Source organism: Lemur catta, chromosome 10 (assembly GCF_020740605.2).
Source record: "Lemur catta isolate mLemCat1 chromosome 10, mLemCat1.pri, whole genome shotgun sequence".
Taxonomy (NCBI): domain Eukaryota; kingdom Metazoa; phylum Chordata; class Mammalia; order Primates; family Lemuridae; genus Lemur; species Lemur catta.
Genome location: NC_059137.1, coordinates 75,857,044 through 76,001,222, shown reverse-complemented (window position 1 = coordinate 76,001,222; position 144,179 = coordinate 75,857,044). Strand labels below are relative to the sequence as shown.

At 42.9% G+C, this 144,179-nt stretch overlaps 1 protein-coding gene and 1 non-coding gene across 6 annotated transcripts; one reads left to right on the top strand and one right to left on the bottom strand.

The window, feature by feature from the left end:
- The first annotated feature begins 39,069 nt into the window (after window positions 1-39,069).
- TLE1 (TLE family member 1, transcriptional corepressor) lies at window positions 39,070-129,032 on the top strand. Of its 5 annotated transcripts, none has more exons than XM_045563786.1 (20): window positions 39,070-40,385; window positions 41,142-41,242; window positions 42,674-42,737; window positions 42,847-42,891; window positions 66,385-66,447; window positions 67,982-68,056; window positions 81,359-81,563; window positions 82,297-82,313; window positions 95,392-95,508; window positions 99,105-99,158; window positions 99,654-99,806; window positions 101,220-101,364; window positions 102,396-102,586; window positions 104,354-104,430; window positions 119,244-119,493; window positions 121,410-121,657; window positions 125,011-125,158; window positions 127,078-127,228; window positions 128,192-128,268; window positions 128,411-129,032. In XM_045563786.1, exons 1-20 carry the CDS (start codon window positions 40,362-40,364, stop codon window positions 128,516-128,518), a joined length of 2,313 nt encoding a protein of 770 aa, XP_045419742.1. In that variant the 5' UTR covers window positions 39,070-40,361; the 3' UTR covers window positions 128,519-129,032. The 5 variants fall into 5 exon arrangements, with proteins under 5 accessions (XP_045419742.1, XP_045419740.1, XP_045419744.1 ...); XM_045563784.1 differs by having other exon boundaries at window positions 67,982-68,086; XM_045563788.1 differs by having other exon boundaries at window positions 39,117-40,385; window positions 102,399-102,586.
- LOC123646742 lies at window positions 46,926-47,032 on the bottom strand. Its single transcript, XR_006738001.1, has one exon. It is a non-coding gene; the product is annotated as a U6 spliceosomal RNA (small nuclear RNA).
- Window positions 129,033-144,179: the final 15,147 nt, after the last annotated feature.

Genomic DNA, 144,179 nt, shown 5'->3' with positions numbered 1-144,179 from the left:
CCGTATTCTACTCTCCTAGTCGCTTGACAGGTTGGCCGGACATGCAAATTAGTTTCAAATTCAATTTCCCCCAGAACAGAAAGGACTACTTTATTATCTTCTAGCAGGCAGAAATGTTAATGAGAATTTGGCTGCTCAATTTACATTCCTCTATAGGTGGCCTAATTTTCCTCTCTGGAAGGTTTTAGCAAATTTTGTTTATTCTCAGAGTTCTAAAATTTTACAAAGTTGTGTCCAAGTGATGAGGAAGACCCCCATCTATTACTTGGCACAGCAGCCACCTGAGACCCCAACCCCTCACGGAAGACCCGCATCAGCATAATGCTAACCTATCACCTGGCCCATCAACTAATCTATTACCTGGCGCATCAGCATAACACTAAACCTACTACCTGATGCATCAACTAACCTACTATTACCTGGTGCCTCAACAGAATACTAACCTATTACCTGACACATCAACTAACCTATTACCTGGTGGGCATTAGCCACCTGAGACCCAACCCCTCCAACCACCCCAACTTAATAAAAGTGGGAAAAATCAGGTAGATGGGGCTCAGAATTTGGTGGCGAGACCCCTCTGAGCCCGCTGGCGAATAAACCTTGATTCTCTGACTCCCCCGTGTGCCGCTCGGTTTGTCCTCGGGACCACCCGCTGTAACACTTGCTGTAACATTTTGGTTCCCTGACTGGGAAACCCACCAAGCTGGCCCCTTGAAGCCACCAGTTCAGGGACGGGCGCAGCGACCGGCGGGACCTCAGCGACAGAAGCGAACCGGCGCCAACTGCCTTTTTACGGAATATCTTCGCTCCTCGGGAGCTCCCACCGGCCGCGGGGTCCTGAACTCACCCGGACACACCGGAGAGAAGGGCAAGTTAAATCAGGTCTGGAGGCATCGGACCAGGTAAGGTCCCGGGACCCCGCCGAGTCAGGCCCATCAGACAATGGAAGAGGAGCCTGATCACCTCCTGAGCGCAGGGAATTCCCAGGGCGGGAATGTGTCACCTCTGCCTGTCTGAGTGAGTGAGTGAAGAGTGACTGTGGTTCTTCGGCTACGGCTACAGAACCTGAGTGGGTCGTCACCTGTGATTCTGTGGCAGCATCGTACATAACGGTGATTCACTCCCCTAAAAGGAGTGACCAGGCCCGGGGTTTATACGGGCACACCTTAGCCAAGACGTGCCTAAGTTCCCGCGAGGGACGCAGCCAGGTGGACACCTGAGATAATCCCCCCTCCGCACTTTGTCTGTTAAGCTGCGACACCGTTCAAGGGTCTAGGATGGGTAGTGTAGAATCTAAGCCTACAGTCCTGAAATGCATGTTAAAGAACTTTAAGAAGGATTTCACGGGAGATTACGGCATCACACGGAGTCCCAGTAGACTTAGGGCCCTCTGGGAACATGAGTGGCCCACATTCAGGGTTGACTGGCCCCCAACAGGAACCTTAGACCTCCCCACTGTGCGAGCAGTTTGAAGAATTGTGACTGGGACTCCCAGCCACCCCAACCAATTCCCCCTTACATAGATTCATGGCTAGAGATTGCTCAGACCATGCCCCTGTGGGTCCAGTTCTGTGCCAATAAGGGACAGAGCAGGATTTTTGTGGCCCAAAGTACCAGAGACTCCAAACCCATCCATCAGGAAGCTCCTGAAGAGGATCCACCACCACTGCTCTACAACCCTACCATGACACCTCCTGAAGTACCCTTGAATCCACCAGACACCCCGCCACCATCAGTCTCCCTGCTGCCAGTTCTAGACCAACCAGGTGCCGACACTCTCATCACCCGCTGGCTACAATCAGCTCAGGCCCCAACATCAGCCCTCCAGATGCCCCTATGTGAGGTGTGAGGTCCAATGCAGGTTACGGATGATGGGTCCGTTCAGCCAGGTCAGCCAGTCCTGTACTACCAGCCCTTCTCCACCACTGACCTTCTGAACTGCAAGCACCACACCCCACCATACTCTGAAAAACATCAAGTCTCATTGACCTTCTGGAATCCATCTTACAGATCCACCATCCCACTTGGGAAGACTGCCACCAGCTCCTTCTGACCCTTTTTAACATGGAAGAACGATGCCGCATTGTAGCTGGGACCCGGAGGTGGCTTCAGCACCAGGCTCCAGCAGGGACCTTGGACACGGAGCAGTGGGCACAGAGAGCAGCACCAGAGACCAACCCGGATTGGGATTTCAACTCCCTGAGCTGAAGAGAGGCTCTCAGAAAGTACTGGGAAGCTCTCCTCCATGGGGTCTGGGAGGGAGGCAGAAAATCAACCAACATGAACAAAGTTGCTCTGATCACCCAGAAGCCAGAGGAATCACCGAGCAAATTCTGTAAGTGCCTTTGTGAGGCCTACCGAGTCCACACATCCTTCTACCCAGAGGCAGCTGAAAATCAGTGGATGGTGAATGCCACATTTGTTGGGCAGTCCTATACTGACATCTGACAGAAATTCCAGAAACTTGATGGGTCTGCAGGAATGAACATGATACAGCTGATGGAAGTGGCCCAGAAGGTCTATGTTAAATGAGACCAGACGGCCCACAGGGAGAATGACAAGAAAATGAAACAGAAAGCCACTCTCCTGGCCGCTGCCCTTGGAAGACCTGACCCAGCCAAGAGATCTGGCCCGTCACGGGAAGGAGGACCCAGGAGATGAGGGACCCTGAAGACTGACCAGTGCGCCTATTGTAAGGAGTTTGGTCACTGGAAGCATGAATGCCCCAACAAAAGAAACCACCCACCACCAAACAGGAACCTGGCCAGGGGCTTCCAGCAGGAGCCGGAGACCCAGGGCCTCATCGGTCTCACTGGCCGACCAATAACATTCATGGTGGACATTGGGGCAGAACACTCTGTGGTAACAAGCCCGGTGGCTCCACTTACAAAGCGGGAAACCACCATTGTGGGAGCCACTGGAACTCGAGTAGCTTGATCCTTCTGCCAATCTCGAATATGCCAGATGGGGGGCCACCAGATAAGACATAAATTCCTATACATACCAGACTGCCCCATTCCCCTCCTAGGTCGAGATCTCCTGAGCAAACTGGAAGCCCAGATCACTTTCCACCCGGAAGGGACCGTGAGCCTCATGCTCGGTGCCCCAGAGATTCTCATAATGGCGGTCACCCTGACCTGGGAATCAGAATAGAAGCTATACGACGAGGCCAAAGAGGAACAGAACCCGCCTGACTTCCGGCAGGATTTTCCATTGGTATGGGAGGAGGACAACCCCTCCCCCTTGGTCTTGCACACCAACAGGCACCCCTGGTGGTTGAGATGAAACCAAGCGCCCAACAGACCAGGAGACAACAGTATCCCATCCCCAAGGAGGCTCGAGAGGGAATTCAGGAACACAGTGATAGGCTTAAATGAGAGGAGATTTTGGTGGAGTGCCAGTCTCCTTGGAATACTCCCCTCCTGCCAGTCAAAAAGCCCAACGGAGGTGGATATTGGCCTGTCCAAGACCTGTGACTGATTAATGAGGCTGCAGTGACTCTCCATCCAGTAGTACCGAATCCATACACCCTCCTGGGCCTCATTCCTCCTGATGCTGCCTGGTTCTCCTGTCTGGACTTAAAGGACGCCTTCTCTGCAAGCGGTTCGCTCCGAAGAGCCAGCCCCTGTTCACCTTCGAATGGGAGGATACTTAGACTAGAAGGAAAACCCAGCTGACCTAGACATGACTACCACAGGGATTTAAAAATTCACCAACTCTATTCGGGGAGGCTTCAGCCACTGACCTCATCTCCTTTCCGCGAGAAGAAACCCGCTGCACACTTCTACAGTACATCGATAACCTCCTTCTAGCAAGCCCAACCAGAGAAGACTGCCACCAGGGAACCTGGTGCCTGCTCCAACTGCTCACTGACAAAGGATACAAAGTCTCCTGGGAAAAGGCACAGATCTGCAGGCAACAGGTAAAATATGTCAGTTTCCACATCACTCAGGGGTGCCGGACACTGGGACATGAGCATAAACACACCATCTGTACAATTCCCAGGCTGACCAGATGGAGACAACTCAGGGAATTCCTCAGCACGGCCGAATTCTGCCGCATCTGGATCCCAGGTTTCTCCCTAAAGGCCAAGCCTATGTATGAGGCCCTACTCGGGCCTGCAAACAAAGAATTGGAATGGGCTGAGAGTCAGGAAAGCGCTTTCCAGGAAATAAAAGACCTACTAAAAAGAGCCCCCGCACTAGGGCTACCTGACTTCACCAAAGACTTTAACCTGTTTGTACACGAGAAGAAACAAGTGGGTCTGGGGGTTTTGACTCAAACTGTGGGCCCCTGGCAGGAGACCAGTGGCTTACTTGTCAAAACAATTAGATCCGGTAGCGGCAGGATGGCCATGTTGCCTCTGCGCACTGGCGGCCACCATCCTGCTAGTCAAGGAAGCAGACAAACACACACGGGGACAAAACATCCGTGTGCGAGTCCCTCATACAGTAATATCTCTATTGAACACCTCAGGACACCGGTGGCTCTCAAGCAACCGGTTAGCACAGTACCAAGGACTGCTGTGCGAAAATCCTCGGGTCACCCTGGGGACTGTGCAGACCTTGAATCCCGCCACCCTCCTGCCCACTGAGGCAGGGCCCTCCAAACCATGACTGCACCAAGGTGGTAGAGGAGGTCTATGCAAGCCGGCCAGATCTGAAAGATAGTCCTCTGCTGGCACCGGACTTAGAACTCTACACGGATGGCGGTAGCTTTATCCAGAATGAGAAACAACTGCCGGGCTTTGCAGTCACCACAGTCGAAGAGGTCATCATGTCAGCTCCTTTGCCCCAAGGGTGGTCAGCACAAAAGGTAGAGCTATGGGCCCTGATCCAAGCCCTCATATACGCAAACTCTAAATATGCCTTTGCCACAGTACATATCCACAGGGCAATATACAGGAAGAGGGGACTGCTGACTGCAGGTGAAAAGATCAAAAATAGGGATGAAATCCTCCAACTGCTGGAGGCAGTTTGGGAGCCAAAAGAAATTGTGGTCTTCCACTGTCGAGGGCACCAAAAGGGCACAGATGCAATTGCCACCAGCAATTGCCTAGCAGACCTAAGCAGCCAAAAATGCAGCCACCTGAGAATGTTCAGAGGACGACACTCCAACCCAATGCCAAATCTTGTTGGCACCCAAGTGGCCCAAAGAACCAAAATATACTCCAGAAGAGAACCAGTGGGCAGAGCAGGAGAAGGCCAAGAAGGACAGCAGACGGGTGGTGGCACCTATGGAACCATAACATTTTTATCCCCAACAAATTAGCATACTCTATTGTAACCTGACTCACTTAGGGAAAACAGCCCTCAGGCACCCAGACCTGTGCTAAAAACAATGCAGCAGTGAGGCCGAGACCCACCCCAGGAATTCAGTACACCGGAACCTCTCCTTTTGAGAATGTGGAAGTTGATTTCACAGAAGTAAAACCATGTCGGGACTATAAATAGCTGCTGGTAGTGATATGCACCTTCTCAGGCTGGGTCGAGGCAGTCCCTACCAGGACTGAAAAAGCTAGGGAAGTGGCAAAATTTCTATTAAGAGAAATCTTCCTCAGGTATGGTCTACCACTCTCCTTTGACAGTGACAAGGGACCAAGCTTCACTGCGGAGGTCATGCAAACCCTCACCAAGGCACTGGGAATCAAATGGAAACTACATACAGCCTACAGGCCACAGGGCTCAGGGACAGTAGAGAGCATGAATTGGACCCTCAAGACCACTCTAGCAAAGCTATGTCAGGAAACACAATTACCCTGGGTAGACATGCTAAGCCTAGCCCTGTTCAGAGTCAAGTGCACAATGGGGCCCACAGGATACTCACCCTTTGAAATCCTGTTTGGTAGACCTCCCCCACTCATCAAGCAATTAAGGGGAAACATTAGACAACTAGGGGAATTGAATATAAACACACACCTCCAAGCCTTAGCCAAAACTATGCGTCATATCCACCACACCATCCTAAAAAAACCCCTATCGCCCTGGGTCACCCTGTCCACCCCACCAACCTGGGGATCTAGTCTGGGTAAAGGACTGGAAAAGAACACCCCTACAGCCCACCTGGAAGGGTCCGCATACTGTGGTACTAGTTACTCCCCCTGCTGTTAAAGTTGCAGGTATCACACCGTGGAGCCATCACTCCCGGGTGAAAAAGGCTGAACCAGGCAATGAAACTAATCTCTGGACTGCACAGCAGGACCAGCGGAATCCACTAAAGATCCAGCTTAACCGTCTCCCAGTGAGGACAGCCACACCCAGACTGAACAGGAGTAAATGGGACCACTGGCCCTGGCCCTCATTGGGGTTGTAGTGACTTTACTGGCAATTGGACTCTTCTCTGTAGCTCCGGGAGACTGGACTGGACTGCAGAGGGTGTCTCTAACTGTAGTGTTTTAGCTCATTATAGGATGCCTACTCCTGCCTCAGTCCCTAACCTCCTCCTGGTTGGGGCACTTGCCCTAACAACTGTGGCAGAGAAACCATGCCCTGAGGCTTGTTATGCTAGGACTTGGATTCCCTCACTGACAGGATTACTCGAGGCTTCTGGACCACGGGAGGTTTCACAATCCATACCTACATGCCAAAGACACGTTATAGTCAGGCTCAGGTGTGCCACAGTGGGGGAAAGAAATACTGGACTGGCACCATTACAGTCCCCTGTGTACTGAGCGTGGTCATAAAATTCGTAGAGACAACTGTAACCTGGAGAGCAACAGCTCACATAATGGCCTTAGGAGGCTATCACCCACTGGGAAATGATGCCCTATAATAGACATATAAGGGCATCAAAGGGGGGGGGTGATAAATCAAACCTCCATCTATTACTTGGCACAGCAGCCACCTGAGACCCCCACCCCTCACGGAAGACCCACATCAGCATAATGCTAACCTATCACCTGGCCCATCAACTAATCTATTACCTGGCGCATCAGCATAACACTAAGACGATTATCTGGTGCATCAACTACCCTATTACCTGGTGCATCAACATAATACTGACCTATTACCTGACACATCAATTAACCTATCACCTGGCAGGCATTACCCACCTGAGACCCAACCCTCGGACCACCTCAACTTAATAAAAGTGGAAAAATTGGGTAGATGGGGCTCAGAATTTGGTGGTGAGACCCCTGTAAGCCCACCAGCAAATAGACCTTGATTCTCCGACTCTCCGAGTGCCGCTCGGTTTGTCCTCGGGACCACCTGCTGTAACACAAGTGGGTTATTTTCCCCACTTATCACAGGGCCCCACTTCAGGGCCCTCTTAATGTAAAGATATGTGTCCTTTTCTGGGAAATTTTCCTCTGTGATATCTCTAGTTATTTCCCTTATACTATTTTGTCTGTTCTCCATTTCTGGATCTCATGTTACTTAGCTGGTAGCTGGTGAACCTCTTAGATTTTTTTTTTTTTTATTGTTGTTGTTTTTGAGACAGAGGCTAGAGTGCTGTGATGTCAGCCTAGCTCACAGCAACCTCAAACTCACGGGCTCAGACAATCCTCCTGCTTCAGCCTCCTGAGTAGCTGAGACTACAGGTGGGCACCACCATGCCCAGCTAATTTTTTCTATTTTTAGTTGTCCAGCTATTTTTTTTTCCTATTTTTTAGTAGAGACTGGGTGTCGCTTTTGCTCAGGCTGGTCTCTACCTTCTGAGCTCAAGCGATCCTCCCTCCTCAGCCTCCCAGAGTACTAAGACTATAGGTGTGAGCCCCCTCGCCTGGCCAGATTAGTTTTTATATCTCCTATTTTCTCTTATATTTCCCATCAGTGGTAAAGAATGCTAATTTCCACCTCAACATCTTCTTCACTACTGTCATCTTTGTCCATGTCAATTAAAATAATAACTATTATTAATAACTGTGTAAGCCTGAAGCAGAATCTTTGTTTTTACCACTTTAAGTGCCTCACCCAGAGTCATGCCCACCCAACTGTTGTTCTAAGTAGCATCTTCTCAGAGCGTTAATGCTCAAATGCCGGGGGATGGAATTTTTTAAAAAAAATTATAAAACAACAATAAAAATCCCTACTGAAGTCCAGTAGTAAGTATTGCTTTCCCCTCTTCTGCCAGGCTCATCACTCTATCATAGATAAAATTAAATTGGTCTGGCATAATTTGCACTTCACAAAATCATGTTGATTACTACCCAGTACTCTGTGCTCTTCTAGATGGTTGCAAATTGATTGTTTGATCATTTGGTCTTGTATCTTCCCAGGTATCCAAGATAAGCGGAATAGTCTATAATTACTACAGCTGTCCTTTTCCCTGTTTTAAAAAACGGGTACTCTATCTGCTGATTCTACCTGTCAGGACCTTCTCCCGTCCAACCTTCCTTTTCTAAAATAAAGGCTGGTGGTCCTGCAATTACATTTGACAATTCCTTAAGTGCTCCGGGCTGTGAGTAATCAGGCCCTGCTGATTTGAATGTACCAAGCTTTCTGAAGTGCTCTTCAATCACTTCTTTCCTCTTGTTTGCCTTTGCACCTCCAAGATGATAGCACTTAATCTGGTTTAGTTTCCTTATCATTGCTGATTAAAAAGAAAAAAAACAGGTTAAAACCATAGCGAAAGCCTCTGCCATTATAGTTCTTTGTTAATGGTTATTATTTGGCAGTATTTGTTAATAGTTTTGTTTTGTTAGTAGTTTTAGTGGTTGTATTTTACATCCTATAGAGTAAATCCCGTCTAGTGTTCTTCCTTCCATTTTCCTTCCTCCCTCCCTCCCTCCCTCCCTCTCTCCTCTCCTCCCTCCCTCTCTCTTTCTTTTAAATTTCTTATAGAGGGTGAGATAAGGAAAAAGGAGGGACAAAAGAGGCCAAGAACCCTACAGAACTTTATGGCAGAGACATTTACTAATCACCAAATATCCATGTGCTCACCCCAGTTTCTCAGCCTGCTTGTAGTTGAGGTGGGGGGCACGAGACTAATTCTGGCCAAGAGGTACTTAAGAGCTATGAGTCCCCCATGTTCTCTTTCCTCCACCCCAGTTAGCTGGAAGCCACAAGTTCTGGGTAGTGTACCAACAGAACGCAAGCAGCCTGGACCCCTGAGTCACCGCTGGAGGCAGCAGTTCTGGAAAGTCATCATCAGACCCCCAGGGGACTATGTGTTAAGCCACTGAGACGTGGGGGTTTGTCTTTTTTTTTTTTTTCCCCCAGCATAGCCTAGCTTATCTTCACTAATACAGTACCAATTTCTGGATTAGTCAGATTAGGCTAGGTTTTTGCCAAGGGAACAAATTAACCCTAAAATCTAAGTGGCTTAACATGACAAAAGTGTATTTCTTCTACAGTATGTGGTAGCTAGTCTCCAAAAAGGGCTCCCAATGACTCTTCCCTCCTGGCAATCACAGCCTTGGAGAGTCTGTGACTCTGTACTGACCCCAGGACACACTTGAACCAAGGAAGTGTGGGAGAAGCAACACTGTGACAGTCCCCAGCCTGAGCCTTAGGAAATCCTGGCAGGTTCTGATACACATTTGAAGCCACTCATGATATAAGAAGTGTGACCTTCCTACTGGAAAGATAGGCCATGTGGAGATGCCTGGAGAATAAAATTCCACTTGGAGGAGCACCAAAATGTCAGACATGAGTAACGAAGCCATCTCTAGTTCAACACCAGTCAAGCTCCCTAAGGATCCCAGCCCCAGCCACCATTTGACCGAAACCACATGAGAGACCCTAAGTGACAGCAGCAGCAGAACTCCCCCGCTGAGCCTAGCCAACTCATAGAATTGGAGAGATAACAATAAATTGTTGTTTTAAAACATTCTGCATGGGATGGCTTTTAAGGCAGCAGTAGCTAACTGAAGCATGGTACAGAGCCAGTGTGGGTGAATGGGTGTTGGGTACAGACATTCACGGAATTAGGTTGATAAAGGCTCCACCATCTTATATCTGCATTATTGGAAACATGTGACCTCCTTAACTGCAGTAGTAAGGGAAGAATGGGCTGGGGGTTGCAAATCAACTTTTTTTTTTTTTTTTGAGACAGAGTCTCACTCTGTCGCCCTGGGTACAGTGCAGTGGCATCATCATAGCTCACAGCAACCTCAAACTCCTGGGCTTACACGATCCTCTTGCCTCAGCCTCCCCAGTAGCTGGGACTACAGGTGCATACCAACACACTCAGCTAGTTTTTCTATTTTTAGTAGAGATGGGGTCTTGCTCTTGCTTAGGCTGGTCTTGAACTCCTGAGCTCAAGCAATCCTCCCACCTCAGCCTCCCAGAGTGCTAGGATTACAGATGTGAGCCACCTCAACTGGTCTACAAACCAACTTTTAAATGTTTCCATCTCAAGTTGGAGTGGTCCGAGGGGTGGGGTCTCAGGTGGCTAATGCCCGCCAGGTAATAGGTTAACTTATGTGTCAGGTAATGATCAGTATTATGTTGATGCACCAGAGTCCAGTGGCCAAAGAGAATTGTGGGGGAGTGGCCAGGTGTGGAGGCCAAGGAGGAAGGATTGCTTGAAGCTAGGAGCTTGGGACCAGCCTGGGCAACACAGCAAGACCCTGTCTCTCCAAAAAATAGAAAACTTAGCCAGGCTTGGTGGTGTGCACCTGTAGTCCCAGCTACTCAGGAGGCTGAGGCAGGAGGATCATCTGAGCCCAGGAGTTTGAGGTTGCAGTGAGCTAGGCTGACGCCACTGCACTCCAGCCTGGGTGATAGAGCAAGACTCTGTCTCAAAAAAGAAAAACAAAAGTAAGCATTAAATGTACTTATTTTCAGATAACATCAACAAGGATTTCATCCTTCCAGTAATTACTGAATTATTACATCTAGTAACACTGTCTTAGCTACTGATAAATTCTGCAAGATTCAGTATCTTTTAGACTTTAGAGTTTATAAGACTAAAATCTTTTATTTTAAGCCCTACCGAATGAGTTAACACAGCATCCTGTTCAAGTTCACCAACTCTTCCTCCCTGAGCCTTCACCTCCACACACACACTACCAAGACAAAGGCTGTCAATAAGGTTTAAGCTTCTATTATGGGATATGAAACAATAACATTTTTTTAATAAATAGCACCTTGGAGGCCTGAAGGAGTTAAGAGATCTTTCAGCAGTGCCTGTTTTACAGCTCATGAGTATTTTGGACCCTGAAAATCTGGATTACTTATTAAGAGAATGAGAAGGGTCCAGTTGGAGGAAAAACCTCATTTACCAAGCAAGAAAGGATCGATATGCTTACAAATGACATTTGAAACTAAGGTGACCAGAAGCCTTTCATTGCAAACAACAGGGGATATGAACTTGATCCATGCCAAATTATACAGTCAAATAAAACATAAGATGGTTCTAGAACCAAAGAGACCAGTCATCTTTAAAATGCTGCTTCCTGGGTAGAACCCAGTGAGACTACCTATGAATAACTTTGATGTTCACCAATTCAGAGCCTCTCTCACTCCCCAGCTCCCTGTGGGAATTCTTAGAAGGGGGCGCAGGGGCCTCCAAACACAGCAGCATATCGAATGCTTGAATGTCAGAAGGCATTTTGGATGTTTTTATCTGTATATAAAATGCTACCAGGCTGCCCTTTAAATTGCTTGTTGCTTTGTTCACAAACATGTGCAGAAGAGTGTACACCAGCCTGCTCCCCATGCCCGTCCTAGGCTCAGTCATTTGGCAGGTGCTTCTGCGTCTCTACAGCGAAGGCAGTGGATTGGAACGACATAACCTCAAGGAGACTGAACTCAATAAGTAATCTCTTTTATTATTATTTTTGAAGTTTATCTTCTAACATGAAGTTGGTTCCTTAACCTTTCTAACTTTTAGCCATTATGGCCTCTGAGTAACTGGGTCAACTAGAGACCACAGAGGCACTCAGGGAAACTGAGGCTTCTTCATGAACTTTGACAATTTTCTCATATTAAACATCTCCCTTTGCTAAGTTATCTACGGTGTCAGGTGTCAGCATAGAGGTTACCCCCCGGAGAGGGAGAGATCGGATGAGATGGGGTCGCTTGGGTGCTGGACATGTTTTGTTTCTGGTTCTGGGAGGTGGGTGCATGAGTCTATTCCAGTTTGTGAAAATTCATGAAGCTGTACACATGTGCTATGTATACTTTCCTGTATGTATATTATCCTTCGGTAAATGTTTAGAAATACTTCTCTAATTACAGAAGATGGCTCAAACTAGCCTCAGATCAGTCTGTAGAAATTGATATAGATATATACAGTCTATATATGATTTAATGATACACATACGATCCTCTGTAAATATACACATTTGTTAGGGTGCGAAGTCCATTATAACATTTCTTTAGGACACTATATAGATACACTACTCAGAGAAAATTAGGGTCCTAAAATATTCCATTTGAGACGCAGTGGAATGGTAAATGGCTCTAGAGTCAGACTGTGGGGGTTCCCATCCTACCACATGCTAGCATTACGACCTTGGGAAAGTGATTCAACCTCAGCTTCCCTATCAGTAAAATGGAAATATTAAAACTTCCTGCCCTCACAGGAATCTTATGCGCATTAAAGAAATAATGCATGTAAAGTGCTTTTTGGAAACAGGGTCTGCCCCATGGTAAACACTTCATAAATGTTAACAATGATTATTACTGTTGCCATAATTGTTGTGGTTGTTATACTATCTCAAAAGCAAAAGAGAAAGCATCCCTGTTTCTACTGTCCACCGTGCCATCCACTGTAACTCACTGGAGTTCTGCACATGTTGATTGAGCCCCTCTGTGGGCAGGCACTATGCTCAGGTCTGGGCAGAGCATGCACTTAAAGCACATTGCTGGCATTGCTGGTCGTACAGAGTCCCCCACTGCAGAGACCTAAGCCTCTGCGAGGATCTCTGGCAGCAGCATCCCTGAGAAATCCTGGGGCTCATTTCTTCCTGAGTTCACTTCTGGCACCATTAGAAGTTCTGCAGATTTCGATCTTGAGCCAGGGAGCGAACAGGAGCAGATCCTCTGGTGGGAACCTGGCAAAGTAAAAAGGGGAAGTAGGATAGATCTGCTGCTGTGTTTGTTTTTTGTTGTGGGTGTTGTGTTATGTTTCACCGTGGCACCAATCTACTTGACCTAAACAGGAACACCCTGTGCAGTCTTTTATAATACGGGTATTGTTTTAAGTCAACATAAGGAGGTGGTACAAAAGAAAATGGCTATTAATCAGAACTTCAGCCCCAAGGAGCACTCTCTGCACAATGAGCCGCCCATGGAACCATCCAAGCTGAACAGCTGTTTGGAGGTCATTTGTAACCAAGGCAATCTGCAGTGGACAGTATCAAAAATGATTAGTTACCTCCTTCAGAATTCACGGTCACCGTTGTCTCTAGTAACTCCTATTTCACAGCTCATGTCTGGCACTGCACCAACAGATGAGTCGAGAACCTCTTGAAACGGAATTTGTAAAAAAAGGTAAGGAAATATTACTTCTAATTAGGCAAGCCTAATGTTCTAACAACTGTCAAAAACGAAAGCGAAAACAAAACGCCAAAACCCTGAAGCAGTGCTTTTTCATTCATTTCCTCTCTCCATCCTCCCTTCCTGAATAAGCAGCTTCCTGAGAACAGTGTGGTACATATTCCTGTTCCCTTCTAGATATGGAATCAAGTGCTTTGCAGCTTGGCTTCTGTCCTGTCCAAACCAAGGCGGGGGCACAGCTCATACAGGGGGAGAAGAGCCAGGGTGGGGGAGGGCAGGACCTTGGCAGCGGGGAGGGAGGCACTCTCCTCAGTTTAGGCAGCCCCACGCAACGCACCCCAGCATGTGGGAGGTGAGGACTCCTCCCCACCTGATTGTTTCCAGGCAGGATCGAGGGCATGAGTTCACAGACAAAATTCTTCGGTTTGAATCCTGGCTCAGCCACTTACCGTAGATAAGTCATTTAACCCCTCTGTGCCTCAGCTTCCCCATCTGTAAAATGGGGATAACAATAGTACCTACCTCCTAGAGTTGTTGTGAGATTAAATGAGTTAATACCTGAAAACATTTAAAACAGGGCTTAACGACTGGGTGTGGTGTTTCATGCCTGTAATCTTAGCACTTTGGGAGGCCAAGGCAAGAGGATCACTTGAGGCCAGGAGTTAGAGACCAGCCTGGGCAACATTGCAAGAACCCATCTCTACAAAAAATAGAAAAATTAGCGGGACATGGCAGCACACACCTGTAGTCCCAGCTACTCAGGAGGCTGAGGCAGGAGGATCGTTTCAGCCCAGGAGTTTGAGATTGCAGTGAGCTATGATGACACCACTGTACTTTAACCCAGGCAACAGACAAAAAAACAAAACAAAACACAGCTTAGCACATATTAGCCACCCAATACATGTTAGCTATTATTATTATCATTATCATCACCTTGAAATATCTCAAAGTCATAATTACAATGCAACATCATTACATTATGTTTTCTTAATTTCAGCATATTATTGGGGTGTAAATGTTTAGGTTACATATATTGCCTTCATTATATTATATTGTCCTCTAGTTGCATGCCATGAAACCACACTAAAGGCAAAAATTACCAAACCCTTTTGCAATTTTATTTATTAAATAAATAAAATTTATTTGTTACCAGATCCAAGATGAAACACCTTGGGCTGACTTAATAGTGAAGACTGAAGTGAGCTTCCAGGTTTCTATGTTATCAGAAATCCTACTTCTAGGAATACCTTCTAAACAAATTTTTAGAAATGCAAAGACAAGGTACAAAGAAGCTCACTGCAGCATTATTTATACAGTGAAAAACTGGACACAGCCTAAATGTAGAACAATCTGAGAATGATTAAATAAGTTATGACACAGCAATATGCTTTTTAAGAATTTTTAATGACTGGGAAATGTTATGAAATAAATGTAAGTAGGAATACGGGCTTCAAACTGTGTTTACAACTGGATCACATTTGGTAACTATCTAAGCACATTTCAGAGGAAAAAAAACCTCCAGAGAAATGTATCAAGATGTTAACAGTGGGGTGTTTGAGTGTGGAAGGACTTATGCATGGTTTTTGTTTACATTTCTTTATATATTTCAGTGCCTTTCACATTTTATACATGAATGCAAACAATTTTTATATTTGGGGAAAACATTAAGTCATAAAATAAGTCTTTCTTTAAATAAAGAAAATCTTTCAGAAGACATACAGTGGCCTAACAGGAACTAGGGATCAAACCCATGTCTCCCAAGCTTCTTCTAGATTTTTTTTAGCCCAGAACAATGCCACATAACAGAGGCAGGTGTTGCGAGTCTTCAACTTATCTTTGCTCTGGAAAAAAAAGCTATGAGAACTCTCTTGGTTAAAAACATATAGATAGAGCCAGGTGTAGTGGCACATACCTGTAGTCCCAGGTACTCAGGAGGCTGAGGCAGGAGGATTGCCTGAGCCCAGGCGTTTGAGGCTGCAATGTGAAATGATGATCATGCCTGTGAATAGGCACTGCACTCCAGGCTGGGCGACAAAGCAAGACCTCGTCTTTAAAACTAAAAAACAAAAAAAATAGATGAATAGATACAGATGGGGGCAGCTGGAAAGGGTAGCAAGGGCCTCTTAAGGTAAAGGAAACAATCTGGTGTAGACTAATCACAACCATTCATTTTTATAACAACACTGGTGAGAAACATCCTTGGCTCACAGTAAAATGGAAGAGAGCCATCATCAGCTCTTTTGGGAAAAGTTTAAAAAAAATTCTGCGGTTTAGACAAAAAGAAAGAAAAAGATAACTAACACAAACAGGACATCAGACAAATCCAAATAGACGAGTAACAGGATTCCCAAATTCCCATGCCTGTGCTTGTAGAACCTTGCTAATAAACTTCCCTTCAGAGTGCTACACCTAAGAAAAGATTACTAAGAAGAACTCAGCTTTGAAAGGGCTTGGAAAACATTAGGGAACGCCAGGTGAAGACACAAGCCAACCGGTACACTCAGCCCCAGGCCCCGGCCCTGGGCTGGCCAGGGGCTCCCGCCCGCGCAGCTGTGCGGCTGGGCCTGCAGGTTCCGCAGGAGAGGGGGCCTTGCAGGACTCACACCTTGGCCTGGGAGGCCTGAGTAATGACATTAGGATTATTCATGATGCAGGAGTGATTTAATAACGTTTTTCAAGAACCTGAAGGATTTATGTAGGGGAACTGCTGTTTTAGTAACTAAACCCTTTTGGATGGACTCCAAGATAAACCAGGCTTGTCTGGCTTCCGCCCTGAGCGCCTCCACCTCTTCCAGTTGCTCTTGGCAAATAACCTCTTCTGCTTTCCTGGAGGGCGATGGTCAAGGAGATGACCTTCCTGGCTGCCTTATCTACCCTCATCCCCACCTCAAACTATCTCTCAGCATCTCTCTTTGTTCCTTCAAATCACAAAGGAAGAATCATGGGAGGAGGGAACTAACATTTACCGACTGCCTTGTGTGCCAGAAGCTTGCCGATGCATTACCTCATTTAATTCCCACAAACGCCCTGTGAGGTAGGCAACATTATCCCTACTTTGCTTGTTAGCGGATGGAGGGAATCATGTTCTTTTAGCAGCTAGTGTGAGCATTCTTCTTGGGGAGGGAGCCGTCTTTGGGGGAAAATGCCTTGATCAGCCTCTTTGGATGATGGGGGGTTGTGGGGAGGGATGGGGGAAATACATGTGGAATAGGGGGCAGACTGTGGGCTCCTCACTCTGAAAGAAGAACAGAGGTGAGAAGAGAATAGGAACTTTAGAGAAAGACTGTGTGGGGCACAATATGCCCCAACGCTCAAAAGCATAACTCTTAAAATCTCGAATAAATTTACTGAACTCATGAAATGCTTGCTAAAATAGAATTTTCTGAATGGGCCCACTGGCATTGGTTGAAACAGAAGCCACATGTGTTTCACCTGAGACGGTGACAGGTGGTACCATAAAGGAAATATGCTTCTTAAATTCAAGAACAGAAGTTTCCCCTTGACATCTGAGTTCTGTAAAGAGGGGAAAACTGAGGCTCAGAGAAGTTAATCAATTTTACTAAAGTCACACAGCACCACTAGCCCACTAGAATTGAACCCAGGTCTGTTTACCTCCAATACAGTATTTTTTACTCTATTCCACATTAAGTGGGATGGCTTTTTCCTCTCCAGGGCCAACTCTTCTGCTAGTGTACTCCATCCAATTGTAGTAATTAATAGCAGTGACTATTTATTGAGTGTCTACTGTATGCCAGGCATTGTTGCATGCATTAGCTCATTTGATCTTCACAATGACATTATATATATGACAGTATAATTATTCACATTTTATTAATATAATATGGAAATTGCTGCCTGGAAAGGTTATGATACTTGTTCAAGGTCCCACTTCTGTAAGAGGTAAAACCAACATTTGAATCAGAGCCCACAGTTTTCACTCTGTTGTGTTCTCTCATCTCATCCCTTCCCACCTCTTTGAGGAATGGCTCCTCTAATTAACCCATATAATTAACCTGTTCTGTCCTTGCCACATCCTGGGATGGGACCTGGTAGAGTTTGCTGAAGTCGTGCAACACTGAACAAAGAAGGTGTTCTAATGGGCTCAGGTCAAAGTTACTGTCACAGCTCAGGCTAACAGTGTAACTCTGGGGTTGGCAAACTTTTTCTGTAAAGGGCCAGACAGTAAATATTTTAGGCTTTATGAGCCATATGGTCTCTGTTGCCAACTACTCAACTCTGATGTTGTAACATGAAAGCAGCCATAGTCATAAATGAATGAACATGGCTGTGTTCCAATAAGACTTTATTTATGGACACTGAAATTTGAATTTCCTATAATTTTTACGTGTCACAAAATATTATTCTTCTTTTGATTTTTTTCCCCCAACTATTGAAAAAGGCAAAAAACACTCTTAGTGTGAGAATCACATAAAAACTGGAAGCAGGCTGGATTTGGCCCACAGGTAAGTTTGCTGACTACGGTTTTACCAAACCTTCCCATCTTTTGGGTTCTGCGTCCAGCTGGGTTGAGTTCCACTGAACAGCTTCTGGGCTGGGCTTTGATCCCTGCTCCCTTTGCTTCCCTCCTCTTGCCTACATCACCACCCAGATTCCGTCCTCAAACATCTACTCATTACTCTCCCATCAGGAGCTCCGTCTTCCAGCTTCTTCAGCTCAACCAGAAGAAAAGTCATTGTCTGCTGTCCCTGCAGGAGGTGGCGGTAAAATAAGACAGTCCATATCTTTAGATGCCCCTCGTGAAGCTAAACCCCAGGGACAGGTTCAAAGCGGCATCATCCTAAGACTATGATGATGCTTGTGAATAATATGCTTTAAATAGCCTGAACATCATAGAGAGAAATCTCTAGGAAGGATGGAGAAGACATTGCTAAGAATCTGAGTCCAAGGAAAGAGTCCTGGAGTCAGAAATGGAAATGCCTTTCTCATCCAGGAGGCCAAGGCCAGAGGACAAGACATGGAGGACAGGAATGTACCTCAGCCCGGGGCCAGGGGACAGCTAGGGTCCAGACCAGAGAGAGGATTAAAAAGCAAAGACTAAGGAAAAGACTGAGAATAACAACCGCTAACATTTACTAACCACCTACTATGTTCCAGGCATATGTTGCTGGGTGTTTAAAATAATACATTATTGGGGGGGAGGGGATGGAGGTATGACTACATGGTGAGTGCCAGACGCACTGTCTGGAGAATGGACAGGCTTGAGGCTCTGACTCAGGGGGATGGGTGGGACATGGACAATGTATATAACCTGAACTTATGTACCCCCATGATGAGCTGAAATAAAAAAAAAAGAAGAAAAAAAAATAATACATTATTTTATTTAATCCTTTCAACATCCTAGGTATTTTTAAAAAATTTTATTTGCTTTCCTTTTTAAAAAAATATTGTACATCTTCTATGTGGCAGATACTGTGCTAGATGCCAAAGATAAGCAAGTAGGCAAAAATAGACCTTGTGCTTGTTTTCATGGAGATTATAGAGGGATTGGCAAATATTTACTGTAAAGGACCAGACCATAAATATTTTAGCTTTTGTGGGTCATAGGTCTCACTGCAACTACTCAGCCACTGTAGTACAAAAGCAGCCACAGACAATATGTAAAAAAGGGGGTGTGGTTGTGTTCGAATAAAACTTTTATATGAAAACAAGCTTTAGGCCAAAGCTGGCTAAGATTTGCAGACCTCTGTTCTAGTAGAAGAGACAAACTTTAAGCAAATACCACAAAAAACAACCGTTAAATGCTGTCAAGTAAAAGTTCTTGATACTAAAAAAGCCTATAATGAAAGGAATTTCACCTATGCAGGGAGATCAGAGATTTCCCCGAGGGAGTAGACCTTAGATTTAAATGTAGTCATTGATTAGTGATGTGAGTGGCAAGACTACTCCAGACAGAGGAAACAGCATGTGCAAAGGCCCCGTGGCAAATGGGAGCATGACAACTACAGTTTGAAAGAAGGTTCATGTAGTTGGAATGGAAAGAGTAAGGGTCAGTGGATGTAAGCTCATACTGAAAGAGGCAGGTAAAAGTGGACCATGTAAGATCTTGTGGATCCCGGGGAATTAGATCTCTATTTAAATACAGAGACTATGGCACAGGAAGTTAAGTAACATGCTCAAGGCTGTATAGCTAGTAAAAGATGGGGCTAGAGGCCTAGTCGGTCTGCCTCCAGACCCAACTTCTGTACTCTTTGTTCATTTGGGTTTTATGTTTGCCTAGTGCCTTTACAAATTTTCCTTTGTGAACTTCTAAAATCATTCAATTAAATTAAAAGGAAAGAGAATTTTGTCTGCACTTAACTTGGAAGGTTGGCAGGGCCTTGATACTAGTGGGAAACCAGAATGAACCTAGAGAAGTCCTACAGGACTAGGGGAGAGATGTGTCCTCTCTTCTTTTTGCTTCTGATGTCTTCTTGTAGAGTCATATTAAACCTTTCTTCATATTCTATGTGAAATAGTAGTCTTCAGAATATCACTCAAACTCCTTCAACCAGCTTTGATGTTCCCCCTGGATCTAGTCCCTGCCCACCTCTCCAATTCTGCCTTCACTGTCTCACTTGCACTTTCCACTTTGGAAAAAGTAGACAACTTGATGAACACTCCATGTACCCTCTTTAGTTCCATGCTGTTGCTTCTGCAGGAAGCCCACATGCCTAGCCCTGCCCCTTGGTCTGGACACGTTCTCTTCTTTAAGAATCCACTCACAAGGGACTTCAGAGGCTTTTAGTTTTGTAGGAGGCTGCCCCTGGCCTTGTGCTCACCAATCCTGAACATATTCCTCTCCTCTTCTGTGCTCACCCAGTTCTCTGTATTACCGGCTAACGTCCTAAACTACTGCTTGTTGGCCTCCTGCACTGCACTCTGAGCTTGTGAGCTCTGTGATAGCAAAGAACTTACGTGACAAGCATTTGGCACTTTCCATATGGAAGTCAACTTGTTTAAGTTGCTGACTACTCTGCTTGTTTCCGCTTCCTAGGTATCCTCATATTTCTGTCCTTTTGAGTTTCTGGCACTGGGCTTTATGGTAGCAGTTCTCAAAGTGGGGTTCCTAGGCTAACAGCATCAACATCACCTTCGAACTTGATAGAAAGGTAAATTTTAAAGCCCTCTTTGGGCCAGGCCAGTGGTTCAGATTTAAATGTAGTAGTTTATTAGCTGTAATCCTAGCACTCTGGGAGGCCAAGGCAGAGGGATCACCTGAGGTCAGGAGTTCAAGACCCAATCTCTACTAAAAATAGAAAAATTAGCAGGGCATGGTGGTGAGGGTCTGTAGTCCCAGCTATTCAGGAGGATCACTTGAGCCCAGGAGTCTGAGGTTGCAGTGAGCTATGATGATACCACTGCACTCTAACCAGTGCAACAGAGCAAGAGTCTCTCTCAAAAAAAAAAAAAAAAGGCCTCCTTGAACCTCTGGAATCTGAAACTCTGGGGATACAGTCTAGCAATCTGTGTTTTAATAAGCCCTCCAGGTGATTCTGATGCATGCTAACATTTGAGAACCACTGCCTTATAGGAAGTTATTGCTTATTAAATTGTTGTTGATTCTCTGAGGATGGTAACTGGTTATTTTCAGTCTGGAAAGAAAAAGAGTAACTGAAGAAATGACAAGCAAAGCTTTTATTAGGCTGAATTTTTAGAAAAGGAATTTTCTGACATGATATTTCAAATATGTGACTGTTTCAAAGAATGCTCTGCTTTGTAAGGTTTAAAACAAGATTGATTCTCCTCTGTCTGGCTCCGTCCGGCTTGGGTGTGGCCTTGCTGAAAGCCAGGGATTTGGAGGAGATAACCTCGCCAGGTGCCTTCCAGTGCTCAGAGTCTCTGCTTCTAGGATATTCTATGTACAGTACTATGAAAGAAATATAAGTGAGGGAGCAGGGCATTATTGCTAGGGGACTTTGGGCTTTCTTCCCACAAGGAAGTATATACTTTTTTCCCTTCCTAAGGTGAGTCTTTGCCAGTCTATACTCATAAAAAGAGATGACCAGGACCTTTGAGAAAGGTAATTGTTTGTTTTTAGGTCATAAAAATGAATCCTTGCTTTGTTTTCAAAGGAACACGCTCTTCATGCAATCTATACAAACTGAATGACAAGTAGGTGAGGTCCAAGATTGGAAAGATAAAACTTCATTGTTGATTTTTGGCCTGGAGCTGAAACAATGGGACAAAGGAGTGGCTTGTTGGTATAAGCTCTATAAAACACAATAATATTAGTCATGTAAACAGGAGAAAATAGGAGAGGCTTAATGAGATAAATTACACAGAGTCACCACATTAGGGATTAAAATATTCTGATGAAGCAAACACTAAAATGTCCAAAAGAAAGGATAAAGGGAAGAGTGATAACTTCAGATTTAGAAAACAATGGGTCCTTCTATCTAGGGTACTGTCTGACAAGGGAGCTTTCAGAGGCTGCCTAAACCGACTGTGAGCAACCATTAAGATCCCACTTTTCATAAAAAAAAAAAAAAGAAAGAAAGAAAAAGAAAAAATCATCCCCTTCTCAAACCACTGGCACACAAAGCCAACACATTCTTTTCTTCCTTTCCACCCTACTCTTTTTTCCCCCTACACAATTGCAAAGTAACCCATTTTGCTATATAAGTCTGTGCAAGGAATAAAAAGAACTCCAGGTTTCTAACTCTATTTGCATTCTGAGATTTGCTGGCCTAACTTCCAAAGTGTGAACTGGCCGCTGTTTCAAGCTAAGAGGAAAACAGCCAACTTACCAATGTTTAGGATCACCCATGTACTTGTGTGAACAGCAACTTTTTCGTAACTGTTTTTATAAAGACATTTGAACAGCTGAAGTAGACATCTGTACTATTTCAGCTAAGAGTGCTGCTGGGTCTTGTGTCGATATTATACATTATTTATATAGTTGTCTGTATTAAAGCATACACCTATAACCATGAAGAAATAAAACCTCTTCAAAACTTAGAATAGGGAAATTCTCACTGGCTCACACTTCCATAAACTTCTTGGCAATGGTGATCAGCACAAGGTTGCCAAAGGTCAGTGAACATTTAAAAAAAATTGTTTTTAATAACTTAAAAAATAATAAAAAATAACCAAGCTCCCAGGTCCAGCTCCAGGTTAAGAGCTGACAACACTACTGCTAGCGAGGACCCCGTGCTTTTCAGGAACATCCTTCCTGGGTGTCAAAACTGAGACTAAGTACTTTCAAAATAAACTTTTGTTGGTTTGTTTCTTTCTAAAGTAATACACATGAATTTGCTATAGAAAATGAGCAAGATTCAGAGAATATTAGAGAAAACGATTAAAACAACCTGTGATCATAAGACCCATATAAAATCACACTTTGGGTTATTTCCTTCCAGGTACACACACTTATTATCAAATTCAATATCATACTGTATATACTATTGCAGCATAACCTACCTTTTTCACTTAGCAATTAGAAACATTTTCTTGGCAATAAAAATTTTAAAGCAAAGGTTGTAAATTGGTAGCAAGACGGGGGAGGAGGGGAGGGGCAAAACCCTACCTAATGGGTACAATGAACACTATTTGTGTGATGGGACCACCTATAGCTAGGACTCAAGCACCACAAAAGTGACCCATGTAACCTAAAATATTTGTACCCCCTTAATATTTTTAAATTAAAAAATAAATAAATAAAACAACAAATTGGTGGTGAATACATAGGTTTGATTGGCTCACACCGTGTTCAACTGTGTGAAGCTTGGGAGCAGGGGATCCTGTGCTCTCTGCTTCCCTGCAGTCCCCACCACTCCCTATTGTTTTCCATCTGAGACTGTCAGTTCTATTTGCAGTTTCACTTGCACTTTTTTTTTTAATGGTTGGGTTAAAAGGAAAGTGAAATAATTCTTCTTTCCATGTCTCCACTTTATATCCAGCCTACTTCACTTCCATTACTGTTTGGTACCAAGTTTAGGATCCTTTTACTAAAATAAGTTTTGGAAAAGGCTTTAGAAAATATGGATTTATGTGACTTTCATAATTTATTTATTTTAGAGACGGAGTCTTGCTCTGTGGCCCACCCAGGCTGGAGTGAAGTGGCATGATCACAGTTCACTGCAGCCTCAAACTCCTGGCCTCCAAGAGATCCTCCCACCGTGGCCGAGAAGGTTCGATTACAGGTGTGAGACACCGTGCCTGGTTTATGGCTCCCCTTTTTACATTTATGCCATTATCTCTCCTGTCCTCTCAGCAGCACTCCCTGGGGCCCCTTAGTGAGCACTGCTCTAGCCGGGAGGCACAAGTTTCCTGGCTGGGATGCCCCGGTTTCCTCTTACTGCTCTTGCTTCTCTTATTCTTCTCAATTTCCCACAGTGGCTCCTTGAATTTTTACGAGCCCTTAAGTAAATATTTCTTAAACTAATGTGTGCTTAAAAAAATCATTTGGAGAACATCTTTACAATGCTGTTGTCTTGCTCCTTAAGGTGCGACTCAGAAATCTGCATTTCCACCAAGCATCTGAGAGAATTCTTGGGCAAAGTGACACAAAAAACTCTTTGGCCCTATTATCCATATGCACTATATCTACACCTGTATCTGTGTCTATGCCATCCCATAGGTCTCCATCCCCATTCGCGTCTGTATGGTACCCACTGAGTATCTCTGGCAGGACGTCTCCCAAGTACCTCCTCCAGCTCAATCCAAAACAGAATTCACTAACTCTCTACCTGAAACTGTTCCTCCTCTAAGCACCATTTTTCTTTCTGACACACAACATGAGGTTTCCTCGCCTCAGATCTGAATCAGCCATTTCTCCAAGGAGCTCTGGTACCTTCTAGTCGATGATGGTATTTAGAAATGAAGATCTGGGCTCCAAGTATCCTTAGAATTCTCTTGTCTTACTTTGAATTGTTTCCTCCGGATGCAGCTCCAGCAGCGGGATTACTGGATTAGAAAAACTGACAAATTTTATGGCTCTTGACTCAATAGGGACAAAGGTACAGCCAGTCCAGCCTCGGGCTCTGTTGGGACTGTATCTCTTTCCTCTCCTCCCCCAGCTGGTCGGTTGCTAATGCGAAAGCAGCCACACTGTGTAACACTGCCCTCTAACACGACAGCTTTGGGGAGAGTTGTGACACAGCTCCCATCACTCCCCTCGCCTTTGCCCAGGGAGAGAACAGACACGTCCTGAACAAGAGCCAAATGGGGAAGAAAGAACTAGCTGGGCAAGGGCCGTAACCAGCTCCACTTCTACCTGCTCTCCAAATCAGAGCAGCTCTGGTTAATTTGTAGAGAAAGATGCGACTGAGGCCAGGACTCCCGAGCAGGGCTTTCCACCTGTTTCCCCGCTGAGTCTAAGCATCGTCAGAATGCACAAGGCAGTCTAGCCTGGCCCTGCGGGATGGCAGGAGGAGAGGAAGAGGGAGATGGAACATGGTTTCTGAGCGATAATGAACAGTAATGATACACACCGGTAAATATGGCCCTGATTAGCATATGGGGGAATGGAGAAAGGCGAGGAAGTGGCCAAGACAAGGGTGGAAAAGCAGCAGAGAGCAAAAAGGGCTCTACCAGAGTTGTCAGTTGTGACACGAGGACGTGGAAATTCCCTCTCCCAAATCTACTACCAGGCACACCCTCCCACCGTGTTGTCTACCTCTCCTTTCCCATGGCAGGGCCCACATTTGCGCAACCAAACTAACTCCAAAAGAGACTGAGAGGCCCCTGAAAGAATAAGTCTTGCTTCAAGCTGTTTCCATATCCTTAAGCACTAGAAGTGAACAAAAAGATGCCAGGTGAGAATCGTAGCAGATATTGTTCGACTTGACAAATCGTGTACTTCTCCAAAATGCGCTAATACCATGTTGCTTCTACTGTCTGTGAGTTCAGGAAAAAGCTCTGCCTTCTCAGGCTTTTCTGATGCTCCTGGGTGACAGAGCTCCCAACATCTCCAGATCGGATTTCTCTAAGTCTGGCTCCTTCAGTTAAATCCTGAGATTAGGCCTTAGCTCAGAGGGGTGGTCAGTGATCTGAGAGGTGGCACGCATCTCGGCTGAGAATGCTGACTCCCGAGTGGCTCTGCCCATCACCGGCTGCGAGGTCTGGGGCAAACTATCACCTCTCTGTGCCCCGGTTTTCTGCCTTATGAAATGGAGGCAGCAGTAGTACTGACTTCATAGAGTCATTGTGAGGAATAAACGAATCCATTCGTAAAACACAATAGTGAGCTCAGTAGCAATGGTTAGAAAATGAAAATGATGACGATGACTCCCCTCTTCCTCTCACCTGCCACAATACCTGAAATTCTCCCTCTGACCGCTCCTTTAGCCTGAAAATGGTCTCCAAACTATGTTACAGGGAAGCTAGTCCTTTAGGAGCTGGGCCAAAGTAATTTATTGCTAAAATTTAACACTGACAGCCTTCCCCACCCATGTTCCCTACCAATTGCAGAGCAAATTAAGTGAATGAAGTTTGAAGTTTTAATTTTCATCCCGTAAGTTTTTATGCCTTTGGTGCTAATGAGTGTTTGGAAGGAATGAACAAGTAGAAAGCAAGCATTATTGGAAAGGCTGAGAAACAGTTACTGAGGCCTAACTCAATAGCCAGATTATTTTTCATGAAGATGTACTCATGGCTTTTCTATTAGACTGCGTAGATAGGAGAGCCATTTTCCACCAGTAAAATCAGTCTTTATTGGTATGAGAGAATGAAATATGTCAGCATTTGGTTGTGCTCCACCAGGAGCAGTGCATCAAGGCTCAGTGCCACCCAAACAAATCTGAGTCCCTATGTGAGACACTAAAGGCCTTCAGGACACTACTTCCTTTCACACAGCCCCACTAGTTCTCACAGGGATCACTCACCCTCATTTTACCCTTAGCATATACTCTCTCACAGTCTTTTATTATTACTCATCATTTAAAGTATACATTTTGGTTTACCAGTTATACTGTTTTGTTTTTTGAGACAGGGTCTCACTCTGTCACCCTTGGTAGAGTGCAGTGGTGTCATCGTAGCTCACTGCAATCTCAAACTCCTGGGCTCAAGTGATCCTCCTACCTCAGCCTCCTGAGTAGCAGAGACTGCAGGTGTGCACCATCACACCTGGCTAATTTTTTCTATTTTTGGTAGAGACGGGGTCTTGCTCTTGCTCAGGCTGGTCTTGAATTCCTGAGCTCAAGCAATCCTCCTGTTACAGCACGTGTTACAGTGGGTGGTTCCGAGGACAAACCGAGCCACACACGGAGAGTTGGAGAATCAAAGTTTATTCACAGGCAGGCTCAGAAGGGTCTCACCACCAAATTCTGAGCCCCATCTACCCGATTTTTCCCACTTTTATTAAGCTGGGATGGTCTGAGGGGTGGGATCTCAGGTGGCTAATGCCCGCCAGGTAATGGATTAGTTGATGGGTCAGGTGATAGGTTAGTATTATGCTGATGCTTGTCTTCGTGAGGGGTGGGGGTCTCAGGTGGCTGCTGTGCCAAGTAATAGATTGGGGTTTTCCTTATCACTCCCACCTCAGCCTCCCAGAGTGCTAGAATTACAGGCATAAGCCACCTCACCTGGCTGGTTTACCGGTTATACTGCATATTCTCTGAGACAGGAATTAACATTCATTAATATATAAGAGTTCCTTATGTGCTCAATACCTAGGAGAGAACTGTATTTTTTAGGAGATCTAAATGAACATATTGGCTAATAACCTGTTACGTGGAATGGATTGTGCTTCAACATTTTAGCTTCCATTAATGCCCTCTCTCCCCCCAAAAAGGGATATGGGACAGTTAAATCTCTAGGAGTAAGGAATTAGAAAACGTCCACTTACAAAGGACCAACAGCCCCAGAGAACACATTCTAGAAGGACGGTGAGGGGTCCTTTATGAGTAGGGCTGTAGCCCCTGAAAGAGTTGTTGTTTATGGAAAGGAAAATGCTTCACTGAAGAAGTCACTTTAAAGGCTTGCAGGAGGCCATCATTAGCAAATTGCAAACTATTTGCACTTTTCTGGGTCCCACAGCCAACATGTAGAAGAAATGCTGCTTTTGTTTTCTATACTGATCACTGAGCTAAACTCAGAGAAATTAAATCCAGTTTGGGATTCTTACTGTTTATCTGTTGAGATTGTAGAACTAGGCAGTATATCCTATCAGAACGTTTTTCAAAAACTGTGAATGGCAGGGTTCACAAAAAGAACATGTAAGGCTCTTTTGTAATGGAAATAAAAATTCTCAACATTAACTTCTTCCATCCACCACCACCTTCCCACCTGTCCCCGGTGCTATCCCGGCTGCTGTCTTCAACCCAAAAGGACAATGGAAATGAGAATGCTTCTGCTCTATGAGAGAGTTTCCTAATTCTAGCCTGGCACCATTTGTGGACATTTCAGGCCACGCTGGTCCTAATGCCTCCTAATGTATTATTATGTGAGCATGCGTATTGAAAAAAGAGGGGTGTATTTCGAAGGATTTGTTTGAAGAAAATCAATTGGAAAATAGTTGACAGACTGCAAATCCTGGAGGTGGTTTCCCATTTGACACTGAAGGAATTCTTAATGAGTGAAGTTTAAGAAGAACTAAGTATTACCTTCTCCTCCTCATTCATTATTCCTTTTCCTTCTCCCTTCCTCCAACCCTGGGAGCTAGGCACTGCTCACAGCATAATAGGCTTTGTTCTGTCTTCCCAAATAGAACTTTTCTTAAATGGCTGCAGTGGAGGAGGGGAGTAATGGCAATGTAAAAGCTGGTAGAATTGGTCTATGTACACAGCAATGCCAACCATACTATGGTTGTTTTTTTTAAGCTTGATCTGAGTAGCCAAGATTGTTCACCTGATGGCCTAATATTTCCTTACTGGAAAAAGACAAATATAGAAAGAAAAATCCCTTCTCTTTTTCCTTCCCTTTCCTCATAAATGAAGGTTTTTTATTTCTTTTTTTCTTTTTTATCTTTCTAAAGTAGGCCTGATTTCAAAGGAAAGATTTCAAATTAAAAAAAAGACACATAGAAGAGGTTCTAGAGAGTCTCTTGGTAAACGGAGAATTGTTGAATTAAAAGATAATTGAGTTTGACTTCTACCACATGACAGCAACCCCCGGCCATTAGGATTCTTATTTAACCAGGGCTCATCAATTCTCACTAAACCTTATTCACAGGTTTGAGAGACCTCAGCCATCGCTAATAAAATTGATGATGTGAAAGGAAAGTCTCCAGGAGGAACAGTGGAAGTTCTCAGTTCAAAAATAATCCTAGACCAGATCATATCCTTAAAAAGAGTCAAGCTGATATCTAATTGACTTCCTAATTTCTATATTGTTTCTCAAGGTCTTTCTAACACACAACTTCATATTCATTGGGTGAGATGGCATGACATTCAGGGAGAGCGTATTTGAGACCTAATTCCATTAACCTCTCACTGGTTAGCCACATTTTTTTCCTATTATATTATCTAAACGGGCAACTCGGGGCATTTAGCCACCAAAAATAGCTGTTGTATATTGTTCATTACTTGTTTTCATAGCCCTCTCAACCCAAGTTTGGAAGCTTGGATTTCTAGTTCCAAAAAGATATGTGTACGAGTCTTGTTTTTTCCTAAGTATGAAACAGGCTATGAATAGGTAGGGTGTCAGAGGGCATTCAAGGTTCCCAGCTCCTGCCTTTCCCTGAGATCAATTTAACTTGCCCCTGAGAAACACCATGATGATGTCTTTCTTGGGCCCCACAGTTTTGGGCCATGTCTGGACTAGAGTTCGGCATAACACACTTTTGGAATCCATGCTGCCCTCTGATTTTCCAGGATGCATCTGTAGTAGGGGTAGTATTTCCCCCAGCTCCTACTGACCTCGGGTAGGGCCTTCAACAAGTCCCAGGCAAAAACGAGAAAGGAAACAATGTTCACAAGGTCAAGCACTATGTCAAGTACTCTACGAGCTATCTCAGTGAATCTCCTTCAGTCCAAGCAACCACCTTGAGAAATCTATGTTATTATCCTCATTTTATAAGTGAGGAAGCTGAGGCCCAGAGAGAAGTGGTTTGCCCAAAGTCATCTAGCAAGAGGTAAGGAGGGATTCCCTTTCAGGACCCTCTGTCTCTGAAGCTGGTGCTCTTTTTGTTATAACACTCTAGGCTTAGGTATGTGAATGGCCAGGGAAATGAATGAATAATGCCGTGGAATATGGCAGATGGGATGGGGATGAGACTAGGGCAGGGGTTGGGGGACTTGAGGCAGAAAAGGGCCAGCAGAGAAGGGAGCAACCAAAGAATTATTCAGGAAATTCTCTGAAGAGCTTTAAATTCTACTGATTTGGAATTTAAGATTAACTTCACCAAAAGCAGGGATTATGACTTCTTATTACAAAAGAAGCATAAAGGAAAGGAAAATCTGTCCTATCCTTATTGATCAGATTTGTGCTGCCATTTTTTATGAGAACATGGTTTTGGAGGCAATGACTTTCCATAAGCTGGAAGGTTAATCATTGAATTGAAAAATTCTATAGCATAATTTAAAGCAATGTTTTAAAATTGTGAGTTGCAACCTATGTATGTGACCTGTATGTGTGTGCATGAGAACTAGGTTGAGATACTTAAAATTTATTTCTTACCATGGTTCATGGTTAAAGATGTTTGAAAGCCATTGACTTTCGAGAGGGCTTTGGAGGTGAGAAACATATCCATTGACATTGAGCAGGTTAAATGTTTCCAAATGTCTTATTAGTACCCAGACTATATGTCTACTATTACCAAGATCATTCCAAGTCATGATTTATTATTTATTTTTTTATTTTTTAGAGACAGAGTCTCAGTCTTGCTTTGTTGCCCAGGCTAGAGGGTTGTGGCATGATCATAGCTCATAACAGCCTTGAACTCCTGGGCTCACTCAAGTGATCCTCTCACCTCAGCCTCCCAAGTAGCTGGGACTACAAGCACATGTCACAATGCCTGGCTAATTTTTTACTTAAAGGTGGGGTCTCGCTTTATTAACTGATCTCGAACTTATGGCTTCAGGTGGTGATCTTCCTGCCTCAGCTCTTCGCAAAGTGGTGGGATTACAGGTGTGAACCACCACGGTTGGTGCCCAAACCATTATTAATCACAGAACTATGTGTGTATGTATCTGTGTGCGTATACATATATATCTCCTGCTTTTTTTCCCTTTAATTATAGTATTTGCAAAGTTGTAACTCAGTGTGTTGCTTTGCTGTCTTAGTTGAAATTAAGACTTGTAGTCTTCCTCATTCATCTGTTTCAGCTGGCCACTAAACCCTTCCTTTATCTGCTGAACTGTGACTTGGGGTATGGATCGGGTGCCACCAGAAAGCACACAACTGAAAATGGCTGCATTTTTCCACTGGCAGACACAATTCCAGAGCCCTGAGGCATCTGTTAGTTCTATTTGCAGGAATATAAATTCTAAAAGTTATCAATTCAGCTCAAATGTACCAATAGCAATCCTACCAAACTTGTGGGCACAATACATATATATGTTTTCCTATCAGTAGATCCATGGAGGATGTGCGAACAGACTAAGAAATGGCACTGGAAGGATAACTAAGTACTCAGCTGTGGCTAGTGGCCACTTGTGAGTTCTCTACGGTGCCAAGATTGCAACCCCAGCTCTCCCACTTGTGACTCTGGGAAAGTACTGGGCCTCAGATTCTCTGTCAGTAAAATGGGGATGATAATAGTACTTATCTAACAGAAATGATGTGAGGATGACATGAAGTAATACTAACAAGCAAAGCACTTAGAACAGTGTCTGGCACATAGTAAGTATACAGTAAAAAATAATGGTATGCATAAGTTTAGGAAATGAATAGAATGAGAATCCAAAATAAAACTGATACATGAAAAAACAGAATCCTATTGACTTATTTTTGTTTCTTAAATTGTGGTAAAAATATAGATAACATAAAATTTACCATCTTAACCATTTTTTAAGTGGCATCGAATAAATTTACATTGTTGTGCAACCATCACTGCCATCCAACCACAGAACTGTTTCATCCTGCAAAACTGAAACTCCATACCCCTTAAACAGTAACTCCCCATGACTCCCTCCTCCCAGCCTCTGGCAACCACATTTCTACTGTTTGTCTCTTCAGAATTTGACTACTCTAGGTATCTCAAGTAAGTGGAATCATTTAGTATTTGTCTTTTTGTGACTGGCTCATTTCACTTAGCATAATGTCCTCAAGGTTCACCCATGTTGCAGCATGTGTTAGGATTTCCTTTCTTTTTAAAGCCTATTGACTTTTTATCTCACTAATTCTTTTTCCAAATTTTCTGGAATTTAAGATGTTAAGTATGACAAAACTCCCTCTCTCCAGCAAAGGCAAATAACTTCTCTGGAAACACTCACTGGAGTTCCTTGAACATAGAGATGCTAATTGAAAACCAGTTTTCTTAAGAAAGGTATTATTCCTTGAGGCAGGCTGTTTACATTAATCAACATTTCTCTAATACTTGTCAGTGTTTTGTAACACTTTTTCAAGTGTCAATTGTAGCTTGCCAGTTCTTCTGAAGTGTGGAGGCTGCAAACCAGGGGAACCAGAAAAGGAACTCTGTTCCCCTGGGGCTTTTTCTGTCATGGCGAAGCATAAATGCTTTCCATCGTTTCATTTTACATAATAATTAGTTATGTGGACGGATGGTGGCTAGAAGTATTGGATGGACTGATTATCACTGTGTGTCAAAAGTCCTGGTTTCTCTGAATTTTTGTATTCGCCCCCCTTTAAGGCACTCAAGTTTTACATCACAAATTGAGGATCTAATCTGTTCACACACAAAGTATAATCTGTTTACTAATGTCCCAGAGGTTTTCATTTCAATACACATAATAGTGATAGGAAAAACAAAAACATACTAAATAGTTATGATTAAAGGAAAAAAAATTGCTAGGTGGGGCATCCCAACTGTCAACTCTCAGATTATGCCTTGTCACTCTTCATGACTTTTCTGGAAAACATTTATTTATTAGCACATCATAAATATGTGCCTCTGCCATTCTGGATAAACATAACATCAGTGTCCAAGATTTGGTGCTATTTTCATTTCTTTTCAAGATTAATATTTAAAGCTTAGTATACAGAGAAATCTGTACCAGCATATTTCAAAATATTAAAGAAATTTCAAAATCAAACTATCAATCTAATTTATAAATTTCATTGCTAGGCTCAGGTGATGAAAAGGCTAGCAGAACAACTATTCATAACAGGAATAAAGAAATCAAAATTTATTTGCTACTGCCTTATTCTTAACATATAAGCAGCTTTCCTTTTTATTTTATAGTAGATTTTTTGGTGATTCTGAGATTTATGGCCCATAAAACAATGCTTTAGAGGATTATTAATGTAATGCCCTAATGTATTTAAAGATTTCCATTTTATATTGATTGATAACTAATGGACATTTGGGACTGCAGTAAAAAAATTGAACAAAAATAAAATAGCATAAATAACAAAATAAAAGTACTAAAAGATCCAAAGCAAAATAATACTTTGGTTATTAGTATGACAGCTTTTTAATGATCAGGGCAATAACCCATTTTTTCATACTTTTTTTCATACTTAAAGAAAAGATTATAAGTCAATCTTTTAACTATGAAGTGAATTCCATTTAACATATGAAGAAAAAGATAAAGACAATTAACCTAGAATTGGTTCCCCAGGCTTTTCATCATGAAAAATTTTCAAACATAGAAAAATTGAAAGAATAGTAAATGAGTAGCTGAGACTGTACCCCTAAATTTTACAACTGTTAACACGTTGCCAAATTTGTTTTCTCTTTCTCTCTACACACTTTTTATTTGCAGTTTCAGATGTCATTTGAAGTTGCATGCTTTACCATTCATCTCAGAATAACATCCTCCTACACAACCACGATATTCTAACATCAAAAAAGAACCATAATTCCATATTACCTAATATCCAGTCCACATTAAAATTGCTCAAGAACATCTTCCATGGTTGGTTTTTTTTTTAAAATCCAGGAGCCAATAAAGATTCACACGTTGAATTTTCATTATATATCTCTGTTTTTAAGGAATAATCCTTCCTCACTTTTTCCTTTCTTCTCTCACTGTCTCTCTCTGTATGATATTGACTTTTCAAACCCAAGCTAGTTTTTTTGTAAAATGTCCCAACATTCTGTATTTATGCCATTTAGCTTGTTCATCTAGACCTAAACTTTCCATTCTGGAAACATGAAGGTATCTGGAATAATTACTTGTGTTCCAGCCCTTTTCCCATCCCCAGAGCTCACTTGCTTTCAATTATGAACACCCAGAGATTATCAACTAAACTTGAACTCAAGCTTTAACCCTTCAAAGACATGGCTAGCTTTAGGAAGAAAAGTTATTTAAATGATACTGCCAAAGCAAAAGCCTTTGAAGGAAAACGAAAGATGTGTCAGTTTAATGTTGATTTTCTAGCAAGTTCCTGGCATGCAGCAAAGGTGGGTCACTGCAGAGACCATTAAGGGGCCAAAGTCTACTCTAGTTATGTGAATATGTACAAAGGAGCATCAAAGGTGCTTCTCTTACTTTTATCATTTGTCTACCTACTGTCCTTCCGTTTCATTTGGAGCTAAATGCTAAACTGAAGGAATAAAAAAAAGTGTTGTATTCTAATGTTTATCAGACTTGAGAATGGGTTAAAAAAGGGAGGATTCTAACTTCACTGAGACTTAATATTATGGTCTGAACATGCAGTATTTGATGATGCGCCTAAATACTATCCTTGCTTTTCCAGGGCATCTCGCTAGTGGGCCAGGAAAGCTTTGACAGAAAGGCCCTCTGCTTCAACTATTTCAAAGAAACTAATCATGAATCTATTTTACTTGTCTGAAAATCCCAAATTAATCAGACTACATTAACACATAGGAGTGTGCCCTACATGTGCATTAGATGTAAACAGGCTTAGAAGGGGCATTAATATGCAGAAGAACACGCTACAATGCTATTATATCTGCACTGCTATGATTGCTTATAAACACATGCTATTTTGGACCGATATCTCTCTAGAAATACAGTCTTAAATAAACAAAACTTTGGCCCTGGCTGAGGTGGGGTTCTTCTGCAGGCCTCAGACACAGTCAAGCGGTTTTAAAAAACGTGACTGGCCAGCTAAAAAGTTTATCCACCGGGTGCCTCAAATTCTCAAACAGTTTATTTGAATATGGAGTGAATGGCTAATCTTTTACAAGTTTGGGGGCTTTAACAAGGTAAACAAACGGGTGGGCTGTGAAAGTAAACACTGCATTTCCTCCCAGGCTCATCCTAGCTCCCAAAATTCCTCTCCCTCACTCCTTTCACTATCCCCAGCCTTCCAGTTCTCAAGCTTGGTCTCTTGTACCCTGTAAAAGTACTGAAATTGCAAAGGAGACATTTTTAATTATAAGTACTACAGTAATGAATTCAAGTACACTCGTTTATCATAAAGGGCTTTCCCATCTGTCTCTAAAGTATACTTAAAAATGCTGTGTATTTGATAACATTAGCACCAAGCATCTTCCACATGTTAATATTCAGCGTTTTAGATGTTCATTCCCCCCACCCCCAAAGACTGCACAGTGGTGGTTCCAGAAAGAGCACATTTATCTCTGTGTTTGGGAGTTCTTGTGTGGTCTCTTCCTAATTTATTTGCACTCCAATCCTTAGGGATTGCATTGCAATCCCCCTAGGCAAAGGGAGATTAGGGAACTGGGCTGTCTGCTTCTCCCCACCCTGACAGAGAAGGGAAAACAACTTCCCCAAGTCCCACAAGTTCTTCTGGCCACTGTACAAATTGTTCTTGAGCATGGAGAGTTTCCAAAAGCCCTAATTAGCAACTCACAGCAAACATTTCTTTGCATTAGCTAATGATCCGGCTACACTTGTAAGCAAACAGAACCAACATATCTAATCAATGCTGAAAAACCAACCAAATGCCTATTAAACATCTGGATGTAATTTTCTAGTTAGAACAAAATGAAAACATATGCAGGTTCCTTTGATCTGTGTCTTAACAAAGAAATTGTTGATAAAGAAGCATACTGGTCAGTCAATGTGTCATTTTCATAAAGTCTGCTCGTTTCTCTTCAAATGCTCCCAGTTTAATTTAGTTGGTTTCCTGCAATCTCTAATTTTACCATATTGTGTGAAACCGCAAGAGATTCTTTGGATGTGATTTTATTTGAGGTTTTACTGCTGCATGAATCTGCTACTGATTTTTTTCCCTTCTCTGCCTTTGCCCCTCCACCTCCACACCCATCCCGCCCTTTACTTTGGTAAAAGGGTGGGGGAGAAAAAGCTTATAAAGCAATGCTGGGAAAAATTCTTCTGGACTCTACATTCTTAGGTTTGAGAAAATTCTCAGTTAAAAAAAAAAAGTCAAATGAGGAAATGTATGAGCAATAACTCACAGCTAAAAGGAAGAGAAAATGACAAGAGTGGTCTTTTAAAAATTGCCACAATTATTTATTTCAAATAAAAAAGTAATAGATTTAAAAGATATATTTCTATGTTCAGTATCTATACTTCTTCCTATTTTGTCTAGTATCTATACTACATAACATTTAGTTTTTGTAATTACTTATGCTACTGGTGAGTTGAAATTTGATAATCAGCAACAAATGAATGGAAATATAGCCATATATGCATCAAGATAAAATAAACGATCTGACAATCTTTTTGTTTCTTTTGCAGAGGATGAAAAGAGTACTTTTTTTCGGAGACAATTTCCTATGGAAGCAGCATACTTAATATCATTTCATGTAAAATCATCGACATATGAATGTTAAAGGTAAAGCAGATTACAGTTAAGAGACTTTAAATAGAAGCTCAAAATTACAGATTTCATGAGTAGGACTATTTTCTTTTAAACAGGCTGTAGGCAATCTGCACATATATTATTTATTTAAAACATAAGATTAAAGCTACTCGATTGTTTAAACACCATGATTTGTAATGCAGTTTGATGAGAGTTTTGCAGTATAATTATTACAGCATGACAATCATGGAGAAAATATGACCTTGAAAAAGGGCAGAGCCTTCTCCCACTCTCATGGAGGAGGATCCTCTAAATGAGAAAGAAGCCTTCCAAAACCAAAAACTATCCATTTTTACGCACAACAATTAAAAACCTTTTAATTTAGAAATCATTATGCTTTTTCTTTTTCGCAGAACTGACTTTATAAGGAAATCAGAACACTACTGGTAAGCAAACACTAGTTAAAAGAGAATTTCCAGTTTTTACTCATGGCCAACCAGAAAATATGGTGAGCAGACACATTTCCTGTGAGTATGTTAAAGACAATGAGTTAGAACTGATTTTGAGGGGTGTGGAGTGGGGAAAGAAGAGACATAGCAACATTTTTGCTCCTGTCCCAAAGCATACGGTTCTAATGGCTCTGTTTAAACTTAATTACCAGAGTGTGCCAGTTAGTTAAGGTACAGGCACCAGGTAAAGCTTGGGTAATCCAGGGAGAAGTCTCAGTTGCCCCAGTTGTCACAGCATGTACACAAGCATACTGGTGGCATCTGAGCACTTTCTACCCGGTCCTGGAACTAACTGATCTTAGGATGAACTGACCACAGACTGGCATATGTGGCCCAATCACTACCTGATGATTTTAAGGAATACTGGTTGCCAAAAGACAAAGCTTAGATACTCACAGATCATACAATTTCAAGAGGTCCTGTATGTGGAGCAAGCCTGCTCTCAGCATCACCAAATGTAACCAAGGAAAGAGAGGCAGTGCTTCTCTCCTTTCCATTCTCCATGTTAGCACAATGAAGAATATAACCCCTTTCCCAACTCCACTTAAAGAGAACAGAGAACACCGTAAAGCTACAATGCCCAACCTGTTTAAGAATTTACTATGGCCTTGTACAGATTGGCTAAAATCGCTCGTTTATTTTTCATTTATAATTGATATTTGGGATTGATGCAATTACAGACAAATCAATATCATACATATTTAAAAACAACTCCAACAGTGAAATGTACCATCTAAAATGATTCTTTTAATATTTTAAGAAAAAGATCTCTATAAAAGCAAATCTTCAAATAAAAGTATGTCTGTTTAAATAAGCTCCTTCCCACAAGTCTCTTTGAAGGTAAAATAATGGGAACTTGAGGGTTATTAACACCCAAAACTGGTTAACCATTTTTCCAACATAAAATGAATACTTATCGAAGATGTGTTCTTATGAAGGAAGTCACCACCATTTGGCTAAAACAACATTATTCACTCTGTTCATATGGAAGTAGCCTTGGCGAACTGTTCTTTAAACAGAAGTATAAATGTGGCAATACTGAAGGTTTTTGCTGTGTGGTATACATAGAGAAATATACAAAAATGGAAATTCTCAATATTAATTACACTACATGTCTCGTTTATTTAAAATCTCAAAATCCCTTTTAACTCAAGTTCCACCTCACGAGAACCTTAGCCACATCATTTTCCCAACTCTTCCCACTTAGCTCCTTACATCGCTCAGCCCAGGGGTACCACAGGGGTGGGTCGGGTGGGACAGGTTTTTGAGGTCTCAATGCTGGTTTATTCCATTGTCTTTGTTTCCAGGAATTGGAAACATTCTGGCGGTCCTGTTGCGGAGATGCTCCTAAAAATCTCAGCCACCCCCGTCCTCCTCAACACAGCGAAGTCAGGACTTTAAGACAAGGACCCGAGATTTCGCGCCGCGGGCAAACCATCTCATTTGCTCCCGGGACGCGCGTGCCTTATTCTGGCGGCACCGTGGAGATCCTTCCCGCCAAACGAGGGTGACGACCTTTTTGCAAAGTGGTATGAAATCGTCCAATAAAACCCAAAATCTACCGCCTTGGGTGCAGAGGGGGAGGAATGGGCGGGTATCATAGTCAAGTCCTACGCGGCTTGTGTACGGACGCCAGCCAACGCGTTGCTCATTTATGCATTTTCTACCAAGTGCACAGTCCATTCCTCGTGCACCCGTCAAAAGGCAGCTCAAGGAAAAACAAACCTCAGACAAAATTTTAAATGTGGCTTCACTTTCAGAGTACCATCAAACAAGGGGCCAACACCGAAACACGCATTTCCTCGAATTACCAAACTACCTTCCCTCCGCCCCCAATAAGAAACTACGCGGTTACTCTCTGAGTTACTTTCACTGAGATACGAGAATTTTCATCAGAGAGACAAGTGGCAGGATTTTTGCAAACTCGAGCCCCCAGCTTCCGCGGCTGCACGCTCGCCAGTCCCTCCCGCTCGCGCGCACCCGCGCGCTCCCCAGCCGGCCCCACGTTACTTTGATTGACAGCCCGGCCCCGCCGCTCTCCTTCCCACCGACCTTCCCATCCTCGGTGCCAATCTCCGGGACGCGCCGCTTCCCATTGGCTGGTTCTGGCGTCCCGCGGCTCCTCCAGGAACAGTTCCTCACCAAGCCCGGGAGGACGCGGCAGGCGGAGGAGGGGCCGAGGGCCGGGAGGGGAGGCCGAGGAGACGGCGGAGATGGAAGCGAATGGGGTGGGAGAGAAGGGGGAGGGAGAACGGCCCGACCGGCGCTGCGTTGCCATTGGCTTCCGAGAGGTGTTGCGTCAGCGCCCCACGTTGGGCACGGCGCACGCGATTGGCTGACCGGGCCTCCCCCTCCCCCGCCCAGCCGCCCGGGCCCGAGTCCCCCGCCGGCTCCGCGCTCGCGGCCCCCGCCCGCGCGGGGCTGGGCGGGGCCGACGCTGGTTAGCTCCGGAGTGTGAAACCGCGTGTTAATGTAACCGGCGCGAGAGGCGCGGGCGGCGGCGGTGGGAGCGGCGGCTGCAGGAGCAGCGGCAGCAGCGGCGGGTACCCCGTGCCCCGCGTCCCCGAGGCAGCCAACAGCTCCACCCCCATCCTGGCGCGGCCGGGCGGGACCTGCGCTGCCGGCCCGGACCTCCGCTGTCCCGCGGCGACCAAGCCCCCTTCGGCCCTGCTGTGGTGACTACTCCTGACTCGCCCGCGGAGTTTGCCCGCCCGGGAGGGAGGCCGAGCGGCGGAACGCACTCCTCTCCACCATCTCGTGGATGTCGCCTGTCAGGTCGTGAGAGAACTTTGCAGGGGGCCGGAGCGCCCTTTGCGGGGAGGCAGACGTAGGGAAGGAAAGAAAGAAGCCCGAGGAGGAGGAGTGCGGAGCGGCCGGGCCGGCCGTGCGGGACCAGTGCGCGCGGGGCGCAGCGCCCTGATGCTCCCCGAGCTCGCGGAGCAGCGGGCGGCTGCGGGACTGCCCTCCGTGGAGTAGCCCCGTCGGGCCTGGAGGGTTTGTGCAACCCCGGAGAACACCGAGTGCTGGTCGCACGGGGCGTGCCGAGCCGCCTTCCCGGCGCGCCCTCCGCACTTTCCCCGCCTCGTCATCCCTCGCTTCCCGGCCTCGAGCCTCCGCTGCGACCTCGACCTTTCTCCCCGCCGCTTCCCGGGAGCCCGCGAGCTCCCTGCCGAAGGCGCAGACGGGACCGTGGGGGTCGGTCCCGAAAGCATTGGGTTTGTTTGTGTGGGGTTAGCTGGGGCCGCCGCGCCACCTGCACGTCGCCCGCCGCCGCCGCCGCGAGGAAAACCCGAGAGCAGGCGGACCAGGGGAAGAGGAAAGAAAAGCAGTCCGCTTGGATTTGTTTGCCCAGGACGGGCGCTGCGCACGCGGATCTCCGAGGGGAGTGCTGCCGGAGTCGCTTCGCCCCCCGCCCCGCCCCGCCCCGCAGGCTGAGGCCGGCGTGTAGGAGCGCAGCCCGTACGCGCAGTCCCCGGGCGTCCGTGTTGCCGCGCAGGGTCTTGGAGCGGCTGGGCCTGGGGCGCCCTGCGATGTGGCCCTGAGGGCGGGAGCCCGCACCGACGGAAGCACGAGCAGAAGCCGTGGGCGCGGAGTGGCCGGTGCGCCCGACTGAGCGCGCCTGCGTGCGTGGCCAGCGCACCCCCCGCATTCCCCGCTTCTGCCTGGCTTCCCGGCTTAATTTTCCTCGGCGGGGTTAAAGTTGGAAATTGAGCGGAGAATTGAGTTGCCCGGGAACAGAGCCGCGGCCGCCGCCAGAGCGATGTTCCCGCAGAGCCGGCACCCGGTGAGGCGCGGCCCAGTGAGGGGGGGGCGCTTTTCCTGTGCGTTAAGGAGACGAGTGGCTGCTGCAACCCCGTCACCCCCAGCGGTGTAAGGTTGGGGAGGGCGGGGGTCCTCTTCCCGGGGTGGGGAGTGGGCCGAAACACTGGATTTCCTCCTCTCCCTCTGGGCTCCCTCCTACTTGACGTCTAGACTGAGCGGACCGAGGCGCCGGGGGAGGATGGGGTTTCTCTCCCGCAGCCACATCCACATCCTTCCCCGAGGTGGGCTGGGCGCCCCCCCCTTTTGTTTCTCGTCTCGCCTATTTACATGTCAATGCGGCCCCCGTTCCGATGCGCCTGGAGGTGGCCCGGGCGACTCTGGGAATGGGGAGCCTGCAGGAGTTGTTTTTCTCCTCTTGTTCTCTGGGTCTTTATCGCCCCCATGGGGGAGGGGGCGGCGACGTAGACGACGACATTCTGTCTTGGTCGTCCGTGGCCGCCGGGGAGCCCCCTTCCCTCTGGCTAGGTAACCCGGGCGCACTTAGCGCGATCCGCCCTGGGGGCTGGAAGACATTCCGAGCCTCTTTAGAAACTAAGGGTCAGGGGAAAGTCCACTTTCCCCCTTTTCAAAATGAAGCGCAAACTCGAGTTTGGGGCTCCGTTTTTTGCCACTGCCAACTTTATTTTTGTTTATGTCCCAGCCGTTCTTTCTCTGACTTACTGCTTTATCTATCCGCCCGCGTTCCCGTCCCTCGGCCCCCCTTGCTGATCGCCCCCAGACGCCGCACCAGGCTGCAGGCCAGCCCTTCAAGTTCACTATCCCGGAGTCCCTGGACCGGATTAAAGAGGAATTCCAGTTCCTGCAGGCGCAGTATCACAGGTGCGTGTCCCGCTGCGCCGGGCGACTGGTCGTGCGGACGGCCCCGTGCCCGGGTCTCCCAGCCTGGTGGCGGCGGCGGCTGTACTTAGTTCTTGCGTCCAGGCGGTGGCGTGTGGAGTCGCAGTTAAGACCTGTCATTCACGTTACCCCCCTTTCCTGGCTCTTCCCGGGCCGCCTCTTGTCTCCTCCTCCTCCCATTGTTTCCCTTTTACCCGTTTGCTGCTCTTCCAGGGAGTCCTTTTTCGTGTCTTCAGGACTTGCATGAGAACCGTCAATATTTGCACTTCATTTATTTATTTTTCAACAGGCTGAGCGGAAACATTGGTTCAATCGATGCCTCAGCCCTGGAGTTGGGGGTTCAGGGAAGCAAAGCCGTGTTGAAATTGCTATTTGCCATAGTAGAGAATTGGGTTCTTGGAGGCAAAGTCCATTTACGGAAGGCTGGATGCTTTCACCAGTGGCCGTCATTGGTGATGATGAGGGAGGTGGATAGTATGGGGGGAGCTCACCTGCTTTGGCGTCATTCTGGGTTGGCTTGGGTAGGACAAGAGAGTGGAGTCACATTTCTAGTTATCTTAGCTTGGTGTAATGATACTTTCCTTCAAAGGATTTATAAATGAAAACTATTTGTAAAGCATCCTGTCCATAATGAACTTCCCAGAAAGGTTAATTTCTTTCCCTTGCTCCTATGAAGTTTTAGCTGATGTGAGCCAAGAAATAACTGAATGACAATTTTTACTTTTGTCGTGCTTGAGAAAAAGCACACGGATGAGGCTGAGTGCCTTGGATGTGAATTTTCTTATTTTGTCAGGGGCTTTCTGATTATTGACCTTTTGTCTACTTGTAGATAATATCTCTGGAGCTTGAGGCATACTTGCACACCATGTTTACCGAACAGGGTAAACTTCAACCCACTTTATTGCAGCAGCTATTTGACATATTTTGGCAGGGATTTAAAAACCAAAGGTTTTGAAACGGACGGGCAATTGTAGAAGTAACTTTAACAGATACGATTTTCAAACCTAAAGACTGAGTTGGCAAAAATGATACAGCCCGTGTCTAAGATGGAAGACTGTGCAAAGGCCAGAGTTTGGTGGAGTCTAGAGAAACACACATTTATACAGGGAGGTAGGGAACAGATGACCATGAGGAGAAATTAGTCAGAGATGGTGACAGGTTTTTCATTCTTAGCATCTGATCAGGTATGCACCAAGAAGAAAAAGAATGGGAGCTGTATGGACAACCCTGTACTGTTCACATTATTCCTTTCCCCTATTAAATGTAAGGACAAAGCTTTTGGGTGTTTACCTAGATAGTTTTTATGGCTTTTCCAAATTGGTCTGTGTTTTTACTTGAAGTGCAAATATGTGAGGCAGATGTTAAAACAAGTGACATAATGTTTACGTTAAGTTGCCTGTTTTGTTTTCATAGCCTTAAATTGGAATGTGAGAAACTGGCAAGTGAAAAGACAGAAATGCAGAGGCACTATGTGATGGTAGGTATCAAAGATTGGACTTTTTCCCTTTCCATATAATATTAGCAAACGTGTTAGCATTGTAAAAACACAAGTTAATGAAATGCTTGATTCTTTTTTTTCTTTACAGTATTATGAAATGTCATATGGATTAAACATTGAAATGCATAAACAGGTAAGCTTTAGTTAAAGCTCAAGCTGAAATGAGAAATCAGTTCGTATGATTTTATAATACTGGCTTTGTTCTCAATAGTGAGCTTTGGGGGATGGGGTTTGTATTCTGTTTTTCTGCCTTGGTTTCTCTCTTTGTGAATTGGTGGTAGTAGTCTGCAGCAAGTGTTGCTTCTTGACAGTTACGGAGTGTTTAAGTGACTAGGTGAGGGGCATTTTGGAAATGTAAACTAGCCTGTTTATAGGCAGATAGGAATTGAGACTTCTGAGTTTACTTTTCCACCTGGGTAGATTTATTCTCCTCTTGGAAGATCTGGGTATCCCATAGAGTTGCTGAAGTTCAGAATAGTTTATGTTTTCTGTGCTGTTTTGGAAGGAAGTGTGGACCTGAGGGAGGAAAGAAGAGTATTCAGGAGTTTCTTTAATCAGAGTAAACAAAGTGTATTACTGTCTGTGGAGTACTCTTTCGGCTTTGAGGCAGCATAAAGCAACGCTCAGGATTAGTGGCTTATTAGCAAGCAAATTTTTGAAAAATTCCTCAGTTGTTGTAGGTTTTGTGGTAAAAAAAAAAAAAAAGAAAGAAAGGCATCCTTTTATGGCCAGAGCATATGTTGGAAGTTGCTTTAGTCCTAGTGATTTTAAAAGCATGAAAAGATTAGTGACTGGAAAGCTCTAGCTATGACTATGAGTTTGCAAGTTCCCATAAAATTCACACTTATGGCTACTATAATGGTGTATAAAAAGAGTATTGAGCTGGAACAAGGCACTAAGGACCTCATAAGAGAAGAAAAGCTAAATGATTGCTCAGCCCAAAGGACCCTCGATTGAGTAGTCATTGTCTGCCAAAGAAAGCATTAATGGCAGGGTGTAAGTATTCTGGAGATATGCTGACATTCACTTTTTCATCAAGACGCTGGTACAATAAGTCTTTTAGAAATCGATTGCCTCTTAAAAAATTATCATCAGATGAAGTTGCACAGTTGGACACATTTCAAAGTGCAACAATACAATTCTTACTTGATGTATATGTGCTATTTCATCTCACACCCTTGTTTCATTAAATTAAAGAGCATGGCTGACCGGCTGGGGCACAGTGGAGAAATTGATTAGTTCAGCCTTCAGATCTTCCTTATATTCAAAGAGTTTCATTAAGCAAGTGTGTTTCAAAGTTGAATTCTGCTTTTGTAACTTTGCACTCTTTGATTTTTAATTCATCATAGGTTTCATAGTGTTAAGTTATCATCGTGTACATTAGATCTGTTCTCAGATGTGTGTTTGGAAAGAGATATAGTTACACATTCAGGGTCTTTCATTAATAATATAATTGGCCCTTTAAAGTGCTGATTTTATTCTGATTTGCAAAGTTGGTAGCCTAGTTTATGTTGGGTTTGTGCTTTTGTTTTTGTGTTTCAGTGGCTAGTGGCTTATTGAGGCAATTGTAACTTGTTGATAATAAATGGGCAAGAAGATCTATGACTAGCATCTATGGCCATTTAAATGAATTATGCAAATAAACTTGGCCTAAGACGTCTAACCTAGAACTTTTTTTTTTAAGTTATCCTGAAGGGCATGTGTTTGGTGACAAATACTCTGGAAGAGTAAGAGGAGAGCGCCAGCTTTTTCTTAAAACCATAAACTCTGAAGGATTTAATAACCTCATTGACTCTTACAAGGCAACACTACCTCTATATGATGTTGTGTGCTGGTGCTGGCTTTACTGGGAGAGGTAAAAGGTGTGTGATTTTTCTGGGTTCCTATAGGTTACATGGTGGGATAACCTCTTCTCTATGGTATAGGGAGAAGGAGCAAAGTGGATCAGAAGCCCCATGGTGTGAAAATAGTTTACTAATGAGTTTCTATACTGTGTCAGGCATTTGTGGGTATGTACTGTCTGTCCGTGAGACTGTATGCGTTAATAATACGCTGTGTATAATTGGCTCAGTAATTTGAAAAATGTAAAAAACTGAGAAACACCATGTTCTTCATAGTAACAGGGTATTAAGCCCCCTGAAATTTAGTTTATATTGTAAATGCTGACAGACCCTTAACTAGAGTGGTGTGCAGAGTAGTGCTATAATTCAGTTTAAAGTGGCCTTACGTTTGAAAAACATCCTTCTGAATGTCACACATTAATAATAAGTTCTGAGGAGGCATTTGGTGCAGCTAGTAATCATAATTCTTATTAAAACTGGTGACGTCTGGCCCCCAGGGTGTAGCCAGGCTCAAATTGATGCTTTTTGCCGCCTGATCACCAGCATGGCCTAAGTGCTCATTATATTGTAGAGAGGGCCTTTGGAGCTCTCATTAGATTTGACAGGAATTCTCTCTAGGGGGAAACTGGGCATTAGCGAGACTCCTGACAGGCTGAAATTATTCCTGCTTTATGGCTTATAACCAAATGCTAGCAAGGCATCATCAGGGAACACAAAAAATTGTCATTTCTGACAACATCTTTGTTACTGAAAAAAAAAATGCAGTGATGGGGAAACTTTTAAAGCAGAGAGGCTTAATGCTGTTAAGATTTGTCTCCAGTGTGACGACCGCTCTCCCTTCCCACCTTTCAACGGGTTTGTCGAAGGAGTGAGTTTTAGAGATTTCAGTATCAAATCTCACCACTGACTTTTCTGTCTGGAAGTTTTAAAGTGAAAGTGCATCCAAGTCAAGAATGGTATAATTGTGGTTTCCTTCTTTGGTGTGGTGCCCACAGTCTGTGTTTATGTTGTGTCAACACTTCCTGATAAGCCTTCCCCTTATATGTTCTGCTCCCATTTGTGGCTGGTTACCGAAAAGGCAGTGGAACAGGACTGGTAATAGATACTTAAATCTTTTATTGGAGCACTAAGAATTTTTTTTTCTTAGAGCCGTTTACAGATCCCTGTCTGCCCATCTCTCCTCTGTGTAGATGGTAAGCTCTAGCTATCTCTATAGAAGAAGGAGGTGGAAACCCCTCTTGAAAACTTGAGACAGTTCTGATACCATCAAAGTGTTATGGTGCATTAAAAAATAGTAAGTTGATGTGAGTCGTCATTTCCAGGGCCGTGCCTAGTGTGTGTGGCAGCATGATCTTTAAATTTATTTTTCTGTCATATGGCTTAGTATTACTTCATTTGATATTTTTAGGAACAAGATGTACTGTAAATGCATACATAAGCCTTATTTAGCCTACTCATGTATCTTTCCAGCACACTGATAAAGCTATGCTATAAATTGTCATTGGTGGCTTCAGTTTGCACAGTAATTAACAGTTGTCAGTAGTTATTTGTCTAATATGACATCCACAGGCATCCCGAGAAGTAGAGTAGGTAGGTGTTCTGCTCTTCCTGCAGCTGTGGGCACATGTTCAGAGTCTGGGACCTGCTCAAGGCTGAGCCTCTGTTGAAGCTTGAGCTTGGGTTTCCTGGTCCAGGGTGGCCAGTACTTCCTGCAGTCCCTACCAACCTGGACGATGAGGTGGACCCCCTAGCTGTGCATCTCTTCAGTTCTCACTGGTGGTGCTGATCAACTTCATGACTTATAAGACACACCAGGGATAGGCGTATGTTCTAAAAGTTAGGAAAATTAGCAGTGCTGATGACCGGTCTGTGGGGGTCATAAACCATGGGTAGAAAGTTGTATCCCACTGAGCCATACTGTCTTCAGTGTTCAGGTTAAAATATGTTTAAGAACAAAAGAAACATGTTAGGAATCCCAGTGGAGACCCAGCTCTAGAGTGAGTGTGATCAGTCACTTTGTCTTGCCTGTGTTCTGCTGAAGGGTGGGCAGAGGCAAGCACTTGAGCCTCTCCTGGGCAGTGAAGAATTCAAAAATAGATGAAAGGCCTGGCTCTGGAAGGAAAGATGATATATTCTACAATCCTGGTTTTGGGGTGGGGAAGGGGAAAGAGCTTAACGTTTCCAAGCTCCATGTGATATTTCAGCAAGCACAGTGTCTCCTTCTGATCATGTACATTTTCGAATGAAACTGCTTTAGCAATTTTGATGTGTGCTTTAAAATTTCTTTTAGAAAAATACATTGGTTTTTAGTGCAGTTTTTTCTTCTTTTTTAATGGGCCAATTCATGAATTTGCATGTCATCCTTGGGCAGGGGCCATACTAGTCATTTCTGTATCTTTCCAGTTTTAGTATATATGCTGCCAAAGTGAGCACAACTTTTTTTTTAAGTATTTAGATGGAACTGTTAGTTATTCTCCCCTGGGTTAATTCCTTAGATGTAACTCTCTTATTCTTCCTGTGCAAGTTTATCTTTCTTCCAATTTTTTTAACCATCTGTGTTTTTGTCTACAGTTTCTCATGTTGAGATTTTTTCCCCCCTAAGTCAGAGTCTCCACTGGGAAATGACTAGCTGGAGTATAGGCACTTAGAGTTAAGCTCTACCAGGTGTTAATAACCTTGTCATACCAAGAGGGTAGCTGTCATCAAGATTGGAGTGGTTCCCAACTTCATTAGCCAGGCCTGCCCTTTACAAGCATAAGTTACGAGAGATAAATCTCCCTGTGCATTTAGACCCTAGATTTCCAGGTGCAAGATTAGCCTTTGTTTTTTGTCGGCAAGCAGGGCTGATCTCTCACTACTCAGCAGTCACCTCCCCAGCCCTTTCGGCAGTGGGCTAGTGGCTGGTTTCTGTCCGTGGCCTGCGCTGGGGTAAGGTGAGAGAGGTCTTGGGTATGAAATTTAAGGGGGTATCAGAAAATGTAATAATCATGGTAAATAATATGTAAAAAACTAAAAACGAATACCCCTAAAATCCACATGGAACAAAGTACCCAAATTTTCTGTAAGGACAGGATCTGACAGGGTTGGTCAGGATTAGGGTGAGGCAAAGGAGGCAGAGTCCGGCCATTGCATGCGGGTGGGGGTTGTCAGTGCCTTAGTCCCCCTCTTTCTGCCTTCCCAGATGGAGAGAAGAGGTTGAATGTCTTGTAGAAAATGGCCATGATCTGTAGCATATGTCTTGGTTCTGTTTTAGCTCAAGGTCACTTAACTAGGGACTGAGTAAATCATGAACAAGTTCCCTGGGCCTCAGTTTCCTTCTGTGTATAATGAGGGAGTTGGGCTAGACTACTTACAGCCTGTTTGTTTCCCTCCCAGGGCAGAAGTCATCTCAGCGTATACCCCCACACACCTCGCGTGTGTACATTGAGGAGAGTCGATCTCCAGAGGGTTTAAGATGTTCTCCCAAATAGCATTTATTAAGAAACACAGGAAGAAAATCTGTTCTTTTAGTAAATATTTAAAGAAATTATTTTGAGTGGTAGTTGAACCAAGAATATATTCTATTACTGGCTCATGGAGCCATTTTAAGTTTTCGTAGATCTGTGTCTTTGCTTTTTTATTAAACCTTTTGTGGTCTCCAGAAGTGGATTAAAATAGGAGGAAACTGAGGAGCTTACGTGGCTCTGCTCAAAGCTCTAATTTGTCTCAGTTCCCCAAACCCTCCCATCACCATTGCTTATTGTTGCCTCTGATTTTTTTAAATTGAAATTCTCACAGCTAGTACCTTTATTGTGGGATGTTCGGTATAGTGGTTTTTAATTAAATTTTAGACAGCTGGTTTTGTTGGTTGGGTTATTTGACAAGATTAGGCATTTATACCTTCAAAATAGTCTTCACTGATGAGCTTGGTGAGTTCTGTAGTTATAAGTGTGCTGTAGGACTGTGCTGGGAATATGATTTGATGTTTTAAGTGGAGCTAGTGTGTGTATGGGTAAGTGTACGTAGGTGTGGGCAGGAGTAGAAGAGGTTTTCTAATTTTCTTCTGAGGCACGATTTGATTTGAAAAATGAAATAAATTGACATTGAAATTTTAACATGAATTAATATATGTATTATCGCTCACTTGATTTAACAAAATGGTTTCTAAAATGGGTTGCATAAGTATGATGTTTTCAGAATTGTTGTAGACCACCCAGTTGCCTTAATGATTTTTTATGAAAATCCAAGAAACGATACATGATTTTATCAGATAACCTGTGATTTAGCAGTTATCTCTTTCATTAACATTTAAATTTTAATTGTTAAGTTTCATTCTATTTACCTGCTTTGAAGCAATCTAAAATCATAACAGTGAGCACAATTGTTTACCCACTCTCCTTACAAGCTCTCATAGTAGGTATAAAACAATTTTTTTTTCTAGTTTTTTTGTAGTAGTATTTCCTACTCAGTCATCCTTTCATCATAAAATATGTTAGCAGAAAAAGGGTAGGGTACATTTTTGGTGGGAGGAAAAATCAAGTTCTGAAACATCTATCAGTTGAATTCTTTTTTCTGCCAAGCAGAGAAAAACTGTTAAGTGTGTTGGATATACAGCACTGTGTACGCTGGAAGAGATAGAGTTGTATATGCAACTAGCTGAGCGGCCCTGAAACCTATTCCCAGTGTACTAATAGATACTCTTGAGATATTCATTATCCATTAGGTGAGGTGGAGTCAGTCTTTGAGAATGTAGGTGCTTTTGAACATGCACAATCCAAATCATGCAGTCTGTTAAACCACTGAAATACATGGAATATGAGACTAGGTTTGATATTAGCACCATTACTGCTCTAACTAGGTTATTAGTCCACAGTATTAGTCTAGGACTGTGTGCGACCTGTTGATAAAAAGTTTGAGCACAAATCACACTAATAGTTTACTTGCAAATGTGTAAGTTTTATATATATTGCTGTACTAACGTATACATTTAAAATGGCATTTTAAATGGAGGGGTTTAAAAATGCTTCTGTTCTCACGGTACTCCATTAGTTTGTCCTATGTCCCCACTGTCCTTCAAAGGCCACTAGCCTACATTTCAAACCTGGCAGCACACTCAGAACTCTGGCCCTGGGACGACAGCGAATGCAAAACATCTTCAGGAACTTGGGGCTTTGGGCCTCTCTGCTCTGTGTGTTCTTTTTAATTTGGACTTCCCACTCTAATGGCCTCTTTGTCTGTCACTCACAGCCAGCTGTGTCTGTCCCTGACTACTTTCTCTTCCAGTCTTGGCCACTGCCTCTTTCTCTTCCCTGCAGTTCCCTCAATCCAGCCAAATGGGTCTCTCTTTCTTGCCGGAAAGTATGTTTTGAGTTTTCTTGTTTTCTTTATAAAAAGTCCAGGCCTTTTTGTCAGACTTGACGTGGGATTTCTTCGTCTCCTCAAGGCCCAGTTCCAACAACACCGCCTGTTTATTTCAGGCGCGCCTGTGACTGCTCCAGCAGTGGGCTGTCATGGCACGCACTTTGCTCAGTGTTCTGTAAGAATGGTTTTTCATGTGCCTCCATCACTCTGGCTGGGTTGCAGTCTGCTTGAAGCTTACTTTGAGACTTCTATCTACCCTTCCCAAGGAGTTACGCAGAGTAGGCGTTGGTTATATAGTGTTTCCTATATTCCTTCTGCAGAGTGGTAGGTGTAACTGTTTTGAATCCTGAACATTTGAAAATCAGCTGAAAGCTACTTTGCAAAAAAAAAAAAAAAATGGTTGTATACGTTTTTACACACAAATACGCAATATAGCTTTGCTTAACAATTTTCATGGTTTGTGTATATCTCAAGATCTTTCAGTTAGTCCATGGAACCCAGAATAAAAACTTGAATCAAGAGTAGCAGTATGGGTCCTTATGCTAAAATTAAATCTATTCAATTCAGTTCTAATAACCTTATCTATCCACTTCTCAGTTGCTTTTCTTTTGGGAAAGTGATTTATGATCAGAATATCCACTGAGACTTCTCAATGAGAAGTTTAACTATACTAATATATTTGGGTTTGTACTAAAAAAAAAAAGGAAACCTAGTACATTGCTGAGGCCTGGATCGTGGTGTGAATTAAGCGTGTGCATGTGTTACTATCCCGGGAACCACAGCTGCCAATGGAGTGTAGATAAATTTCATTACAAACTTCTCTCAAGGCATTAAACCTGATTTTGTCACCAGATTTCTTAGTAAAATAATGATTATACCCACTGATTATTTAGAGTAGTCATCACATGGTCCTCCCCACCCTCCCAAATATTTTATTATGAAAAATTTCAAGTATGTGGAAAAGGAGAGATACTCAGTGAACACCTGTATTTATACCTGGAGTCTATAAATTAACATTTTATAACAACTGCTTGTCACATGTCTTACGTAGCCCACCCCCACACCCCCAAATAGAGAAATAAATGAATAATCTGGGGAATGTGGAAGGACTTGTTTGAGGATTAGGCCTTCCTTTAGCTACCAACCTTGGTTTAGACTGATATGTGAAGCAGGGATTTCCATATACATTTTAAGAACTGTCTTAACAGATTTTTATAACATTTTCCTCCTAGACTTGCCCTCGGTGTTTTTGGCATGGTTGTATTAGGTAGTCCAGTATTATAGGGTGTTAAGGTGCTTTCTTTTTCAACTGTAACCTGAAAGCAGAGATTTGTACTTAAACAGAAAAGCCAAACAGAAAAGCCAGATTTCCCTTACTAAACCCCCTTCCTCTCTACCTTCCTTTCAGCTCTTTAATGAGACTTGACTTAAGAGTGCGCCTTTAAGATGTGACCAGTGTGTTTGCTGGGGGAAATAGCAAACAGCTTTAGTGTTGATAGGTAGGAAAGTTGGAAATAATTTTGCAAAAGGATTCTGATTTTGAACTGTGTGTTATGGACACTGTCTTAGTGGAGAATTTCAGTCGGCCTCTGGGGCCGTGGGTGGTAACAGGGGTGTGAAGTACCAGCGACAAAGGCTCTTTGAGGACTCCAGTGTGTGGAGCTGCTCTCCCAGGCTTTGGCCTCCAGGTCGCTCTTCAGGAGCACAGCCTTTGTTCCTTCTCTTCCTTCTCCGTGCCCTCTTGATGCCTTGAGCAAACAGCCGGTCAGAGCCTCTTACAAGTACGGTGGCCAGCCAGTGTATTGACAGGCACAGACACAATAGAAAACTGCATTAGGAGGCAAGCCATTGGGATTTGCAGTAAATATATTACAGAACACAAGTGACTTGCCGATACTGCTTGTTTAGCAGTTTGCAAGGGCAATGGCAGTATGGATTTTTGAATTAGAAGGGAAGGGCTGTTCTTTCTCTGTGCGGGAACATCTAGTTGATGGCTGGGGAGAAAATTGATTTAGAGAACAAAATGCAGCCGCCTTTATTTGTGCCATTTGAAAGGCTTCTATGGATTAGTGAGTGAAAGTAAAAAGGTCACTTTTGGTTTAGGAAAGGGGGTCTGGACATTGATCAGCATCTTGGTCTGGTGCGGAGAGAATAAAGGATGGGCCTCCGGGTGGGGAAAGGGCATGCAGTCCCCATGCAGCCTGCAGCTACAGGTGCCCGCTCCATTCTCACACAGTTGTCTTTTGCAGCTCTTTGGCTTTCAGAAGTCAGCTTCTTGGTTTTTTTATTGTAGAATAAGCTTTTTCGGGACATGAGCATTGATCATAGCCTCCATCTGTGGAGCTCCCATGTACCCTAGGAATTGTTCTGTAGGAGCTCCCTGTCAGCTCTCACAACCTCCCTCCCTCTGTGTTGGATGTTAATTATTCCCCCTTTAAAAAGAGAAAACAGGTAAGTAAAGTTAGGGGATGACAATAGCACCTACCCATAGGGTAGTTCTTAGGGTTAAATGAGTTGCCATATGCAGGAGCAGTTGCATTGGTTCCTGGCCTGGGGATACTCTTGAGGGATACCTGTTACCTGTATCTACTAGCAATCTCTTCAAAACTCTACCCCTGCTGTCGGACTTCTAGGCCTTGTTTCATTTATACTTCCATCTTGTTTTCCTCCCTACATCTTGAATTAATTCACTTTTCATTCCCTTCCCCTCAATTACAAAGTCTTCTTTCCGTCTGAGATCATATACATTTATCTTTAGGCTCAAAAGGAAAAATGTAAAAAAAATTGTTTTAATAAAATAAGGCCCCTGTTGGCAGTCTTTATTGTCTGAGGAATCTAAGCAAAATGCCTTACTTAGGCCAAGCAGCAAAATGTGTCCTTGGAAGGCAACAGCTTTCAGTAATTAACCTAACTACCAGTGAGAATAAAGTTGTGTGTAGTTTTTTCATTTAAGGAGATGGATGAACGACAGAGGACTTGGTGCATTCTATCGAAGTGCATTTTGGCAGAATAAAGGGGGGGAGGTGCATTTCAGATTTTTTTCTTTTTAATGTAACATGGAAAATCAACTCCGAATTCGAAGAGAATTTGTCATCTTAAATAAGGAGGGTACATGGAATTACAAGGTCAAGCTGTTGCTTGGTTAGGGAATGAAGTGAAGTCTCACCTTGATGAGGTAACATACACATGTCGTCAGGCGGTGTGTTTTCTTTTTGCCTTTTGTAAAGTTTATGCAAAAGTTTGAGTGGAATAGTTGCAGTGTTACATTTCTTCATCTACTCCATGGGCTTGAGATTTTTGTTGACTGTCACATTCACGGCTGCTGCTTATGTGCTAATATTTGGGGAAGTGGAAAACAAAATGAAAGCCCAGAGCTTACCAGGGAGAAGAAAACCAGAGCCACTGGGATTGGACATACAGGAAATGTAGGCTGTTGACTTTACTGCCAAGCACGATGCGGCAGAAACTTCTTGTGTGTCTTTGTATTTGGGATAAAGCAGGGCACAGTTCAGACAAGTCGTGCCAGTTCCTGCTCTCAGACTAGCTTAAAAGCTCAGCTGCCGTCTGATGTGGGTGTGCTGAGAAGCTCCACGTCTCTTTCTGCTTAGCTTGAGAAGTGGCCCTGACGTCCTGAGGATCCGTAGGGGAAGCAACTAGATTCTTGACAACCTCCTCGCTTGCCAGCTGGCCTGGCTTCCAGAGCCTTTTCCATTTGTAAGCGGCTGGCTCTTTTACAGTGCCTGGGCCATGAGCTCCCTTGGAGCCAGTGTCTTTGCACAGCTACTGAGAAGATTGGAATTGGACCACTGAAATGTGTCCAACTTCTGTACTTTTTAGCTGACCAAAGGCCAAAATCATACCACTAACTCAAGGGGAGAACTGCTGACATTTGAATCTTATAAAAAACTCTGTATTTCATAATTGACTACCATGGATGCTGTGTGATGTTTGGGAAGTAAATGAAGTACAAGGTGGTGTCAGATTTTGTTTATGTGGATTTCTGTAAGAGTACAGAGACTTTTGAACGAGGTGTTAAATCTGTACTCATTCTATTAAGTATGGCTTACCTACCTGAAGGGCCCCTGACCGCCAGTGTCAGTGCGTTACTGTAATCTTGTGCAGCCAGTGTTTGGTCATTATTTTATCACAACGTTAAATATCCCCCAAAAGCTATGATTTTTAAAACATTATTATTATTTATTTTTCTGATTAGCTTCTGGAATTATTCTTGTCCATTTCCCTCAAAGTGCTGAAACTGCTCAAAGTTTATGTGGAACAAATACTAATTGTTGCTTCTCACATTAAAGCAATAGAAAAGGGAAGGGGCTTTTGAGTAGACTTTGCACTGTCCGAATATTGGTATTGACACCATTTGTAATTTGGGGTGTAGTTTGAAGACCGGATTCTGCTGTTTGTCGCATACTGGTTAATATGGCTGTAAAGAGGAGATGAATGTGGCTACTTCTCCAAGTCTATTACTCAGGAGGACTGTAAATTTGATTGGCTGTTACAATTCTAGCAGAATCATTCGATTTGAGAGCAATAGAAAGATAAGATATCCAATTACACAAATGATTTGCAGGGTTAGCCAACGTTGTCATGGAGACACGAGTTGGAACAAATTAAATTTTAAGCAATAAAATAATCTTAAAGCCCGTCTGGGAACAGGAAAATTTGGCAGTGGCACTTACCTGAATTGAATCTTAGCTTGACACGATGTTGTTTGACATTGATATACTGTGGGGGCCTAAACTTATATATGATACAACAGTACCTTAAAAAAAGTAGCTCGGCCAAACCAGTAAAGGGGAGTGTTGGTATTAAGTCAAGGGATATTAACATTTATTCCATGGCTTAAATGATGATTAGGCTCCCGGTTCCCAAGAATATTTTGTATTTAAGGATTGAAATGCCTTAATAATGATTAAGCAGCTTTAATTGGACACGGAAAAAAAAGATTTATTTAGCAGCAACACATAGTTTTCGGAACTGCTGTTCTCCTTTGTGTGTGGATGTCTTCTGGTGGGGGGTGGAGGTGTAAGCATGCATACATTTGCATGTACAAGTAAGGAGATTTTGGCACATGCCCCTGCACTGCAGATGATTCTCTATTAGTTAAAATTTCTACTTTGCAGTCCTGCATGTAGACTGGAAAATTGCATTCCAAACTTCAGCTGATGACCTAAAACCTGAATAAGCTTTAGTCTGAGGCTTAAAAGGTTATTTCCCCTTGTTAATATATTGTTTAACTGGTTTCTGGCTTGTGCCACGGATTTGAAAATAGCCGAATGGCCCAGAAGAAGGGAGGGCTTTTTATGCACATGTCTATTAGACAAATGGAGATGAAAATTGGTCTGAGGTCAAGCCATTTGCAGTGTTCTCACAGCCTTCGATTTTCCTCTCATCCTCACCACAGATCATCTCAAATGATTCAGTAATGACCAAAAGTGCAACATTGACCTTTATTCCCTGGTGGATTACTGTGTTTCACAGTCCAAATGGCAGGAAGTCTATTCTGTTCTTCCAGAAGGAGCGCAGCGTTATTGAGCCAGCCCAGCCCTGTGGGAACCGCACAAGTGCAGACCAGTGTAACAGAATACGTGGGTTAAATTTGGTTTCTGGTGCTCTGGGAAACGAGAATTGACATGTCCTGGAACCCACATAATTAATGGAAGATATCTAGGATGTTTTCTAAAAACACAGACGAGCGCATAAATTGATTTGTCCACTTGTGAATTATAGGAGTGGTAACTTCTGGTGGCCCCTGGCTTATTATTCCTTTATTACCTTTATTTGTTGTCCCCTTCTTATTTTTATTTAACACTTCCTCAGTGTACATATACTTAGATGCCTTTATAATCTGTGTAATTTTAAAATTATAAACTGATGTGACTGAGCATGAGTGGACTCAGGGTTTTTTCTTTGGCATACTGGTTTTTTTTTTTTTTTTTTTTTTTTTTCTTAAAGAGAATTGGGTTTTGCTGTATGGCCCAGGCAGGCTTCCAACTCCTGGGCTCAAACGATCCTCCTGCCTCAGCCTCCCTGGTAGCCAGGATTACAGGCACGTGCCACTGCGCCCGGCTGGCATACTTTTAATTATGTATATTTTTCGTCAGTCTCTGTCACCCCAAATAGATTCTTTCTCCTACGACACACTTTTTTCTCCAGAAAGTAGGTTGATTGTTATCTTGGAGGAATGGTGATTATTTTTCTCTTGCTTAGATTTCTCTGTGCATTGTATTACGTACGATGCAGTGATTGGGGTTGGTTTTGGCAAGAGGTCATTTGTATTTATTCCAGTTTGCCTCCACATGCATAGCAGAGTCAATATTCGATGAGTCTGTACACCATGACGTCTGTCCTCTAGGATCCTTGTATTTACTGTCTTCCAGATACTTAAAATAAGCTTTCAAAAAGGTTATACTTTGAAAATTTTAGCCAGCATCCCAGATTTCATTTTAATCATGACTCAGATGCTTTTGAGAAAACAAATTTTTTCTTGACTGTTAAGTGTGACTGTTAACTGTTGACTGCCTCAGTGGCTCCCAACCGTGGACTTGGCCCCTCCCCCGGCTTCCAGGATACACAGTGCACTGTCCCTAAGGCAGATTCTGGTGCCTTTTTTGAAATAGAGGCCCTCCCCTCAATCCTCGTTCTGGCTACTTGAGAGTAAATTCTGGAGCTTTGCAGGTTTCTTGGCATATGATGTTGATTGAAAAGAGAATTCCAGGTTCCATCTGGGAAGGGCAGGAACCTTCTCTTCCTTCCCAGGGGACCACCTCTTGCCAGCAGCTCAGCCTGGGGAGAGCAGAGATACAACTCAGGGGCTGGGACTTTCCAACTGAGATTTCAGCACTGAGTTTGGGGGTCCAGTGATGGCTTTGCCCTGGGGCCTTACCAACACATACATCTGTCAAACTTGCAGCCATTATGTGACGTCGATGGCCTGCATCTCCTCATGGAGTAGCTGCTTTCCCTAAGAAGTTGCCCAGCTGTTATTGTTAATTCCTGTGTGCTGTGGGTCAATCAGCTGCTTTTAAAATTAGGGAATCACTGGCCCATGGTCACCTCAAGCAGGAAGTTCCTTTGCCTTCCATCTGGATTGACTGAAGATTTCAATGTGTTAAGGAAGACATTCAGAGGTAAATTGATTTTTGCAGATTTTCATGCAGTCTTTGTCTTTACATGAGCATATTTTAGTTTCACGATTGTAATTTTAACCTTCATCCAGTGATGATAATAATGTAGTCTGCTTTTCCTCCCACTAATCCTGCTATTGTGTGGTATTATCTAATTTCTCATGAGCTCCCTAATGACTAATATCTGTGAAGAGGGTTAAAGGTGTAGGATTGCTTGGGGCGTGTTCCAGGGAAGAGGTGTGCTTTTCTTTCCACCAGAGAACAATAGGTGATGACTTCATGGTGATGTTCTGTGATTCATGCTGCAGAGTCTGTCTTGAAAACCTTCTTTGGCTCATGGGGTGCATTTTCCTTTAAGGCCACCAAAAGCTGTCCTTTTTCCATCCCGGGACAAGTCAATACGATTTCCTGTGAACAGGCCCTTTCTGAACTCCATATAACAAGGGTTTCTGAATAATGGAAATGTGCTATTTAGGAACTGAAACAGCTGCGACGCTTTTGTCAAAGATGCATCTTTACCAAAATGACAAATTAAAGCCCAAATGCTCTGCTTGGCAACAGTTGGGTCAAAACATTTAAGTCATTAATTAGAAGGAACTGAAGGGGGAAAAATTTACACAAATACACAGCATTGTAGACTCAACTTCATCTTGGAAAATGCAACTGAATTCTTTTAAAAAAAAAAATGAGGGCAGCTCTCAAGTGGGGCCTGGCAAGCTTGTCATTTGCAAATAAATCAAAAGACCATCATTGCAGGAAGGAGAACCAATGAATAGAGTTGCTTTGTCATTCTTTGATGGGCCCCACACTCAAGCCTGCTATTAAAAATGAATGCATTCAAGAGGCTCTGCATTAAGAACATAAACAATTAAGGGCACTTGAGTTGCTCTGCTGAGAGCTGCCTCGAAGATAGGAGAGCTTTCTCCCGAGATGCAGGCCTCTGCAATCTGCCTCACGAGGAGCCAGAGAATGGGAGCAATTAGTGTTGCTATCTCTGCCTGCGCAGCCTTCGGTGTTTTTTTTTTCTTCTTCTTCCATTCTTTTAACCCCTCCTTGTTTTCAGAGAAGCTGTGAGTGTGAAAGATGAGCAGTGAAAAGATAGAATCTGGGCCCAGTTGGAAAGAGCTCAGATTTAGAATGCTGCATGCAGTAGCTGCCAAATGAGAGGGAGATGCAACATAAAAGTTATTATATTATCTGCCAATAATTGGAGACTTATGTTCTGATTAGTTGAGCCTCTAAAGGGTTTCTGTCATCTGGTACTCATTGTTTTGTTTTAATCACAGGTTTTAAGAAGGGGTGAGATGACATTGCCATGAGTGGAGTAATTTAGAAGAATATTGTTTGAGGTTTTCCACGGGAGGCAAATGTGTTCCTCCACCCCCGGTTTGTGTTCTTGCCTCAGTGTTTTGTAAAAAATGTGTGGAGAAGGTGACCCTTGTGTTGTTGCAAGGCTTTGGAGACAGACAGGCCTGACCTCTTCTCCACTAGCTTGTTCTGACCTTAGGCAAGTTATTTTAACCTTTCAGTTCATTCTCACAGGGGACCTGGTGTCCACATGAAGATTAGAGAGTACATGCCAGAGGGCCTGGTGGGTGCTGCGCAGTAGACGCTGTGATCGTAGGCAGCAGTGGTTCTCTAGGTGTGGAGCTTCGGGATCACCTGGGCACTTGTTAGAAATGCACGTTCTTAGGCGTAGGTCTCCGCTCTCAGAAGCTCTGGGGCTGAGGCCCCGCTGTCTGTGTTTTCACAGGCCCTTCAGGTGATCCCAGTGCACACTCAAGTTTGAGCACCACTGAAAACCTCATTAACCATTCCAACCTCAACTTAAAGATACCCCCCATTATCTTAATTTGGATTCCCCAAGATGTGATTAGTTGTTTTAGCAACGTAATCAGATTTTAAACCAAAGCTACTCTGATGCATTAGAATTGAAGAGAAATTTACCTTTTCATGAGCAAATTGGTGAGCAAGATGGCTATGATAAAAGGGAGTCTGTGAGTCAAAAATATTCTGAAGGAGGCCTCTGGAAAAGAATGTTTCTTCTCTTGTGAAGGGGAAGGGAGTATTGGAATATTATTTGTAGTGTTTTGTGTGTATCAGTATAGTTTTTATACATACATCTCTAATTTTCTTTAGGTTTATCAGATGTCATCTTCCGAAACTGGAGGCGGTTTTATGGATTTTGCTCTACTGGTGGGCTAGATGGTCTGATGTTAGGGTTGATGCTTAATTCTCTGCCTATAAAGGAGAACACTAAAGTGACTTGGGCTGCAACTTGTTTGTTTAAGGTTTGCAATTTATAATTGAAGTCCTTTATAAAATGCCTATTCTTTAGTGCAGAGTTGTGCCAGAGTAGCAAGGCTACAGTGACCCTGTCATTGACAAACTAGGGCCACTTCTGTACTGCATTGTTGGCTAAGGGATGGCATGGTGGCCTTGTGGCTGCTGCAGTCCTGTCTGGGCTGTATGGCCGTTCAACTGTATTGCTTTGCAGTCAAGGCTGAGTTTGTCAGCTCCATTTCTGGTCTTGGGTATGTTCCAATTTCCTACTCCTTCCCAGAGAAAGGACTAGGCAGGCACTGTGGCTTTTAATCTGACTTTATGATCTTGGGCAAATCATTTCCTTTAGGCAGCTGCTTCTCCATATGTGATTTAAAGGTTTTAAGAGGGCTGGGTACCCAAATGGATCCTGGGTTTGCAGGCATGGTGGGCCCGACCACTCTTCTCTCTTTTCCCAATTTAATAATAAATTTAAACAAGAAATCAAGGGCAGTGTTCACAGGGTTACGGGAAGGGAAAAAAGGTCACCAGTGACCCTACCATCTCAGCATAATCACTGTTTTTGTTTTGGGTATCAGCTTACAGTGCTTGGCCACACGCCTGATGTTTAAAAAAAAAACCAAAAACACAGGCATACTAACACCACACCTTTGTTCTTCCCCTCCTGCTTCATCTAGCAAATGTGTTGGACATTTTGGCATCATTATCATAAACATGACTTTAATGGTTGCTTACCATGCCTGTGGGCTGGTGTAGTGTATTTAAGTGTTCTCCTAGTACTAGACAACCGATTTATTGGGAGAGCAAACGATAAGTTTTTCAAAAACTGGGCAGATGGTTGTGATGTGTTGAATTGCTGTTACATCTTTATCACCTCGCTTTCTCTCTTTTGCTCTGAAACCAGTGCTGCAGTGAACAGCTTCATGCATGGAATGCTTTTCATTTGAACTATTTCCTTAGGATAAATTTTTAGCTGTGGGAAGCCTTACCAAAGGGTTTGAATAATTTCATGCTCTTGAAACACATTGCCCAGTTGCTTTCCAAGACAACTGTACCAATTTACTCTGTCATCAGTCATGTACGATTGTTCCTGTTTCCCCGAGGATTCATCATCGTTGGATGTTATTAATTTTTTTTTTTAAAACCACCTTAACCAGTTCCGAATGTCCCACCTTACTTACAACAAAATTTGCATTTTGTTTGGTTGCTGGTGAGGTTGGTACTCTTTTCTGTATTTAAGGCTGTCATTTCACAGACTCAGAAACTTCTGGTCAGAAGGGATTTAGAGGTGATCTATTTATTTCCTTTGTGTGCTTTGTTTTCATGTTCTTGCCCGTTTATCTGTTGCCAGACACTTCTTACCAACACTCCACTGTGTTTTCATCTTGGCTTCCCGCTTGGTTCAAAGAAAAAGAAACCAAAAGATCAGTTTGCCAGTGTTCAGCATAAGCACCATTTTTTATGATCCATCAATTTGCAATTTAATGCTGGTGGAGTTTCCCCTCCCTAAGCTGACTTTGGGCAAGGTGCCATTGGATTGCTTTGAGACTGATGGGCAATTACTCTTAAGCAGTCCTCGCCCTGTTTTGAGCTTCAAATACTCATTATGCATTACTTTGTGTGTAGTGGGGAAGTGTGCGGGTGGGCATTGAGGAGTGGGCCGTTGAATATTGTAATTAGACAAGGTGTGAGGAGTATGAAAAGGTGGCAAGACGAGGTTAGGGATCATAAAATCTGTAAACTCGAAGTTCAGATGCCCAGAAAAACATACCTTGAATTTAAAAGCCCTGCAAGGTACACCAGGGTTTGATTGATTGCTGGTCCCTGAGGTCTTTGGCCATATTTTAGCTCTGTTAAAATATACATGTACATGAGTCTTATGCCTGCTAACATACAATTTCGTTTTGTAAACAGGATCTTTCTCTAGCACTGTTTAGTAACAGTTTAGGGGTACATAGAGATTCAGTTTTAGTTCAGTGAAGCATGACTTTGAAAGTATTTTGAATATGTATCTTGGGATCAGTATTTAATAGGAGTCTTATTCTCCTAATGCTTCTCATCTTGTGTTGAGAAGACTGTGCAGACAGCTGTCAAGAAAGTGTATGGAAGCTTTATATGACATGTGATTTTTAAGCATATAGGTTTGGTTTACCAAATGACAGTAAGTGCATTGGAAGATCTTGAAGGGCCCAGAGAAGAGTGTGTTTATTGGTGTTCAACAGGGAAAGACAGCTTCTAAGTGGATTTCAGGTAGGCCTTGAAGGATTGGGAAGATCACTTGTATTTGTATAGCATTTTGGAATAGCATACCTTTCACTTACATATCAACTTACTTGATTTTGATGCAACTCTACATTGGTGGTGTTTCTGTTACTCAGATAAGAGACCTGGGACCCAGCAGTTGAAATGACCTGGCTTAGGACACCCAGTATTAGTTTACCCAAATTTTTGGATTATAAAGGCCAACTATTACCATATCCAAGTCAGTGAGGGGAGTTGGAATGGATCAGGAGAATAAAAGATTGTTCTAGATAGGTCATTTGGACTTCTGCTTCCTTCTGCCTCAGGGTGGTGACTGTCTGTGAAGTCAGGCTTGGTGCTGCTAGGCCCTTCATCCAGCTGCTTAAATTTCTGGGTAGAGGCTTCCATGCAGATTCGGTTTGGGGATAGCTCTTGAATGCTGATTTGTTGTTCTTGCTTTATACAGTGCCAAAAATCCAGGCACAGGGAAAGTTTATTTATAAATCTTGTGGTTTAGCAGGTACCAAATACACCTTCGTCTTTGGGCAGGAAAATGATTTCTAGGTGGAAGATACAGTGAGCTCGTGGTGTTTTCACTGCAGTTATCTGGCCGTCAGAAGAGGTGGAAGGCAGCAGCGTCAATATCCGGGCAAACCCGCCAGCAGTCTCTGATCAGAAAGAGAAGCATGGGTGAAGACACTATTTGTTAATTGGTGCTACATTAAGAATCTTATCAGAATACCCTTGTGTTGAAGCAAGAGATAGTACGAAGAGTTATTGCCAGTTTTTATGCTGCTGCCATTTATACCGTTTTAGGCGACAGGGAAAACGTTCATGAAGTCCTCCTGGGAAGGTGGTGGTGATGCCTTAGAATCCACAAAGCACTGCCGGATGAACTCTGCGTCCTCACACTGCCAGCTGATAGGTTGTTCTTGTGGACGTTGTGCAGCTCAGAGAGTTTCAGGGCCTTGTCCAGGTTAAACCAGCTTGTAAGTAGAAGAGGTGAGACTTGAATTTAGGTTTTCTGGTTCAAAAATCAAGCTCACTTGTCAGGATATTGTTCAAGGTTAGGGTTTAGAGACCTGGCAGAGGGAGGATTGCTCCTATTTCTGTTTCTTCTCCAGACCCTTTACTTAGAATTTCTAGAACATATGGTATGGCTTTTGATGCTGTTTCTTTATCAGTTTGAGCTTTGAGCTCTAACTTTTCTTCCTCCGTTTCAGTCTTAGTCTAACCCAACTTATATGGTATAATCGGCCCTCTGTATCCGGGGGTTCTGCCCCTGTGAAGTCAACCAACCACGATCAAAAATACTGAATATATACTTTTTTCTTGTCATTATTCCCTAAATAGTACCAATATGACAACTGTTTACATAGCATTTACATTGTATTATAAGGTATCATAAAATAATCTAGAGATATATGAGAAGATGTGTGTAAGGTATATGTAAATACTATGCCATTTTGTATAAGGAACTTGACTATCTGTAGTTTTTCTTTTTTTGAAACAGAGTCTCACTCTGTTGCCTGGGCTAGAGTGCTATGGTGTCAGCCTAGCTCACGGCAACCTCAAACTCCTGGGCTCAAGCGATCCTCCTGCCTCAGCCTCCCGAGTAGCTGGGACTACAGGCAGCTGCCACCATGCCTGGCTAATTTTTTCTATATATTTTTAGTTGTCCTGCTAATTTCTTTCTATTTTTAGTAGAGATGGGGTCTCGCTCTTGCTCAGGCTGGTCTCGAACTCCTGACCTTGAGCGATCCTCCTGCTTCAGCCTCCCAGAGTGCTAGGATTATAGGTGTGAGCCACCATGCCCGGCCGAATCTGTAAATTTTTATATCCTTGGGGGTTTCTGGAACCAATCTCCCATAGAAACCAAGGGATTACTGTATTGTCTTTGCTTTAATCTGTACTTTCTTTTAAATATAATTTAATGTTATCAAAGGTTTACAAGCTCTTTCTGTTGAGACTATGTCTTAACTGGTCTCTGACCATGTTCAGTTTTACCTTGATGCCATTCTATGTAATAACAGTTATTATTAAAGATGAGGACATCTTAAACTAAATAAATTCTAGCTAGATCAACTAATTAAATATTAAAAAGTATAGCCATAGCACCATTAGAAGAAAATTAAGCATGGCTTTTATAATCTTGGTGTGTTCTAATCCCTACCCAAAGGGCAGAATAGGAAGAAAATTCTTTTTGTTTGGCCACGTAAAAACTTAAAAAGTTTTTATACTGCAAGAAATCCATATTAAGCAAGGTTGAAAGACAAGTGGCAAGCTGGACAAACTCTGATAAAGGGTTAATAATTGTCTTAGGTAAAGAACTACTACCAAAAGACAACAATGATGAAACATCAACGGAAAAGTAGAGAAAGGAAAAATATGGTGAACTAATAAATACATGAAAAAATATTTAACTTCAGGAAGAATGCAAGTAATGCAAATAAAAATGAGTTCATTTTTTTAATCTATTAGATGGATGAAGATTTAAAAAAAAGGTCAACAAAACCCAATATTGACACTGGCTGGGAGAGCAAGCTCCCTCCTAGACTGGCAACAGTGTGAATTGGTGCAGCTTTCCTGCTGGGCACTTTGGCATCCTGCATTACAATTTAAAATACACACACACTTTGACCCAGCAGTTTCACTTTTAGGGATTCATTTTAGAGATCTGTGTGGAGGGTTATTTGACACAGAATTTGTAATTGAGGAAAATTAGATGAAATGTAAATATCTACTGATGCCAGGGTGCTTCAACATCTATATGTCTATGTGGTGGAATAGGTTGATGTACTTACTAATGTATGTATTTATTGACTGGGAGGGTGTCCATGACACATTTTTTGAGTGGAAAACAAATTATGGAAAGGCAGTGTATATAATGGGACCCTTGGGTGTTAAAGCGTGTCTGTCTCTTGCTGGCCTTCTGCATGGATAGTGAGAGCCTGGAACGATGGTGTCCCAGAATCACCAGTGTGTTACCCAGGCTTATCCTTGGGTGATGGACTTGGGGTTAACATTCTTTTATATTTGTCTGTCTATATATGTGTGTGTGTGTGTGTGTGTGTGTGTCTGTGCACTCAGTGTGAGCATATATCATTTTTAAAATTGGAAAACGTCAAGTGTGAATTTTGGAGAAGAGGAAAGTATAGAATGCTGTTGGAATGTATGGTAGGCAGGGTCTAGGGAGCAAGGACCTGCGTAGGAGTCCACGAAAGGCATCCCTGCTTTACGGTACACCCTGATACACAGTGCAGAACCCTGTTGCAAAGGAAAGGAGACGCTTGTGCTTTCGAGGAGAGGCATGACCTTGAGTTAGCTTGAGTGGGTGGCTGTGAACAAATGAACTGGGTAGGGCTGACCCAGCTCTGTTTTTATACCTGGTACAGCTGCACCCATTTTGCGTGTATCTGTTTGCCTCATTGGCTAAAGCAAGGTCATGCATGGGTTTGCTCTCCATATCAGTCATCTCCCCTTCTTGTAGTGCGTGTTTTCCATGGCATGGCATGTAACTCTGTCTCATTGCTGGTCAGGGAGAATTGGGTTAGGCTGGCCTACAACCAGCCCATAAAACCAAGACTTTCCTGCTTAGTTAACTGGAGTCATCTTAGAGGACAAAAGGAGGCTCCTTTTTATATCCTTGATTGTAAAGTTCCTGGGGTTTCTACTTTATCATGCTTATTCCATTCTCTATTTCTCAAGGGCATGGACTGCGTGCTTTTTAATTTTCTTCTCCTCGTGATCATTTTCATTGCCCAATTCAGTAATAGAGGTGGCATTTAGTAAGCATTGACAGAACATGATGAAATAAATAAGGTCAGTGTTAGGTCTCTTTACAGATGACTTTTTTTTTTCCTTTTTAAAAAAAGCAGAACTGGTTCTTCAGAGTTAGAGGAAAGCAGAGCTGCTTTGCAGGATGTTGGAGGTGGCGCAGGTGGATCCTCTCCTAGGCTGGGAGCAGAGGACCCTCCGTTCCCTCTCTTGCTATTTTGTCCCTTATAGCAGAGGGACTGCTGTGCATGTGGAGCTGAGCAAGAATTGTTTTCCCCGCTTTCTTTAAAACAGCTTGTGACACTGTGAAGATGCCTTTTGTTATGTTCAGCTGACCCATGGGCCCTGTCAGTGAGGTCTTTGCATTTGGTGCTGAATTGTGGTAAAATTTCCAGATACTGGGATTTGACCATCACTCTAGACTCAAGTATTTTTAGTGATGTTTTGTTGGTTTATTTGAAATTTTGAGACTTAATGAAGGCTGCTAACATTAAAATCCTGTTTCAATTGTGCGAGAGTGGGAAGGTGGTCAGTGGGTCCTTTTCTTCTGCTCTGTCGCCTTATAAGGCCTCGTCTGTGGAAGCCGGACTGCTTTGACACTGCTGGGTGGCTCCAGTGGCTTCTGATTCCAGTTTGAATGAGCTTGCTTTAACTACACAGATGTGCCATGGTGTGCCATCATTGAAAAACATCTCTTAAAGGGCTGAACAATCACCAGATTAAATGATAGTATAGCTTTATACCACACAGATTTTCCAACTCCATTAAACTACTCATTATCTGTTATTAAGTGAGCAATAAAGCATGCAGTTGTGCCTTACTTTGCAAGTGGGATTGATATCTACTGTTTATCTCAAGATAAATATTAGTAGCATAACCTGGGGAAGCAATTGTATGCCTTCCAGAGTGAGGTAGAGGAGGACTACAGTGTTGGAGGCATGAAGTTTTACCTTTCTGAACTGATTGTGAAGTATTCTAAACATTTGTATGGCTTTGTCTTTATAGACTGAAATCGCCAAGAGATTGAATACGATTTGTGCACAAGTCATCCCATTTCTGTCTCAGGAAGTAAGTAAAACTGTTCAGCTGTTAAAGTGCAATTATGTTGCTTCTCTGTTTGCAAATTAGCTAGTTTTAAGATGTTAATTTTATCACAAGGAACAAGTGTGAAGAACATCTGTTACAGCTGAAGTGTGTACACCCCCTGCTAGTCTATCTAACACATCTGAGGGCGCACTGTAGAAGTGGCGACAATAGCTCAACTCCCAAATTAATTTTTTTCCTGTGGAAAACTGCAAAATGACTATCGAACATAAAGCTTTTGCTTGCTTTGAGTAGTATAAGCTTGATAGCCACTGATGATTCAGGTGTCCTTTATATCTTTGAAGTAGAGAGCTATTCTTGTACAGACTTTTAAAAATGGTTCTGTCGGGGTTGACTTTACCATGGAAGCAGTTATTTCTTTTGTCCTTGTATATCAATTCGGTTGACTTAATGCTGTCCATGGAGGGGGTAGATGATAATAGTCCAAAATAAGAATTCATATTACGTTAACTGAGTCAGGTGCATATATAAGCCATTATATTTAGTTGCAAAGTCATAGAGGTTTAACCTTAATTCTTTGTGGGGGAAAAGCTCTTTATATGAAATTGACTCAAGACTGTTATATTTTAGTCTTGCCTTGAAAGGTTTTACCTTCCTTTTGGATACAAGCTCATAAATGCTACAATGTATTGTGAGTGTGCACCGTGCTCATGTGTCTTGAGGCAGGGTGAAAGCTTATTGAACAAGGAGTCAGAACGCTGGGTGTCTGTTCTCGTCGGCCTCTGTTGCTCCATGCTGGATGGTCACCAACTCTGCTATTGTAGCAGCCTCTTCCAGCATGACTTTTGTCTGATGTTACAATATAGATTTGTTGGCCTTTTGAATCTAATTGTTTGTTAGACTTTAGTGATCCAGGTCTCCATGCTCCATTCTCATGCCTCCCAAAGTAAACCTGTGGCTTTGTTTCTGTTTGTGGGTGTAGTTGGGAGGTGTACAGGGTGAGTTTCCATCTTTTGAACTGAGGGTGGGGTCCTTTCTTTCCCCTCTGGAGGGTGAAAAGAATCAAAAGGCTAAAAGAACAAGAGGAATTCTCGAGAGTTTCAGGAAACTACTTGTGGGTCAAGATTTGTTGATTAGAGAAGTGATTGCAGATGTAATGTCTAAATTTTAAGTATTGAAATGGGTGCTTTAAAATTGCCATGAACTTCTGCCCAAACTTACCATTGCAAACCCCTTCTGTGAACCAGAGTGATCTTCCAAGTCCCTTTCTGTTTATTTTGTAAAGTCCCAAGTTATTATTCTTGATGTCCCTTTTGGCTTTCTGTTGTTCTGAGCTATTATTGTTAGAAGTTAGGTAGGGACTGGTGGTGTTCAGGAATACAGGGTAGCACCACTCTGTTTTCCTTCTGGTGTTCTGTGAAATAATGTGAGGCTGAGAAACTACGTACTTAAACCTTTGTACTTCAACCTGCTTTGCATTTGTCTTTGTGATGTTGTTAGAATGTACAATGAAGGTCTGGGCTGTTGCTAACAACTTTTCTTCTCCTTGTTTTCAAAGCATCAACAACAAGTGGCCCAGGCTGTCGAACGTGCCAAGCAGGTGACCATGGCAGAGCTGAATGCCATCATCGGGGTACGTGGCCTACCAGGTCTACCTCCTACAGTGTGTATAACCAGCTTTCATTTCTTATTAATTCGATGGCTTTATATATATATACATATATATACACACACAGATATAATTTTGTGTAGCTTAATGTTGACCTATTTGTTAAGGGCGGAGGGGTCGGGATGTGCTGAGTTGTGTAGAGGAAGAGGGCTTAGCATAAGAAAGTTGAAAGAAGAAACATTTTAGGAGGGGAAGAAAGATAAATATACGTTGAATTAGTTGATTAAAACAATTTTTTTTAAAGGGATGTGGTCTCACCATGTTGCCCCGACTGGCCTTGAACTCCTGGGCTCAGGCGATCGTCCTGCCCCAGCCCTCCCAAGTGGCTGGGACTACAGGTGCACGCCAGTGTGCCAGGCCCTAAATCTGCTTTTAAATGGGGGGAAAATAAATGCAGTTTTTCCTTGTGTCACCTAAACCACCCTTGCTCCATTAGTCAAGTAAAAGCTTTAGGTTAGAGTTTTAAATACCTTCCTTACCTCTGTCTTATAACGTTAGATCACAGTGAGGTCAAGACAGGCCTCTGAATTATCATTTCATTTAGTGATCTTTGCTTTTGCCTTTTGCTTTCTAGTGTATTCGAACCTATATAACTGTTTGCTCTTTCTCTTTCTTGTGCCTCTTTCATGAATTTTTCAGTGGCACACCAATGAAAAGAGCGCTCTCTTGCTGAGGAAGAAGTGTTAATTGTCTGCCCTGGTGCTCTCTAGCCTTTCACCGGGGCTCTTGCTCTCCTCTGTCGAGTTCAGTCAGTGCTCTGTGCTGGTGACTGGTTATCAATCACAAGTCATTTGCTCTGCATTAGGGGACCCAGTGAACCGTGCATTCCACCCCCTGCGTGAGTTCATCCCCCATCCCCACCCCTGCAGGACCCGGGATGGTTCTCATGTGTCCTGCCCCTTCCAGACCAAGTGAAAAAAGCAGCTGAAACAAGGGACCGTCCTTTCTGATTTTATTCATATGTGAGTGCCTTGAGCAGATTCAAATCACTCATTTATCAATTTATGTTAATTGCTTGTGAGAAGATGCCCTGCTGGTCTTTATAGTTCCCTCAGACACTTTGTAATGATAATTAGACATGCTGCTGTACGGATTAAGAGTGCCATAGTCCAATGACGGCCACAGACAATGGAACCAGTTAATCCATCAGGGCTTAAAATTACATCCCAACTGGAGATGGAGAAAAAACATAAGAGCCAAGGAGGATTAAAGAATGAGCCTCAGCTTGAAAACTCTCCTTTCATCAGTTTCTCAATTGCAGATCTGCAGTTGGGTTGTCTGTGGTAAGCTATTGGCAGTCAATTAGGTGAAATAAACTGGGAGGGTGACCTTCATTTCCTTTTAATAGCTTTTTCCTCCCTGAAATGGGGAGCTTCAGTGGATTTTCAGCTTAAATTTTATTCAAGCTGCTTTATTATACTTGACAGCTTAGCTCTGCATAAACAATTCTCCCTCCTCTTCCCCCCCAGATCCAGGCATTGCCTTTCTCCCCCTCCAGTCTCACATTTTTGACTGTTACTTAGTGGACTCTCTAATCACATTCAACAAAAAACACAATTACATCTGCATTTGTCTGCTGCCTTCTGTACCTTTTTCTTGTGTAATGAATTGCTTTATTTCAGAGATCAAATCAAATATTCACTGGTACTTTCACATGTACCGTGTTTGATTAGCAAAGACTAATAGTGAATTGTACTTGTAGCTCCAGCACAGAATTTTTTCACCCAAATGAATGAGGATGGAAAAGCCTGTTTTGATTAAAAGAAAACATATGCAAAGCAGTTCTCAAGTACCCAGTTAAACTTTGTGGAACATGTTTGTTTTCTGATAGGCTCTCACTTTTTACATATAATTTCTTGATGGTAAAGCGCTCACGTTTAAATTCTCCTAAGGCACTGCCCAGCCCTTGTCAATCTCCTTCTTTGGACCCACACTTTGGAAAGGAGGAAATTGCATTAACCAGATGTTTATAAGTAATACCCATTTTAAGCTAAATCAGAAAATAAAAATAGTGGTTGTTTCAGAAGGGCAGATGAATCTCTAATTTTATGAATGGCTTTAGTCTAGGAAAAATGTTGAGATTATAAAGGCAGATTAGCTCTGGAGAGCGTGGCAACAGTCACCCACACTGGTCAACTGGGCCCAACGTGCGACTCACACCCATTGCGTGTCTTCACCGTACTGGCATGTGCGGTTCTTATCATTGTAATTTTTGGATCAGTATATTAATTTATGTCAGAAGGCTCTTTTCAAGTCCGTAGTGATCAATAATTATCCCGCACCATAAGTTTCATGCTCTGGCATATGCTTGATTTTTGCTTGAAAGGAATTGTGTGCGTCCTGGAAAATCGAAGTAGCATAAAATTGGGTTGACAATTCAGTGGACCTTTGCACCCCTTCATTGAACATGCAGTGTGTCAACCTGTCTCCCCAGAGGGGAGGAGGTACCGGGAGACTGTCTGTTCCTACAAGCAGCAGCTGCTCGCAGAGTAAATGCAGCCTGGTTTGATAGCAGCTGTCAGTATTGTTCAGGGACCGACTTAGGGTAGAGAACAATGGGAGAGGCCACGCTCTTAGTCTGCATCGACTTTCAGGCTAAGAAAAGAAATAGTAATTTAACGGTTTAGACATCTATTACAAGTGTGAAAGATCATGAAAGAGTACCCTTTAAAATGCAAATGAGCCGAAACACTCATTCCCTTTAAGGTACAATCAAGGAGCATACTGCTTGCTTGACAGGGCTAAAGATATTTCTCTTTAGCAAACCTGGAAAAAGTAAATCTTCTCAAGGACATGAGCTTTCTAGATAAGCTCAAGGTGTGTCCTGGGCCTGTGGCTGCTCTTTGAGGAGGAAGAAAGAGTTTGTTTTTTCCATCCTTGTCGAGTGGGGTGATGGTGCCCATTTTTCACTAGCATAGAAATTGTAGTTCTCATATCTGATAGAAAATGCTGAATTTTAATTATTTCCTAGCACAGCACCTGCCTTCTATGTAAGACATAGAGTACTGATATTTAAGAAGATAAGCTCAGATATTTGATATTTGGAGAAACTATTGAAATATTTTTGTTTGACCTTTTTTTTTTTAAATAGCTTTTTGACTGATAGCAAATTTGATGACTGGCAGAATAATATCTGCAACCCTACGTTTTGAATTTTGCTTCTTACTGGCTCTTTTGCTGTTAAATGTGTTGTGTTCTTGTAACAATTAAAAAGATAATTAATAGTGCAGACATCTTAATAGGCACTGGGTTTATTTGGTTTGACACACAGCTCACTTAGGTGTCGGAAAACAAGTTGCTTTGTGGAACTTACTCATTTGAGACCTTGAGTTTTTAGATCAGGATTGACTTTACACTTTAAGCAACATTTTTTGAAAGGTCTTTTTTTTTTTTTTTTTTTTTTTAAATTTGGAATTCTCTTAAGAATGACCAAACAAAACTGGTCATTAAACGTTGTAACATCTCATGTGTGGAATGGCTAATGGCTACCTGAACATAGAATTAAGTGAAAGACTCATCAATTTGGAACTAAAGCTCTCTTCTGCTCTCTCTGATAGATACTAAGTAATTGATTTTAGTTGAGATTGGGATTCCAAATAATTGGTTTATCGGGTTTATACTGCAAATAATTAATATATATCTCATATCAGTATCTATATCCCTATATAGCTATAGATACAGATTTGTATACACAGAGATTTGTTTTTCTCAACTGATATATAATTTTTATGTAGTGAAATACACAGTTCTTAAATGCACAGCATGATCACTTTTGACACCTGCGTACACCCAGGAACCCACACTCCACAAGATGCAGGTGAATTCCGTCACCCCAGCAAGTTTCCTCATGCTTCTTTTCAGTCACTTTCCCCCCCACTCCGTGAGGGATGGTTGCTTTTTGAGTGGATAGTTTTTTTAAAAAAAAATCAGTTGAGTGAAATTTTGTTTTTTAGAGAAAACAATTGCATAGTTGTATTTGTTATTTCTAACCACCTGTTGCCCAACTGCATGGTGTTTGTGGTAATCTATACAAGAGCATTTGCACTGTGTTACCTTGGACAATGCCTAGGATCAGATGGACTTGGGTAGGACACTTGGCTGCCATTTATCAGCTTTGTGACCACGTACAGTCAGTTAATCTCTATCAGTGTCCCCATCTGTAAATGGTAATGTCATCTACCAGCACAGCTTTTGTGGGGATAAGACCTTGGCTGGCAGCCTTCACTGAGCACGTGGTCCTGACTCCCTGCGCTGCAGTTTTTGTCTGCCTGGTTTCTTTACAGACCTGTAGCAGATCTTTGGGTCCAGTTGGCCAAGCCCTTGTGGGGGTGGTTGGTCTAAACAGCAGGTCACTTCCTCCTTTGTCTTTTCTAGTGGTTACGTGGATGTGGGTGTTTGAGATTAAACCCAACCAGATGCTCTGCTCTTGCCATTAAGTTGTCGTGCATGAATGACTTTAATAAGGACACAGCAGTGGAAAAGCACTGCCTTTTAGCTTGTGATGCATAAATTTAAAAGTTCAAAACTGAACAGAAAAAGTTAAGTTTTGGAAACAGATGGAGACTGAGTTTAGAGCAAAAATGGGAGGACAGAACATCATTGGCTTCCTTACTTAACATAAAGAAAGCAGACAGTGCCTTTGCTGGCACTGAGAGGTTACAGGGATCATTGTAATAAAGTTGGGAGGAAAGAAAGAAGAGATGGCGAAATGACCAATGGGGATTGTCCTACTCATCCACAAAATGCCACATTTCTGATAGTGGCCTTAGTACAGACTCTTTGAACAGTTTTCCATAGTAATGCCTGTGAACTTTAGGAGCTAAAGAAATTTGGAGTTAATCTAGGCAAACTTGTTTTCCTTTCTCACTTACTTGTATCTAGTCTAAATTGTTTTTTATGAATATAACATATGTCAGGGCTCCTGCAACTCCAGATTATTGGTCAGATTTGTAGATTCCTGCTCCGTAGACAGATTTATAATTCTCTGTACTTTAAAACAACTTAGTATGAAATAAAAGTCTAGGGTATTTTATGATGTCTGTCTGTGTATGTTTGTGTAGGAGGTGGCTGTGAATACAAACTGCTGATGTGTCTGTAGAAGGAGCCTTTCTGTCTCTAAGAGATTGAGTTGTAGACCTAAAGGACTCTCCGCTGTTGCATGAGATGATTGGTTTAAGGATTAACAAAATGTTGGATTATTTTTCTCCTTTGGCTATAGCTGTCAGCTATCTATGGGATTGTAGTGTGTGAAGTTTAAGAGGATGAAGTTAGCCTCTTATTCTTATGAGTATGCAGTTAATCCCTGGAAAGCCCATCAGTAACCCAGCTGTAGGTTTCTTTATAAAACAAATTCGCCCTAGGAGAATAATGTGTATCCTGCTACCAAGAGGAGAAGACTAAATAGCTACAACAAACATGGATCTTCTGGCTCTGCTAACTTATATTTAGTGACATACCCTTTACTTAAATTGCAGTAGTCTAGCCCTTTTATTAAATTTCCAAAGAGAAGGAGCAATATTGCAAGAAAGTCTTTTATGCATCCTTTATTTTCCTTTGGTTATATTTGGTTTTTTTTTAAACTGAGAGTACAATCTGACAAATGCAGAGTTGATCTCAATGTCTGGGTTCTTCTGAATAATCATGCTTTTTAGTGATTACTGAAGCATTATTTACTTCTTAATTTTCCCACATATTTTCATATAATTTTTACTTCATTCTTTGGAACAAGGCATTGTTTATACCTCTTTTTTTCAGAGGGAGAAAAAAAGCTCCAGAGAGTAGATTTTACCCCATTTTAGGAGTTATATCTCTGTGTTTATTTTCTAAAATTGTGATGTGATATACATATCATCATATGTACTCTTACAAAGAATACAATTTATTGGTTTTTAGTATATTCACAAAGTTGTACAGCCATCACTACTGCCTAATCCCAGAACATTTTTATTACTTCCATAAAGAAGCTCTGTATTCATTACTGTTCATTCTCTACGCCCCCTCTCTGGTCACTCCCAGTCTGCTTTCCATCTCTGGATTTACCTATTCTGTATATTTCTTGTAAATGCAATCACAGAATATGTAGCCTTGTGCAGCTGGCTTCTTTTACTTAGCATGTTTATCCATGTTGTAGCATACACCAGTACGTTAGTCCTTTTTATTGACAAATAATATTCCATTCATCAGTATACCACATTTGTTTATCCATTCATAAGTTGATGGATCTTTAGGTAGTTTCCACTTGTTGGCTATTATGAATAACGCTATTGTGAACATTTGTGTGCAAGTTTTTGTGCAGATGTGTTTTCTTTTCTCTTGGATCTGTACCTGAGAGTAGAATTGCTGGGTCATATGGTAACTTTATATTCAACTTTGTCTCAGCATCTGCTAAACTGTTTTCCAAAGTGGTTTGCACCATTTTATATTCCTGCAGCAATGCATGAGAATTCCAGTTTCTCTATGTCATCTCCAGCAATTACTGTCCATCCTGATGGGTGTGAAGCACTGTCTCCATCTCACAGGTGTTGACTTTTAGTCCTGGTGCCTGCCTGGGTACATGCCATCAATTTTGCTTTCATGTGTCTTTTTCTCTTATTTTTATCAGCTTTATTGGAGTATCATTGACAAATAGAAATTGTATATAAGGTGTACAGCATATGCATTGGGAAATGATTACCATGATCAAACTAGTTAACATATCCATCACCTCATGTAGTTACCCTTTGTGTGTGTACATACGTGGTGAGAACACTTTAAGATCTGCCCTCTTAGCAAATTTCAAGTATACAGTTAAGTATTATTACAGTTTTTTTTTTTTAGAGACACGGTATTGCTCTGTTGCCCAGACTGAAATGCAGTGGTGGGACCGTATTTAGATCTCCAGAACTTACCTTGCTTAACTGAAACTTTGTACCCTTTGACTAACATCGCATCCCCCCACCCCCACCTTGCTACTTTCTGCTTCTATGAGTTGTGCTCTTTTAGATTCCACATATAAGTGAGATCATGCAGTATTTGTCTTTCTGATTTCTGACTTATTTCAGTTAGCATAACATTCTCCAGGTTCATGCACGTTGTCACTCACAAATGGCAGAATTTCCTTCTTTTTAAAGGCTGAATAGTATTCCATTGTGTATCTGTACACCACAGTGTCTGTGCATCCATCCATCAACAGACATTTAGGTTGTTTCCATTTCTTGGCTATAGTGAATAATGCTGCGGTGAGCATGAGTATCTCTTCAACATACTGATTTCATTTCTTTTGGATATATACCCGCAGGTGGAATTGCTGGGTCATATTCAGGTTGAGCATCCAAAATCCGAAATACTCCAAAAATCTGAAACTTTTTGAGCGTCAACATGACAGTTTTGGATTTTTGGATTAGGGATGCTTAACCAGTAAGTATGATGCAAATATTCCAAAATCCAAAAAAAATTTGATATTCCAAACACTTCTGGTCCCAAACATTTCAGAAAAGGGATACTCAAACTATAGATCTATTTTTAACTTTTTGAGGAACCTCCATACTCTTTTTCCATAACGGCCGTACCAATTTACCGTCCAACAACAGGGTACAAAAGTTCTCTTTTTTCCACACCCTCACCAACACACATTATCACTTACATTTTTGATAGTAGCCATCCTAACAGGTATAAGGTGACGTTTCATTGTGCTTTCGGTTTTCGTTTCCTTGATGATTAATGATATTGAGAATTTTTATTGAGAATTTTTTCGTGTACATATTGGCCATTTATATGTCTTCTTTGGAGAACTGTCTGTTTAGGTCCTTTGGCCATTTATTAATTTGGGTTATTTTATTTTATTTGCTGTTGAGTTCCTTATATATTTTGGATATGCACCCCTTATTAGATGCTGTTTGCAAATATTTTTTCCCATTCCTTAGGTTACCCGTGTGTCATTTTCTTTGCACTCCTACATTGAGATGGGGTCTTTCAGTGAATTTATTTTATTTTATTTTTATTATCTTCAAGTAGCTGGAGAATTCTTGGCCCCAGTAAGCAGTTTTTACCTGTTTATCACCCTTGCTCCTCTTCATGCGAAAGGCCATTCACATAATGGGAGGTTTTCAGATAACTCCTCTAGTGGTATCCTTGATGTTTCTGCTGCCAGATGGCTCTTTCCCACTTGTTTACATAGCATACCAATTTTCCTTTTTCTGCAGTCTCCCAAGATAAGAACTGACTGTTATAAAAAACAGGGAAACAGCAGAAATCAAGGAAGGGCTATTTGCAGAGAACTGTCAATAAATTCTATGTTTCACATTTTTGTCCCCTTTTAAAAATGTTTAAATACCAAGTACTACAAATGTCACTCACTGTCACTCTTAGCACTAGAGATGCCATTTAGAGGCACGGTTTTAGTTTGGATTGGGTTAAGTTTGTGATTTTCATGACATAGTTGTTTTTGTTTTTTTTGACCTAGTTTCTTTTATGGTTATAAAGTGGATTAAATTTCATAAATTAAAGTTGATTTAGTGGTTGGTAGTGGGGAGCTTGGCATCTAGTGAGTAAAAGGTGGGTACAGGCAGCTCTATGGTGATAGACCGTGTGCTACACCTGTGTTTTAGAAACAAAACTGTAGAAAACCACTGCACCATTGCCTTAAAGCTCTGAATGTAAACAGCACAATTTCATTCTAGTAACATAATTGACCCAGGCTACACTAAGTAAAATGTGAATTAAAATTCTAAATGCGTGGCTGTTGTTAGACATGGTTGAGGTTACTTTATTCCTTGTGGGTTTTCGGTATCATTAACTCAGGGTTTGGTGTTTGTTTTATTTGTCTCAGTCTTACCCTATTCAAATTATTTTGGTTAGAGCAAGTGCATTTATTTCTTTATTCCCAAACCTGAACCTTTCCCTAATTCCCTTTGAGGAACCAGAACACCAATATGTGAAAGTTCCTAGGGTAGCCCCTTCCCAGGTTGTTCTGTAAAATACGAGGCGTTCTGTTTGTTTTAAATTTCAAATTGTTAGTGGAATCAGCTTCGGAAGACAGATGTTCATTTTTTGAGTTATGACAGGATATTTGGATGGTGATGAAGGGACAGTGAATACTTGAATGTTGAAAGTATTTTTTTTTAAACAATAATCTGGCAAACCACTTGGCACATAAGAACATGAATTCTAATGTAATAGGACAGAATTTCAGCTTAGATCTAGATGAGAGTTCGTCAGCCTCAGCACTGCTGACATCTTGGCCTCAATGATTCTCTGGTGGGGGCTGTCCTGTGCATTGTAGGATGTTTAACAGCATCCTTGGCCTCTACTCCCTAGATGCCAATAGCCCCACCCCCGCTTCCCCTCAGTGTGTCAACCATGAATATCTCTAGACAGTGCCAAATGTCCCCAGGGCAGGGTGTCAAAATTGGCTCTGCTTGAGAACCAGGGGTCTATATTGACTGACCGAGAAACCAGCTGTATTGCTGAAAACCACCATCGCTTATCAAAAATGCCTTTTCTGATAGCTTTACAAACTGTTTTGCTTGTATGTTCTGTGCTGTAAAAATCTGCAAGCATTAACTTTTAAAAAAGTTTCCTAATTACCCTCAACTAATGGCTAGATGGAAGGATAAATTTGCCTACCCTTGCTGTCATGTTGAAAAACATCTTGTAGTTTTCCAAATGTGATAGGTGCTCATTTTGGTCACAGAGGACAGATGCATATAAACCCCACTACTTGACAGAGCCATTGAGTTTTTGGCTGTGTGGCAATGTCAGTAGCACTTTTGTCCTAAAATATATTCTTTAAGTAATATTCCTGCTTTTTCCTCTTGATGAAGGTGATGGGTACCAGCTTGTGTCAGGTACGTCTTGTTGGGAGAAAATGTTCTCGCAAGGACAGATGGGACCGGTGTGGGCAGCCCTTTTGGAGTTAACTGTTTTACTCTTCTAGATATGAGCCTTCTATTCATTTAAACAAATGTTTTATCCTAGAAGTGACACTTTTTGTTTGTAATATTAAGCATCTACTTCTGAAAATAGCCAGAGCCTTCTCTTTTAGTCTTGATTCTTTGTTACGGGCATCCTTGGAAGAGAGCTGGGAGCAAATGATACCCTGTTTTCTCAGATGCAGGGACAGGCAGTGAGAAGTGGGGACGAGAGAGGTGGCACTTGTGCAGTGTAAGAATAAACTCCCACCCATCACTGCGTTAAGGCCTGATGGTGAGGGTGGATTTGTGTCTGGGTATGCAGTGTTTCATGCTCTCCAGAGCATCTTGTCGGCTGGGCGTGGACAGAAACGTGAAGTCTCCAGTGGAGAACGAGATTGGGGGCCCTTCCTTTCTGGTGTTTGGGAACATGACAGGATGCTGGCTTTACAGGAGAAATGAAGATCTAGGAAACAAAAGGCTTGTAGCCCTCATCCTGGAGCTGAGCCACAGGCAGGCCTCTTAGCTTTGAGCCAGTCTCATCTGTGAAACGGGGGCCGTGCTGAGCTCAGCCCGACAGTGGATGTGCAGACACTGTCTAGGAGCACTGCTGGCAGGAACAAAAGTAGAACGCGAGGTATGTCCACGTTGCCTGGAACCGCAGAATCTTCACCAGTGGTGATCCATCCCGGTGCTGCTTACTCCTCCTTTCAGTTTGACAGGATTTTGCTTTAGAAAGAAAAGAAAAAGCAGCAGCTTTCATCATGCCTGAGCTACGGATGAAAGAACCCAGTTACCTCTAATAACAGACAGTGATGTCTTCAAGGGGCCTGGGAAGCTGAGCAGGGTAGAAGTGGGAGTTACCCATGGCCAGTTAGGCTGTTGGATGTCCCTGTCCATAGTTATTGGCCTAACTGCCAGTTCTGACTGCATAGCTCTACTTCACAGCTGTGGCGAAGCCCCGTTATTACATAAGTTAGCCCCTCTTTTCAGTAATCTATCTGAGTCTGTTTTCCCAGTTCATCTTTCTGAAAGCTGATTTGGATTTTTATTTTGGGGGGAGTGATCTTTATTTTCTTCTTGTATATACAAATATTACCTTGAATATGTGTTTGCTGTGACGTAAAATCCCACCTCCAAAGTCATCTTCTGGGGACTCTGTTCTGGATTTGGGGGAGGGAGTGAGGGACGCAGAGAGGGGTGAGAGGTGGTGTCCTCCACCCTGTAGTTAGATTCCTTCCCCTCTGCTTAGCCTCTCTCATCTTCTTTTAATTAGAGCCGTGCTTAATTACCCCACTGCACTTGCTTGTGTATGCATCATTGCATTTCCCCCCCAGAAGCCGGACATAGCTCATACTCTCCGAGTAATGATGGTAATTGCTGGTAGGGCAGACCTGTTCCTCATCCTTCTCCGAGCACATTTCTCATGGCAGGTGTCTAGTTCCTAATTAAGTGCTAATGAGCACGCCTAGTGGACCGTGATGCTGCTGCAAGCTTCTTCAGTTTTATGTCTCACTATTGCCAAGCTCTTAAAAGGTGACAGAGCAAGAATTAGTGTCTTTGGGATGACAGGAAGGTGATTTTATGCGTAAAGAAATTGTTATTATGATCTCAAGTGGTGAATGAGTAGTTTATAAATACTTTCCAAGAATACTGTGAACGCTGCCGGCTCTGACCTCACCCTCGGTTCCACTTTCCATCTAATTAGAATTATGCTAGCTTCGGAAGAAGGAACGGAAGTTTAAAAAGGTTGGCTCCTAAAGATTTCTTTTTTTTTTTTTTTTAAAGTTGCTAGAAGTGCTTGAAAATTTATTGTAAAGTTACCTGAGACACCCACTTTCTGATTTTAAGATGCTGTTTTCTCTTATGCTTGAGGGTGAGAAGGGTGTTTGGGATTCCATTAAAAATCAGCGGGCTGGGTGCGAATTACTGAAGGTCTGGTGTGAAGATTTAATATATTCCGTACACGCAAGGGGGTAATAAATAAAACGAGTAATTGAGTCCCAGGGAAGTGAGCACAAATCAAAATCTGAAGAATTTTCTAACAGAAGTTGAGCTTTAATCGTTTTTACCGTCTCATCAAAAACGAGTTTTATGTTGGACAGCCGAAATGTGGCCAGATTCATGGGGCAGGGGCCATTTCTTGGGTATTTTCTCATTTCATACAACATGCTTTTAAATTTATATGAGAGCAACGATACTGTTTAAGGCGAACAGACTTAGAACTTCTGGAATGAGTGATGGAGGCAAGTGGTGTAGTGGAAAGGGCATGTGGGACGGGGCCGTGGGTCACTGTGGCTGGAGTCCCACACAGCTGGTGAAAAGTGCTTTCCTTGTCAAGGATCTTAACCTCTCTGGGTCTCATTGTTTTCACTGGTGACCTAGAAGGTGGGGAGGTGAGTTTGAGGTGTGGGGCTTAGGAGAAAGGCCAGAGATAAACAGCATTTTGTCCCTAAGGTTTCTTCCAGCTGTCACCAGCCTGGCCTGGCCCCCTGAGACCCTCCCCGCTGTATGTGGTGGTGTGGTAAAGAGAGCAGCTTGTAAGGGTCCTTCCTGCACTGGCTGCAGGTCCTTCCCGCCTTGGGGGAGAGCCCCAGCCAGCTACTCAATGCCCTCGAGCCTTTGCTCTTCTGGGGAAATGGGACGTCAATAATTCCTTGCAGTTCTGAGAGGGTTTCATGAAATGAGGCCGCATAAGTGCCTGGGTGGTACATAAGAGACACCCAGATGCTTGTTCTTCCTCTCTGAATCCTGTTCATTAAAAACACTATTTTGGTTTTGTCTCATTATACCATTGTGATAAGTTAATGTAAGAATGTGGTGGTAAAATAGAGTCACCTGGTAACTGGGGACTAGTTGAGAGTGTGATTACTGCACTGTGGGATGCGTATCACCTCTTCCTCCACCCCCCACCCACCCCCCCATTTTAACCTCTGAATCAGGATGAGTTTTAAAATCTGTGGCACCTTAGATTCAATGACAATACTGGATTTCATCCCCGGAGGCGCTCAGAGATGGAATTAACTCAGCGTGCTTACGAATGTAGCCAGCCTTGCCACGCTCTCAGGGGGCGAGTTATACCAGAAAGTGACAGTGTAGATGTGAGGATTGTATTTCGGGAAGGTGGAGAGAGGTAACTGTGAGTAGGTGAAAGCTTCTGATGAACCCAAAGCACTAATTGCATTTTCTCCCTTTTCCTCCATGTTTCTCTCTTCGTTCCCTTCGTGTATGTGTCACACCTCCCGTTGTGTGTCTTCCGTCTTCTCCTGTCATGTCTGGATTCTGCCTCCACCACCATCACCGCCGCCGCCACCACCACTTCCTCCTCCTCTTCCTCCTCCTCCTCTTCCTTTACCTCCTCTCTCACCACCACCAACAGCAGCAGCAGTTGCAAGCCCAGCATCTTTCTCACGGCCACGGACCGCCGGTACCCCTAACGCCTCACCCTTCGGGACTTCAGCCTCCGGGGATCCCGCCCCTCGGGGGCAGCGCCGGCCTCCTCGCGCTGTCTAGTGCTCTGAGTGGGCAGTCTCACTTGGCAATAAAAGATGACAAGAAGCACCACGATGCAGAGCACCACAGAGGTGAGAGGCCGGGCAAGCCAGATTAGGACTTTGTCCTCATACTCATTCAGTGCTGCAAAGTTGTGTGCATCGCTAAAGAAAGCCCCAACCTATACAGAGAGCAAACAATGAGATAAGAGGAACTGTCACAAAGATTTCCACTGAAACACAGGTCACCCTGGAAGTTTGCAGGGTTTGCCGTGGGCATCTGTAAATTTCCCGATCTCGTTAGATGGCAGGCATCTTGACATCTTGGCAACTGCCTAGTTAATGCCAGTGGCCTGTACGATATTATGGAAAACTGTTAACTGCTTAATTGGGTAATTTTCAAAGAAAGTAATGTTGTTAAATGGGGCGAAATAAGAAGTTAAATTTGAAAGTGAATGTGTTCAAATGAAAGGTTTGATAATTGCATCTGTTACTACTTAGTTTCATAGGCTTTAATTCTAGTATGCATTAAATATTGGGCAAAATTGCACTTGACTAATTTTTTGAAGAAAAGTAATTTATTCTGTCAAGAAATAAAAAAAATAGGCTTTGTGTATGGTTAAACTGTAAATCTTATGTTTACAAAATACTGTAATTTTCAGGAAATCACTGTATTAGGAATGTGCAATGACTTATATAAATAAAAGCCATTTTTAAAACTGTTTGGGGCTTGTGTTCTAATTATTCCCCCCTTTTTTTTATTTCTGTTCTTGCCTCTGTGTCTGAACGGGCATGTCTGTGCGTTTCTTGGTAACCTCGGGAGCAGACAGAGAGCCGGGCACAGTAAGTACAACCGCCTGCTGCACACGAACACTGTCCCCTTCTACCAGTGCGTCCCCACACTGCCTTTCTTTAAACACGGGCACAGACAGACACGCACACTCTCCCTGTCTCTCTCAGTAACCTGGTTTTTTGCATATACTTTTTTTTTCTTTAAAAATTTTTCTTTCTCATATGGCTGTTTGCCCCTCTCTTGTCTTTTTGATAAAAGTTGCATCAGAGGAGAGGGGCATGATTTGGAGGCAGAGCTATTTGCTGTGATTCGTCACTTGGAAATACACTTTGTGTGCCCCAGTCCCACTTTAAAAATGTTTATCGTTGCATTCCAAGTGCTGGTTGCCTGTAGTTTAAAAGAATGTTCACTTTTATATCTTAAATCAGTTTTACAGGCAAGCGATCACAATCCGTATGTGAAGTTGGTTAGTAATGTATTATTTCTACTTAAACCATTCATTATCCTCTGCAAATGCATCTTAGTTGTTAGGTTTCCATTTCTAGTTTTCTTTGGGTTATTGTCCTCAGAGTGTGAACTTAAACTTAAATTTTATTTTAGACCTAAGAACTGAGCATATGAGTAAGCTCTTAAAAACAAGGAAATTCAGCAGGCGGGGCTGTATGGAGTTCATCTTGTCATCAGCCTAAATCGCTCCTGTTCTACAAGATGCACATTTGATTTGTACTTGCATTTGCCAGTTACCTATGGGGAGACCTGTGTCTAAAATGCGTCTCTTGAATGTTATGGAACAAATAGAATTTGACCCCTTTTCTTCTAGGATAGCCTATGGGTTTTGCCTCTTTTCCTTCTTTTTGAACATAGTATTTTGACCATGTTTAATATGGGAAAAAATGGGATACTGAACTTTTTAATCATTCTGGTAACTTTTTGGTTATGAGTTTGAGGGGAAAGATATGTAAATCTTTTCACTTTGAAAAGCTGAGGGTTTTTTTTTTTTCCCTCTTCTTTTTAGAATAGTGGTTACTTTAAAAATTTCCTTTGAGACAGATCTTGGTATACTTCGTGCGTCAGGATGCAATTGGAGGAGTCGGTAATGGTTACAGGAAGGGGTAGCTAGTTTTTAAATTCTCGTGCTGTAAGTTTTCTCTGGAAAATGTTGTGAGGGGATGAGGGGGTTACAAAACAATTACAGCTGGGAAATAAAATAGCTGACGCACAAAGTACAAATTTAAGCAAGCTGGCTTTGCTTTATGGAGGTGACTGCTTTGCTGTTTCAGTGCTCCCGTTGATGGTCATCTTTTTTGCTGTGTTCATTCAATAGAGTGTCAAATTAAAAAAACCTAACCCTGGACCAGAAAACAGATGGCAGAAAACATTTGGGGAAAGCCCATGTCCTTTAGAATGCTATGTGTTTTTAATTTATTGAACTTACTCTAGCTTTGGGACTTTATCTCTAATTTAACTTTTTCCCCTGAGTACTACTGTTTCACCTTCAATGACTGTATATTTTCATTGAGTGCTTACTATGTGTAAGGCAGTATGGGACATATACTTGTGATTAGAGGTGTGAAGGCACAAAGCAAAGCCCTTTCTTAGAGAATTGAGGCAAAGTGACAAAAATGTTAGAAGACACAAGACTATAGATAGTTTCAACAAAAGTTCTACAACTTCCTGATAATCACAATTGTGGAAGTGATACCATGTGGTATGTGCCTCTCTGAAATGCCGGGAGCATGAATGAGTCAAAGTTTGCATGCTTAAGCTATTAGAGGCGTTTTTATACCTCTGTGTGTTTCTGAGTATGTCTAATAACCTATTTATATTTTTGACTAAAAAATGTACACAAGTACTTAATTCATGGATTCACTAGAGTAGGCAGAGAAAGAGTCATTAGTTGTACCCTTAAAGAAGTACAAAATAGTTCTTGAGTTTCAGGCAGCTGTGGGTTATTTTTAAGTCCATAAGTTAGAGTTAGCAGCCAATGAACTTTCCAGTCAAAAAGCAGTGGACTTTAGTGTAACTGGCATAGACCCTTTTGCATATGAAATTTTTGACAATTTTAGTAATTGTTTAAATGAGTATTTTCAGAGTATGTATGGATACTATGTTTCCTGCCTAATTATTACAAAAAACTGTTGGGTGATGATGATATAAGATGAGAAAACTATACTAATTGTAACCTAAACATTTAATTCATTCTGTAGAGAGGAATTAAATTGTTCTCTGTCCACAAAAGTGGAATTTTGCTGTAGTGATATAAAATTAAGTAGCTCTTCAGATTTTGCATAAAATTGTGTATGAGAAGCAATGGATAATGAGAGTGGTGTGTACTTCTAGTGCCTAAAATATTATGATACTCATCTACTTAATAAAGTGGCTTGAATTATGAAGTCTAATTTTACTTGTTAGATAAAATCAGTTAATTGCTCTGTATTGCTATTGTTTTTTCACCCAGTGAGGGATTAAGGGCAGTTGCTACAGGCAGGTGGTTTTCTTTTCTTTTTCTTTCTTTCTTTCTTTTTTTTTTCTGGAAATGGGGTCTCACTCTGTCTTCTAGGCTAGAGTACAGTGGGTGATCATAGCTCGCTACAGCCTCAAACTCCTGAGCTCAAGGGATCCCCACCTCAGCCTCCCAAGTATTTGAGACTACAGGTGTACACCACCATGCCAGCTAATTTTTTAATTTTTTGCACTGACAGGGTCTTTCTGTGTTGCCCAGGCTGGTCTTGAACTCCTGACATCAAGCGATCCTCCTTCCTTGGCCTTCCAGAGTGTTGGGATTATAGGCGTGAGCCACTGCTCCCAGCCTGGGCCAGTGATTTTTGTGGTTTCAGGATCTTTACACCCTTGAATTAAAATTATTAAGGATCCCAAAGAATTTTGTTTATCTGTGATTACAACTTTTGATATTTACTGGGTTAGAAATAACCCTAACACTCTGGAAGGCCGAGGCAGGGGGATCACTTGAGCTCAGGAGGTCAAGACCAGCCTGAGCAACATAGAGAGACCCTGTCTGTACAAAAAAATGAAAAAATTAGCCGGGCATGGTGGTGTGCACCTGTAGTCCCAGCTACTCAGGAGGCTGAGACAGAAGGATCACTTGAGCTGGGAAGTTTGAGGTTGTTGTGAGCTAGGCTGATGCCATGGCCCTCTAGCCCAGGTGACAGAGTGAGACTCTGTCTCCAAAAAAAATTCAAAATTACTTAAACAGATAAAAAGCTACTTAAGTGTTATTATAAATAACATTGTTAATGAAAAATAATTATTTTCCAAAATAGTGGCATTGTTTTGCATGTCTGCAAATGTCTTTAATGCCTGGTTTATAAGAGGATAGCTGGATTGTTACCACCTTCTACATTCAGTCTGTTGTGATACATTGTTTTGGTTGAAGTTTAGAAAGAAATCTGCCCTCGTGGAGATTCGTAAGGGTCTCTGAGACCCTCAGGGTACTTGGACCAAACTCTGACAACCTCAGCCATAGAGAAGACTGAGGCTCGCTTATTGTTATTTTTTCTTGGTCTTCTTTCTGTATGGAACACATTTGTATCAAGTGCAGAAATCAGAGGCTTATGTAGATCCAGAAGGAATGTATGTACGGATTTTTATCTATGAGCCTAAAACTGGTTGGTAGGTAGTTTGTATTTGTTTATTTTTAATGACAAAATTATTCAATTTGTTAGTTAAAGCTTTCATGGTAGGAAAATAAAGGTGCCTTCATGTAAGCAATCTGCTTTAATATAAAACCTAGACAGTGAAAGTACAGGCATGTGCTATACAATTTCATTTCTGCAACAGAGCACATACATGACGGTGGTCTCATAAGAGTATAATAATGTGTTTTTAACTGTACCTTTTTATGTTTAGATGTGTTTAAATACACAAATACTTACACTGTGTTACAATTGCTTACAGTATTCAGTACATTAACGTGCCGTACAGGTTTGTAGCTCAGGAGCAGTAGGCCATGTCTTCCAGCCTACGTCTGCAGCAGGCTGTACCATCTAGGTTTGTATAAGGACACTCCGTTGTTCACACAGTGACACCATTGCTTAATGGTGGATTTCTCAGAAAGTAGTCCTGTTGTTAAATGACACATGACTGTACTAAGAGCAGAGTGAAAATATGAAAGCTACTTTAAAGTTTCTTGTTTCTGAAAGGGATGAATGATGATGCTTAGTAACTTTTTAGAGGTTTGTTTTTGCTGTGGTTTTAAAAATTTGGCTGTTGTTTTTAAATGAAAGTTTGACTTTTTACTAATTCAGAAAACCTGTGGGTTTTTTTTTTCATATAAGTACAGTTGTTGAGCAAAGAAATAAAATATGAAATGACCTAAGAAAGTCCATTATTGCTTCAGTAGTATTTAGTAGTAATAAAAACTTTAGATATTTCCGTTAATTTTAACATAAATTGCATTAAATTTTGGCCAAAGGGGAATATCATTTAAATACATATGCTTGAAAGACTTGAAATTAGAGAACTGACTAAAAAAATTATGTAGCTTTTAAAAACATATGCTAGAACACATATTTACCTACTTTGAGTCATTTAGCAAGTGTTTCTTGAGCACTTACTATGTGCTAAGCACTGTTAGAGACACTGTGTATACTTGCTGTCATTTTGCAATGGTCCCTTTTAATGTCACAGTTAAATATTTGTTGACTATAAAACACTGAAATATGAGGTCCGGGCATGGTGGCTCACGCCTGTAATCCTAGCACTCTGGGAGGCCGAGGCGGGTGGATCACTCAAGGTCAGGAGTTCAAGACCAGCCTGAGCAAGAGCGAGTCCTTGTCTCTACTAAAAAATAGAAAGAAATTATCTGGCCAACTAAAAATATATATAGAAAAAAAAAATTAGCTGGGCATGGTGGTGCATGCCTGTAGTCCCAGCCACTTGGGAGGCTGAGGCAGTAGGATTGCTCAAGCCCAGGAGTTTGAGGTTGCTGTGAGCTAGGCTGACGCCACGGCACTCACTCTAGCCTGGGCAACAGAGCAAGACTCTGTCTCAAAAAAAAAAAAAAAAAACACTGAAATACCTAACCCATGTGATCACTGTTTTGAAAAGGGAGGAGACTCTGGGGGTGTCTGGGGGAGACCCCAGAGCAGAGGGTGTGTGGACTTAGGCAGGGTTCATGGATGGGCTCTGCAATTGTATGAAGAGTATTGTGGGCCTGTGTTCTTTTGAATGATTTTGGGGAGAGATCATAGCTCATCAAATTCTGAAAAGGGGTTCCTGACCCAGAAAAGTCTAAGCGCCATTCATCAACCTTATCAATAGTGTGACATGGCACCGTGATTTCATCAGTGACACAATGAGATCAAGGAGTCTGGGTACGTCTGGTCACTTAGTTACTTAGTTAACAGAGGTTCAGATGTAGATCAGGTCTGAGGGACTGTGTTGTCACTCCACAACTGACTTCTCAAATCACCGGGGGTTGGGGGTTTGTATTTAGAACCTACTTAAAGGTAGTTATGACAACCATGACTTTATTTAATGTAAGGTGGATTCTTTATTTTGTTTTTCTTCCCTGGCTGTTCGCTAGTTAATTGGCAGGGGTAGGACCAAATCCTAGTTCAGGACCATCCTTAACTTCACTTTTTCTCCAAACGACAATAAACATAGAAGGCAAGGAGGAGAAGAGACATGAGGCTTGCTTTGGAGAATAATATTGTTGATCTTTTTCTGGAAAAAAAAATTTTTTTTTAACTATTACATTCACTCCCAGAGGCCCTTGGGGACCATGGCGGTGGGGAGGGTGGTAGAAAGAACATGTGTTTTGGACAAAGGCAGACCTGAGTGGAATTCTGACTGCACAGACAAGGCTTTTTCATCCTTTTGTACTTTCCTAGTTTCATCATGGAGACTGTAGTGGCTGCCTTGCAGGGGGAGGGTTAGGAGACCTCAGCTGGGAAGGGAGCAGACAGCTGCCTTCAGGAATGTACCTCCCTGCTCCCATTTGCAGAGGAGCAAGACAACGATAAATGCATTGTTAGTCACATTCAGCACAGTTACTTGCGGTTTCCTCTCCTTTTTAAAATACAGACTGTAGGAGGCAGTTGTGGGAATGAGGGCCCAGGGGCCAAGGTGGCAGTTTCTGATGGTTCTCAGTATGTCTGCGCCATGGAACTGATCCCAGCCTTATGATACTCAAATTAACTTGATCACTCTCGTGATAACTCAAATTTCTCAAAGGTAAACAGGGCCTAGGAGGAGCTGGTTTTGCCTAAATATGCCTAAATATTTATGACTTAATCTTGACTTGACATGTTAAGAGATTGCCTGGAAATAAAGGCTAAAACTGCGATGAGTCACCTAAAATTTAAATTTTTAGGCACAGTGGAAAACAGTTAAGGTTTCTTAAGCAATTGCCTCAGTCCGTTTCCCTTTTGGCAAAATTTAAAACTTTGTGCTTAAAAAAAAACAAATCCTCTTTGGGAAAACTGTCCTCACTGCCTTGAGTGGGGTGAACCCCTGGAAGAAAGGAAAGCCAGGGTGGTTTCTAGATTGTTGGGAGGGGTGCGTACCTGGACCAGACGGATGCAGTAACTCACTAGGTGGCTACTGGGGGCCTCTGTGCAACTGGATTAATATTCAGATTTTGTCTCACTGCGATTACTGTAAAAATAGGGCATCTTTATTCTGAAAAAACAAAAAGGCAGAGAACATTTTTCTCTCCAAAACTAAAACTTCAGTTTGTTCTGTACTTAGATAACTTAATGCCCATCATTATGAGCAGGTGTTGTTTTGTTTTCTTTTGTTTCCCCTTGACCTCTAGTAATTTCTGTCATTTCCTCACTGGGACATAGGTAGGCAGTAACCTCTGTGTCCTCATCTTTGAGGTAAGGAGACACGAATGTAAGAGCGATCAGATACCCAAATAACGTCAAGTCCTGACCTAATCCCTTCTAGTTTCAGGGCCTTTTCTTGCATTAGAAAGTATCTTAGCAGGGGCTGGAGAGCAAAGAGACACAGACATGGCTAAGTAGCTCTTAGAAAATGTGCTTTTAAATAAAGGTTTGACATACAGATTTGATTTTTGCTGTGACTGGGTCCTGAGTTGAGCAATGACAGTGTCATGAGGTCATTTAAAAGTTATCTTAAAATAATTGGATTTATTGTCTGCTCCAAAGTTTTTATTTGTTTTGTCTTGCATTACTGAGAGGATAAGGGTAGAAGAGCCAGCTGGAGATGAGGGTGATGACGAGGATATGTGGTTTAGTGCCCTATCCAGCCCCACCATTGGCAGGCTCTGTATGTTGTCTTCTGCATGGCAACGTTCCTTTCCAGGAGTCCGCCTGACTGAGTCATTCACCTGTATTCAACAATGGTGAGTTCCAAGATCAAGGTGCAGGAATACACTGGTTCTTCCCCATATTTTGCCTTTAAACTGTATGAAGCATAAATGTGTGCCCTTCAGACCCGCTGCAACAGGCTGAGTTCTGAAATAGGATGCGGTTGCCATTGGGCACATTTTCCGCTTTTTCCATGTTGTTGACAAGTGAGGATCTCCCTAGTTTTATGGGATAACAGTGCATTCGTTGAAATGTCGGGCAGAATATATGAATGACCAGTTGGACTGCAAGCAGAAAGTATGGCACAGGGTGATGGCTTAATTGGTACCAGGTGTGGATGGAGCCGGCACACAGATGTGATGGGGTGCGTCGTTACCTAATTGTTTTAATGTTCACCGAGAAGTTAATTGTCAGTATGGAGTGTGCTAGCAAATTAGGTTCCTACTGCCTTAGTGTAACTGAGGATAAATGAGGTGTCACGAGTTTCCAATCTGTACCTCTGACACAAACACTTTTCCTGCGGGGAGGAGAAAGTTCCCAGGGGGAATCAGCATGGCAGCTAAAGAAATCCATTTGAATAATGTGCATTATTTCCACATTAGGGAAACCTGTCTAGCTTTTGCTGTATTCGTGAGTGGGTTTTCCTTTCACATTTGCTCTTGGTGGTTTCATGGTTTAAACTTGTTGGCAGAGGAGTTGCTTGGATGTCTCAGGATTCAGGAAGGCTTCTGTAACTAGTATTTGGTAGCAGTGTAACATTTTATTAAACTTGCTTTCTTTTATAGTTTCTGGAGTTACCTTCCAGAATATCTCAGTAGAAGTAGAAGTGAACAACCGTTACTGTTAAGTGTCTAAAGAAAAGTAAAACAAGACTGTAAAGACTGATTTTTATCCTTGTTGAAGCAGCTGGTCTTTGCTACCTTAGTCTTGAGTGGGTGGTTAGAGTACGAAACAGACACATCACTGTCCAAAATGGTCAGGATACAGGTAATACAAAGTCCAAATCTTGCCATTTTGCTTTTGACTCCACTGGGTGGTCTTTTAGGTTTAATAGATTCATTTACTTCCACTGTAAGTGCTTATGTGAAGGTACGGTTTCATCATTGCATTGGGATGTTTATTTTTGTTTTGTTTTAAAAGAACACATTGGCCACTTCTCTCCATGAGGTTCAAGCACTTTGCCAATTATCTTGTTAACTTGCATCCGTTGAGCTACAGCGGGGAAAGGCCCTGGTATGTGTTTAATAAAACATGGTTCCCACAGTTATGAAATTGTATTCTAGGTGTGACAAAAGGAATACACACAGGTTGTAATATTGGAAGATCTGCCACTTCTATTTTCTTTAGAGTGTGGCTCTTTTGCCATTTTACTCTGTCATCACTGTTAGTGCAAGTTGATGTGACTCTTACTTAGGAAGCATATATTAATACCAAACAATTTGTTTGTTGCCAGAGAAGATGCCTTCTGAGATTTGATGTTCTCACAGAATTCTAGATTTTCTTAAGAGGGAGTGGTCCCTTCTTGTTGTGGAGTTTGTTTGTTTTCTCTGTTCTTGCACTTCATGTAATCACCTCGTGTAATTTCTACATATAAATGGAGAGAAAGTCATGCTAAGTGCTAACTTTCAGACCCTGTAGTATTGAGCATTCTAGAAGGATCTTTTCTTTGAGACTTGTCAGACATTCTTCTCCCTTTGTCGTTTTACTTGGCTCAATACCCATAAGTGTGTGTAACACATAAGGTATAGAAAACCATTATGGTTTTAGAATTTTAGTTTGTTTTGAAAACAATGTGTTTTCAGATCTTGATTTGCTCAGGTTTATAATATCCCCCGTGGGCTGGATAAACTCCTATTTTGAATTCTGTAAGAGACGTAAATAGGATGACTTTATTTCTTAACAAAATTTTAAAACAAAGGAAAACTTACATACAGTCTGGAAATCCCAGTTCTCGGGACATTTGTAATAGAAGTCTGCCCACTATTTACAGTTTTTGAAAAATCCTGGCAGATATTTAAATTTTGCCAGCTGCAAGGTGAAATAAAACATTGCGTTTCTTGGCTAGAATTAGAGTATATCAGTCAGTGTGGTAACACTGGTTCTCATGTTGATCAAAAGAAGCTCTGATTCATGATTAAATATTTATTTGGCAAATAAATATTTGAAAAAATGAATTCTACTTGAATGCTGTGTGTTAGATTAAAAATCTTTCAAAATAGGAACTCTAGGAAGAGGCGTCCGTGGTGGCAAATAGGCTTGTAGAGCTGTTACCTGCAGTGGTTGGCATCCCGTGGGACCCATGCTGAGTGTACCTGGACTGCTTTCTTGCCCTCTGCTGACGTCCCTGTCAGTGTTAATCTTGGGTAGAAGGATTCGTGAATGGAAAGGCAAGAATTTGGGACTATTCTTAGTTCATTTTAAAGAAGGCTATAAAATGTTCATTTTTAAAAAAATTATATGTTTACATTTTTTGTATGATAGGCATCTAACCAGATAATCAAGAGACTGTGTGTGTGTGTGTGTGTGTGAGAGAGAGAGAGAGAGAGAGAGAGAGACTGTTGGTTAGGAGGGGGGATTGCGTTAGGTTTTATTGTGTCATATCAGAATATTAAGTGCAAGGGTTCAGAGAGACAGTGTGGATTTTAAATAAGTTGTTCGGTACAAGTATTCTGTGTTTAAAAAATCACTCTTCTGAGAGGGGTGGCACATGGACATAATGGGAACCGGCAGGTGGTAGATAGAGCTTCTTGGCCTTAGGCAAATCACCTCCCCTCTCTGGACAACATTAGTCCTCTAGATAAAAGAAGGGCAGATGAAGGGGAGGAACTTAGGTCCTTTAAAGGTTGGTTGTTTTGGCCTCTTCTCAGTTAGGTTTGATTCAACTTATCTTCTGTGTTTGGAATGCATGACTTTTTATGAATAATTTAATGCAAAGCAACCTCAGTTCCATTCTTTTGTAAATGGTCTCTTAAATGTTGCCTTGATTTGTGAGATTTGGACCTGGATAATATGGAATTCTAAATTTTGAAGGAGCAAAAAGATATTTGGTCAATACCTGGGTATAATCTCTTAATTCTTAAAATATGTATAAAGTGGCTCATAATGACCAATGCAGAATGGCTGTATTCCACCCTGAGCCATAAGGAACAAACAGTAAGTAAGTAGTGCATGAAAGAAAATCACAACATGAGGGGAAAAAAATTTCAAGACACGCAGTAATACCTGCAAAGTCACTTTTGGGTTTCTGGGAGTCAGTGAGGGAACGATGAAGGTGAAAAAACCAAAATGGTAGCCGTTGGCTGCCAGTGTCGCTCGTTAGGCTGGAGCTATTTGCTTATGTCAAGGACAACAGTGAAAGCAGCGTCAGGGCTGAACGAAGTCAGGGACAATTGCACACAGAAAACAGGGTTCATGGGAATGAAGGTAAAAGGAAGCAGGCTGTTATTGGTCGGGTGGTGTTTAAGTAGAAAGCTGCCAGGTATCGTGCAGCTGCGTGGGCCAGGGATCGCCCCTGGGTCTGACTGTGGCTCTCCCAGGCCTTTCTAGCCCACACTCTTTGCTGCCTTGTTTTGAATCAATTTTACAGCATCAAAGGTACGATGAGACATTTTGTTTTGTAACATTCCTAACTTGTCGAAGTCTGCCAGTTGAATGGGGCCAACTTTCAGATAAGCAGGGGTGCTAATTACTAGCCCTGTCCAAATTTGGAGAAACTTTCAGAGCTTTTCAAAACCCATTCAGATTACAGGCTTCATTTGAGCTGCCCAAGCGGAAATTACAGTAGTGATTTTGAACACATAGATGCAGAGGCCTCAAAGACTGACAGTCTGAAATGTCTAGCCGTAGAAATGTTATTGTTTCTAACAGAAGCTGGATTGCTCCTAACAGAAATGTAGTTTACTTTTACGTTCACAATACCACTTGACATCGTTAAAAAAAAGCAAGACATTAGAAAGCTGTCTTGGAATGGCCAAGTGTTTTGGATGCCCAGTGCTAATTACAGCAGGAGGGCTTGGAAGGTGGTAGAAAGAGATTTTCACTTAAAAATCGCCAGCCGACTCAGACTATGCCATGTTTTGCTGGGCACTCTGGCAGATGTAAAGCTGAGTAAGATATAGCCCTGCCCTGAACGCATCTGCTCAGAGTCTAGAGGAGGAGACCTCAGGGCTGGAAGAATCTAGAAGACAGACAGGTGTATTTAAACCCTCTTCTCATGTGTGAGCAAGCAGCTGCCACCGGGGCTCAGCTTTTCAGAATGCATGTTAGCACTTTGCAAGAGTTAAGTCTCCTGCAGCCTCCGCCAGACCGTGGGTCTGGGTCGGAGGGGTTAGTTTTTAGCAGACATTTATCTAGGTAATTAGTTCAGGGATCCAGCCAGCTCACCTTTCAGCCCCAAACACTGTGGTAAAGACATTACTTTGAGCTTCTCTCTATTGAATTGCTTTGGTCCCTCCCACCCTCTTTTATCTAAGCCTCCTGGCATTTGTGTAGCTTGAACAGTCATGAATAAAAGAGCTCAGCTCCTTTAGAGTCAGCCCCTGAAGTGGGCCAAGAGGCTTCAGATTGCCTTCTGGTCCCCAGTTTTGATTTCCTCTTGCATATGGTTGAGCTGGCAACAACACTCCAATGGTGGGGTGCATGTTTTTGGGGGGAGCTTTGAGAGCCAGCCACCTGGCTGATTACCTCTGGCTGGTTAGGAAAGAAAACCCATGGCTTAAAAAAACGTACCGTTGAATATTTTGCTCCTGGTACATACCGTTGCATTAGATGTGGTCTCATGTAAAAGTTCCCCCTAGCTCCTTCTATTTTAAATTGTGGCAGAGAAAGGTAACATAATTGTCTGTTGGCCCTGGACACCCCCCTCTCAGTTCTCAAACATCTTTCAGAAATTGGGGTTATCTGGGCTTTGTGAAAGGAGGTTTTTCCACAGCTCATTCAGCATTGTTCAAGGCTATAACACATCACTGAACAAATTGCCCCCTTGCATATGCTAATCCCACACTTAAAAGAACTCATTGTAACATGTTCTGATGCTTTAGTCCAAGGGGAGATGGGAATTGAAGGGATGTCAGAGCATGTCATGTGACCCCAAAATATCTAAAATGCCTGTTTTCTTTGGGTCAACAGTTTGTACTCAGCATATGCGAATGAAAGTATCCTGTGTGGTTTGTGGAAAAGATTAGTCCTTGTTCCTGCTTTTGTGTGTGGGAGCTGGCCTCGCTATTGAAGATTCACTGGCTGAAATTCCCGCTTTGGGTCTTAAATTTCAGTGCTACTGGCAAGGAACACCAAACCTTATTTTCAACAATAAATTAAAAGAATTCAAAAGAGTTCCTTCATTGTTGCTGTGGAAAATGTGATTTGCCTTTTAGAAAACCATGCTGTTAATCCCACCGCGTCCTTTGTGTCTTTTGAGAGTGGCATACATTGACTCTTACAGTTAGAGAATATGTCTAATAGAGTAATCTCAAGATTTGCTCATAGGCCCAGCCAGGAAGTCGCAGGGGGAAAGAATAAAAACACATGCACATACACCACAGCAAGCTCCCATTGCTCTAACTGCAAATAGAACAGAAGCACATTTTGAATGAGGCCTGAAGGATCCACCAGGCTTCGGATGGTTTGATTGCAAAGTCAGGGTCCCCCTTTTAAGTGCATAAACCTCGATGAATGTTTGCCATCAAAGCCTTTAGGTGAGATGAATTAAATGGAATGAAAGGCTGTGTAGGTATCACCTTTCTAAAATGTTCTCACATCCAGGTTAGGTTTTTATGTGTACAAAGAGGCTTGGGAAGAAATCTTTGATTAATTTTTTTTTTTTTTTGTCTTGCAGAGTAATTCTCTCCTGGTCCCAGACAGTCTAAGAGGCACAGATAAACGCAGAAATGGGCCTGAATTTTCCAACGACATCAAGAAAAGGAAGGTGGATGATAAGGACTCCAGCCATTATGTAAGTAATTAAAGGACTTGAAATAATATTTGTTTGCTTGCTGCTCACCCTCTGAGTGAGTATCCAAGTGTACTCCAAGATCTTAGTGATAATTCCACATTCCTTAAAAATAATACTTTAAAGAGGATAGGTTCTTACATGGTAGGATATTATTTCCCTTTAGGGCTGTAAATTATGCTTCTGCTGGGCTCAGTGTTACACTTTAGACTTTCTGCCTTATGAAAATGCAGACAGGCTGTATGGTTGCCGAGGGTCCAGCTCTTGGAAGGGCCCCACCCCACTCTGGGTGTAATGCTCTGATCTCACCATCTTTGAATTCTCAGTTTTTGAACAAGGGCTGTGCATGCATTTTCATTTTGTCCTGGGCCCTACAAATTTGGTAGCTACTCCTGCTAAAATAGAGTAAAAATTTTGATGTCACAATATACCTTTTTTGATGCTATTCTGATATGTTTAGGCTTGTGTTCAGGCTCATATTCGTTCTCAAGACAGAGTTCATCATCTTCCACAGTGAGCATTTCAGTGATCTAAGTTCATGGTGAAAATGGAAAAAACACTGGAGGCATCTTGTTCAAATTCTGCTGAGGAGATCACCCAACTGGTTGATGGAGTGAGGACTCTTATCCCAGATCCAGCTAAAATCACATTCAAAAGGAAAGCAAATCAAGCCAAATGGCCATTGGCTCTAGTCTCGAGGTCATAGACGTTGCAGCTGACGTATGCCTTGGAGTTGCCTGGTGTGTCCCTGAGTGTCTGTTTCAGGATGGATGATGTTCTCAGGAACAGTATGAAAGTAGAATGCTGAAGGAGGACATTTCCCTGTTGCCCTGGAGGAAGAGAACATTAGGCCTCTGTGTCTCCTTGCTGTCTACTCAAGGCTGTAGCTAACAGTAGGTAACATTTCTTGAGCACCAACTGGAGTTAGGGCCAACAACCCTGTGCTTTTACTTGGATTATTTCATTTAATTCTTACAACACCCAATGATTGATGACATAGGAACATGGTGCTTTTAAGTGATTTGCTGAAGGTCACAATTGGTGGTAGAGCCTGGAGGCAGCCCAGCTGCAAAATCCTTGCTCCCAATCACTATGCCAAGATTCCCAAACCCAGCTCTAGGATTGGATATTTTGCAGTAGATCCTCAAATGGGTCCATACTTTGCAATATGGTTTAATAACATCCTAAGATACAAAATTGTTGGTTCTCCCCACCCAAGCCCAACCCTTTTTAGCACATATCGCTCTCCCCTGTCTGTTGCCTAGAGCCAATGTCCCATGCATGTGCTTTCATTTGTCACTTTAAATATCAGTTAGCAAGTTGGAAGGTTCATAACTTGCTGATATACACTTGCTGATTGTTGCTGATATACAATGCTGAGTTGCTCTTCATGAGGCTTGTGTACATAAGAAGTTATTTAGTAATGAGTGATTCTTAGAATCCATAGCTTGGCATGACGGTTTTGTACCCTGCATGTACTTAGGTGTGTCTGATAGGTGGTTGAGGGCAGTGTCCTGAGATTATGTAGGAGAATCTGGGGCAAAGGCCTCAGGCTTTAGTTCATTGATAACAGGAGTATACTGTGCTGGGAAGGGTTTATTTTTGGAGAAGGGTCAAGTAGGAAGCTAAGATTTAAATTACAGAAAGCTTAAGGACTCACTTCACAGAGTTGCACTGTAATAAAGTAGTTGTTTGCTACTTTTTGCCAGTTCAGTCTGTACACTACATTAGCCATTTTTATAATTTTTTTTTCTAAAAGGCAAACCTTTTTAATTTACAATTTTTTACCACCACTTGACACCTGAGAACATTTGTGCTTTTCTATGTGCTTTACTAAGAGAAAACAAATTTTTGTTAGTATTAGCTTTTTTCTTTATTGGGTGAAAATATTTCTTTCAATGGACTGTTATTTTAAGTTACTCAGGCTTCCTCACTGGTTATAATTTTGTGTTGTTACTAGTGAATTGCATAGTACCTTTGTAACAATGGTTAAGGTATATTTTGTAACACGCTATTGAAGAAAGTAAATTGAATCTCCTACATATAGTGTTCTGGGCATGATTAGAAAAAAACCACTTAAAATCTAAACTTAGACTTGAGGGTAAACTTTCAAGCTTGGACATGTGGCCCCACAGAAGGCCAGCATGGGTAAGATTTGTACTTTATGTACTAATATTTCTCAAATATTTCTCAGACACTATTTGTATGTTCTTTTTTTTTTTTGGAGACAGAGTCTTACTCTTTTGTCCTGCTTGGACTGCCGTGGCGTCAGCCTAGCTCACAGCAACCTCAAATTCCTGTGCTCAGGTGATCCTCCTGCCTCAGCCTCCCGAGTAGCTGGGACTACAGGCATGTGCCACCATGCCTGGCTAATTTTTTCTATATATTTTTAGTTATCCAGATAATTTCTTTCTATTTTTAGTAGAGACAGGGTCTCGCTCTTGCTCAGGCTGGTCTCGAACTCCTGACCTCTAGCAATCCACCCGCCTCGGCCTCCCAGAGTGCTAGGATTACAGGCATGAGCCACCATGCCCTGCCTGTATGTTCTTAATTGACAAAGACATCAGTAAAAGGATTATTTACATCATAAATTAGAGAACTGTTCCTTTTCAAGAATTCCTATCCGTTGAGATGTCCTACTTTTTCCATACTCCCGTTTGTATTACTCTGCCCTGAAGAACATGAGACCTTTTGGCGAAGAAAGTACACTTTTCAGCCTGCCTTGAATGTAATGTAGTAGTGAGCACATCATTAAATTAAACAGTTTTTCTGAATCTTTTCCAAACCCAGTGCAACCTTGGAGTTTCCTCTGATTAGTAAATTTTATAGGTTTATGAAGAGACAATAAAAGCCCTATTGCAAGATGCCAGCGCCCTCCTCCAGATGTTGCCATCTATCCTTCTTCCATTTCTCCAAAAATATTCCAAGCTGATTGCTAAAGAGGTTTATTCTTAACATGAGGTTAGATCTTGGTCTCTTATTCCATCCAGTAGCCAACTTGGTTGTTTTTAGTTTTTTATTTGTTTTGTTTTGTTCTTTGTAGTAACTAGTAACCCCGTGGGAAAATGGTTTAAGTAAATTTGTCTCTATAATTACGCATTGTCTGTGAGCACAAGATTGGCTGGCTGTCTTCAAGGTGATACGTGTAAATGCAACAACATGAAATTGTGTACTTCATTTGAAATCAAATGGAAAAAGAACTCTGATATAAGGGTATGCGGATGTCAAGTTACAAAACAAGATTGCAGACAAGAGATTTCAGATTATGGAGTGGGTCTCCTGTTGCAAACATGTATTGGGCTCTCACAGTCTGCCAAGTATTTGCAACTTGTCCTCACCTGTAAGCAAGTTGTGGTTGGATAGCTAGTTTGCTATTGCAGCAGAGTTCCTGCTTGGAGCTTTGTGTGGCCCTGGTCAGATGCGAAGAGGGGGAAGGTGGTATGAATTCCCAGGGCTGGCAGTCTGGAATGAAGCCCACAGGCATGTCCCAGGAAGATTTTTTAGCCTGTCTGCTACCAAGAACTATAGAAAGAAATTTAACTGGGCCTCACACCCTTTCTTGGCCTCTGCTAAATGGCACTGAAACTTCTTTTTTCTAGGACAGTGATGGTGACAAAAGTGATGACAACTTAGTTGTGGATGTGTCTAATGAGGTAACCATTCTTTTCATCAAACTCTATCTTCAAAATGATTCGAATAGTGGGGAAAACTCTAACGTCAACGAAGGAAGTAGAACCACAGTGTTTTGATCTCTTCCAACTTTATGCATTAAGAGCTTAATGGTTGTTGATACATGGTCGAACTGGCATGGACTTTTATTTCCCTTTTAAAAAAAAAACCCCGTTTCCCAGTCCTTTTGGATTCCTCAGTTGGGTGTCTGGTCCCCCTTTCCTTCCTGTGCCCTCCAAGCAAGGCACTTGAGCCCGAGGAGGGATATGATTGTTTGTGGAGTTGTTTTCTTTATGGTGTGTTTGTGGGTGTGTTTGCAGACAACATCTTGTTCATTATAACAGTGTTGTCAGACATGTTGCACACCCCCAACCTGAGGGACTTGGAGCATTCTCCTTTAATTTAGAGGATGCACGTGGAAAGGGAAAGTCTGTTGATTGTAAGCTAAATCATGAAAACTTTTGATTATGCTTGTTGAGGACCCGTCTTCTCCACGAGCAAGTCCTGCCCATTCGCCCCGGGAAAACGGAATCGACAAAAACCGCCTGCTAAAGAAAGATGCTTCTAGCAGCCCAGCTTCCACGGCCTCCTCGGGAAGTTCCACTTCTTTGAAATCCAAAGAAATGAGCTTGGTAGGTAAAGAGAACGCGCATTTACCTACTTGGCAGCAGTGCCTTTCTCTTGGTGGACCAGAGGACCCTGAAATATTAGAAATGTGGGGAGTTTTGCTATGAAGGTTGTATTTTTAAGAATTTAAAAGTGAAAGTCAGCCTTCTGTTCTTTGTCCCCCACAGGGTTTACTTTTCCTTCTTGGTCGTTTCTTTCAGGCCATGATTAGAGAGGGTGAACAGGCTTCTATGTTCATTGCCTTCTTACTGGGGGGCTGTGTCCTTGGCATACAGCTCTCTCCAACTTCCCAATTAGCAGCCAGTTCAAACCTCTTAGGTTCTAAGAGGTCCTCATTTTCTTACGCTGGCCATTTACCTGGTAGACTAACCCATAATATCAGGGTATGTTGTGGAGCATGCCCCGATACTGGGGAGCTCATCAGGATGGTGGTGTACAGAAGAGGCCCTGGGAGAAGCCTGGAACCTGTCGGGGGCAGGGGCAGAGGGCATCAGAGCCTGTTCATATGGTCACTCATTCACTCAATTAACCAACTTTGTGGAGTGCGTCATCTCTTAATGGGACCATTCTGTGACAACCCCAAGGTTAATCCTTACGCAGTCCCAGTAAGCATTATCCCATCTCCCCGATGAGGAAGGTAGCCTGTGTCACTCACCAAGGCTACACAGCCCTGGCCCACGATCCAAGGCCAGAAAGAGCTGGGATCTCTTTTTGGCCTGTGCTCTTTGCCACACCGTAGTGCTTCCTGTTCTGTGTTGTAGAGGACATGAAATGTTGTGATGCAAAAGAAGATGCCCTGTCACCCTGTTACTGTCTCAAGTCCTCAAGGCTCTTGGCTGGTGTTAAGTGATCTGCACTGGGGGGTTCACACTGGTTATGTAGGAAAGTGGGCAGGGATACTTAACTCCAGAGGGTTATTTTTATGCACATATGAAACAAAATGGTAAGGCCAGTCTTAGGGCTTTTGCCTCTGAGATGCTGGCTGTGCTGTTTTTCACCCGTTAGTCTCACTCTCGGGGCTACCTAAGGTGAAATTAGAAAAGGTGTCTTCCCTTGGACGCTCTTGGCAGCTGGGGCATGTGTTGTGACCGGGAGCTGTTCTCTGGGTGGTCATCGTTCTAGCTTGGCGTGGATCCAAAGTCCACAAGCCTGATGGAAAATACTTTTTAAAATAAAATCTGCGGAGGAAGAAGTGTGATCATGTTCTGTGTCTCTAGCTCGAGTTTTAATTCTGGCAGGAAGAGGAAAGGTCAACATTTCTCACTCACAAGTTAATGCTGTCAACATTGTGTGGATTTATGAAAATTGGCTGAGGGAGTAGCAAGAAGGTGCCCAGTGTCCCAGCTGCTGTTGTGATAAATTGTGTAATATGGCTTGGATTAAAAATAATACTCATTTAATTTGTTTAATGATACCAGCATGAAAAAGCCAGCACGCCTGTTCTGAAATCCAGCACACCAACGCCTCGGAGCGACATGCCAACGCCGGGCACCAGCGCCACTCCAGGACTCCGTCCAGGCCTCGGCAAGCCTCCAGCCGTGGACCCCCTCGTTAACCAAGCGGGTAGAGCATCGCCTCTCCCTCTCGGCGCGCTTTGTTTTGTTTCTCCCTTTCCCAGCTTGATTTGTTGTCTGCTAATCTCATGACACAATTTCCCCGTGAATATGAAACGCACTTACGGCCATCCCCCTGCCTATCTCTGAAAAAGCCGTGATAAGAAACAGATGTTTGTCCTTGGGTTTCAGCAGCTGCACCCCGTTCGGTCTCCAACTGTTTACATTCAGCTTTTCTTTTATTTCCAAATAATCCAAATCCTAGGGACTTCAGTAAAGTTTCTGATAATTATTCCAAACACAAGCTCCTTCCCAAACTACGATTGTGTGTCTGACTTTGCTAATATTGACTGAAACGGCCGGTCTGGCCCACTCCAGTTTGCGTCTTGCTGACTGCGGTTGGCTGCTGTGCTGCTGGGGGCCACTTTGGGATCAGTGGTCTCTCCTTCAGTAGAAACTGGGAGGGTTTTCCTGAGACTCCAGCCCATGAATAAATGCATAACTTACAACCTGATCATTCTCACTGGGAAAACAAAAAAGCAGCAACCTGGGCTCAAAGGAAAATAGGCACCAGAATATTCCTCCTAAACCCGTGCTTTGGTTTACGCAAATCCAGGATTGGGTTTTCATTTGGAATTGGTACCAGGGAATGGAAAGTTTGGACTGAAGGAGAAATCTTGGATTTTATCAAGAAAATCTTCTTTTGAGATTAAGTCAGGTAAACACTTACTGTCTTCCTTGGTTTGCCCTCCATAAATTGGGCATAGATTTAATGCCTAATTCCCCGGGTTGCCTGGTGCTGCTACGTAGACCAATGCAAAGATGTGTGGGTTGTGCGTCCCCTGAGGTCTTTGCTTTCCGGAGGTGAATTTAGCTCTGGGTAAGAATGGATCCAGTGTATACATCGGAGGTGATTTTTTCCCCCCATTCTGCATAAACCTCTTTCTCCCTGTGACGAATGACACTGACGAATGAGACGAGAATTGCTGCTCAGGTTTGACTCGGTCAGTTGAGTCATGTGCGTCTTGTGTTTCCTTTCAGCAGCTGGTTTGAGGACGCCCCTGGCAGTGCCCGGCCCGTACCCTGCTCCCTTCGGGATGGTGCCCCACGCCGGCATGAACGGCGAGCTGACCAGCCCCGGCGCCGCCTACGCCAGCCTGCACAACATGTCTCCGCAGATGAGCGCCGCGGCGGCCGCGGCCGCGGTGGTGGCCTACGGGCGCTCCCCGATGGTAGGCCGCGGTCGGTGGGCTCTGGGGGGCAGGAGAGCCGCACGCTTCGGCCGGGCCGGGGAGCGAGGGTGGCGGGCCCCACGCACCTCGGAAACAAAGACGCCCAGTGTCCCCCGCACACTCGCCTCCCGCGCGGCCGCCGTCGCCAGCGTGCCGCTTCGCTAAGCGCGGGCCAGACGCTTTTTGTTTTACTGTTTTTGTGGATGAAGAAGGCAGTGTTGAGAAGCTCCTTCAGTGGTTCAGGGGACATCTGGTTTCCTCCCAGCAAGGGAGATTTTTTTTTTTTATTTGAAGGCGATGAAATGACTCAAGTGGCTCACAGAGGCCTTTTCATTCGTTTTCTTGAGGTTTTTTTTTCTTTTTTTTCTTTTTTTTTTTCCTTCCTCTTTAAACCTTAGGAAAAAACATTTGAGAAGCCCCAGCTTTCTCTTTCCCTGCCTGTGTTCTACATTAAGCCCAAAAGCATGACTTACGTGTAAGAAGCGGGCTCTGTACAGTGGGCAGAGAGACAGACAGACTGAAACCACAGGGCCGGGCCCTCCTAGCATCTCGCCCTGCCTTCTGCCACTGTGCAAATGGCCGAGACGATAGTTACAAAACCACGTTTGAAGGGTAAAACTGACTGTGTATAATCACTGATTGCATCAGGAGAACAGTGCAGGTGATCACCCATAGCAAATTAAAGTCCCAGAATCATTTTTGTTTTCTGAAGTATATCGGTTACCTTTCTCTCTTGTCTCCTCTTCACGTGGCATTATCTCCAGTAGTTTGGGGTGATGTTAAAGTTAACTGGTTTTTCCTTACGTTGCACTCACAGCAAAGGCTGTGCAGCGGAGGGTGAGAGCGGGTGAGGTGGGCAGCTGAGTGGCTGCTCTCCTTGAGGGGCACAGCACAGGGAGGCCAAGTATGAGTCCTTAAGCATTAACTCAGACCGGTGGTGTGCACCTGGGGGTGATTTCATCCCCTAGGGACGTTTGATAATATCTGGGAATACTTTTGATTATCACAGCTGGGGAGAGAAATCCTGTTGACACAAAGGGTAGAGGCCAGGGATGCTACTTCACATCCTGCAGTACCCAGGACAGGCCCCAACAAAGAAAAGACATCTCTGGCCCAAAATGTCAACAGTACTGAGGTTGAGAAACCCTTACACAACATAATGCTTTCTGTATTTGCTTGGGCAAGGCAGAACATTTTAAGTCTGTGGGACGTATTTACCATGGGAAGCTGGTTCTCAGCGCACAGATAGGTCATACCTCCTCTCCACCTCCACAAAAAGAAGTGTGTCTTGTGGTGTTTAGAGTGGTTATATTACTTCTGGCATTATTGTTATTATTTCTGGAGACAGGGTCTCACTCTGTCACCCAGGCCAGAGTGCAGTGGCATCATCATAGCTCACTGCAACTTAGAACTCCTGGGCTCAAGCGATCCTCCTGCCTCAGCCTCCTGAGTGGCTGAGACTACAGGCACATGCCACCATGCCCAGCTAATTTTTTAATTTTTATAGAGATGGGGTCCCACTATGTTGCCCAGCTATTCTCAAACTTCTGGCTTCAAGTGATCCTCCTGCCTCGGCCTCCCAAAGTGCTAGAATCACAGACATAAGCCACCATGCCTGGCCTTTTTTTTTTTATACAAGGCCCTGTTATTGTTCTCATTTATATTGCTTTGGGGTTGTATGTGTTTCTAATGAAAAGTCTTTATCGATGTTCTCAAAGTGCCTGGTTTGTATAGACTGAGCCTACAATGCTTTATTTTTGTTTCCAGGTGGGGTTTGACCCTCCCCCTCACATGAGAGTACCTGCCATCCCTCCAAACCTGGCAGGGATCCCTGGGGGGAAGCCGTAAGTACCTCTCAGTCCTTGTTGTAATAGTGGTGACTCAGACATCGGTATTAGCAGACTAGAATACCAAACGGAGCACGGGCTTGGGCGTTTCCAAGGAGATTTCTGGTGTCTTTTCCCGAGGAGTGTTAACACTTTCTATAAATAGTCAACTCGTAGGTGTCATGCCTCCGTCTTCTCCCTGTGGGCGATCTCATACATCTGGTTATTTCTGGAGAGAAGCTGTTGGCAACGAGGGCCAGGCGGGAGGGAAGAGCCAGGGTGTTTGGCCCTCTGCACTTGACCCTGCGGAGGGCTGCTTCGAGTTGCCCTTTGGGCGGAGGGCAGCCGGTGGGTGGAGGTTTTCTGCAGCGCGGTGCTGTGGGCGGTAAGCTGTCACGGGCTCTGGAAATCTCAGAAATTTGAAATGTGTCACCTCTTTACCCAGCTGAGTGCCACCTTTTCCTTACTGTGGTGGAAACGAGATTTATTTGAATGCCAGCGTCCCAGCTTGACCTCCAGGGAAAGTTCTGATGAGTGCCTTGCTCCGAGAGAGCTAGCACTGCAAAAAGTAAAGTGGCTTCGTGGCGAAGCAGGGAAAGTTAAAGTGCACAAAGGCATTTGGAATTTGGGGGGAAAAAAAAAACTGTTACTTTCTTCCTGGATCACTTAAATTGCTTGCTTTCCATACTGTTAGGAATGAGAAGCACGATTTTAAAGAATTCTTAAAATTCTGAAGTTTCATACAGAGCAAAATTGAAATATGAGGGTTTGTCTTACTTCCCAGCAAATACTCCGCCTCTTCCTGAGCTAGAACATGGCAGAAGGTCTTTTCCAGTGTTGATTTTCTGGATAGAGGAGCTGGTGGTACCCGGCTTAGGCCTTTAGCTTGTCTTTGTCACAGCCTGTACTTTCGTGTGGTTGCGTTCGGCTTTCACCTGTGCAGTCACTTGCATGTCACATTAGTGCATTATTTTGAGTGGTCCATTTGGCTGCCTGGACACTCTTATGTGGTTTTGATAAGAGCCTTGTTCCAAGTAAACCACCCGCATGAGGAAAAATTGAATTCCTTACCCCATCACCTGCTTTTTAGGAAAGCAAATTCCCATTGCTCCACTTTTCACGCGTTGTAACATCTATTTTATGGTAATTTGATTCGTGATGAAATGAGGCTTTTCTCTACAGTAGGAATTAGTAGCAATGTTCAGAATTTAAGGTGACATCCGGGCCCAGAGAAGAACTGGGATTGAGGTGGGTGACAGTGTTGCCAGAGGCTTTCTCAGCTGGTCAGTTGGTCTCTTCCCGGTGGATGCCCATGAGCTCCCACCTTGTGTGTTTTCTGGGGAATGCCTCCTGGCCTCCAGCCTGGGACACGCTCAGGGCACCTGTGGGCACTTCTTATCTGTGGTCACCAGAGTGTAGCTGTCGTGTGTCCTACTGATTGGTGAGCAGGTAAAGGGCAAATGAGCAATGTCGTGCTAAGAAGCCATGATGATAGTAACTGATGAATCTTCAGTAATAGGCAAATCAGGCCGAGTCCAGCTGATCCTTCAGGAAAGCTAGCTTCAAGAGTCAGAGGTACAGGGGTGTGTTCAGCCGTGAAGACCCCACGATGAGTGTGAAGTGGGAGTCGGTTTGGAGTGGGTGGGCAGAGCTGTGAGCTACAGTGCTGGGGTGGAAAGCCGGTGTGCAGGACATGTTAACGTGGACCCTGTTCCTTACACACGTGGTCTCACGTGTGCTTAACATGATTAGACAAAAGACAGTAGTAGTATCATACTTATTACAGCCAGATATCCATGCCCTTGGCTTGTGAGCCACCTTGCACTTCTTTGTGTTCAAAGCCGTGCAAGCTAGTTACAGCGTGCCTGGGGACAAGGACAGTGACACAGCGGTGAAGTTGTGAGACTCGTGTAAGGGCGTTTTTCTCACCTTGGTCAAAAGGGCTGTTGGCTTTTGGATCTGAGTGGTCACTGCTCTCTAGAAAGCAGTTAAAATACAATTTTTAGGATTCCCTTTCGTGGTTGAGGTGAACCGTATTATGTGAGGAAGATAGAATTAATATCCAATTAATATCAGAGGGAAAAATAAGTATGTTGTTGCCAGGATTTTTGGATATACAGTCTTATTGCTCATATTAATCCATTAATTAGTATAAGAAGGCTTGCTGTTCTTCTCATTTAGTAAACTGATATTACCTGAGGCAGTGCTTCTTAAACTGTTTGTGGTAATAGACCAGTTTATTCCCAGTGTGTCAAAGACTGATACTTTTGTAACATACAATAGAAATGAATAGGGGTAAAAAGAGAGAAAACCCAAGTCTCAATTTTTTGTTACAAGAGTCAACAGCCATAAACTGTCAAGTTGCCCTATTAAAGTTTCTAAACGTTACCTTGTTACCTTTGGTGACTATACTCATGCCATTGCAAACAGTAGCAAATGTTTGCACACCATGGGTTGAGTGGGGCTGGTCTGAGGCCCTTAAGAGAAATGGGGACAAACCAGTATGTCCAGGGTTGGGTGAACAAGGCAGTAAATGTCATGCAAATAATTCTCTGAGAAATACCTGTCGAAGGAATGTGTGGGTGAGGTGGTGGAACGCACAATGGCTATTCGTGGAGTGGGAGCATGAACTGTGTGTCATGCTTTGCAAGATGCTGAGCAAGCTCCAGGAAAGAAGGTGCTCCCCAGCCATTAAAAGAACAGTAAATACCGTGGTTAAACTAGTGGTGAGTGCGGTGGAGGCAGAGCAGTGGGTGACAGGGATGCATGTAAAAAAGTGACCAAAATTAGGGTGAGAAAGACTTCCTTGGGGTGAAGCACGTGTGCTGAAAGTGGAAGCATGTGCAGGAAGGAATGAGTCTACGGGGGCAGGACAGCATGTGTTGTGCTCAGGGAGAGCTCGAGGGATGCGTGTACAGACGGGTGAGTACCTCCTAACAGCCAGAAGAGTTCAGCTGGGGCTGGAGGGACCTTAACCTCCATTAGTATAAATGCTCATCTGTGGTTCAAGTCTGCTATGACAGCCACGTGACTCTGCACCTCTGACTGTGTGTATCCAGGGCCGGGGACTCGCTGCTGTGCAGAGCAATGCATTTTCTGTGGCTGCGTGAAAAATTGTCCAGCCCTTGAGCTGAGATCTGTTTCCCTGGAAACTTGACCCATCAGTGCTGGTTCTTTCCTAGCCCCTGAAACCATACAGCGCACTGCTAATCCATCATCCTCACAACAGCTCTTCAGATTTCCCGAGCCCTCTGCTCTACTCTAAGGCTTCTCCTCTGGCTCATGTGTCTGTTGCTTCACCCTTATTTTGTGGTTGTGGGGCATGATTTCGGGCTCCCATGTCACTTCACTAAAATGCAGACACTGTCACCTCCCTTCCTTCCACGCTTCCCCAGATTTCAGGGAGACCTCCTGCACAGGCATAGAGACCCTGTTGGGAGCTCATAGCCTAGGATGGTGTATAGGGGAGGAAAAATTACCCTCTTAGAGTCTGTAGCTAAGTATCAAACTGACATAAGACAGATTAATAGGAGAAAAACATGCAAGTTTTACTAAAATTTTACACGTACATGGAAGTCCTCACAAGAAAATGAAGACCCAAAGAAGGGACCAAAGAAAACAGCTTATATACTTTTTATACAAAGAAATGAGAAATTTGTGAAGAAATGACAGGAGTTTGTGCTAGAGGCAGAAAATTGTGGGGCGGTGACTGAGAGATACAGTGGGGAAAAACTAGTGGAAGACATGGTTATTTTGGTAAGTTTATTTGTATAGGTCCATTTCAGTGTCGATTCCCAGACGGTGATAAGGATGTTATTCTCTTTCTGGTACAGGGAGGGCACCTTTCTCGTGGGAAATTTCATGGCCTGTTTTTATATAGAAAGGAGAAGGTCAGAAGGTCCTGTCTACGTCTCCCATTTCTCAAGTGCCTTCACCCCAAAATAATCAATAAGCCAAAGTGGCATATTTTGGCATGGCATGTCCTGAAATCCATCAGGGAGGACAGCATGAATCAAATAATCGCAAAAAACAAATGCAGAATTATAGTACAGATGAGAGCTATGACAGAAGAATGCTATTCTGTGACAGCATGTGACAAGGGGTGGGGGGCTGATCTGTTGGGGAGAGTCAAGCAGAGATTCTCTGGGGAAGTGTTTTCAGAACTGCACTAACCCAGTAGGGGCAGCGGGAGTGAACCTTTAGATGGACAGACCAACATGTGCAAAGGCCCTGTGGCCTCAGTGGAACAGAGCAAGACGACTCACATTGCCACCGTTCCACACTCCTTTTCCTGGTTCTTAACAGGGTTTCCTGACCAGCCTGGTCATTTTCTCTGCGTCTCTCATACCCACACTACTTCCTCATTTTTGTTAAAGCATCATCCCCATTCTTTCTGATATCTGGACCGACACTTTAGCCTTAGAGTCTTTCTCATTTCACTCCTATTTTTTACCCAGTCTTATTCTTTGTTAAAATCCTTACCTTTTTCATATCCACTTTTATCCGTAAGATCCTAGATGTGTTTTGTCTCCCCTCTTCCTGCCCCAATCAAATCACTGTCAGTTTATTCTTCTCAGGTCCATGTGTTGCTCAGAGACTTTCAAGAGTTGAATAGAAGTTGAGCATCCCTAATCTGAAAATTTGAAATCCAAAATGTGCCAAAATCCAAAACTTTTTGGGCACCAACATGCCGCCACAAGTGGAAAAATTCCGTACCTGACCTCTAATGACGGGTCGCAGTCAAAATGCAGGTGCACAACGCACGGTTGATTCAGCATCCCCAAGGGAAAAATAAAACTACCTTCAGGCTATGTGTATAAAGTGCATGTGAAACATAAATGCATTGCAGGTTTAGACTTGGGTCCCATCCCCAAGATATCTCATTATGTATATGCAAACATTCTGAAATCCAAAATGCTTCTGCACCCAAGCATTTTGGATAAGGGACACTCAACCTATATAAACTGGTGTGGCCTTCAAGGCCCTGCTGGCAACATTGCCCCGCCTGCTTTTCTAGCCTCATGTCCTGTGTTTTTTGCATCTTGTGCTAACCAGATGGGAAGACCCTGTATTCCCTGATGGCTCTTGCCCCTTCTACCTGGAGCAACTTCCCTTCTCGTTGTCTTCATCTCTTGTTGAAATCTTTTCTGTCTTTTCAAGCCCACTTCAGTTGCTGCCTTCTTCATGCAGCCTTAGTGGATGCCTTCCCCTGTGTCTCTCTCCGGTAGCACCTTGAAATGTCTATGACACTTTTCACACTTTGACCTTGGATTATAATCATGTGTGCAAGTCTTATTTCTATCTGCTTCCTCCCAGGAGAATGGAAGTTCCTGAAGTCTCCTTGTCGCTCGAGCATACATACCCAGTAAATGAATGTTTATTGCATCGAATGGGTAGGAGACGAGTCCAGGATTGTATGAGACCCTGTGATTCATCTTTCTCGAAAGGAGATTCCGATTTTGCATTTTAGAACTAAGTAGTGTTGATTTTATAAGAGATAACCCAGAGTTTGTTTTCAAACCCTCAAGGCTAGATTTAATTGGTATTGTTTAGTCAGCTTAACTAAAATTCATTTTTAGTTTTAGGACGTTTATTCCCCTGAGCTCTGTGGAGATCATTGGTAAGAGAAATTCCAGAGTTGAGTTAGCCCTTTTTCTGGCACTGTAGCTCTGCTTTTCTTCCTCTAAATACCTGGGGGCTGTGCTCTACCTGCCTCACATAGTAGCACCTAGAGGTCAGTAATAACTCAGACTAATAGTAGTTTGGCTTAAGATTCTAGGTTAGTTCCAGGTTCCTTCACCCTGTGTTTTAATGCCAGACATATAATTTAGAAATCTTCCACCCACTTGTTTAGTGTTTAAATCCTTCAAGTACCTTTTTGGATTTAGAGCCTAAAGGGAAAAGGAAATCTTAAGTACATTTGGGGTAAAACTGCCTGTTAGGAAAACATGTTTTGCATCAGCGACTAGAGACTTTCCCAGGCTTCTGGCCAAGGAGAAGTTTCAGTGGCCCAGGGGCATGCTCCCCTTTCCCCCACTGTCTGTTCCCGAGCTTTCTTCTCTTTGCTCTGTTGACTGTGCCTGGATTCTACAGTTTGTTTGGTTTCGAAAAATAATGCAGCCCTCTTTTTACTTGGTGTGATTCTATTATTCAGGGTTCTCCCGAGAAACAGAACCAGTAAGAGGTAATTAGATAGATAAATAGGATGGAGCTACAGAGAGGTATTGGCTAACATGATGTTGTAGGCTGAGAAATCCCATGATCGGCTGGCTGTCTGCAAGCTGAAGGCCCAGGGAAGCCGGTGGCGTAGTTACACTGAGTCAGAAGGCCCGAGAACAGGAGTGCTGGTGTTCGAGAGCAGAAGGTGGATGTCCCCGTGCAAGCAGAGAACAGATTTGCCCTTCCTCGACTTTTCGTTCTCTTAGGCTGCCAGTAATGCTCACCCACCTTGTGAGGATGGCTCTTTAGTCAGTGTACCATTTCAAATGCTGATCTCTTCCAGAAACACCCTCACAAAAATAATGTCTTACCTGGGCATTCCTTAGCCCAGTCAAGTTGATGCATAAAATTAACCATCACAATGATATTTGGGTGATTTTTATGTATTTATTTTTTTGTCTATTAAATGCTAAAAATAATGTGCCTGTTCTGTGCGTTATTATTGCCGTATAGGTTTTAGTTTAAATTGTTTTTCTACCCTCTGATGATCTAGGAATGTTTTCTACCCTCTGAAGTTTCTTAAGAACTAAGGCCCTTCACGGTTAATGAAGATTGAACCAAGGTCAGTCACATTTAGTGACTGACATTAAAATTGTGCCTCTCTTTACTCTCCCTCTTCCTCAGAAATGACGTTCAGTTTATAGGGAATAAACGTAGTTTGTATATGTCTTGCTTGGATAATGCTTGTGTTTGTCTGTAGTGGATGGTTCCCTTTGCTCACATTTTTGAATTGAACTTTGAAACAACAGTATGTGAAACCTCTCTCTGTTTTACTTTTCCTCTAGGAATCTCTCACTTTGTATCTTTCTTCTGCGTGGGAGCCTTGTTATTGGCCCAACGTATTCGGAAGTTTAGAAACACTTAATTGATGGAGGAAGCAAGTCTTAGGACCCAGAATCTTAAATGCTGACTTTGGCTGGAAGACCTCCTTGTTTATCAGCCAGGTCATCTCTTCTTCTTTTCTCTGCTCGTAATCTTCTTGTTCGTATCCATATTAAGAAGTTCTGTATTTGCCTTTTTAAAATTGAGAACAGAAACATATTCAACTAAATAAGGAAACAGAGTCTCCCATACTAATGCTTTGGAGACTTCTAACTTAACTGTTAATAAAGCCCTCCATTGATAGAGAGATGGTATCTTCCAAATAGATACAAATTGTACCTTGATCTGTGTATTTGCTGTTTGGAAGGCTGCCTAAAGGGAAGGATTTTTCCAAATTGGAAAAATCTTGGCCAGAAATAAAGAATTTTATAGATGTTATGGGTTAGATGTACAGACCCTAAAAGTAAAGCTTATTATATTGGCAAAGGGAGGTTTTACCCATAAGAAAGTAAATTATACACCTAAGGACCTATTTACTTTTCCTGAAATCTTAGGATAATAAAGCTCTGATTTTCCCACATCACTATCCCATACCCCCAGCAACCACCTTCATTAGTTTTCAGACGAAGAGTATCCCTGAAAATCATAAAATACATAATTCTCATTCTCATCTATCTTAGAAGAAGCCAAGTGTCCCCAGCCCCCAGAGTCTCCTGTGCCGAGTCACTTGACGGTGGGCTCCATAGGGAACCACACTGGTGATGTCCACATGCTCACGTTGCTCATTATGTGCAGGGTCAGCGTCTCCGTCTTGTGTGTCCCCTCTCAGGGGGCTGTTGTCAAAGGCAGTGCTGACGAGGAAGCCAAGGGAGAGGCTAAGAGCTCTGCTCTTGCAGCGGGGCTGACCTGGACCAGCATGTCGGCTCTGCTGCTTCCCAGCTGGGTGGGCGTCGGCAAGTTACTTGGCTTCTCCTGCGCCTCTTCCCCTTCTCTCTAAATAATCAGGGACAGAAAATGACCTCCCGTGCCGTGGGCAGCAGCGGTTGAGCGTATGTTGCGCTTCATGCTTTTCTTGAAGTACCTTCCCTTGTGCGTTCGTTTACCCCACACCTCAGCAGCCCTGATCGCAGGCTAGTGAGTTTTGTCAGGGCACGTTGTCAAAATAGGGAAACGAGGCCCACATAAGTTCAATATGGTCCCCACATCTTACCAGTGACTAAACTGAAACCGTAACTTGTGTTTCCTCCCTCACTTCTGGTACTTTACTGTATGGGCCATGCTTTCTAAAGCCCAGACACAGGGCCAAGCTTGTTCCATCATGTGACCTGTGCTTGCTTCTACCACAGCTTGCTTTGTTTTTGTTTTTTGAGACAGAGTCTCACTTTGTCACCTGGGCTAGAGTGCCATGGCGTCAGCCTAGCTCACAGCAACCTCAAACTCCTAGGCTCAAGCAAGTCTCCTGCCTCAGCCTCCCGAGTAGCTGGGACTACAGGCATGTACCACCATGCCCAGCTCATTTTTTCTATTTTTAGTAGAGACGGGATCTTGCTCTTGCTCAGGCTGGTCTCCAACTCCTGACCTCAAGCGATCCTCCCACTTTGGCCTCCCAGAGTGCTAGGATTACAGGTGTGAGCCATTGTACCCGGCCCCACAGCTTGCTTTAGAAGGGTCCGACACCTGCTGGATTTAGCCAACTTGGGGAAAAACTGTAGATTTTACTTTATTACTGTAGTTGCTTTTGTTGTCTTTTGTGTGGTCTGAATCAGCTCTCTAGGGAGTGCTTTTCTCCCTTGGGAAAGTTGTTGCCATCTCTTAGCGACATTTGGTATGACTGCTAGACATTCCTTGGGAAAAGTTGGCTGGTGTGACCCAGGCAGTTAGAGGGTTGCCTGCCTTCTTGTTTCAGCCGATTTTCCTTGCCAGAGCAGCCTTTCACGTCTCAGCGCAGAAGTGATTAGGTAGCAGTAGACGACCTGGGGTGTACTGATTCATTGCTTGAGCGTCAGCTGTATGCTGGCTGGTGAAGTCATTCCACCTGCCCCGGAAGAACTCTGGAATGGGAAAGACAGAAATGTTCACAGTGTGATAAATGCCATAGTAGAGATGTGTAGGAAGAGCTAAGACCCTGTAGAAAAGTCATCCAGCCTGGGGAAGTCGTGGCAGGCAGAGGGAGGGAGGCAGTGCTGTTCTAGGTGGGAGGGAATGGTGTGTGTGCAACTTGGAGACATGACAGCGTGTGATATTTTGGGGACTAGCCTTTTGTCCCATGTGGCTAGGCATTTAGGGTCACATGAATTAAGACTTGTTTGGCACGAAATTCTAAAGGGCCTCATGAGTCCTAAAGAGCTTAAAGAGCAAATGAAGGTTTTTAACACAATCAGATTTTTGATACTTGTTAATATAGCAAAAAACTTCACATCAAAAGTTCTAAGTCCACAGGCACCAGGGGATTGGAGCCCCCATCATCCCTGGGGTCCATGGTTCTTTATTATTGTGTACTTCATCATTGTGTACCTGCAGTTCCTGTCTGTTTCCAGCAAAGTAGTGACTCTGTAAACACCTGTTTTCCTTTGGCCACAGAACACAGCATGGTTTTATTAACAGGAGCCAGTCTGCAAGGAAAAAACAACTTGCTTCCTTGGAACGCAAGTCTTGTTCACTGCTGCTTTGGGGAGTCCTGCTTAAGGGGGGGGGGTCTTTCCTTTTAGTTCCTTCACCTCTGCTGTGTGCCTAGTAAATGAAAAGCCCTTGTTTCGAATGAGTGTTGATTTCATTCAGTTTTTAACTATGTAAAGTCTAGTGGGCTTTATCTTGCCAATATTTCAACCAGACTTCAGAATCAGAAGCCGTCCTGATGTGTAGGTGGGTCCGGGCTCAGTTCTGAGGCTTCCTTGATGCTGGTGGGCTTAGCGGTATGGCCCCTAACCAGGGGTCCAGGGACTCTTTCTTTACGCCCTGCAGTTTGCCACGGTTCTATCCAGACGTCCTTCTCTCCTCTCTGGATGTTTGTTCGAGTCTTTCCTGAGTGCCTTCTCCCCCGACTCTCGTCTTCTGCGAGTTAGGAATTTTATGATTTTCCTCGCCTAGTCGTTGCCCTTGTGCTTTCCTGACTCATGCGATGCATCTTCCTCCCTTTCCACGTCCCCTGACCCACACGCTCGTCCACTGGTTGAGATAAAAAGCCTTTGCTTTTTTAACAGTCATGGTGGTTTAATACCAATACTGTCATTTCCTGGAGCCCCACTGCAGGTGTCAAGTGCTGTGATAAGTGTTTTGCAGCTGTTATCTCTTTAATCCTTGCAACAACTCCTGTGACCCCTGTATTTTATTAGGATTTCTATCATATGGATCAGGAAACAGACACATTGGAGGCTGCAGGCTGGCCAGCGAACAAGACCGCAGTGGGTGTGGCTGGCGCGCCGGGGCTCCGCGTCTGAGGTCCGTTTGGTGGTGGAGTTTGGGCTCTGGACTTGGCTGGGCGCCCGCTGTAATGTGTTACTTGGTTAGGAGCCCTCCCCTCACCTTTTTCTTAAGTAAATAAATGAATCTAAATTTTAAAATTGAAATAGAATATACAAACAGGAAAGTGCATCAGGCATAGGTGTATTATAGCTCAGTGACTTTTCACCACGGGCACCCACCCATGGAACCAGCCCCTGGATCAAGGAACGGGGCCGATTGTTGCCCCAGAAACTCCTCTTTGCCCTTCCAGTCGCTGAGGGTAACCACCGTCCTACCCTGCCTTTCAAGTAAATACCACAGGTGAATTTGGCCTGTATTTGGACTTCTATAAATGCAGTCATACCACATACATTCTTTTGTATCCGGCTTCATTCTGAATTCTCGTTTGAGAGATATTTATAAATACTTACTACCTGTTTATAAATTCCCTTTCCTGGTTGGTTTTACTTTTCTTAGTTCCCGAATCAATAGAGAAGGTGAGTTTCCTTTCGGGATCTCTTTAACATCATTATGACGTGCCCTCATCATGGCCTTTTATCGAAGACGTTCCTGTCGTTGTTGCAGGTGAATAATTCCAAGTGGTCTCACGTGCTCCCCTGGTTCTTGCCTTCTGGTTGCCCCAGCGTCAAGAGCTGTCAGCCCTGTGCGTCCTTCTGGGTTGTTCATTTGATTTATGCTCCAGGCGCCAGCACAGCGGGCAGCGCCAGCTTCCTCCGAGGCCCCCTGTGACTGGTATATTAACATCCATATGGGTTTCCCCAGGGACGGGTGAATGTTCGCAGCTTCTGACAGCAGCTCGCTGCACTGTGAATCAATTTTAAATTGCCTCGGTGTGACGATCGCAGACCTACTGTGCAGTTTAAAGAAGAGGACACCTGGGAGACAAGTGGGTGTCTCCTAAAGACCAGCAGGCAGATCTCCTGTCTGTACATCGTGCAGCTATTTTAATCTGGAACATTTAACTCTATAATAAGCAGGCTTCCAGTTGAAGCAAGATAAAATTTCCTTCCCCTGAAGATCTGGCATTGCTGAAAGAGCATCTGATGGAAACTTGGCAAAACCTGGAGGTGCCCACATTGATTTGTGGTTCTCTCCTCCCCTTGGTGACCGTTCTTACAAAATATGTGCAACTCAATTGCTTTATTTTATGGAAACTCACTTGGAATTTGCTCAGCATCACTTGGATATTTGTTGCTTTCAGACCCAGGTCATGGTACCTGATTCTGGGTCATGTAACTCGCTACTGAACTTTGCCCTATGAGAAATCTTTATTGCCCAGAATTCTTGTAGTATGTGAATAGATTTAAATAGACTTAAACTCCCAGTTCTGTGGTTGTCTTAAAGGGCAACAAAATACTACTTAATTATAACTTCAAATATCCCATAATAAGTGGCATAGGTCCCTATTCAGCTATCATGTGTGTATATTGAAATATCCTGTGGATTTGACGCCAAAGGGTACCGTTGGATTAAAAAAACAAGATTTAGTGGTTTGGTGATGTGAGGGCTCTGAGCTGTACTGGTTTATATGCATATCTGTTTCCTGGGACATTATCATTATATGTGCTTATTTTTCAGATTAAGAATAACATTAAAGATTTTGGGCCAGGCGCGGTGGCTCACGCCTGTAATCCTAGCACTCTGGGAGGCCAAGGCGGGTGGATCGCTCGAGGTCAGGAGTTCGAGACCAGCCTGAGCAAGAGCGAGACCCCGTCTCTACTAAAAATAGAAATAAATTATCTGGACAACTAAAAATATATATAGAAAAAATTAGCCGGGCATGGTGGCGCATGCCTGTAGTCCCAGCTACTTGGGAGGCTGAGGCAGTAGGATCGCTTGAGCCCAGGAGTTTGAGGTTGCTGTGAGCTAGGCTGACGCCACGGCACTCACTCTAGCCCGGGCAACAAAGCGAGACTTTGTCTCAAAAAAAAAAAAAAAAAAGATTTTGGCCAAATAGCCATTTAATATCAGTTATTGGAATCAATTTGCCAAGAGATAACATATCTAAGATTGTGTCCCGTGGTTGAGGGGAGGGGAAGTTTAAAAGTCCTCATGTATTTGAAATTTTGCTTTCAAGGAAGGAAAATAATAGCATGTATTTTATTTTTAAGAGAAAGTATGTGAGTTTTAAGTGTAAGGTAGTAGAGACCTGATACCTTGTATCAGTTTTCAATTTTTTTTTTTTTTTTTTTTTTGAGACAGAGTCTCGCTCTGTTGCTCCGGCTGGAGTGAGTGCCGTGGCGTCAGCCTAGCTCACAGCAACCTCAAACTCCTGGGCTTAAGCGATCCTCCTGCCTCAGCCTCCCAAGTAGCTGGGACTACAGGCATGTGCCACCATGCCTGGCTAATTTTTTTTATATATATTTTTAGTTGGCCAGATAATTTATTTCTATTTTTAGTAGAGACGGGGTCTCGCTCTTGCTCAGGCTGGTCTCGAACTCCTGACCTCGAGCGATCCACCCGCCTTGGCCTCCTAGAGTGCTAGGATTACAGGCGTGAGCCACCGCGCCCGGCCCAGTTTTCAATTTTGTGCTTGCTAAGTTATTTTACAAGATCTGAGTTAGTATCAAAATGAAAATAGAAGATCTGCATTAGTACTCACGGTGTTTACATGTGTAAAGGTATCAATGACAAGTTCCAGAAAGGCCCAGACTTCCCCTTGGGGAATTATAGGAAGGAGGAAACAGTACATACTTCATTGACTGTTTATAGTTTGAACTTTCTAGATATCCTAGTGATGTCTCAGATACGAAAGTGAAAGTAGTAGTCTTCAAAGTGGGACGTGCGTAATCTATCGGTTGGGATAATATGAAAATCTTAGCATTGAAAATATTAGAAATATTCTATTTCTTCTATCTTCTAAAGTGTCTTTTCTTTGTGCATGTTTTATAATGTCCATAATATATTAGCTCTTGAAGTTTAAATTTAGTTCATTGGAAAAAAATATGCTTTGAATTTTGGTGTGGAAATAGAAGTGTGCAACTAGAATTAGGTTTGTTTGTATTTAACAGGGAAGAAAGCAGTAGCTTAAATAATATGGGAGTTTATTTCTCTCTCCCATAAAAGACACTGGTTGTCAGCAGCCCAAGGCAGGTGTCACAGCCCAGTAGTGTCACCAGGGCCTCTGCCTTCTATCTTTCTGTTACCTCCCTCAGCAGTCTCTTTCCATCTTCAAAGTCACCTTGTGGCCCAAAAGGGCTGCAGGAGCTCCAGTCTTGCTTATAGTTCAGGCATGGGGAAGGAAGAAGAGGAGGGGACAGGCATGTCTCCTCCCCCCTTTTTGAAGTCAATAAATTTTATGTTTTCGAACAGTTTTAGGTTCATAGCAAAATTGAGCAGAAAGTACAGAGTTCCCCTGGTCCCTCCCATCTCTTTCAGTTTAAGAACTTCCTCAAAGTGCCACCCAATGGCCTCTGCCTAAATCTCACTGGTCAGAACATAGAACTCTTCTTCTGGCCAGGCACGGTGGCTCACACCTGTAATCCTAGCACTCTGGGAGGCCAAGGCGGGTGGATCGCTCGAGGTCAGGAGTTCGAGACCAGCCTGAGCAAGAGCGAGACCCCCGTCTCTACTAAAAGAAAAAAAAAATTAAAAAAAAAAAAAAAGAACTCTTCTTCAGCTAATAGAAGAGTAGTCTATTAGCTGGAAACTTCGCTGCCTTAGATAAACTGGGGTTCGTGACCAAGGTAGGGAAGGGAGATTGTTGAGTAGGAAACTTCACATCTCTGTTACAAAGCCATCTGATGTAAGAGAATCTCTTTCATTTTCTCTTGTTTATGCAAAAGAGAGTTTTAAGTCCAAGCTTTAAACTGGTGTGTTTAGAAAGCTGCTTTGCTGTTGGTAGTGTCGAAATATACTGTTTGCTGTCTGTAAATAACCTATTCTAAGTTTTTAAGGGCTTCATCTTAAGCACTGAAAATAATCATTTTAAATTATACTAAGAAATCATACAGTTATACAAGATATATGGAAGGAAGTATTTTATGTTAATTTGGAAGCACAATAAGTATTTTATAATAAGATTTGAGGGAATGCTTTAGAATGGAAAAGCACAATGTTTTAAATCTTAAGAAAATTTAAAATACAGTTCAATGTATGTGTCATTGGGTGCACCCTAGATCTACACTATTATTTATTTTAAATCTGTTCCGTCAGTAAATCTTCAACTTGTATTGATCTCAAAAGGAACCATAACAAGGGTATCTTCCCTTTTCTTTGTCTTTCTCCTAGAGCAGTGCTGAGGTAATGACTGATCCCATTGTAATAAATGTGTTTTCTGTCTTCTCTCTTGTCCTTCTCTCTTCTCCCCAATGATCCCTCTACAAAAGCGCATACTCCTTCCACGTAACGGCAGACGGTCAGATGCAGCCTGTCCCCTTCCCCCCCGACGCCCTCATCGGACCCGGCATCCCCCGACACGCTCGCCAGATCAACACCCTCAACCACGGGGAGGTGGTGTGTGCGGTGACCATCAGCAACCCCACGAGACACGTGTACACGGGTGGGAAGGGCTGCGTCAAGGTCTGGGACATCAGCCACCCTGGCAATAAGAGTCCTGTCTCTCAGCTCGACTGTCTGGTGAGTGAGCAGGAACTGGTGCACGAGGGTAATTTCTCCCTGGAGACTCAATAAGGAAATAGCTGTCCAGGCCTGGGTTTTATTCCCATTATGAGGAAATAGAAGCCCCTTCTGTTTCCTGTGTCAGCTATTTAACTCTCCCCCTCTCCCCAGTGTGAAGGTTTCATCTGTTGCTATTGCAGTGGTTAAAGCCAGAGGTGATGGATTTCTTTTTTTAACTATTTTACAGTGGTTTACACAAGCGTTCCTTGTGTGGACGTGTAATATACAGGGGGTTTCCCATTTACTGGACAAAAGCACAGCTAGGCCTGGACTCTGATCCCTGCAGTGCGCTCCACTTTTAATTTCCCTACAGCCTTCAGATAAACACCGAATAGTAAACATTTGATAATGTGGCATAAAAACCGTTCTGAACAGGGTCTGTGTTTTTAAGGGAGACCTGAGAAAGCCGGTTTTACCACCTTAACGTCAAGAAAGGGCTAAAGGATCTCACTGCAGAAAATCAGGACAGCAGTCAAACAGGAGCACGGAGGATGCTTTCCCAAGGCCCCTGAGCCGCCTCCTCCCAGAGTCCGAGAATACCATTTTGCATGTTTCAGGGACGGAGAACATGCCAGGACGCGTCCAGATCTCTGAACTGTAACCCCAGGATTTACAGAGCACATACCACTGGCCTCAAGCAGACTCTGGGCTGCCCTGCCCCTGGGATGCTGGCTGCCTGTGCCCTGCTGTCGTAGGGGTGCTGTTTCCCACCGCCTGCCTGGAGAGTTGTGGGGATTCCAGAGAGAATGTTGCCAAAAAGCAGAGTAGCAGTGTTTTTGAGACACAAGAGACTTTGGGGGTAGTTATTAGTGTGCTTTTTAAAAATCAGATAACTTAAAAATGTCTCTCCATTAATGAATCTCATACTGAAGTATAGCTCAGCTTTCTGTAGCAGTGGGAATATCCTTTTTTGAAGTTAACGTGGCTTTAAGTTTCTCTCATCTTTGAAAGACAGGCCATTGTTGAAGCACATAAGAAAACTTCAGCTCTATCTATTTGGGTTTCAGTTGGAGGAGAGCAATTATTTCTTTCGGGGATAAGTCGTATTAGTTGCCACCCCCCTTTCATGTGTGTTGATGGAGCTTTAGATAAGAATCCTCTGTCTAATGAAGACACAGTCCAGCACTGGTAGAGTGTTAAGAGTAATGAAAACCAAAGCATGGACAGTGGTCTGCAGCTTCCAAATGGTTAATAATGGAAGGTAAAAGATTTATAAACTACATTCCTCGTCCTCCCCCCCACCCCCCCTCCCTCCTGAGATGGAGTCTCGCTCTGTCGCCCCATCTAGAGTGCAGTGGCGTCATCACAGCTCACTGCAACCTCCAACTCGGGCTCCAGCAATCCTCCTGCCTCAGCCTCCCAAGTAGCTGGGACTGTAGGCATTTGCTGCCATGCCCAGCTAATTTTTTCTATTTTTAGTAGTGACAGGGTCTTGCTCTTGCTCAGGGCTTGGGCTAGCCACGAACTCGTGAGCTCGAGATCCTCCCACCTCGGCCTCCCAGAGCGCTAGGATTGCAGGCGTGAGGCACTGCGCCCGGCCTATGACCTACTTTTGAAAAGTGATTTCTTCACAGAGAAGAGAAGCACATGTCCACCCACCTTACACCCAGATGATTTCAATTCTGTCTGTGAAGGAGAACATCAGGAACAGTTCTCTGAGCTCTCTCCACAGGCAATCCAATGAGTTTGTTTTGTTTACTATTTTGAAGGAGACAGTTGCAGTCAGACCCCCATCTTACTGCAGAACTCTTGCTTTGTTAAAGTGTCTGTGAAATATCACTCTTTAAGTCAAAAACCAATACAGTAGTTAAAGAATATGGTGCTGTTATTGCTTAGTAATTCATTATAGCAGTTGAATTATGTTTATTTCACAGAATAGAGATAATTACATCCGTTCCTGTAAATTACTACCTGATGGCTGCACTCTCATAGTTGGAGGGGAGGCCAGTACTTTGTCCATTTGGGACCTGGCGGCTCCAACCCCACGCATCAAGGCAGAGCTGACGTCCTCGGCCCCCGCCTGCTACGCCCTGGCCATCAGCCCCGATTCCAAGGTCTGCTTCTCGTGCTGCAGTGACGGCAACATCGCCGTGTGGGACCTGCACAACCAGACGCTAGTGAGGTGAGCAAAGACGGTTGGTTGTCTGAGTGAGAACTCCCCCCTGGAGTATCGGGGACAGGAGACCTCCTCCTGGCACCTCTGTTTCTCCCTGGCTCCCCACCGGGCTCTCAGCTCACACACTGGGCGGCCACCGTATGCCAGGCCTGGAGCTGGGTGCTAGGTGTCGGGGGCACAAAGACAGAGAGCTGTGTTGCTGCTTTTGGGCGGCTTACAGTTTATTTATTTATTCATTTTTTATTTTTTTTTGAGACAGAGTCTCACTCTGTTGCCTGGCTAGAGTGCTGTGGCATCAGCCTAGCTCACAGCAACCTCAAACTCCTGGGCTCAAGTGATCCTTCTGCCTCAGCCTCCCAAGTAGCTGGGACTACAGGCATGCACCACCATGCCTGGCTAATTTTTTCTATATATATGTTTTTTAGCTGTCCAAATCATTCCTTTCTATTTTTAGTAGAAACGGAGTCTCGCTCTTTCTCAGGCTGGTCTCAAACTCCTGACCTCTAGCGATCCTCCCTCCTAGGCCTCCCAGAGTGCTAGGATTATAGGCGTGAGCCACCGTGCCCGGCCGGCTTACAGTTTTAATGTTGTGCCCAGTGTCACTGAGACTTTTTATGTCCTTAACATTCCAATCCTTTGGCCCACAGACAGACACCAAACTTGTTTAAAAAGTATTCCTGGCTTTTGCCAAGGGATGGCCTACTGGGGATTGCATGGCAGTACGAAGGGCCCTCCATACTAGATGTTTCTGGCTTTGGCTAGAACCTTGTTTGTGCAAACAGGAACCAACTGATGAAAGATAACAGAAAATCAATAAAGGGACACGAGAAGAGGAAATGCCATGAATTTCACCCACAAAATGGTTTTACGGTATCCATGTTTCTCAATAATGAAATAAGACACCTGCCCAGGGGTCGTTGCACCCAGGAGCTAGCAGGGGTCTTCCTGGCTGCCTGGAATCTGTCCTTCTACCCGTAGCAGCTGCTGGGGCTCTGCTACCTTTCTGTCTGTCCTCAGCTCCTCCACCACATGCACCCTACAGAAAATCAGTGCTCGCACCAGAGATGTCCTAGAAAAGTCTTTTAAAAAGTAAGCACTAAGGAAATGTCAATGGTAAAATTAGCATGTGTTTCCCTCTTTCGTTTCACGTTTCATCTTGGCTGGGAACCTGTCTCTGTGTGGTGCAGTTTGAGGCCCGGGTCCTATCTGGCAAAACCTCTTTGCTCCAGGTCCGTGTGCAGAGAGAAGGGGCAGCCTGCAGAAGTCGTCACGACAGCTTACTCTCTCTTCAAACCTCCTCTGTAGAAATCCATTAAGTATCATTGAGCCAGGCCCTGTCCCTGCGTGCGGGTGACGGTGCGACACTTATTTTCCTCTTCCCACTTGCTGTGTAGAGCAGAGTGAGCAAAATGGAATAATGGGGCCACAGTCTAAAGCCGCTTTGACCTTTTAGCCTAGCAAAAGCTACTTGGTTTTTTCTTTTCTTTCTTTTTTTAACTTAATAAATAACACTTTCAAAATATTAATATTAATTTTAAGAGCTTTCCAAATATCACTCCATCGAGTCCTCATGACATCTGTACTGTAGTTCTCCCCATTTTATAGGCGAGGAACTGAGGCACAGAGAGGTTACGGCGCTCACCCCAGGTCACGCAGGTGGACGTGGTGGACCTGAGTCAGAGCCCAGGTGTTATGCTCTCTCCCCTGTGCTCTGAACCCCCCTGCTCTGCGTTAGCTCTCTGTGTGAGTCCCCAGAGAGTAAATACCCGTTGGATATCACAGAGCGTAGCGTTCTACAGATCTTTCTCAATTTGGACTGGCCACACGTGGCTACTCTGTGTGGCAGGGTGATATGAAGCCTACTGAGCATCTTTGTAGCTACTGTGACCCAGCACACAGTCACAGGATCTGCCTGGGAGTGATGCTGAGACATGTGGATGGGGGTGGAGGGATGGAGGAACACCCACCAAATGCCGTACATCAGCAGAGAAAGATGTTTTTAGCCAAGGAGCAAGAGCATTTACCGAGTCAGAGAGGTCAAAAGAAGTCAGAGGGTGAAGAGATCACTGGTTCTCCAGAGCTGTTGGAAGGAGAAAAAAGCGGCACTTTGAAAAAGTGAAGCAGGGACTGCTGCAGACCTGCGTGCCCTGTGAGGAAGATTGGAGGGGACGGTTGGGGTCCACGAGCACAGCTGCCGTGGAGGAGAGAGGACTGAGCCTGGACCCCGAATTGCAGAAGGTGGAATAGCTTGCAGAGAGACGATTTTGGGAGTGATGGTTCACTCTTGGCTCAGAATTCAGGGCAACCGTGGTGCTTTTTCCTTCCCTTGCACTCTTTTATACTCCAAGCTCAGGTTAAAAGTTTGCAGCTCTGTGGGTATGAGGTATGGGGAGCCTAGAGGAAGAAAAGAAAAGCCACAGAGACTCTCCTCTTGGAATTCTCCTGTCTGGTTCTGAGGGCGGGTCCAGACCTCGCTCACCTTTTCCGACCACTCTCCCACCAGCTCCCTCTTGATGTGCAAAACCGAGTCCAGGACAGCCTCTGACCCTGCGGTGGCTTACACTGACCTCCTTCCAGCAGGCCCTGCCCAGCAAATCCCTGTTGGCTGATTGTTTTTGGTGGTGCTTTTTGGATGAAGCGCAAGGTTTCCCGTTAAAGAACAGCCTTGAACTCAGCTTGGCAGCAGGGTCTTGCTGAAGTGCCATGGGTCTGCCTCAGGCCTCACCAATTACCTTTGTCTCTGCTCAACACCTCTGAGGTCAGGAGGCCGGCATGCATGACCCTTTGTCTCTGGGAGTCCAGATTTCCTAACTCAGGGCTCTTCATAACACAGAGAGCAAGGTTGAGTAAATACATGAGCTCATGCTCTGTTGGCACGAAGGGCATTGCTGAGTAGATTCACTCATGGAGACGGGAGTACTTTCTGTAGCCTGTGCTCGTAATGTAGCCACTTCTTTCCCTCGTGAATTCAGGCCTTCACAATTGAAGGGCAGGCCTTTATCTTTCCTCTAGGAATGCACTTGGGATTTTGTGTGTTTGTCCTCCATTTTCTTTTAACACTTAAATACTTCCAGACCTGGAAGGAGTTTTCCCTTCTAGACGGATTTGTCAGAGTAGCATATTTAACTTCTGGGCAGTGACCTGCAATGGCGTTCCATTTCTTTAGCATTTGGATTGTGAAAAAAGACAGTCTGCAGGTGCTGTTTCCTGTCCTCCTCAGGGGAAGGTTAGTTTGATCTTGCACATCAGCAGACACTGGCGAGATGACACACATACACAGAGTCCAAAACTAACAACACAACAGTGTTTACCTTGCGTTCTGGCAGGAAATCATTATTCAATCTGGTTTGTTTTATCAGGCAATTCCAGGGCCACACAGACGGAGCCAGCTGTATTGACATTTCTAATGATGGCACCAAGCTCTGGACGGGCGGTTTGGACAACACGGTCAGGTCCTGGGACCTGCGCGAGGGGCGGCAGCTGCAACAGCACGACTTCACCTCCCAGGTGACTGACTGGCTCTCGTCTGCCCCAGAATCTGTGAGGTGGCCTGGGTGTGTCGTCCTTCTCTCCTTCCCTTCCCACCCCAGGGTAGTGGTAGCTAGACAAACAGGCCAGGGTGAAATTGGAGATAACTGGTTCTTAAAAAAACACAAACAAAAAAACCCTCAAACTCTTTTAGTGGTTTTTAAAATCCCATAGGTCGAGGCCTGCCAGCTGTTGTATTTGTGTGTGAGTTGGTTGAAGGGTTCATACAGTGAGGAATGTGCAGTTTTCTCTCAGCAGTGTCTGGTCTCCTGCATGCTCCCACCTGCTCGTGTGGAATAGAGATGAGTATTTGATTCCCGTATCAATAGAGCTTGAGAAATATGCGATGATGTTGCTAGGAGTAGAGAAAAGTCACAACAGCTCTGAAAGTTCATTCATTTCCCCTGCATTAGGGAGCTTTAAAAAATGCAGAGGTATCTCAGTGGATGCCCACTTTATTCCTCATCCCTTAAACAATGAAGTCATGGCTGACCAGATGTATGGAGTCTTGGAATAATATAAATGGTAACTTTGTGGACCATGAAAAAATATGTGGATGTTGAGTGTCTGAATGTAGACTTTTTTTGGAAAAGATGGTGCTTGCCATTTTAAGTGCTTTCTGATGGTAGAATTGTTCTTTCGATCATTACTTGGCGTTTATTTACCTTTTTTTGGTAATAAAAACAATTCGACTCAGAAAACTAGGGCAAAAATAGAAAACAAGTGTATATACTACTAAATTTAATTTTCCTATTAACATTTTATAGAGCTTTCCGGAGTCTTCCCTGTTCTCCCTCTTTCCCAACATAAGTAGGATGTATTTTCGGTCTGCCTTTTTTTTTTAAAAAAAAATTTCTTGTGGAAATTCTCAAATATGTACAGAAAATGTTCAAGCATATATGAAAGTATAGAGAATTATACAATAGACCCCATATGTTCACTCCCCAGCTTTAACAGTTATCAGCACATGGCCATTCTTATCTATTCTATTATCCCCACCCCCCAACACTGGATTATTTTAAAGTAAATCCCAGACATCATTTTATCCGTAAGTACAGTCCTGCTCCAAGTAACAATGTTTCGATCGACAATGGCCTGCATATGGGACAGTGGTCCCATAAGATTATACCGTATTTTTACTATACATTTTCTATGTTTAGATACACATACTTACTGCCGTCTCACAGTTGCCTACAGTATTAAGTGCAGTAGCATGCTCTGCAGGTTTGCAGCCTAGGAGCATTAGGCTACACCATATAGCGTCGGTGTGCAGTAGGCTCTGCCATCTAGGTTTGTGTAAGTACACTCTATGATGTCCACACAATGATGAAATTGCCTGACAATGTAATTCGCAGAATGTGTCCCTGTTGTTGAGCAACATGTGACTGTATGTATACACATACATGTTTATGTATACATATGTATTTGTATGTATGGGTATAAATATAGGCTGTGCCGTATAGGTTAGGTGTGTAGTAGACTCTACCACCCAGGTTTGTGTAAATACACTCTCTTATGTCCACATGACGATGAAGTCACCTGACCACCCATCTCATAGAACATATCCCCATTGTTAAGGGATGCATGACCATATTGCAGTTAGTGTCTCTAAAAGATAAGGCCTCCTTTAAAACGCACACACGAGTACCATTATTATTAGGAATAATTTCTTAATTTCATCACTTAGGATGGAAGTGTTCAAATTTTTTCAATTGTTTCATAAAGCTTTTTGACACTTGGTTCATCTGGGTCGAGCCACTGGCCCTTTAGACCTCCCCACGGTGTGGTTTTGCCTGATTACTTCCCCCACATTCTTGCTATTTTCCCCCTTCTTGTTCCCTTTTCACTTCCTAAGTTTATTGGGCTCAATAACCAGTGAGCCTGTCTGCTCCTTACAGATCTTCTCCCTGGGCTACTGCCCCACTGGGGAGTGGCTGGCCGTGGGCATGGAGAGCAGCAATGTGGAGGTGCTGCACGTGAACAAGCCCGACAAGTACCAGCTGCACCTCCACGAGAGCTGCGTGCTGTCCCTAAAATTCGCTTATTGTGGTGAGTTCAGCTTGAAAGGAAACTGGAGGCCATTGATGGCCTAAATGGAAAATACTTGTAAAAAAAAAAATATGGTAGAGATCATATCTGGAAAAAATGTCGTTCTCCGAGCAGCTGGATGCAATAATTCTATTGTTTTAACATGTTCTTCAGAGCACAGTAATGTCTGTTTCAGTCTGTTGCACTAATTTGAGAAAAGCCAGCGGGCGATGAAATTGCCTTGTACGAGGTTTGGACACATGCTTGTTTTTAGTGGGCATAGGAGACAATTAGTTACCACTCTGAAGAGGGGCGGGTGGAAATTTATAGAAGGGACAGGAGCAGTGGAAGTTGTTATGAGCTGGCCAGGGTGAGGAACCCAGAATCAGAAAGAGGGACGTTTAGCTGGACCCAGACTCTCACACTCTGCAGTGAGGATAAAGAGGGGAGACATTCATGTGGAGACTATTCTTGTACTGAAGGTGGTCAGGTATTTGTTCAGAAGACAGATGCATGTGTGGTGAGTACTCACTTATTGAGCACCTTCTGTATGCCATATGATGTGACTGGCATTTTACTTAGACACTTAATCCTTCCTAGTCTCATTTTATTATGAGGAGACTGACTAAAGCAGAACAACTTCACTGATTCAATATTTGAGGCCTACTGTGTGTTGGATATGATGCTGTTAGTCATCTAGTGACCAGTGAGGCCAACACCTCTTAAGTTATGCCTAAGATTACACAGGTAATTCACCAAGGAGTCCAGATTTAAAACCTCTGTTCGTGTCCTAGACCAAGCCTTTGGGCACAATAGTTCGTGCATTAAAAATGCTCTCAGTGTGATTAAATCCAGCTTGTTATTACTATACGATAGTAGGAATTATTTATTTATTTAAGAAATGAGGTCTTGCCATGTTGCCCAGGCTGGACATAGTAGGAATTTTAATCTTGCTAAGACGACGTATTCCTTTGCTAATTCTAGGTAAGTGGTTTGTGAGTACTGGAAAAGATAACCTCCTCAATGCCTGGCGGACCCCCTACGGAGCCAGTATATTCCAGGTGAGTACATGCCCCTTATCTAGTACGACAATTTAACCACAGGGTCACCTTTGAAGCTAGAAGGGAAGGTGCCTCCGAGGGAGCAGGGCCCCCCAGTGGCCTTATTCCCCATTAAACACATACCCATTGTTTTCTCTTCCAGTCCAAAGAGTCCTCGTCAGTGCTGAGCTGTGACATCTCTGTGGATGATAAGTACATAGTCACTGGCTCAGGGGACAAGAAGGCTACAGTCTATGAAGTTATCTATTGAAAACATTATGTGGTTTAACATTTATAGTTGAATTGGGCCAAAATGTTTTGAATTTGTAGAAATAGAAAAGGTGTAACTTTAAAAGAAAAAAAAAAACCATACAAAAACCTGTTTCCAAACCTTGACACAAAACTACTTTGAGTCCACAAAGAGGCGTCGACGGGTCTGTCAGCAGAGGGCCGCCTGTCTGCCCAGACCGGATGGAGCACCGAGGCCAAGTGGACAGAGGCCCAGGGTTGTGGGACTGCGGGACAGCGTCCGCTGACCTGCGTCAGAGCCCGTTCTTTCCGGGTGATCGGTGGATCGCGCCGTGCCCGAGTGTGGGATTACCTTTCTGTTCCTTGCAGTTCACCTGGCGTTCCGTCCTTCGTAGAGCAGTGGTGTCTCCAATGAACTTGTTTCCTGGTTTTGCATCTTGTGAAATGTTTTTTTTGTATTTTTGTTGAAGGTTTAAACATTTGTATAAATTGTAAATATATTTGGTTTATTACAGTAAAGGCTTTAGTACCAATAAGTGCTTTTCCTTTTCCTTCCTTATGATTTTTATCAAAGCTTTGGGATCCTCAGTGTGGGTTTTACAAGCAAAAGTCCGTACATTTGCAGAGGAAGTTTTGAAACATACTTCTTAGGCTTAAGTATATTTGGTTGTGGATTCCTGTTGCACTGAGCAATTGAAGGTATATTAATGACGGTTTTATTTAGGAAGGTAAAATTGTTTCATCAAGACTCAATTCTTTTGTCATGATACTCTTCTGATTCAGGTTCACAAATTAAAGCTGTACTTCTTCCTATTGATTTGCTGGAAGGCAGAATATTCTTTTCTCTAGGAAGGGCCCAATCTTTTCAAATCTATATTCTTTCTTTACAAGCTTCACTTGGGTTTTGTGTTGTGACCTGTGATGCACAGAAAGCTGTAGAGTTCATTAACCTGTAAAAGAAAGGTGGGAATTCAGCTGGTGATGTCTTCATTAATACTTACTTGATCTGTTATATTAATTTACTTAAGCCAACCATGTCCAGCACTTCACCCTATTCTTCTCATTAAGGCTCTCCAGCCATTGTTATCTGTCATTTGTCTTAGGTCTTTATCTTTGTGGACAAGCTTTTACTAATTTGATTAGATGAAGTCTGTAACCCTGAGCTTTTAATAAGTTACTGTGCGTGATTTCTTCCTGAAGGCTACATGGTTCATTCTTTGTATACCTATTATTTATTGTTATATTTTAAAAAATAATGGCTAATGATTTCAAGCCAGTTTTCCTGGCTGTTTAAAAATAGCACCTAAGGAATTTTTAATGTTCTTATTTTCTTATGATCCGGCACGTTGTTGGCAGTTTGACTTCGTATTTTTGTTTGTTACTGAGACCTTCTTCTTTTTAATGTATTTAAAACATTACTTTGTTTGCTTTTTGCCAAAAAAAATTTTGTTTATTTACAGAGTTTGTTGAATATTTTCACTTCTCATTAAGCAAATGGCAAACCCCTAATTACTGAAGCCGATTTTGCTCTCATCCTTCCTTGTATAATGAAGTAGGTTTCTGTCCTGCAGACTCAGATGGCTTATTAACGGAGTATTTACCTTTTGTGCTGTCTTTCCTTCCCTGCCTGACTTCTCTGTTTTCTCTAATAGGAGGGTAGAGGTCTGGTCACTCTGATAGAGACCCAGCAATGTAGTGGGTTAAAGACCACCAGGGTTTATCTCCTCCTACCTCGGACCGGGGGACCCAGGCCAGCCGTTTAGCTCCAGCTGCCCCGACTTGCAGTGAGCAGTGGGGAAAGAATGGGAGTCCAGGGAAAGGATATGCTTCCAAGCAGGTGACCAGAATTTGTTCCATCATTTTTATCTGCCAGTCCATTGACAGGGTCTTGGTCACATGATGGCCACAAGGGAGACTGGAAAATACAGTGTCTTACTATGTAGCCACGTACACGTGGAGAAGGGGTGACACATATGAAAAAATTCTGGGTGAAAGAGATAGTCCTATTTTCTCTTGGTGGCATTTCTCCTTTTTTTTTTTCGTGCTTTATAGTTTCCCAAGCTTTTGATATTCTTTCTCCAGTGACATTTTTCTGAGAGGCTGGGCCTTAACAACTCATAGATTATCTTGAGTCTGATGAAGCTGCTTCCATTTGATTTTAGGTGAGACACTGACTAGGTTGGTGGCAAGAGTCCTGGAGAGGGGGGGTGTTCTAGTGCAAGCCTCACCACTCAGGGTCGGAATCTTAGGAAATTGCCCGGACAATCGAGTGGTTCCCACTTGGAAGATGGGAACAATGAAAGTCACCGTGCCTGCCTTTCTGGGTCTGGAGGCTCAGCAGTGGGGGTGTGAGCAGGGCTGTGAGCGGCAACCATGCATGTTTCCTCCTGAGAGCTGCAGGGCTCATTCTTCATATACCTATTATTTTAGGCTCATTCTTCATATACCTATAACAGGGCCTCACAAATGAGGGCTCTACTGAGAGAAGGATTTCTTCCTCCGGAGCTGTGATGGTAGACATTGCCATTCCCCTACCCCAGGAGATTGGCACAATGTGACCATTGAGACCAGTAAGCCAGATGTTTCTATACTTCTTGCCTTGAACTTGGTTACAAAGTAGGGTCCAACAAATTTAGGTACAACTAAACATTGGTCACCTCTGTGTGCCAAGAGCTGTGCTAGGCAGTCTCACGTGGAGACGTGTTGGGAGGTGGTTGTCATTATCCTTATTTAACTACAAAGGTCAGGGAAGTTGTGTCCCACGGCCTCACAGAAGGTAGACCAAACTCAAGGTTTTACTGCAAGCCCTGTCTGTGTTCCTTCAAATCTCATAGATTGGCAGTGGCACAATGACCTATGTGCCACCCCTCCTCAGTATTACAGGTGTACAGATAGGTTCGTGTTCACTAATTTATAATTTAATTTATGTAAATATTTGTTTTTTTCATTTTTAATCAACAAATCATGTATATATTTAATCTTGGATTTTTAATCAATCAATTTAATTTCTACCATGTAATCCTTCTATGGAATTGGATAAAAAAAACCAAGGTCCTAGTGAGATTGGTTTTGTAATACTTTTTTCCTAGCTAGATGTTTCTAGTACGTATTTAGTAATTAAGGACAAAATATTTTCTCGATATGATCATTAACATTTATTAAGTTTCTGTTATTTGTGAGGTGACAGGGTAGATGTTTGACTTAAATTATAATAACCCTCTTGGTGGCTGAGCGATGGGATTTTTGATGGGATAACTCTTTCAAGATACCATGACTGGTAAGTAGCAGTTGGCTCCAAAGCTATAGAGCGTTCAAATAGGGATTTTAAAAAATCACACTTTTGCTAATGGTTGTGACTTTCCCCAAATTTTCCCACAGATCAGAGAGAGGGATCAGAGTCTTAATTTCAGCCTGTTGTTTAATTCCATCAGGAAACTGCGGTCTCTGTCATCGAGGTGACTTTTCAAACTCTGCTGTGGGCCAGTGGATCGTGGAGTTCTGGAGGCTGTCCTCCCTTCACTTGGCAATGAAATCAGGTCTCCACAGTCTCAGGCTTCCCTGAGCCAGGTGAAGCTTATATAAGGCTCATTTTCTGCCCCAGGGAATTTACCATACAGATAACCAAAGCTTCTTTGCATACTTTAACACTTAATAAACAGTTAAATGTTTTGTTCTTAACCAGTTTCAGGTTTCTAGAGAAGCTGTCAAAATGTAATCTGTATCATCAGCATTCCTGGGAAGACTAGTTAAAAATCAGATTTCTAGGCCAGAGTCTGAGCGTTTCTAGTTTACTGGACCAGGGGGGGGACTGGAGAATTTGCATTTCCAAAACAAGCAAGTTCCCAGGTAGTCCTGAGACTGCTGGTCTAGGGGACCACGCTTTGAGAAGTGCTGGTCTACAGTAATCATCTTTACAGTAAAGCTAACAATTTAATAAAAACTATCAGAGGCTATTCATATTTTCTCAGGACCAGAACCCTCCCATATTTTAGGCTCTGGAGCTGAGGATTAAAAGGAAAATGATTAAAAGCAAAGTGCAAACAAGAAGTTGCTTAACATCTGTTCTTTGAATAGTCTCTGGTTCCCCAAACCAGCTTTTGAAGTGGAATGTTAGAATAGGTCTAAACTGAAATCGAACTCTTAAAGTTGCTTTGCTTAGTCATAAAAAGCAATGTGAGTGTAGAAGGTTTAGAAAGTGGACCACAATGACCTAATGTAGTAGAGACCTCAAGAATGTACTCGGTGTTTAATTGAAGTGGTGATGCATAGTGAAAAGTTAGAAGTCATTCTTTGAAAATTGGAATACTTATTGTGAAAAACAATAAGCTGCTGACTCTACAGAGTGATTTTATTCTTTAAATTGTCATATTAGAATCAATGAACCAGCCAGAATTTATTGAGGATGTGGCTGGCAAGGTGGTCACTGGCCTGGTGACTATGATGGAATTACTCCAAATGGGGCACTGGGGAAGAGTTTGCTGCTGATAGTGGAGGGAGGGGCTGTGGGCAAGGCACGGCCCTGGGAAAACCAGCAGGAAGGATGGGCGGGCAGCTCTCAGCAGGCTTGGATGTGAGTTACCAACTGGACGTTGGCTGGCCCTTGGCTAGGACCCCCAACAGTGCCATTCCAACAAGTGTTTGGACGGACTGTTGTATACCAGGCACTATGCCAAGGGCTTCCATATGTTCTCTCATGTAATTACATTTAATTACTAGATGTGCCCGTATACTAATAAAAACATTCCTGTTTTTTTTTTTTTAACTGATACTTTTTTCTAATCATAAGGATCATACACCTCTGATTTTTCAATTTGGAAAATAGGGCAAGGTGCAACAAAGAAAATAAAAACCCTTAATTGTTCCACCTAGAACTATATTATCATTTTATCAGCCAAGCATGTCAAATATAATCCTGATTATTAATAATTGCTAACATTTGTTGAGTGCTTACTGCATGTAAAGGACAGTTAAGCAGTTTGTGTTATCTCACTAAATGTTCACAAAAACCCAATGAGGTAGTTCCACTGGGTTCATATTCATTTAACACTTACTTCTCAAGGATGTCCTCTTGCCTTGGCTGTGAAATTGTCAGATCACCACACAGAGGAAACCGAGGCACACAGAGGTTAAGCAATTAGCCTGAGATCATGCAGCAAATTGTGGAGTCACATTTTAACCCAGGTGGTCAGACTCCATTAATTTTGTTGTTCTACCTCCGTGTCCATGAAGTTTTATAAACTGCTTCTCATTTTATTTTCGTCATTCATAATTTACAATGTTGGTTATACTATAATTTGCCCATTTCTCATTTATCAGATTTGTAGGTTATTTTGAACGTTAAGGTACTGCAATCCTTGTAAAGAAAATATTCATGTCAGTTTCTCTTATTTCTCCTTTCCTTAGGATTAAGCCTAAGAAATGGAATTACTGCATCAAAAGATATAATCATATTCCAGATCGTTGGTGCCGTACATGATCAGATGCTTTCCAGAAATATTGGGCATGTTTACACTCTCCCCAGCAAAGCCTGGCAATGCCATCTTGTCTCACGTCAACATCATTAATGTTCTTAACTCTAAGTAATATTTTGTTAATGATAGGCAGTACCGTTCTTTTCCCCTTTAGTTTTATTCCACCTTAGATTCATTCTTTGAAAACAGCCTGAAGGAGTCAGCTCGTTGACAGTGTAGCCCCATCCTTCCCAGAAAAGCTCTTGATAGCTTCTTTCAAACACTTAAAATGAATGTCTAATTTTCTTGATAGGCTTCTGTTGTATAAACTTGTATGTTTTATTTTCAATATTAAGAATCTATAGTTTTCAAGAATTGTGTTATTTTTCATTTGTTATCCTTTGCTTGTCTCTAAGAGGTAATTTAGACACCCCAATGATGGTAAGTAAGCCTTAATAACAAGTTAGAAGTAAGAACCTATAACCTACCTCTAGATTATTGTTTAAAATAAAAAGTTCTTCCATAGTGGCATGAATAATACCCTGTTTGTAATGAGAGTGCAAATTGGAAAGAGCCCAGTGGGCACCGTGGTGCGTTAGGAAGAATTCTGCGTTTGGAATGGACTCCAGACCAGGTACAGATCCCAGGTGTGAGATATATTTATCGTTGTCTATATGGCTTTGGGCAACTTCCTTAGCCTCTTTCAGGATCTTTCTTCAACTGCAATATTGGAATAAAATCGCCTACCTCACTGGGTTGCTAAAGGGATAAAAAGATAGTGCATTTTGAGAATTGAACGTGATGCCAGTTGTGCATTTCTTTGAGAAGTTGCCACGTGAGGCCCAGTTTGGCTGACCACCGAACCTACCAAACTGGTCGTTACTTGTAATTGCTTTGGGCAGCTAGTAGATGGTCTCAGGGTAGACTTTAATGAAAGCTTGCATGGGTGGTTGTGAATTCAGGCCTCAACATCTAGGACCCTCTGAAGTGGCATCTTTTCCTAGAAATAATCATTCAAATGTTACCCTGTGAAAAGGTATAATTTCTAAAGACACGTAATATTTTGTAGCATGTGCAGGTTGTAGGGGTACAGCAAACTGTTTAAGTCCTGACATGCTCAGTTCACAACTGGTATTTGTCCACAATGTGTGTAGCTTCTCTCAGCTCTGGAAAAATATGCTGGTGGTGTCAGTAAATGGGTTACTTAATAAGTTAATAGGTTAGGTTGGGAGGATACCGTTCATTTCTTAGAACAATGATCATTCAGAACATTCTTCATAGAAAGAAAATATGTATTTCAGCATCCCTTAGAGTTTGGGTGGCATTTATCTCTTGCAATTAAAAGGCTATATTTATTGTCCATTTGTTCAAAATTAGTGAGCTATAATAAGGCTTGCACAATTTCTACCTGTTCCATTAATTGTCAAGGTTTCAGCAATTTCTTGATGTAAGTGGTCATTGCCTTTGTTATGAATGGGGCATGCTACTATTTCCTTATTCTGTTTTCCTCACTGTAGGTTTAGAGAAGTAACTGGTGTAATGACTCAGCTTTACTATACACTACCAAACTGATGCAGTCAGCAACAGCCAACACCCAAAGCCACTTGCAAAAGTGAGTCAGGAAAGGTTCAAACGTTGAATTACTGCCTTATTTTATATGTCATTGAGGGAAGAGGCTACAAAGCATGAAATAGCAAAACTCGGCTGGGCACGGTGGCTCATGCCTGTAATCCCAGCACTCTGGGAGGCTGAGGTGGGAGGATCTCTTGAGGTCAGGAGTCCAAGACCAGCCTGAGCAAGAGCAAGACCTTGTCTCTACCAAAAGTAGAAAAAATTAGCTGGGCATGGTGGCAGGTGCCTATAGTCCCAGCTACTCGGGAGGCTAAGGAAGGAGAATCCCTTGAGCCCAAGAATTTGAAGTTACAGTGAGCTATGATGACGCCTGCGGCACTCCAGCCTGAGTGACAGAGCAAGACTGTCTCTTAAACTCGCCTATCTTAGAATTTCTGTTTTTGGTGTATTTCCCTTAAATTTATTTCTACATGCATACATATGTAAGCACAGCACACATTGCATTTTGTATTCTGCTGTTCTCACTAGCTCTCACAAGTTCTTTTTTCCTCTTGTATTTCTACATAGTCTTCCATTCTTACTGACTTCAAGTCATAGACTACCATTTATTAGACGCCTTCTGCAATGTTCATGGTTATTTTTACCACATTTTAACTAATACTCTATTAAACATCTTCATATATAGTTTTTTTCTTCTTTTGAACTACTACCTTGGAATAATCTCAAGAATGGGATTGCTAGATCACAGGGTGTGAATATATTATGAGCCTGCCTTTCCTTTCTGTTGGCGTGCATAAGAGTAAAATCTGTTACCTCCACCCAACACAAGCATGTCAATCAAGAGTTTTATTTTTACCAAGCATTTTAGGGGTAACCTTTCATAAGAATGTTTTATATTGCAAAATTAAAGAAAAGGAACAAACTGCTTCCCTTTCCGTAATACAAGGCTTCAGCACCCAAGTGAGGTCTGTGCCGAAGCCTGTGCCTTTTTTGGTTTCCTTCTGATATTGTGTGAAGTGACCCATATCCTACTTCTGCATAAAAGACAGTGAAGAAAGACAAAGCTCTTGTTCTTTGGGTGAGGGATTCATTGGTTGACTGCCTGGAGTTTTCCACTTGGGAGCAAATTCCTTCTGTGGTTTCCAGAGCTTGAAGAGACATTAGTTTGCTTTTCAATTTACGTGGCCGCTCTGCTGAATCCACAGCACAGCACTCTGCGATTGTAATAACCCTGATACATAACTTCACATTGGGCATGTAAAGTGCTACCATTCTTAATAGTTTAGTTTAATGGCCACTCTTTTCTTTCCCCTATGGTTTCCTGTATAGCATTATTTTTTTCAGCAGACAGCCATTTTAGTGCCACCCCATTCTCCATTGAACATATACCCTCTGCAGGGAAAATCCTTTTAAAAACAACTATATAGTCCCTTGGAAAGCAAATCACTCAGTATGAAAAAACATTGATCGATGGGAAAAAAAATGACCTAATTAGCCCTCGTCTGGAATATTCCTCCCCCCCCACCAAGCCAAGTGAGCATGATGGATAAGAACACGCAGGAGCAGGTGGTGAGCAGCGGGCTGAGGAAGTCCAGCGCGGGAGGGCAGTTCAGTCTCAGGTCTGGGGCGGGCGTCACCACCTGTATATTTGTTTTACTCAAGTGACTAGATTTTGAAATAAAACCTTAGTGTATTTTTTTTAAACCTTCCTACAGAGTTTCAGGCCTCTTCCAATTCCTTTTCCTCCTGACTCCCTTTCTGCCCATTCAAGGAGTCGCAGCCTGTGCTGACTGTCCTCGTCAGCGCTGTGGTCTGAGATGGCACAGTCAGAGTTCCCGCTCTCAGCTCCTGGGGGGCAGCATCCCTGATGCCGTTGCCAGGGAAACTAGTTTCAGATGGGTGCAAAGAAAGTAAAGGGTTCAAACATGTTATTTGAAATAATGAAATAAAAAACACAACTCATAACTCTCCTCTTCCCCCCCGCCCCCCGCCAACCTATCTAATGTCAATTTCCATGGAAACAGGATCAGAAAAGCCGCTGACAGCCAGCAACTGACGGCAAACTCGCGCGTCTGTCTGGGTGGCAGTCATCCTTTTGATATCCGCAAATGCCAATTTGTACAATGCCATGACATATCGTTGGGCTGGAAAGACTCTTTTATTTGAAGAGTGAATAAAATAGGAATACACCTAGTCAAGAGATCTGTCCTTCTAACATTTTATCAAATGAATCATAGCTCGGGAAAATGGCTCAGGTGATTATTACGGATTTCCACGATACCCACTTTATCAGTGTGCAAGACTCCTGGTCTGCCACGTTAGTCTTTCTAGTTTCTGAACTTAACACCTAGTGGCGTGGTAACCATCTTCTCTGGGCTGTAATTTACTGTTATATCACATGTTTTGAGATTTGGAAGGTGTAGACCTCTTGTCCCTTCAGTATATAGAACATAAATATTAGTGTTGTCACCTTTTTTAAAAAAAAAAAAATCTTTGTTAGTGCCTAAAACTTTAGTCACATTATGTACTAATTTGTATCCATTTTGGGTGTTTTGGCTTCTAGCAGACATGGACTCTCAGGATGTAATATTTAGAAATCTTAATATACACATCTAAACAGTTGATAAGCTCTATGTTGCTATCATCTGTGGAGCAGAATCTTGCACAGGCAAGAGAGATACTATTCAACAATGCTTCATCATGGCCATAATTCAATTGAGCATTTTAACACGGGGTGGTTATTTCTTAGTAATGTGGAAAAATTAGCAGAAGAAATTTTCAAAAAGGGAATAGAACCTGGGAATGGTGGTGCACACCTGTAGTCACAGCTACTCGTGAGGCAAAGGCAGGGGGGTCACTTGAGCCCCAGAAGTTCAAGGCTGCAGCGTGCTAGGATTGTGCCTGTGAATAGCCACTGCACTCCAGCCTGGGCAACATAGTGAGACCCCATGTCTTAAGAAAAAAAAAAGGAACAAAGGGCTTTAAAGAGAAAAAGGGATTTCAACTCTCAGCTTTGCCATGTAGAGATCCCAGATCTCTCACATTATCAATTTTACATGAATTTTAGCCTTTCCAGTCATCTTTTGTTAAGGTTAATACAATTCACCATGCTATCCACTCTGAGCTCCTCCACTTGCATTAGACTTAAATTATTTAAAATAGATTTAATAGAGGTTCACTGTTTAAGTTTTAAATTTCAAGGAATGACTTACACTTAGTAAATTTCAATTGCTACCTATTAATAGTGGTATAAAATATATAAACTAATATTTTAGCACAGACCTGCCTGTGTGATAAATCTGATGCAATACTCATGTATGAGGACCTAACTGTGGCTGTTCTGTCCTTGTCAGCCTCATTCCTCGTACCAGCAGCTGAGAGAGGTTTTCCTGGTAGCCACAGCACATTTTTGAGAGCTAAGTGATGAAGACTTGGTTGGCTGAATGACTCACACAAGAAAAGTGTTGAAATGGATTTTGGTGCTGGCCTTTCTCTCCTCTTGTGGGGGCAGAGAAGCACTGAGATAAATCACCCATTAGCAAATATTATCACAAGCTAAAAAATATTAAACTGACCACTGTTCCTTCTCCTGTCCCTTCTCTCTTTCCTCACATTGACTGAAATGGGCTAGGCTATCCTACCGAAGACTGACTTAAGTCCTTGATGCACGTATGATTTCATTGAGTTCAGTTCAGAGATACAGAAATGTGTGTAAATGAGCCTTTGATTTGATTTGAACAGAAATTTCATTGTGTGTGGTAGATGTGGTTTCTTATGTTGGCAGTTGTCAGCTGTTCAAAAGCAGGTTATTAAATGGCTTTCTTTGTGTGCTTACGAGAACTTTGGGAATAGCTTCTTGTCACAGTCACAAAAGTATCAGCGACTCTCTTATTAGAATGGGAAAATTTTCTTCCAGCTTTTCCATAGGCTGTTTCACAAGATTCAATTGTCATCTTTGTTTATGTTCTGAGGTACTCTGACTTAACGGCCATTTCAGTTTCAAGAATTACAATTCTGTAATTTGCCAGTAATTAAGATTTTTTAAGTCATTCAGATCAGCTTTTCAATGATTCGAGAATGTCAGGAAAAATCACAAAAGAAATAAATGCTGATGTTTATAAATAAAACTGGGGTTGATAAAAACATTGGAGCAAACCCTAAAGTCTGTACTGAATTATACTTTGTTTTTTTTGAACTTTAAATAGAAAACCACCACAGTGACACGGAGTCATGTGGAAGAGAGGCTGCCTGGTGCACTTTTTTATTGAATTATAATGTTATTTTAATCACCAGTGGGATCTCAGAGCACATGCATACCCTCATCACACTCCGTAACAAGAAAGACAAAGGAAACTGGCTTTTTTTCTAGCTTGACTAGAAAATATTTTCTTTTCTCTGTCCAGGACTTGGTGGAAGCATTTGCTACTTAAAAGCAAAAGACTTGACTCTTTAAAATGCAACCTTTGAAATGTTAGGTGAATATAAAGGTAAGGACAGGCCCCAAATAACACATTTGCCGAGCCTGACAAAATAGGCAACAATGTGTTTATAAACAGGTGAAAGGTAAGAGGATATTTCAATTATATAAAAAGCTACTACTTCATTCAGCAAACATTATGTACAAGTAACTGGTAGGTGCTATTTGACAGACACAATAGTAATTACTATAATTAACATTTATTGAGCACTTATTGCATGTTAAGCGCTTTACTAAGTACTTGACTTGCCGTATTTTAAAAATTAGAAGAAATAGTTTCTGTCTGAGAGCCAGGATTGGGTGAGGTAAGGAAGGCCCTGGCCTTGGGCTGAAAATTTTAAATGTTGCCAAAAAAACTGAGTGACCATTACATTTTACTGCACTGTTTAAAATATCAAAATTAATGTAAAAAATTTATGATGACGTGGAGCAACAGGAACTCTCATTCATTGCTAGTGGAAATGCAAACTGGTATAGTCGCTTTGAAAGTCAGTTTGGCGGTTTCTTACAAAAGTAAACATACTCTTACCACAAGATCCAGCAATCATACTTCTCAGTGTTTACCCAGAAGAGCTGAAAATTTATAGGCTGGGTGCGGTGGCTCACACCTGTAATCCTAGCACTTTGGGAGGCTAAGGTGGGAGGATTGTTTGGGATCAGGAGTTTGAAACCAGCCTGAGCAAGAGTGAGACCCCATCTCTACTAAAAATAGAAAAATTAGCCAGATGTGGTGGTATGCCCCTGCAGTCCTAGCTACTTGGGAGGCTGAGGCAGGAGGATCACTTGAGCCCAGGAGTTTGAGGTTGCAATAAGCTATGATGACACCATTGCACTGTATCCAGGGCAACAGAGCAAGAATCTGTCTTAAAAAAAAAAGAAGGAAGGAAGGAAGGGAAGGAAGGAAGGAAGGAAGGAAGGAAGGAAGGAAGGAAGGAAGGAAGGAAGGAAGGAAGGGAGGGAGGTAGGTAGGTAGGTAGGAAGGAAGGAGGAAGGGAGGAAGGAAGGAAGGAAGGAAGGAAGCTTATGTTCACACAAAAACCTGCTACATGGATGTTTATAGAAGCTTTATTCATAATGGCCCAAACTTAGTTGCCAAAGAAACCAAGACGCCCTACAGTAGATGAGTGGATATGATGGTTAATTTTGTGTGTCAACTTTACTGGGCCACAAGATGCCCAGATATTTGGGTAAACAGTCTGAGTGTGTCTGGGAAGGTGTTTCTGGAGAGATTAACAACTGATTTGGTAGACTGAGCAAGGCAGATTTCTCTCCCTAATGTGGGTGGACCTCATCTAATCTGTTGATGGCCTGACTAGAACAAAAAGGCTAAGAGAGAATTTGCTCTCTCTGCCTATCCCTGAGTTGGGACATCAGTACTCTCCCACCTTTGGACTAGGACTTAGACTGGAATTTAAGCCACAGGCTTCCTGGCTCTCAGGTCTTTGGACTTGGACTGGAACTATGCCGTCAGCTCTCCTGTCCTGGGTCTCAGCTTGCCAACTGCGGATCTAATCAATCAGTTTCCCCCCACCATCTCTATATACATACATACACATATACACACCTGTACATATATATATGTATGTGTGTGTGTATATATATCTATGTATACATATCTCCATCCTACTGAAGAACCCAGGCTGCTACGGTGGATAAATAAACTGTGATACATCCAGGCAAAGGAATATATTACTCAGCACTAAAAAAGAAATAGTCTATCAAGCCATGAAAAGACATGGAGGAAATTTAAATACATATTATTAAGCATTAGATCCCAATCTGAACAGGCTACATATTGTATGATTCCAACTATATGACATTCTGAAAAAGGCAAAACTGTAGGGACAGTAAAAAGGTCAGTGGTTACCAGGGCTCAGTGGGGAGGGAAGGATGAATAGGTAAAGCACAGAGGATGTTTAAGGCAGTGCAATATGCCATGTGATAGTACAATGGTGGATGCATATCATTATGCGCTTGTCCAAACCCACAGAATGCACAACACCAAGAGTGAACCCTAGTGTAGATGATGGGGGATAATGATGTGTCAGTGTAGGCTTGGCAATTGTAACAAATGTTCCATTCAGGTGTGGGATGGTTGGAGGAGGGGAGGCTGTGGCTGGAGGGACAGGCAGTGTATATGGGAACTCTGTATTTTCTGCGCAATATTGCTGTGAACATAAAACTGTTCTAAAAAATAAAGTCTTATTAAAATATCTACAGTCAGCACAAGATGAACATTTAAAATAAAGACAGCATGCAACTGTGCACTGGCATAAAACTGTCTCCCTTGTCTCACCGTAGTCTTGGCCCTGTTGGATCATGTCTTTACTTAAAACTTTGAAACTGTGTTTGTCATGGATACTTTTTTGCATTAATTTTGATTTTTAAAATATTGCATTAAAATAGTATTTATTTTGATTATAAAGTTTTCTGTGGTGCTGGGAAAATTGGACAGCCACATGTAGAAGACTGAAACAGGATCCTCACCTCTCACAAAAATCATCTCATGATGGATAACAGACTTAAACCTAAGGCATGAAACCATAAGAATTCTATAAGAAAATGTTGGAAAAATTCTTGTAGACATCAGCCTAGGCAAAGAATTTATGAAGAAGACCCCAAAAGCAATCACAGCAACAGCAAAAATAAACAAATGGGACCTGATCAAATTAAAAAGCTTCTGCACAGCCAGGGAAACAAGCATTAGAGTGAATAGACAACCTACAGAATGGGAGAAAATATTTGCATGCTATACATCCTATAAAGGGCTGATAACTAGAATCTATAAAGAACTCAGGCAAATCAGCAAGAAAAAAATCAACCCCATTAAAAAGTGGGCAAAGGACATGAACAGAAACTTTTCAAAAGCAGATAGACTAATGGCCAACAAACATGAAAAAATGCTCAACATCTGTAATCACCAGGGAAATGCAAATCAAAACCACAATGAGATATCACTTAACTCCAATGAAAATGGCTTTTATCAAAAAGTACCAAAACAACAAATGCTGGCATAGATGTGGAGAGACAGGAACACTCATACACTGCTGGTGGGACTGCAAACTAGTACAACCTCTATGGAAAGTAGTATGGAGATACTCTAGAGAATTAAAAGTAGAACTATCATTTGATCCAGCAATCCCACTACTGGGTATTTTCCCAAAGGAAAAAAAGACATTCCATAAAAAAGACATCTGCACTCCAATGTCTTTTAGCAGCACAATTCACAATTGCAAAGATGTGGAAACAACCCAAGTGCCCATCAATACATGAGTGGATTAATAAAATGTGGTATATGTATACTATGGAGTAATACTCAGCCATAAAAATATGGCAAATACCTCTTGTATTATCCTGGATGGAGCTGGAGCCCATTCGTCTAAGTGAAGTATCACAAGAATGGAAAAACAAACACCACATGTACTCACCATCAAATTGGTACTAAACTATCCACACTATGTGCACATATGGAAGTAATGTTCATTGGGGATCAGGCAGGGAGAAGGGGGAGAAGAGGATGGATAAATTCACACCTAATGGGTGTGGTGCCTGCTGTTTGGGGGATGGGCACATTTGTAGCTTTGACTCGGGCAGTACAAAGGCAATTTATTTGACCAAAGTGTTTGTACCCCTGTAACATTCTGAAAAAAAAGAAAAAGCCTATAGAGGCTCTCCACTTACTTCAGAGTAAAAACCAAAGACCTTACAATGGCTTAAAAGACCATCCATGTATGTGCCAGCATCTATTGTTTTTGGACTTTTTGATAAAAGCCATTCTAACCGGGAAAGATTAAAAAAATAAAGTTTTCTGGTGCCGCCTTAAATTTCATGCCTATGACAAATAGTTCACTTGCCTCAACCCAGTGCTGGCCCTGAGTATGGCAGGTGCCACACACGAAGCTCATTATTGAAGGTTATAGATGATGTGCTGCATTAAAGATAGCTGTTATGTCTCCAAAGAGAGGTGTGAAAGATGATCCACTGGAAGCATAAGAAGAAAAATTGTATATACTGTATGTATATAATCGAAAATAATAAAATAAGGCTTACTGATATTTAATAGCAGGTTGACGTTATAACCCCTACTTGGACCAGATGTCAGCAGGCCACGTGGTCGAGGCATGTCGAGGGCTGGCAGGGATGGTGAAGAGTGGTCAGCAGTGATGTTCCAGTAGCAAATTGTG

What these genes read in the sequence shown, in the direction of transcription:
- TLE1 (XM_045563784.1), top strand. Translation starts at nt 40,362, where the DNA reads ATGTTCCCGCAGAGCCGGCACCCG. An exon ending in CACAACCAGACGCTAGTGAG is followed by an intron (nt 121,658 to 125,010) that starts GTGAGCAAAGAC and finishes TTGTTTTATCAG; the next exon opens with GCAATTCCAGGGCCACACAG. An exon ending in ACGGAGCCAGTATATTCCAG is followed by an intron (nt 128,269 to 128,410) that starts GTGAGTACATGC and finishes TTTCTCTTCCAG; the next exon opens with TCCAAAGAGTCCTCGTCAGT.